General features: G+C 38.7%; 1 protein-coding gene and 1 long non-coding RNA gene across 2 annotated transcripts; one reads left to right on the top strand and one right to left on the bottom strand.

Annotated features, from left to right (window-relative positions):
• The first annotated feature begins 19,075 nt into the window (after nucleotides 1–19,075).
• LOC145992129 (ionotropic receptor 21a-like) lies at nucleotides 19,076–27,796 on the top strand. The gene is made up of 2 exons (XM_083128383.1): nucleotides 19,076–19,098; nucleotides 24,054–27,796. The coding sequence occupies exon 2, from the start codon at nucleotides 24,087–24,089 to the stop codon at nucleotides 25,965–25,967; it is 1,881 nt and encodes a 626-aa protein (XP_082984509.1). The 5' UTR covers nucleotides 19,076–19,098; nucleotides 24,054–24,086; the 3' UTR covers nucleotides 25,968–27,796.
• Nucleotides 27,544–87,488, bottom strand: LOC145992130 (uncharacterized). Its single transcript, XR_014442128.1, has 4 exons — nucleotides 87,173–87,488; nucleotides 66,868–66,957; nucleotides 34,900–34,974; nucleotides 27,544–33,283 (listed from the first exon to the last, which is right to left on the bottom strand). It is a non-coding gene; the product is annotated as an uncharacterized LOC145992130 (long non-coding RNA).
• Nucleotides 87,489–126,397: the final 38,909 nt, after the last annotated feature.

Raw genomic sequence — 126,397 nt, 5'->3', positions numbered from 1 at the left:
ATGCTCAGTTAGGATATTGCCTTTCAGTTAACATTTCTTGTGCTGCTAAAGTGTGGAAGTGGACAGGTTAATTTCGAACACAAAGAAGATATTTGTGGAGGTTCTAGGTGTCACACACTTATTGCTACAACACCATTAAGCCTTGTTTCTATGATATGAAAAACTCAATATGCTGACCAAGACAGAAAATTTATTTTATTTTAAAACATAAACTAAACGTAAAGTTTCAAACAGACGAACTTAATAATCAGTGTAAGATGCATGTCTCTATCGCTTTTTTGTACAAAATGAAAACGAACATTGATAGAAGACAACTGTGGAGTCGCTTGCAATAATTTTCTATGCTTAGTAATAGTCTGTGTGGGTATTTATCAAACTGATGAAAAAAAAATAAGGTTTTACATATTTTATGCACTGCAGACAATTTATGGAAGTGTTCTGGTGTTCTTCCCTATTGAAAAAAAACTCTGTAAAAAATACCTTCTTCCATAAGCAAGGATGAAAAAAACTGTTTATTAACAAATCCAAGTAGCCCTAAACATTTAAGGTTTTGTTGATGGAAAATTGACTAACCAATCGTGTTCCACACAGCACGCCACACCATTAACTTACCAACACTAACCATTCAGCTTTGATCTGTTGAAAATGGGTTATCAGATGACAAGGGTCACATATTCTGTTTATAAACTTCCTTATGAACATAAACATTAGCCTTGTCACTGTGAAGGATTTTTAATTCAATGGAAGCGTCACACTGTAAATTGTTCACGACAACCATTCATAATGCACAGCTCTTCATGGATGTATCCGATTAAAATAATGTGCAATGGCATGCGAACGTCTCTCCATAGACGTCACTTTGATCTCGATGCATTACCGAAGTGCTAAACAAATTTTAAGGCATTTTTCTAACACCTCGAAAAAGAGCAAATTGGTACAAGAATTAAGTCATAACTTTTTACTGGTTAAAGATATGTAGAAAAAACCTTCACTATTATATTTCTCGTGAAATTCTAGCCCATTTTGATATGTCGCACGGCCCCCTTCCTATTTAAAATTCTGAAGTTGAATTCGAGATGGCGGACATCAAGATGGCTGCCGACCGTGTGGGTGGCGTCAATATGGTTCCCCCTTGGCCTGATAACGATTGGTCATCGCACGTTGAAACGTTTCAGTAAACGTTCTTATACGTTCTTAAACGTTTCAACGTTTATATAAGAAACGATAAAACGTACTGTGATACTTATCTTCACGATTAGTCAAACGTATTATTTATTCACTCTTCATATTTTTCCATCCTTAAATTCTGATAATTATGTATTTTATCTAACAACAGATTAAATTATATACCAAACATTATCGAGAAGCAATTCTCAAAACATTATACTAAGATATTAACATTATAATAAGTGTCCTTCCATAGCCATTTCAGTCTTCAAACTGCTTCCAACGGCTTCCGTACGTTGATTCGCGATTAGTCAAACATGTCAAATGTAACTGCTATTAGTAAACGTACGAGGAAAAATAAGTTTTTTAGAAATTCTCTTCTCAATAAGAATACTATATTACTACCTTTATTATATTAAATATTAATTAATTAATTAATTCTCTAGCACTCTTGATTCTGAAAATTCGTAGTTACAGTTCAATTTGTACTTATCCTGAGCAAAATTTATATATATTCTATTCCAATCTTTACAGATTTCTTTTAGATTCATCTCCATGTTCGTTTTGGTCCTTTACCATCAGGTTTCCCAACAAGATTCCTGTAAAAATCTTCTTTATTTCTTTCTCATTCGTGCCGGTTTAAAAAAAAACATAGAGAGTTAGTTAGTTAGTTGTTTTTTACTGTACTATTTCAATTTTTGAATAATCACATGTTAGTTATGAATGCATCGTTGACATCCTGTCTGATCATATATGTGTTTGGGCTGAGGCTCCGTATCTACCTGCAACATTATTTCTTTTTTTTCCTTGTTATCTGCTTTCTATATTTAACATTAGAAACAACACATTCCCATTAACAATATTTCATGTTATGCAAAACATTTAAGTTTTATACACCATCAGAGGTGTGATTGCAACAAACGTTACCACTACGTCATCCGACAAAAAACCAGAATCGGTATTGTTATATTTTATTGTTCAGGTCATTTCATTTTTTTAATATGTATAGCTATAGTGAATATACTAACTTAAGCCCTCAGACTCGTAAACCAACAAATATACACACCTCTGTTAACTGCCTTGTATTTTGAGGAGAGGGGGACAATTGTAGCTGTTGGTGCAATACACTTTGAAGTTTTTGTTTTCTAAGTGCCACACATCAATTTCATCATAATTATCATTATTCATCCTCATCGTTGCCATTAGCCTCTTTTTTTTTTACAAATTTTTTCGTACTGATATCGCCTTAGCAGATTAACAGAAATCGTCTAAAATTTGAACTCGTGACACCTCCCAATACCATTGCAAGCTTACTTGTGATTGTCCTCCTCAATTATTCAAAATATTTTACTTTCATATTCAAATACACACAAGTAAAAAAATTCATATCACATTAGTGATTTTAAATTTTATTCTTGGGGCCACTTTCTAACATTGTTGCTTGATATTAAAATAAGCGAAAACACTCTGCTATGCTTAATAAAAAAACAACATCTATTCATTGCCAGATTGTACAACTGTATAGGTCGAGGTTCATAAGCCTCATCCATCTCATTCTAGGGACTGCATATTTTGTATACAGTTTTTGTAGTGGAATCAAAACACAGGTTGTTAAAAATATCGTCAGTAAATATGAGAATTCTTGCTGTGAAATTTCTATGCTGTTTAACCTAATAGAATTCGAATCTCTGAGAAAGCCAAGTACTAAGCTTTAGCATTCCATATTAGCAAAACCTTTATACGTACGTATTTATAACCTCAATTTACTAATCAAAAAATCCCCCTTAACCAACCAATTAGCATATTTATATGACCTTCTATAGAGGAAGAAGACATGACATTTCCGAGCCGGTATTATTAATATGACATTCTTAACAGATTAATACATCAATCTTTAAGCAAACACTTAGGAATGTTTGAAATTAATAATTAGGAAATTCTTTTTAACCAAACAATCAACACAAATCTCTCTTTTTTATAGAGAAAAAAACAACATAACATTCCTGAGACAGTAATAGTGAACACTGTCGTTTGAAATTAGAAGAAGATTGATCACGCGGAACATGGAGAAAAACCTTGGTGATTTTTTTCGAGTAAGATGTTGGCAACACTGCGAGAAAATAAGGTTTATGCCTTACAAGAGCAAACCATTAAGGCGAGCCTCACCGAGCCTCACTTTCGGTTTGTGAACTCTCCATTTGGGTCTACTGTGAATAGCCAGAAATGCTGCCCCTCTCAGTCATCCATCTCTCTTACAATAGCATGTGTATGTTGGCGACTCTCTCTAGTTGCAGGTTTTTTTAGTTAACTCGTAATCCTCGTCAAAAACTACAGTAACATTATAATGTCATATTGCACAGAAAAAAAAAACATCGCTTATTACTGTTGCCAGCCATAAATCTCTCTCTCTCTTCATCTTACAGCAAAATTGGCATCTCTATTTTTTTTTAGTTGTAAGTAAATTGCCAACACACTCTAGTTAATAATGCTGCATATTATACGCACACACGCACACACATACTATATTACCATCCACCCATCATATTTGAGCAGGTCGCTTGTCACCTAAACACTACAGTTTACAGGTTGGCAAAATCTGACATGAATGCAGATAATACGCTTATGTCTTATTTATATGTAATTTTCACGGACGTACAATATTGTCAACAGTATCATATTTGAGCAGGTCGCTTGTCACCTAAACACTACAGTTTACAGGTTGGCAAAATCTGACATGAAAGCAGATGATACGCTTAAGTCTTATTTATATATAATTTTCACGGGGCGTTCAATATTGTCAACAGTATCATATTTGAGCAGGTCGCTTGTCACCTAAACACTACAGTTTACAGGTTGGCAAAATTTCACATGAAAGCAGATAATACGCTTAAGTCTTATTTATATATAATTTTCACGGGGCGTACAATATTGTCAACAGTATCATATTTGAGCAGGTCGCTTGTCACCTAAACACTACAGCTCACAGGTTGGTAAAATCTGACATGAAAGCAGATAATACGCTTAAGTCTTATTTATATGTAATTTTCACGGCGGCGTACAATATTGTCAACAGTATCATATTTGAGCAGGTCGCTTGTCACCTAAACACAGGTCGGTAAAATCTGACATGAAAGCAGATAATACGCTTAAGTCTTATTTATATGTAATTTTCACAGCGGCGTACAATATTGTTAAAAGCGTCAGTTTCCGTAGAGCTCTTTTTTCCATCTTCCCTCTTTACAGTGAAGCTGTAGAAGACACAATTAGCTAACCTAGCATACAACATACTTTCCTAATTAATATGGATATTGTCACACATTCCTCTTATTGTAAATAGAAAAATTATGTACGGTAAATGTTTTGTACATTATAGGGAAAAAATGCAAAATATCCCCCAACTTTAATTCGATCCACCTCTGAATCGAATTTTTACATATTCTCACGCCGGCACATATGTTCTATTTTGCTTCTTTTACTTGCCCTTGCTTAATTAACTCTCGCTAATTAGCATTTTTTTGGAAGAAGTCAACTAGAACAACATATGGCGGTATGAGAAATATGCAAATCAAGAAATATTTTAGCAATATAAGGGCCCTAGCAATTAGCTTCGTCGACTAAGAGTACTCTTTTAAACATCTTCAGCTAGATCGTATTACTACGTGAGGACGTTTAAAATGTTTGGGTGTTGAAAAAGTTTGACCCTACTTTTTATTTCTATTGTTTGCTAATAGATGGCGCTAATAGTACCTCCTCTCTCTCTCTCCCCTCTTCTCCTCTCCCCCCTCTTTCCCCTCCTCCTGTGGGTAGGCAACACCAACAAGCATCAAATAATAATTTCGAGCCTCAAATAATAATTCGAGCCTCGTCAGTGTTGCCAATTCCTATTTGTAAACCTTTACTTTTTTTGGTTGGGCACCACGCACTCTTGGCGGGGTTATGGGGGCCAGGAATCCTAAAAACAAGTATTATTAATAATTTGTTTGTTTGTTTGTGTTATAATATAAGTGTGTGTGTGCGCACGCGCGCGTGCGTGTGTGCGTGGCACATCGTTTCCCCGAGAGAGGTTTACAAAAATCACGATATACCGGAGTTGGAAAATTACGATATGGCGCATTCGTTTATTACTGTTGCCGGCCATAAATCTCTCTCTCTCTCTCTTTCATCTTACACCAACGTCGACATCTCTATTTTTTTAGTTGGAAGTAAATTGCCAACACACTCTAGTTAATAATGCTACATATTATACACACACACGCACACACACGTGCGCGTGTATTGTGTTGCCATCCACCCACCCACCTATCTCTTTTACGGCAGTACCAACTCTCCTTGTTTAGTATATGTAGGTTGGCAAAAATTGCTTTATGCACTGTAAACCAACCCTCAAGCAAGTTGCCAGCTCCTTGTTTTAGGTTAGGTTAGACCAAGAAAAGCTGTAGGTAAACTATCGGTTGTTTAACTCTTCCCTCTCTTTCTCTCCTCTATCTTTTTTTTTTTTTGTAAAAAGCTATGGCAAAAGCAGTAGGTTGGCAACCTTGCTTTATACCCTGTAACACAAACCTCAAGCAAAATTTCCAGCTCCTTGCTTTAGGCTACGTTAGACCGAAAAAAAACCTTGGTGATTTTTTTCGAGTAAAATATTAGCAACACTGCAAAAATAAGGCTTATGCCTTACAAGAAAAATCTATTAAGGCGAGCCTCAAGCAAAATTGCCAGCTCCTTGCTTGAGGCTACGTTAGACCCAAAAAAAAAACCTTGGTGATTTTTTCGAGTAAGCAGCTGGCAACACTGCCAGAAAATGAGGCTCATTGCCTTACGAGACAAGTCCATTAAGGCGAGCCTCACCGAGCCTCACTTTCGGGCGTGGTACCCGTGCACTTGCACTACTCATACAGCCAGTATAATCCTTCGTAGGACTGTGTGTGTGGTGTCCTGTGTTTTGTGTGTGCTGAGTGCCTTTTTACATCCTCGGTTTTTAACCAAGGTAAGAAAATTTTAATCCTCAGAAACGTGTTTTATTTTTGTTATGATAAGGGCTGAGCCCCGTATAGTGCTACGGCTGCAAAGTAGCCTAAGTGCTGACGCACCCAAAGTTTTAAATTCAAATACAAAAATCAATTTGACATCTTAACGAGTTAGTAAAGAAATTTGTGTGCTACCATACTATATAAATGTCTGATGTACATAAAAGTAACAAATTAATTCCTTTAGGCTGTATGTATTTAACAATACTATATTTTTATTTTATTTTAGCAATTTGTTTTATGTTTAATAACATAATGTATTTATCAGATAATAATATTTGTTTATATGTATATGTATATGTATGTGTGTGTGTGTGTGTGTGTAGATTAAGTTCTTCCTCCCCCCACCATTCTTCAATGATTTCGCACCCCAAAAGATCCACGTTGATCGAAAACCTTGGAATATCCAGCAAAATCTCCTGTTTTCATTCATATTTCTCCATCCTTTTCCTTTCTGTTTCTTTCCAACTACATGTTCCTCCTATCCGCTTAAGGTCAGAAGGAACAGTTTGTGTCCGGCCAGACGCGAGGGCCCTAAACTTCTCCTCCCCCTCCGACCTTATCACGCGGCGAGCTGCGGAAAGAGAGTTCTGTCCGCTGTATGAGGAGAAAACGTAGCGTTACACTTACGGGAGTCTTATTTTACTTGTTCTCTCTGGAATATCAAACTTGCGACGGCGTAGAAAAACATATGAACGTAAATAGAGGCCAGCATAGTCTGCCTTTTACCTACCCATTGCCCGCTTGCCCGCGAGGACAGGTATACCTGCTCGCCTGCCCACGGCAACGAGTCGACTTGCGTATTTACCCGGGTTCTTGATCTTCAAGGCGCTCTGCGCTTACAAGGTAACTGGGCATTCAACAAGACCCGGGCGCCTGCAAAACCTGCTGGAAGGAAACAGCCCTCCGGCAGCGTGTCGCTCCAGGTGTTTCATCACCACGTGGATGGCTGCAGCCAGTGTTGCCTACTTACGTAGCTACTAAATCCTACGAAGTCCTAGGAGGACTTCGGCCCTGAGCGCCGAACGATCTAAGTGAGAAAAGTTTTAAAACAGAGAATGCTATGGCGGCCCGTGATATTATTTGCTATTAATGTTGGTTTGTTACGAGTTGGATGAATTGATTATGTAATACGTCGCTCCATGTGAAAAGAAAATATTGTAGATGGAAATTTTACATGCCATATGTATGTACATTCGGAATGCATTTATCATGCACTTTCTTTCTTTCAAAAATAGTTTGTGTGCTTGTTTTCCATTATTAGCTAATGTGAAATTGACGTGTTGAAAAAAAATATTTATAATCCTCTGTTTCAACACAAATGCGTGAGAACCGACTTCTACCTCTTTTTTGCTTGATTTATGAGGGTAATAGTGCCTTTCATGCTACTTTATTACTATTATTGTGATTGTTGTTGTTGTTACGTTTATCCAAGTACTTGCCCCCCCCCCCAAACGAGGGTAACGGCAATGCCCCTGGCTGGCTACGGCCCTGGTGTTCGCAGTAGAACAGTGTGTTGTTTGACTCGCGACCTCAGCGTCGAACGTGACATGTTTCAGTCCTGCCCTATATCACTATATATACATATATTGGTTGTTTACGACATATACTTATGGATCCTTTCCCACGGAAAACCTATTTCAATGTGTGTGTGTGGGGGGGGGGGGGGTAGCAACATTCGTAAATCTCATTTCATTGGTGATGTGGCTTACGTAGCTTCGAGTTCCCTTTTTTAAGTAGTGAAAATCTATTGCAGTTGGCAACACTGCAGAACGGTGTGGGCCCGGTGCAGTTTCTACTCGAAGCAACTACGTCATGCAGAGGGAGGGGTCTGCAGTTGATGGAAAGAACGAACTGAGACCTACTAGGTATCGTAAGACTGCGGGTACCCGGCGGGTCTACAATGCCTGCCAGGAATGATCTGGGCAGGTGGGCAGACAAGCTGCTCAAGCGAGGGTGTTGCGCAGGTTGCATGGCATTTTAGGAGCGATGTCTCGCGAACGGGTCTGCTCCAGGTCTTGTGCAGGCCTTTGAACGTAAAGAGAATATGCTCAAGATTTTGAGTTGGAAGTGTCGAAATGTCCATTTGATTAGACGTAATTTGAAGTTGCCTTTCCATGAGGAATATACAGGGTGTCGCAAAACTCTTTCAACAACGCTTAGGTGCTGGTAGATATAAAAACAAGTAACTTTTCCCTATAAAGTTTACCTGGAAAGCTCTTTGTTCCTGCGCTATAAGCGCTTAAAATCTATCCTGTACGTATGCAACCCAACACAGCAAACGCTTGCTTTGACATAACTACCAGGGGCGCGTGACAGGGTTGCCACTAGCATTCCTCGTTAAGAGAGATACTTGAAAACAACAACTTGGGAGTCTTGCCTGAGCAAAATCCAAAACATTAATGATACTTGCGATGTTGTAAGAAGCACTGAAAGTATTTATAAACTGACCAAGACAAATAATGGGCAGACTCAAATTCAAGATTACTCATTCTCAAATATCGATAACTATTCGATCTCGGCAGAACGGATTTCTTAATTTTTACAGAAGAAACTACTTATGGAAATGAGTTTCTGTAGCATTCTGAAAGTTAGTGGACGTAATTTCTTCCATCGTGTAATCTATTCGACCGGGAAATCATGTATTTTTGAAGAAAAATATCTCTCCGACGCACAATTGCCGTTTCTTGTATTTGCTTCCTCTAAGTGAACCGGATGTTCCCTACGTTTCATGACGTAACCCCCGGTCAGTGTTTCCAACCAAGCCGTTGTTTTGCAAGAAATGAAGGTGATGTAAGTTGATTTTTTTTAAAGGTGTGTCGCATTGTTTTACGAACAAAATTTTAACTATGCTTGCCTAACCTAACCTAACCTTGCCGGAAATGGTTTGTGGGACTATCCGTAAATGGTTTTTTGGGCTATCCGTCAATGGTTGTCGGGGCTATCCGTCAATGGTTTGTGGGGCTATTCAGGTATTTTTCGGTTACGAAGGTTGGAAACACTGCATACCCACATGATCCACCACGCTAATCAAGCTGCTCCCGCCATATTGTGTTACGCAAGCGAAAAAAGGAAGAACAATAACTACTCTTAAGGTGAAAAATTCAAATTATTTTTGTGAAAAAAGCAAAATTACACCTTAAAGAATCTTTCGCAATGCAGAATAGGTAAGTACGAATGTGAAAAATGACGAAATAAACGAGTGAGAGGTGTTCTGCCGAGATCGAATAGGTAATAAAACATCTCCATAATTGATTGATTGATTTGGTTTATTTTAATTCGCATTTCTGCCACCTTTGGCTAATCGCGAAGATGAGGATGATATAATGAAATAACAAATTACACCAATGTCTAGGTCAGGATTGAAACCCGAGACACCTGGCGCCGTAGCGAGCTGTGCTAACCACATCACCACGGAGTGTTTCGTGCATCATGCAATATCAACAATTGCAAGGGACACGTGAGATAGGCGAAATCCACGAACGAACAAATGTAAACATGATGTGTTTGCTGTCTCGTTTCGAACACGCAGACTGTAATGTTATTACAATATATTTATTAGAAAATTGTGAACTAGCGCTATTGCGAATCGAGTTCGTTATAAAAAGCAACCAATCCTCTATACTGAAAGGAAACAAAAATCTCCGGCAGATGAATATTCTTGAGCCACTTCGGTGACTGAGTACGTTTAGTGATCAACACATGATCTCTCTACCGAATGTTCCGGACACGAGTTCCGACCTGGACAAAGGTGCAACTGGATATTTCGTCCTCTTATTTACTATTTGCCTAAAAGTGCAGAAAAATGACGTACAATCAGAAGAATAGAAATTCAGAAGAGTTATGCCGGAAATTCATCTAGATGTCAAAATCTCGCTCGTTTGCTACAAAACGTTGTTTCCAGGGTGAACTAAAATTTGACATTTTGGTGCGTTCCGAAAATGTTACTCGTACATTTCAATGTTGGTATCAAGTTTCTACAATGAATGATAAATATGTACAATTTATGACGTGTACTCAGTGGTTTCCATTTGATTTTTTTTTTCACGTTCTATGATAAGAATGCGAAACAAAGAAACAAAATGAGAAACCTAATTCCCACACATGAAAAGAGTGTAAATTACTAGGATTTCTATTGATGTATGTACCAATATCAAGCGATATCGTGAAGTGCGGAACAAACTAGTACAGGCAGTGTGCACCGAACTCAATTTAATTCCTTTCAATGAAATGTTAATTTCTACCAACAACTTCTTTAATAGAGCATTCAGGATGAACCAGTTTGAGTGAAGAGAAAGGGAGAGAGAAAGTTTTTAACTCGCATATTCCTAGTATTGCAAATAATCGTTAGAATTTTCTTGAAACCCACTTTTAAAACACATAATTTTTTCTTACATGCATATCAGTTGTCGCTAAAATTCATAGGTTGCCACCGTTTTCTAAAATAAGTATTGTATGTTGGCTATTTGTGACCTTGGCCTCATAACGCTTTGCTCTGTGTTTCTTACGCGGGCGCTGTAGACACCAGCCCCGAAGGTTTCTTCGTATTGTGGATGACTTTGGATTTCCCCTATCTCACGTATCCCTTGCAATTGTTGATATGGCATGACACACGAAACACTCGTGGTGATGTGGTTAGCACAGCTCGCTACGGCGCCAGGTGTCTCGGGTTTCAATCCTGACCTAGACATTGGTGTAATTTGTTATTTCATTATATCATCCTCATCTTCGCGATTAGCCAAAGGTGGCAGAAATGCGAATTAAAATAAACCAAATCAATCAATCAATTATATAGAGAAATTTTAGAATGCGTAATCTTGAATTTCAGTCTGCCCATTATTTGTCTTGGTCAGTTTAAAAATACTGTCAATGCTTCTTACAACATCGCAAGTATCATTAATGTTTTGGATTTTGCTCAGGCAAGACTCCCAAGTTGTTGTTTTCAAGTCGTCTCTCTTAACGAGGAACGCTAGTGGCAACCCTGTCACGCGCCCCTGGTAGTTATGTCAGAGCAAGCGTTTGCTGTGTTGGGTTGCATACGTACAGGATAGATTTTAAGCGCTTATAGCGCAGAAACTAAGTGCTTTCCAGGTAAACTTTATAGGGAAAAGTTACTTGTTTTTATGATATCTACCAGCACCTAAGCGTTGTTGCAAGAGTTTTGCGACACCCTGTATGAGATCCTGTAATTACTTATTCATCGTATTTTTCACAGATCGTATCTGGCTTAATAAACCAATTGAAATACCGCTTCAAGTTCCAACACAGGGAGAAATTCATGCTCTTTTATGCCACTGTCGTTTTTTTCAGGATCAGTTAACATTTCGACGTTATTGAAATAAATGTTCACCTGGTAGCCTTAAACAATTATACTGATTATGTCAGGGTACGAAATCACTGCACATTGGTGGGGGAGGGAGGACCAGACAGACAGACACACACACACTCATTCTCCCTCACACACAAAGTAGTGTGTGTCTGTATGTATGTATATGTATGTATGTATGTGTGTGTATGTATGTGTGTGTGTGTGTGTATATGGTATATAAGTGGGCACTGGTCAACACATCAAGGACACCATCACATCACGAGTTAAGAGAACAAATGTCCTTAAAAACCTGAGTACCTGCATTTGTAACGGAGGTGCCCTGCCCACTTTGAGCAAGACGTGTAATGTTCTTTAATTGTATTGTTCATTGGTTCCATTCACATGAAGATGAATGAAGTAGTATTTCTTGTACACAAATGTGAATGTTAGCAACATTTGTACCTTGTTGGATGGCAGATGGCACAAGGAAGTAATTTAAGTAATTTGTACGCTTCGTGTCATACCATTTTTGATATTAATACGTTGCCAAGTAAACTAAGAGTGCATTTTTTTATTATCACTTGTAAGTTTAGACCCACCCGGTACTTACATGTGATTGTTATTTGGAAAAACCTTTTTTTTCAACAAACCACTTATTTGTTAGCTATCAGAAAATGCTTAAATAAGTTCCATACAATGAGCAGTTTTTTCTCAATTCATCTTTTTATGTGGAAAATTGTCATTTTTTAAATAAACGAAAGAAATTCGATTATCTCGAAAACTATTTCGGACGGGGTATCATACGGTCAAATTTATTGCAAATTGTCTCTACTTTAACCCCTTTCAGGGACTACATCTAATTACCAGTCACCCTGTATATATATATACACACACATACAATACATATATAATGTCTTTAAATATGTGTCAATTATTAAATAATCAAATTATACGTATTATAAAATATACAATATATTATATCGACTGTCCTTCATTCAAAATTCGATTGCAAATTGAAGATTTTAATATGCTATGAGCAATGATTTGCGTGACTAAGGGGGGAGGAGCAAAAATTAAGAGACATTAAATAAAATATACGTAGTTTCCTATATACAATACACATCTAAATGCTATTATGTGTTTTGTTAATATATTTATATACTTTACGCTAGCTGACGAAAGGCGATGAGAAATGGAGAAGAAATAACAAGTCGGATTAATTTCTTTGTTCTGGGGATTGCTGGGTTCTGTGCCCTTAGAGATGAGGCTCTTTGTTGTCCGTTCTTTGTGTTGTTTTCGATATTATTCCAGTAAGGTATATTCGACTCGCAAACTAAGTTAATTGTTTGTTTGTTTTCAGAACAAAAACACTTCCCCGTTAAAGTTTGGTGTGGGGGGGAATTTCAGGACAAAATCGTTGGTGGGGGAATTCCCTCTGTACCCTCCGGGATTTGGCACCCTAGTTTATGCGTTAGTAAAAAGACCCTTGCAGAGGCCACTGTAGATTGTTGCAAGCGTCTCGCGCAATAGGAAGCCGATAATTCTAATACCGGCAAAAATCGGGGCGCTGGTGGAAGAGGCCACACAGGGATAACACCACAGCGTGTAGAGGACACGAAGGCGAAAACTTTTATCAGGAACATTTTGATCGTTGAAGCCTTGCTTCTAATAGGTGAATTTCATGTGACGTCAAGATACGCACAGCCGCCATGTTTGTGGCCAATTTTATTTGTCGTTTGCAAGGAAATATCCACAACATTGCGTTCGTTACATATGCTACAACTGCACGTTTGTTTTAAATCACGAATGTGTGTGTTAGTATCTCCGCCGGCCCCTTGAATTTCGTATGCTTACAAGAACTGACCTCAAACATGGCTGCTCGAAGCCACAATGCAAAAATGTGTGATGGAATTGAAACGTACCTATAATACGAGCCCTCTAAAAACGGCTCCTTTATCCTGTATGTGTACAACCACGCTGCACAAAATGACGGTTGCAACTGGCACTTAATAATTTTATACTATATGCATTATTGGCGGATGTTGTTGAGGATGAGTATCAGCTCTTCCATTAATATAATCGATATTACACTCAATGGTGTTTTTATCGCATATCCAACCTATATAGTACTCATTTGCAAACATTATTTTGCTGATAAGGCAAATTTTAACTTTCCTCCTCAAAAAACAGAAAAAGTGATTTTTCACTTCTTTCACGGAATGGCCAAGTGAGGCAGTAATAAGTGCTGCCACAACCACAGAAATTTCAACGCCATCTACCATCTACCTATCACACACAACTGGATTTCTAGTAGGAATGCCCTAGTTAGCGCTGAACTGACTTTCTAGGTAGAAATCATGGCCGCCTGGCTGACTGCTTGACTGGTTTGGAGGATTAGGACATGTTCTAATTGCTACTAGCTTTCCTCGACTGGATGCTGTGAAACACCCAATCAGATCAAAGTTTGGCCATGTGAAGATAATCTGTGAGTTTGCAAAGGAGCGTTTTTTGTCTGCGGTTTCCGAGTGCTGGCTGTTTATGTTATAGTCTCTCTGTTTCTCTGTAAAAAAAATAAAAGTAAAGAGATGATGTGCAGTGCATTCGTGTTCAGTTCATTAATATTTAGGTATTTATGCAAAGCGATGGGATGTGTACGTGACAAATATGATTAGTTGAAAATGAAAATCCTTATTATTACAAGTGTATTAATAAATGTTCGACTTTTTTTTTAATCCTGCGAATCTCATGTATGAATAATGCAAACCCGAGTTAAAAAGCTTGTTCGTGACGCATTGATTACCTTCTTTTTCGAGCCAATCTCTAGTTCATACTTTTTCCTTTTTTAATAAAAGCACAAAGCAGTAATTCTCCTACAATATTCTCCAAATTGCCCGTCCACCTTTAAGCCGGCTTTAGACGAAAACATTTCCAACATTTTTGCTAGCATAAATGCTACGTAAATGCTTCCAAAAATCTTATAACAGATAATACTTTACAGTTTCACACCAAAGCATTTCATCGATCATTTCGGTTAGCTGTTCCAATTACAATGTATAATACATACAGCACGAAAGGCACGTCGAGTTACACCGTCTATGGTGAGTGCACGGTGTTTACAATAGAAAAAGCTAAAATATTCTTCCATACGTGTTCAGTAAACGTTGTAAAGTATGTATTTAATCAGCGCCATTCTTCTCTACCTAAAACCATTTAATACGAAGCAATATTCCTCTCGGTTGAATAGTTATCTTACTTTAAAAGTGTGAAGTGATACGTTGTTTACATCTTACGCGGCCGCCATTATGGGAACAAAAGAATATCGACAAGTACGGTGTAACAAGTACCGTGTGAGGCGAAAACTAGCAAATGGGTAGCCAGTCCAGCGTCAACTAAAGCATTCCTACTGGATGTCAGGACATGAAGCTTAAGTTAAGGGACTTATTCCCATATTGAGTGACGGGCAGAAACAGCCTATGTACTAACCGTATCTTCCCGTTTTGCCGAATCCCGTTTTGACGAATGGCCCAGATGCGCATTATATCAGATTTCCCACCTAAGTAAAATTTTCGACGAAGGGGAAATTTCCATTTCCCCGAATTCCCTTTCGCCGAATATTTTGAAGGGAGAGAATTTTCCCTCCGTTGGGAAATTTCATGTGTAAACAAACAGAAAACTTATTAAAATGTTATATCGTAAAATATACCTAGAGGAAGGACGTATTCATAGTTTTTGTGGACCTGGAGAAAATGTTAGATGGAGCGAATTGGTTGAAACTTACATGAGAAAATAGCTCGTTACGATATATTAAAAGGTTTGTTGTAGATTGAAAGGTGCGGACTCATCGATCTGTACAGAAACAATGAGTTGAACTGACAGAGGGGAGTGAAATACTGGAAGACATCAAGAAGGGGAGAATACATTGGTTGGGACACTGGCTATCTGCTAAAAGCCACACTGGAAGTAGCTCTTACTTAAGATTCACTTTCATCAGCTATTGAAAATGTAAACTAAAACTTCGTTGAAATTATTTTTCACTTAAGTTCCTGAAATTTCCCAGCGATGGAAAAATTCCCTCCTTTAAAATATTCGGCGAAAGGGGATTCGGCAAATCGGGAATTTCCTTTATACCGAATATTTTGCTTAGGTGAAATTTTTTCTTTGGAACATTTGGCGAAACGGGAGTAACTTGCTCATATTTTTAAAATCAATCAATCAATCAACAAATGCCGTTTTGTAGCGCCGAAACGAGGCCTCATCCAGCAAAACATTATCGATAAAAGTTGTTCCCTTTGATGTCCCCTGCACATTGTGAAAGTTCATGCTACACGACTACGTCCTGTGTATGCGTGTGGGTGAACACAACTTGTTTATTAGTGTCGATATTCATTAGGGTATTATGATATTTTTGTAACATTACACCAGAGGCCTTTCCTTTTACAAAAAACCGATAAACCGACATTGAAGTATGTCATTACTTTCAGAAATGCCATTGATGTTTTTGATAGATGATCTTGTCGAAGCAGGAAAATACAAAAAAGTACATAAAAATACCACCAGGGGAATAGCATTAGGTCAAGTAATGACGTCCATATCTCTCTTACTTTTAGCAATTAGTCGATGAGAAGATATGTGATGTTTATTACGTCACGAAATGGCCATCAAGTACATTGGGGAAGAGAGGTTTTTATTGAAGTTTCTATTTTAAAGGGTGGAAGGTAAGATGATAGGAACGAGAATAGCCTGAAAAGTTCTCGGCCTAATAGTGAAAGTGTGAATTTTTAATTTTTCGATGAAAAACGCTTATCGGCGAGGAGGTTTGGAAAAATATAGGAGCTGGAGGAAGCCAAATCTAGGGAATAGGGTGGATGTTCCAGCAATTCATAGTTTATATCCCTTAATTTCTCAATTGTCAAAACACTTTTGTGGTCAGGTGCATTGGTTCGATGAAAATATAAATTTTTCTTCTGCAAATCAGATCTTTTCTGGCGAATATTTTCATCAATTCTATTATTTTACCCTCTTGAAGATGATCAATAAATAAAACTTTGGTCTCAGACTACGGGACGCGGGCAGGTTCGAGTCTCCTGAGGGAACGTAACAACTTTTCCTGACCCGCGTATGGGACAGGTGTCCACCCACCATCGTGAGAAAATTGGGGAGGTACGAATGAGCGTCACCTGGCCACAGAAAACCTACAACGACTGAAGGTTCGTCGTGCTGACCACACGTCACCCCATAATTGGTTGCAGAGTGGCGTTGGCAGTCGGTAGGTAGATACTGGCTCTCACAGGCTTAGTATAAAATTTAACTTTTGGAGTTGATACCGAAACGTATGTTAGACTGAGATGATTTTCGTAAAACCCCAGATGATTGAGCCAATCTAGCTAGCGAGCATGCAAATTATCTAGAGCGTGAGCAAGAGGTTTAGCGATTGGTGCTGGGTTGAGATTACGTCAGCGGCTCGCTTTTTCATTGGTGCTTTGAAAGTTATGGCTCGCTACAAAGCTTCAAATGCATGACAGTCTGGAATGTTATTCTTACTCTACAAACCACTGAATAAAAAAGGTGACTGGGAATCCTAACTCGGCAGTATTACCACACACAGGAGAAGTCCCCTAAGTCCATTTAGTAATAATGTCGATACAGAGAACGGGAAAACATTTTAAAATATGGCAAAACATGTGTGAATTTTAAAAGGAAGAAGTGCTAATATTCATCGCATCAAAAAGTTGGCTCAATCCCATACAAAAGATTTCATAACAAATGCTGCCATGTTTCTTTTTCAACCTTTCTCTCGTGGCTAAGAACTCAAAGCGTGCCGACTAAAGGAAAAATGGTGAAAAAATGTAAACACCATAAGCCAACCACTTCCAAGTGCATGCTGTGCCGAGATAACACGCTGTTGGTTGAGATTTGAAGGAAGCTTGATAAGTTTTTATGGTTTTGGCGCTGAGATCGCGTGAGCAGATTACATGTTCGTGTGAAATGCAAGGGAGATTCAAACACGTCATAAATATCCCTAAACACTTGTAAACATTTTCTTCGCTATATTGCCGTAGAATTTTCGTTCGAAAGAACTCCAAGTGAGTGGAAGAACGCTACATATACCTTACCTGTGTCCTACAAACGAAAAGAGAAGTATGTGTGTAATATGCTAGACCTGTGGACTGTTTGAGCACTTGTATTTTAGCGATGTAGCTCGTACCTACATCTATCGACAGGTAAACAAAGCAATTCGCTTCCCTCATCGTGGTTTCTTAAGAAATAATGGATTACGAACTCTAAGTATGTTCAGCACTATTGTGGAGCAGAATTCTCGCCTGAAATACAAGGAACCTAAAGACGAACCGAAAGGTAAGGAACGGACGAATTAGAACATTATGGTTTCGTGAGATTTAACTGTCGTAACCCCCCTTCCCGCCAGAACGTCATTCTACTAGCAAGCGGAACCAATCAGATAACGCGTCAGTAACGACACTAGAGTGCGCGTCAAATCTCCTGCATATGGCAATAGCCAATAGCAGCGCACTGCAGCGGTGCCATGTCGAAATCTCACACGGAAAAGAGACAGCGTGGTTGAGCGAAACGCCTTGTCACTGAACTAGGCAACGCCGCACGTCTGTGATTCGCTGGTGCTGTTCAGCCGTTCAAGGCCACATACAGGAGATTTGACGCGCACTCTAGAGCTGATTGGCCGTATTGTTCACGTACGTTGTATGTTTTGGGGGTAAAATTTAGCTTTGGAAAGCAAAGGGCCGCGTTCCATTATAAGTACGAGTACGTACGTGCACTGGGGCGATTGATATTGTCTTATGTTCAACTATGCACTCCATCCCATAATTCAATGGAAATGACTTTTACGGAGCTACAGTTGCATCCATAAGTATGGTTCGTTATTTCCTGTTGTTTATAAAACGTAAAAAAATAGAACAAGAGATAGAAGAGAGAGGCAGCGTGATAGAGAAAAAAATAATTGAGAGAGAGTAAAGAAGCAAATGGGACAGGAACTACGAGAGAATAGGTAGTAAAAATATAGTAAACTAGAATAACAGATTCTAAGACTAATAAATGAAGGGGAAAATCTAGAAAGAAGAATAACAGGACAGGAGAAAGGGATACAGCAAAAGAAGATAGGAAGCCAGCACATTGTGGTAGAGTACATAATAGTCTGCAGTATCTTAATCAAAAGCGCCATGGTTCCACAGTTCCATGGTTGTTTGCAGCAGCTGCTTCAATAGTGAAAGAGCAACAGAAGAAAAAATACAGCAAGTTAAAAGAGTAACCATCGGGTTATGATCTCATTTTGCCTATCCCACGCTCAAATCCCTTTTTATACAATCTTAACTCAAATTTTAAGAAGTTTTTGAAATATTAAGTCCGCATTCAAACTCTGAAAACATGTTAACTTTATATTGAAATCATGAAATTGTCGAACCCATGTGTTACGTGTGTTACGTGTTACTTATTGATCGTGCTTAGATAAGACATTTATGAAAAGCAAATGTCTTAATTTTTTTTCCCTCGTAGGGCGCAGAGATGGTCAAGATTCGAAGGAACAAGTCAATGCTGTGAACGGAGCTTCGAAGGAAAAGTCACTACGTAAGTAAAGCCCGAATCACACGGAACTGGATTTCCAGTAGGTGTGCCCTAGTTGGAGCTGGACCGGCTACCAATTTGCTAGTTTTCGCCTCACACGATACTTATCAGCGTACTTGTCGATAGACTTTCGTTCCCACACGAGGGAAGTTGTAATGGCGGCCGCGTGAGATGTAAACATTAACAATGTATCACTTCACATTTTTAAAAGCCGATAACTATTCAACCGAGAGGAATAACGTTTCGTATAAAACATTATTAGGTACAAAACAACGGCTCTGCTTAAATACATACTTTACAACGTTTACTGTACACGTATGGAAGAATATTTTAGTTGTTTCAAATGTAAACACCGTGCACTCAGCATAGATGGTGAAACTCAACACGCCTTTCATGCTGTATACGTAGGGAGACAAATTTATGGTAAATAAAAACTGAGGAGAGCGGTAAATAAAATGATAGATCAGCGGTGTATACCAGCGGTGGGGAAAAAAATTGGCACACACTTTTTCATCATGAGAGGAAACATCATACAAAAGAGCTATAAATTGATAAACTACTTCTTTTGTATATACTGTACACATACACAAGTACTTAGCTGTCCAACCAAAAAGAAAACATCAACACAAAATCACTTCATTTCTAAATTGCATATCTCAACTGATTTATCATTGTATGTATTTATAGGATATCCTTGCTGTCCAACAAATAAAATAATCACTACTGCACATACACAAACACATGCTGAAAATCACATGATGACAAACAAAATTCATTCATGACTGAACACAAATGACACCATTGTTTCCCTTGATGTGCGGGAACAGACTAATCTTATCGCTGCTACAGCTAGCAAGTTCAATGAAACTGGAAGTTGAGTAGACATTCGGGGGAAGAAAGGAATGCAGCTTGACAGGGAGCGAAGTTTTTGAACTGAGATATGTGCATGGGAAATCCCAATTTGCAGCGTCTTACTGATGTGATCGAAGATAAAACGTTCTTCAGCTGCAAGTGATAGGAAACTTTAGGCAAACGTTTCGTTACAAATCGTCAGTTTGCGCGCACGACCTCGATTGCCGATTTTTGCGTGTTTTCTACTTAATTTGATGATATTTCACGGTTATTTCGCGAAAAAGCGCTCATTTCCTGGAAAAGGACACATTTCGCATTACTTCGCGAATAAAACTCATGCATATTTCATCATTGGGGGTGTAGTTACGTGCAGAATGTTCAAAATTGCATCTTTTTTCACATTTCGCGATTTCGCGCATCGCGAAAATTCAATGTCCCTATGTATACGTTATACATTGGTGGAGTTACCACAGACAAAAGCGCTCCTTTGCACACTCACAGGTTATCTTCATATGGCGAAACTTTGCTCTGATTGGCTGTTCCACAGAATCCAGTCGAGGAAAGCAAGTAGCAATTAGAACATGTCCTATTTCTCCAAACCAGTCAAGCAGTCAGCCAGGCGGCCATGATTGCTACCTAGAAAGTTAGTTCAGCGCCAACTAGGGCATTCCTACTAGAAATCCAGTTCCGTGTGATAGGGGCTTAAGCCTCAGTTATGCATTGATGAACTAACTTCGAATACATGCAGTGCTGCCATGTGTTGCACATATACCAACTCATCATGTGGCTGGGAAGCCGCAGAGAATTGTGGGGAACAGAGGCAATCACGGTACGCCCTCTGACCATCGCACCCGGCCTGCGTTACGGCACAGAAATGATTCATGTGTGCCTTAGCCATATGAACAGCATACACACTGTTCCGGGAACCTTTGGAGTAAGCGGAACGAAAACAAGTTTTCTGCGTAAGTAGCAACTCGTTAGGGCTCGACCAATGAGCACGTGTTAAGAGAAAGGGATTACATAGAGGAGAAAACGCGGCTGCAGCTACCAGTCGTTTTCAGCAGCGCTCACTGCTTTGCTCTGTTCACCCGCTCTCTCTCCCCTTCTCTACCGTTATGCGCAGTCTTACTCCACAGATCCCAGAGACAAAGTGTAGTTCCCCGCTATTATATCCACAGGAAGTACAAAGTCGATGCAAACAAGTTCACGTAACCTGGAAGATATTATATTGGTCGATTTGACGGTACCTATTCAACATGAACGGTCAGTAAATCTACGGGCGAGCAAGTCACGTGCCTTTGTTTACGCTGACTTTGTTCTTGTTCTGGACGGAGAGTAGATCTTAGAAAATTGTTCAAAACAAGGGAGAAATATCGTGGGTGTTGGGATCGTGGATAGGGGTCAGGCTGGACACCCATGGAGGGTCAGAAAAGCACAAACGCAAGTATTCAGGCAATCTTTTGCACACCCTAATCGATGTAGATTCGTTCTTATCGGGGGGTAGTTGAATCGAGGAAATCGGTGCAGTGATTTCTGTGGAAGAAATCCGAATTATTTTACGACCGCGCGTAACAAAGAAAATGCCGATGAAATATTACCACAATTTGAATAGAAGCTTGCCGATGAGCGTGTGATAAAAAATCCAGCGCTTTCAACCTTTCGGCCACATGCTCTGATTTCATTTCGTACCAGATGTTTTGGTTATTCCGTGCAGTTGCATTTCCTTGCGTGAAAGGTCATCGCTTGGCTTCTCGTTGCTCCACATTGCATGTCAGATAACCAACAGGCAGTGGTTCCTTAGAGGAAAGGCAGTTGATACCTCTCCATTGTGCTTGTGATTAAAGTTCTTAATTTGACTCCCAATCTTCTCTATATTAAAGCTTGTTTAAGTACCAGGTGGTTATAATTAAAGTGACGGTGTTCAGAGTGGTACAGCACGGGCTGTAATGAGAGTAGCAGTCTGAAACTTCGTAGATATGCTAATGAAGCAATGCGCTCGCGAATTATGCAAAAAAATATAAGTAGTTCCAATTCTCGCCACCAGGATAAAAAATGGCGCTGTAAGCAGTCAAAACTTGGTATAGTTACAGGAAAAACACTATAAATCGCAGAAAACAATACTCTTTGTAATAAAATATCGCTACAATTTCACTATTCGAATTACATGAACATTACTAAAGGAAAAAGCAACAAGAGTCACCAACAACAACCAGGGAGCTCACACAATGGTTAGGCAATGTCACCGACTTTGACGTCATAGTTACGGAAAATTCCACGTTTTGACTGCTTACAGCGCCATTTTTTACCCTGGTGGCGAGAATTGGAACTTTTTTTTTTTTTTGCATAATTCGCGAGCGCATTGCTTCATTATCATATCTAAGAAGTTTCAGACTGCTACTCTCATTGCAGCCCGTGCTGTACCACTCTGAACACAGTCACTTTCATTATAACCACCTGGTACGAGGTCAAATATACAAAAAGTTAATCGTGTGGGTCAAGAGAGATGCAAGTGCATACCGATGAATTCTGGATGCAGATATTCAGCAGCCATCTTGAACCTTGAAATGCAGTGCCTGTAACACTGAATAACAATTTCAATTCTAGTATCAATAATATTTTGCGTCACTAAATTTTTAGCTGAAAAAAAATACCAATGTATTTTACAAAGTTCTCAACCTCAAGTCACCTTCCTATCTCCTCTCTCGCTTCCAATTTCTTCACGAATTTCACGATCGCGACACCAGATCACGCAGCTCCTCAGTTCTCTCTATCCCCGTCCACAGATCAAACTTCTTCTCCAACTCTTTCTCCGTATCGGCTGTAAGACTATGGAATCAGTTGCCAGAAAGCACTAGAGCAGTAAGCTCCGTCGGTTCCTTTAGCAGACGTGTTCGCCACTCTCTTCAGAATTCTCGTTAGATCTTCCCCTGTCAAGCAGACTAAAAAGCATGTGCAAGTGAACGAATTCTTAAAATACCTTGCAGTTACTTAAACACAATTTTAAATTTTGCATTCTTTCATTCCATATTTAGTTTTTTGTGTATTATATATTTTGTATTTTGTGTGTTATATTCAGGGCTTTAAGACTTGTGTGTACGAGTACAATGTGTGTGTGTGGATCTATGTGAAATGACTTAATGTACTTTGTGTATAATATAATAATGTATAATTTTAAATGTATGGTTGAGTGGAAGAAAAGGCTTTGTACGGCCTTAACTCCGCCATTTAAAACAAGGCATTAATAAATAAATAATAAATAAATGTTTTCCTGTAATACTCATTATCATCATACTTAAAATTAAGATAAATATTCAATATCTATCTCATTAGAAAATTTAGCTTTATAATTAGTACGTAGAACAGTGACACGTTTAAAATATTGCCGACATCCGTGGCTGAGTGGTTAGCACAGCGCGCTATGACGTCAGAGTTTGCGGATTCGAATCCCGGCCTTCGAATGGGTGTTCTTTGAGAACGTTCCTTCAGCAATTTCATCATATCGTTACTCATGCAGAAAAACGAAGTAAAATAAACCAATTCTATCAATCGCCATTAAAACATATATTCAAGAGAACTGAAGTGGGCTTCAGAAGTCATGAACTCTAACTTCTCTTTGCTTGTAACATGAGAACTATCAGATACGTATACTACATCGCTTTTTCATCATGCACATGTTGCTACAAGTTTTTTTTTATGTTGTATGCACTGAAATTAAGGGTTGCGCGACTTCTGAAACACCCTAATCCATTGCAAGGGTTCATTTGTCTTTATCAACAATAGAAGAGTTTTTTCATCCCACGTTCGTATCAGATCAGTGTTACAACATGGTTCTCCAACTGACATATTCGATTATGAACAGGTTATTTCACCAACCTTCTTCAAAATAAGCAGAAAATTAGCAATTATATAGAAGTAATGTCTGTAATACGCAAATGGATTCAGAAGAATCACAGATTGTGAAGCAGCAGCCGTGCCCTCACACTGTATCTTATACCGGAATTTATGCCTGTGCAAATTTTTCTGTCACTAAATCTTTTCTAGTTTTACTCCTTTGAATGATAGCCTGTGACTGTGATATGGGCTTACTACGTTTATGTTTCTTACAGGTCCCAAGCCTGTGCCTGTTTCACTAACTTCTGATGATGGGAAAGCTGGTTGTTCTAATTCTCATAACGACCGTGGGTCAATCGAGAATACACCACGGACTTGAGATAAACAATGAAACTTTTCATGGGCAACTGTACAGGTCTATCCAGGCTATTGTGGAAAAGTACTTCCTTTATAGTCGAGTGTTGATACTTGCAGACGAAGAGAACGCTTTGCAATTGGGCCTGCTGATCAGACGGTGTTCAGATTTACCCCTGAATCTTTGGGCAGGAGCGATCAGCCACATCAGTAGAATGGGTATGAGAAGAACGGAGCACTGTGTGATTCTGGTGAACGATCTCAGACGCTTGGACAGTACGATGGAATCATTATCAAAGTTGCCCGGCTGGAACCCACGCGGAAAATTTGTCGTGGCAGTACGTAGTTGTTTCACGAATGTGACAGATGTTTTTGAAGTATCCCTGAGGAAACGTGTGATGAATATTGTTTTAGTTACCTGTTCGTCATCCACAAATTTCCTTGGTGATATTGAGGAAGTAACGTGCTCTTCCATAATGGTTTACACGTACTTTCCATATGGCGATAATGTTTGCAACGGAAGCACTAGTGTGGTAACTCTCGATGTTTGGCGGGATGACTCGTTCATACAAAACCGAGAGCTTTTCCCAAGCAAGGTTTCAAATTTATACCAGTGTCACCTCACTATATCGACTGCAGATAGACCTCCCAGCGTTTTCCTTAATGCTTCTCCGGACGGGGAATTCGAGATTGGCGGAACTGATGGAGTATTTGTTAACTACCTCTCGCAAGGCATGAACTTCAAACCCAGGATCAAGGTGATTAAAGACGAGTACCTGTGGGGATATGTCTGCGACAACGGAACCGTTACGGGTGTTCAAGGTGACGTGTTTCACGGTAGAGCGGATGTTGCCATTTTTCAGTTCGGAGTCACCATGGGTTTGTTCGCTCTGTTCGACTGGAGTAAACCTTGGACGGAGGAAATTATAGTCTGGGTGGTTCCAAAAGCTGGTCTCATTCCGCTTTGGATACAGGTCTACCTACCCTATGAGATACCGGTTTGGATATGCTTTCTCGTGTCGTTCCTTTTGAGCATGGCGTTCTTGAAGATCTTTCACAAGGTTTCCTCTACTTCCAAAACCTTCAAAAACTCTTTCTTGAGTCTGCTGTCGATTGTTCTGAACATGTCGTACTCTCACTACCCGGACTCTGTGTCGTCTAAGATATTCCTCGCATTCTGGCTCTACGGCTCCCTTGTACTGAGCACAGGCTACCAGAGTTCCCTTTTCTGTTTCCTTACTCACCCTATGTCATATCGTGAGGTAGACACAATGGACCAGCTGCTGGAATCAGACCTTCAGATAGGCGGTCTCCAGTTCTTCAGGGACGAAATATTCAGCGATAGCACTACTCCTGCATCCAGACAAATATACCAGTCATGGATTATCGAGGAAAACTACTTCTCCAGGATTGCCAAAGACATGAATTTTGCTTCAGTTGCCAGTTATTCTGACTTTGAATACTTTGAGAGTGACTTCATGGATCGCCATGGCAATCTGGTTCTCCACGCAGCCTCAGAAACTATTCTTTCTTACCCCGTGACTTATCTTCTTTCGAAAGGATCGCCGTTTCTTGAAGCAGTCAATAACGTCACAGTCAGGGTCATAGAAGCTGGCCTTAAGAGTAAAGTGGAGAGGGACATTATGGCTAATAAGACACTCCATCGCCTGAACCGAAGTGGTCGATCTCGTCAAGACGACAGAACTGTCCTATCCTTGTATCACCTCGAAGGGGCATTTATTCTGTTCTTCACTAATTTATTTATAAGCTGTTTCTTCTTCATTCTGGAGTTTCTTTCTTTTCGTTTGAGAGTTCAATGTGCTAGGAAGGAGTGAATCCTACTGCAGATCACTCGTAATTCCATTCTTGATTTGGTTGGTTGGTTGATGGAATTAAGTTATTTCACGTCGCTTTTCTGTCACTTTTGACAAATTTCGATAATAAGAATGAGTGATGAAATGGATGAATGGACATTCACAAAGAACAGCCGTGCCCAGTCCGGGATTCGAACCCAGAACCCCTGGCGTCGTAGCGGGGTGTTCCATTATTGATTTCAAAATTTCATGTTTCTCAAATGTACAACTGAAGCAGTTTCAAATATTGTCCTTACCTGATAAAATTAAAATTGCTTTGCGTTCTATCGTTACGAAATTCATCAGCTATCAGCAGCTTGTGATATAATAAACTGTCTTCGTATTATTGCTTAAAACATGTTTTCATATGTTCCACGCATATCTCAAAATAGGTATCTCTCGATACGAATCAGATATACTTGTTAAAATTTAATTATTAATCTTCTGCACTTTGCTATTCACTTACATGTTGGCTTTATTTTTATTTTTTTCGCACTATATGCTATACATGTTTTGCACTTTTTCACACTCTTTACCAAAATAAACTTGACTACGTTTTGTGTAAAAACATAGAGCACAATTAACTTGAAAACTACTTTAGAACTGATTTCTATAGTACTTAGCCCCCAATGTTGGCTGTACTTTTACTGAGAAGCATTTGCATTCATAATAAAGTTGCAGTAACACCAAGAATTGTTGTAACACTTTCTTAATTGTTCTGGAAGAAGGTGAAATCTTGGTAAAATTACAATTTAGCAATCACAACTAATACATTCGAATTTCTATGAAAATTTCAGGTTACATCATACTATTGTAATTTGCGGCGTAAATTAAATAGATTTAGAAATGTTTAATTTTGGAATGCTATTACCAAAAGCCAATGATAGGTGCAAATTCTTGTCACTTGTAACTATTAGTTAATAACACATTTCTTTGTAATATTTTAGATAACCAGTTCCTCAAACAAAGAAAACAAACACTTTCTCTCACAGAAGCTTTTATTTTTAAAAAGAGAATCATTCATAAAATTATACAAACATTAACAACAAACATCACTTTACATTTCGTTTATCTGAGTGAACACAACCTGAACATATATAAAATACAAGTTCGTTTTATCACCTTCGAGCTCAGTTTTGTAGTTGAAAATAATACAGTTTGACGTCATGCAATGAATACAATTTTGTACACTTCATGTTTGTAGGCTACACACATAACTAGGAGTTACTTTTCTCAGTGTTTAATATGGTAGCATTTATAACTTACATTATCTTTAAGCTGAAAATTACAAATTATTTGTTGAGTACTACTTTCGTACAAATGCACAATTATATGATGCAGTAGTGACAAAAATCACATTAAATGCACAATTGTTTAGCCAAATTTTAATATACTCAGAGGATTACATTTGTCAGTAGTAACAATTATTGTTGAATTCTTAAGTGTTTCTTTATTTTCGAATCACTTAATTTTTGTGTTATTCAAATATATATTTTGTGAAAAATTTAAACTTTTGTGTAGTTAGTGCGAGGACAAACTCTCACAGCCTTCTCACTAGTTGTTTTTTTACCTAAAACCGAATAAATTTAGATATAATTTGTAACAATGTCACTATTAAAAGATAGCGAATTACGATAAGAAAGTAAACAATATTGCAGAAATGAACAGAAGCTTTTCGTGGTACTTAGTGGTTTATTCCTAAGGTGTGTTTAGTTGTAATAAAACATTATAATTGAAATGTTTTTCACTGATATTTTAAGTAGTAAATAGGCTCAATTTCGGCAAATAAAATTTGTTGTTTTTCAGATAAACGATTATTAAATTTTCTGAAATCTCGTATTTGTTGTGGAAACAACCTTGCATGCAGTAACATTTTTGATACGTAATTTCTGGATTGCTTTTGTTCATAATTATTTAATGATTTTATTTATAAAATAACTGCGATTTGGTTTCAATGTCATTACAATATATATATATTTAAATCATCTAAATACAAGTACAAAAATAGGAGATAGTAATTTGTAGTCTTGAAAATATAACTTTTTCGTTTTAATAAAAATTGTTGCTAGAATATTTCCGATTTCTGAGCAATAATATTTTCATAATTTGTACATCTTCGTACTAACTCACAATAAAACTTCCAATATTTTAATATTTTTGTTTGTGAATAGCAAAGCCAAATATTGAAACACATTTGCTTCGTTATTTGAAAGACTGCAACCATTTTAAGCTTATATCAAATGTTTAAAATTTAAGTACAGTCGTGTAATGTAGATTTTTAAAGATCAGAAAATTTTAGGCCCAGTGTTTAAGGTAATAAAACTTACTTTTATTGGATTAAAACCTAAGCGAAAAACCAGCTATCTCTTAATAACAAGAAACGGGGAAATAGCTTGAGAATAGGTTTGTAGCACTTCTAATGTCTCGCAATGTAGCAGAAAGCTACTACAACTAGCTGACTTTCACCACAAAGGTTATTAAGGGAATATCTAGATGATTTTTACACCAGCAGCACTTCAGATATATAATTTATTTGTGCGATGATACTTTATGGCATTGCATGCATGAGTATTACAGCATAGCACTTTTAAATCTGTGCATTCATTAATATATAGTTTCTGCCATATCTTTTCTTTTTACGTATTTAGAAATTTTAGGCCAAATGTAATCATCGCCCATATTATTAAGGCTTAAACTGTTGCTACGTAATATATATATGTACATAACTAATATATCACATAGGCCGTGCTATTTCCCTAACTCTTTCATGATTTGTACTACATTTTAAACTTTATTTATTAAAAGATAATTACCTAGTTTTTACATCCTGATAGAAAGAAACAGAAGTAAAATCCTTTTAAAGGAGATGATATTTCATAAGTAGTTTGTAATATATTTCTTATTAGTATAAATGAGAAGAGAGGCTGTTACAGAGATACTAAGATACAGTTTTTTGCAAAGGCATGAGCTTAGCTGAAAGCTATTAGTGACAATGAGCTCACTCACCCATGCATTTAAAATTTTCTACCGAGCAATGTTTTATGCATTATTTATTTCTAAACAAAAAAACAAGGACCAATATATTAAGAATTTGGGAACCAAATTCTATTTAAAATTAGCTTATGATTAATTTTGTGCAAGAGCATGTTCTGCTTTTAACATTAGGCAAGGAGAAGACTTGAAAAAATTGAAATGTTAAGAAATAATGTAATAAATATAATCTAGTATTGAATAGATAGTGCAAGTTATTTTATAGTTTATCACAAGTAGTTAACTTCTTTTCGTGCTCCATACAAAATAGAAGTACTAATAAACCATGTGTTATAATTGATAGAACGTGCATTGTGCAGGATATAATCATCATGCAACATATTGTAAGGATATACTTGTTTTGATAGATGTATAGTATAACGAACTAACGTGATTTAACGTTTGTTTTGAAGGAACATGCTTTAGTACTAATAGGAAAAGCCGTCTCTAAAAGGGTGAGGGCGAAACCCACGCTTCAAGGGGCTCCATGCAAGGCCAGTTACAAATTAAGAGAATTAGAACAGTACAAATGAGTGCTTTGCAATGTACGTTATGTGAAAATTCACATAGACAAACTAGTATGATACGTTAAAAAATATAACATACATTGAAACCACACTCTAAGCAAAGTTCAGTATAAGTCGAACTATGTTCAATCCACTATGTGAAAATACAATTTCAATGTAAAAAAAATATAAAAGAAGCTTTTGTACGTAGACAAAGATTATGATAGGAATAGCGATGGAATATTAATTTAAAATACCACCATTATAGTATGGGTAAAATAGTAAAATTTGATATTAAGGTGATTTTGTGATTAAGACTCAATGTAAACGGAAAGAAACATTTTAAAAAAAATCGCAGCATTCACCTTTCATATTTTTTTTTTAAGGGGATTTCTGGTAAAACCAGCACTTCCTTCTGATTAGGAAATATCAGATCTATATAATTCTAAATAAATCCACTGTTTAATTAATATATAGTCATGATGTTTTTTATTAGGACTATTTAGGCACATTTTTTTTAAGATTAAGAAGAACCTCCGGTTTTTCAACCGAATTTTGCTTATATGTACTAAGCCCTGCACCCACCTAGAGACGGCTTTGCTAATAGAATAACACTATTGTTAAATAATGTTAATATATTAAGTGCAAAGTATTCTGAGTAACCTTGAGACAAGTGTTTAAGAAGCTAGAACTGGTAAAATTATTACCGCAGAGGTAAAAGTTATTCTTTAACAGTTAAAGCTATTTTTCTATTCATTTTAACATACACTGGACTGATTAACTGATGAAAAGACTTCTCTACAACGAACTGTATAACATGTAAACAAATTTACCATATAAACACTAACTATCTAGACACTTTCATTTTACAATAATATTTAATCATCATTCAATCACGGGCGTAGTTCCATCAATATAAGGCGTAAAGTTCTCACATGATTGGAAAGTTCTGTTGCAGGCTGAAATTGGTGTATCTCACACCTACACAACAAAATAACGTATAAATGTCACAGTCAATGTGTGTGAGTATATATGTATGTGGGATAATGTCCTGATATCTTGAACATTTTAAAAGATTTTCAACATATACAAACGCTAGCAAATATATACTACTGTATATACATGTTATTTTTATGAATTTTTGTTATATCTAGCTTAAGAATTAAAAATTATAGTGAAATAAATGATACATTGCACTTGAATTTTACTATTCGTAAATAATGCTGTACATTATTCCGTTCTTCGTGTCTTGACTTTTTCTTTAATGGTAATAGTCAAACTTATATTTGAGCATCAAAATTTCATTTTAATGTAGTTGACAGTTTGGAAAATCATGTTGCAGTTATCTGCCAGTTAGAAATCATCATAATGTATCGTCGGAATGTATTTCGAAGTGATGAATTCTTTCATTGGTGAATTGTATTATTCTCATTGAATTTTCTTTTGGCTCTTTTTATATGATTATAGTATTGTGTTTAGTTGCAACTGAATAATTCCTGAATGCAAATATATTAATCACTAAATGGAACAATTTTTGAATAAGGACCATGCATCAAACCGGTAGGGAAACACTTAAGAAATTAAATTTACCTTTATATGCTGTTATGTATGATGCGATTACATTCATCCTGTCACGACATGTGACCTTGTAGGTGGAAAATTTGAAAACGAAAGTGTATATAATAGGTTATTAATTGACAAAATATTGACTTCAGAACTTGAATACACGTTACATAAATTTGTTTGGTTGTAAGGAATAATGTGCAAGTTATATAGTTTTGCAATTTATGTTGTAATTACCGAAAATGTTATTATCGTTAGAGGAGTGTGTTCTGGCAAGTATTAGATGGTGCGTAGAATTTTTTATGTTTTTAAGCCAAGAAACACACATCAATTTCAATTTTTGCTATGCAAAGTTTTGAGTGAAGCTTAAATAATTACGTTTTGTAATATATCCTTTGATAATTTTGATCAGTTTTTGGTGCAAACGCCAAAATCATGCTTCACATATCTGTAAAAACTGTAGTCTATGTGCAGTTTGTTTTTATGTGTTCCAAATAATTATGAAGGAGTGAAATATAGGATAACCCTTTCCTCTTGCTGAACACAAAGTTTCTAAGGGAATCTAGCAAAAGGCCACTCATTATTTTCTATTAACGATATGAAAGGTATCCAATTTCTGTGGTAGTAATGCTGCACTTAAGAACAAGAATCGAAGGCAACACTTAAAAATATATTGAGCTGTGGTATGCCCCAACAAGGGCAAGCTTAAAGCTACCATTTACAAGGATGCCATATATACATACATCCTTGGAATAACACGATTTTGCGTTCAAAATACATTAACAAAATTATCTTATCTCTTCAATATGCGAGACACGTTGTGCGCAATGTAATTTTAAGTGGTTTTTATTATATAGTAAAGAAAAACCAGCTTCTCTTGCACTTCTATGTAAATTCAACTTAACGTAAGTATGAAACCAATCTTGAAACAAAATTCTTCACTAGGAATTGCCTTAAATTGGTGTTTGAAAGACATTAAATTTTCTGATTTCAATTCTAAGATTTAATATTGTAGTGACGCCACAATGGTTTGAAAGTTCTAATTAAAAATACACAAAATGTTTTTTCTTCAGTACAAATTTACAGTCAAGTGCACATTAAGATAATGAGCAAGATTTATAGAAAAGCACTATATTTTCCTTTCATACGTTTATATCTGATTTTTTAATATTTTTAACCCTGATCCTGAAGTATCAGGAACGAGTACTATTTTGTTAACACCATTTTAAACAAAGTCTTTAAATGCATTGTTTGACAATTTTGTGTACAAATTTAGCACCGGATCTTATTCAACGATTCTGATTTTTGTTCATTTGCTATGTTTAGGCTAAACTGAGTGGAGTAAAAGTTCATCAAAGCAGCGTGGAAAATGGTGGTATTTAAATATGATGAAACTGGATTTTTCAAAGAGGCGTGGCTGTGCATATAATACCGTTTGTAACATGTTTTACACATTATATACGGATGATTTGACTGAGCTTTTACTCCACTCTGTTTTTGTCCCATAACTCTTCCCTCGCTTTTGAGATGATCATATTTTACGATAACATGAAAAGACAGGAAGAGTATATATTCTGGGAAATATGCCTCCTTCCAACCCTAGGAGTGAACTCGTACTGTTGTTAGGAAGTGAACATAGCAATATTAAGAACTGTATGTGACCGAGAAGTTTAATATCACGGTGTAACGCTGAATTGTTTCGGTTCAGAGACCCGTGATGTTGACAGAATATTACAAGCGAACCAAGACATATGCTGTACGTATAAATATCAAAATATATATAAAGTTTGAATCTTATTATTCATTACCAAGACAGTATGAAAACCAGTTCTGAAATTTCTTAACGTAATTCAATCGAATTTATTAATATAGTGTATTTGAATATACCTTATTACAAGGATTTCTTCTTAGAACATACACTGCGTTTTGCAGAAACTTAGAACACAGCACATTTTTTAAAAGTATTAACTATTAACTGCATTAACTCAATAACCGAGAGTTTCAAGCAACATAATTTACTTTTTGATTTCGATTGTAACATCTGTCTGTATAATTGTAACTGTAATTATGTGTAGTTGTTTTGAATGCTCTTCTTGATTACTTCTTGGTGTAGTTTTTGGTGTCCCATCTTCTAGGCGAGGGTTGGAAGTGGCACTCGATGTCGTTACTTATTTTTGCTGATCACGTCACTTGGGAACTCTACAAGGAAGAAATATCTAAATTAGTTCTGACGTCACTCAGGTTCGTTATCCATGAGTTAATGATATGAAGGTATGCAATTTGTACAATATAAAAGCGTCATTCATATAATATCATTCCTTTTCTAGATTACTAACAAATAATCGCACGTGCTTCTCCGTATAGTACAAGGACTAACGGTATCACCTTACAAGTAAGGGTCCTAAATTCGATTTCATAGTGGAATTCATCCAACAGTGGTAACAGACAGTTTTTGAAACTGGTTATTTGGTTCTTAATTCATTAGGCCTCAATGGAAAAAGGAATATACTCATGTATGAAACACTTAAACATTTTCCCATTTTTTTAGATGTTAAAACTTAATCAAAATAAAATTAATAGCATTTGCAGTTTATTGTAAACCCATAGCAAGTAATAAACCGCTGCCACAAAAATCTTCTCTATTGATGTTCATAAAAATGAGCAATAAAATGCTATGTTGTTGTTAAAAATGTAGATATTTGTTAAATATAAAATATTTTAATTGATATTTAATCTATTCATTCAGTGTTTAGCAATTTTAATTTGTTGCATAAAAATAAATAGAACTTGAGTGGGAATTTATAACAGATATTACCCTTTATGGAAGTTAAGTCTTTGAGCCATTTAGCATGCAATATCATACTTTCCTACATATTTTTTTTTTATGTATTTCGAAAATTAAAGGACACAAAAGGGCCCACGTTGTGGTTATGGTTGCGGCTAAAGCAACCAATGCGTCGAGTAAGGAATCAGTTAACCGCTTTGATAACTGCTTTGTCGGTAGATCGCTGACACTATCTAGTTGCCAAGATCTGCGACTTGAAAAATTTACGTAGGCGCAAAATCAAAAATTCTAGCCGATTTTTGCGACTTGAGGCCGTTAATTTCGAACGTTGGCATTGGCTTCCACTTTACTTCTAAGGCCAGTTCCCATTGGCCTATATGAGCATAAAGTGTGCTTAAAACAAGATTTTATTTTAGAGTAAGAAGTTTGCTGTAATATTTTACATTAAAAACATACTCTTCATATCTTACATGGCATAACACAAAGGCATTAGCATTCGAATATTAATTAAATATTCTTGTAATCAAGCGGTCCCGGGTTCGATACCCGGTGGAGGTACATAGTGGTTCGGATCCCACTTTAAACTGTAGGTCCAGTCCAGATTAGCCATTGTGTGCATAAAGTAGACTTAAAACACCAACTCAATCAATCAATCAATCATAAATTAAATATTCATCTTATAAATAATAATATTTATCAAGATGATATATGAAGAATGCAAATGGGCTAATTGAAAAAAAATTTAAATTCATTGGAGTAACAATTGAATAATTGAGGTTAACTAACGTAAAGAAATATTAAATGTATGCTTATAGAGAATCGGTGAAGTTGAACGAGGAAGAGAAACAAGAAAACGGTAGTAAAAATATAAGTAAAATTACAAGAACACTAAAGTTAAGAAAAATTAATAAATTAAATGATAATAATGCTAAATTTCAGTTACATATGGTCACTTGCGTGAAAGAATAATCAAATTGATAGAAAACCTTAATGTTTGAATATGATTCATCTTGATTTTAAATATTTTTACCTGTTTTCGGTGAGTTTTTGTTCTTGGCCTTGGGCGGTTCCTTCTCCTTTTCTGGACTTTCTTTCTCCCCTTTTCCTGAAAAATAAAACGAACAGGTGTCATTCAAAAACGTAGAGGTACTCTTTTAAATAATTCTAGAAATCGTTACGTACGCACGACATTTGTATTCATACATCCAATCTATATACCGAACAATTAAACAGCCTTTGCCTTGCCAATGAAATGGGGACAAAGGCCACTTGCTTAGAATGGACTAATCCATTTATTGAAAAATATAATATAGTACATATTAAGACTTCATTAGGATCTGAATATTCTGCATAAAACATAGGCATCTTTCGCGGAAAATGTGTCTAATAAGTAGGGAGACAAATTTATGGTAAATAAAAACTGAGGAGAGCGGTAAATAAAATGATAGATCAGCGGTATATACCAGAGGTGAAAGAAAAATGAAGCACACTTTTTCATTATGAGAGGAAACAACATACAAAAGAGCTATAAATTGATAAACTAGTTCAATTTTATATACTGTACACATACACAAGTACTTAGCTGTCCAACCAAAAAGAAAACATCAATACAAAATCACTTCATTTCTAAATTGCATATCTCAAATGAGATTGTATATATTTAAAGGATATCCTTGCTGTCCAACAAATAAAATAATTACTACTGCACATACACAAACACATGCTGAAAATCACATGATGACAAACAAAATTCATTCATGACTGAACACAAATGACACCATTGTTTCCCTTGATGTGCGGGAACAGACTAATCTTATCGCTGCTACAGCTAGCAAGTTCAATGAAACTGGAAGTTGAGTAGACATTCGGGGAAAGCTTGACAGGGAACGAAGTTTTCGAACTAAGATTATGTGCATGGGAAATCCCAATTTGTAGCATCTTCCTGATGTGATCGAAGCTAAAACGTTCTTCAGCTGCAAGTGGTAGGAAACTTTAGGCAAACGTTTCGTTACAAATCGACAGTTTGCGCGCGCAACCTCGATTGTCGTTTTTTTAAAGCGTTCATTTCGTGGAAAAGCACACGTTTCGCATTACTTCGCGAATAAAACTCATGCATATTTCATCATTGGGGGTGTAGTTACGTGCAGAATGTTCAAAATTGCATCTTTTTTCACATTTCGCGATTTCGCGCATCGCGAAAATTCAATGTCCTACTAATAAGTATTATTTAATAAGGGAAAGCGTTTAAGGTATATGCATACACAGAGAGAGAGAGAGAGAGAGAGAAAGAGAGAGTAAAAAAATGAAAGAACATTGAAGCAAAACTGACTCCTTGTTGCATCATAATTTGTTTAATGTATAAATATATAATGTAATAGGAACGTAAATACAACACAAGTTTAATGATCATTGATTGGTAATTTTAAAACGTAACTCTCTCACAGACATAGAAACATACGTTGGTTGGTTGGTTGAGTTGGTGTTTTAAGTCCACTTTATGCACAGTAAGGCTAATCGGGATTGGACCTACAGTTTAAAGTGGGATCCGAACCAATATGTGCTTCCACCGGATATCGAACCCGGGATCCCTTAATTACAAGGCGTGGACGCTGCCACTGTGCCATGCCATCGGGGGGGGGGCATACAAACATACGTATGTACATGTTTGTATGTGTGTGTGTGTGTGCATGCGCGTTCGCTTGTGTACGCTGCCTGTGGCAAGGTGGTTAATGTGCTGCATAGACATGAGTTCTAGGTTAGAAGGTAAGCTATGATTGTGTCATAGTATTTGGCCCATTATCATCTCATCGTTGCCGTGATTAACCTTGATTTCTTGCAAAGCTACATAAATTTACCAAAATAGAAGCACACACGTACGTGCATATGTGTGAATCAGTGGCGCCTGCTGCTTAGGTTGCAAATTTATTTTTGGACATTGATGAGTAAATTAATTATCAAGGTTCAAGTGTATAGAATATAAGAGCATAATTTAGTTCTGAAGCAAATTATTCCCGAAAATTCGGGTGTTGTTTTCCTGCTCGAGCGAGGGAAAATCTAAAGTAACTTCAAATTTCCATTGGAGCGCTCCCTATCCATTTATACGGTTTTCTGGTTCTACAACTAGCTTTTCCCCTATCCCAGTGTATGAGCTGTGGGAGGTTGCTGGCTTCACGTCGGAGGCAGAATCCCTCGAAAAGCTGCAACGGAAGCGCTATTATCTTTGCCGAAAGGTAATGATCATCGCCTTCTTTGCATCATATAGTGCACTAAGAAAAATTGTCCCAAATTAAGTTATGATATGACGGCGAAAGGAGAAAAACAGTTGATGCTACGTATGGGCGGTTAACAAAGGGAATATGTATATCAACATCTCTCCGTCTAGGTTGGAACCAAATGTAACGAAGTTAGTAATTTTTTCAGCCGTAGATCACGTAACACGTTTATTAACATAATAAATAACATAGGGATGATGTACAACTTAAGAGAGAGAGAAATGCGATATTTAAACAGGAAACAGAACATGATATAGAGTGGGATGAGGCTAAGAAGATAGGAAGGGAGAAGAGAATACTAGTGAGAAAATGGAAGGAGGGTAAGGAAATAGAGAAGAAAGGTGAAGAAGACACAATGAACTGGAATGGGGGACTGAAGATAAAGAAAGAATGGAAGAAGGTGTTAGAAAGAGTGGAAAGGACAAGAGAGAAAGAGGAGAGAAGAAGGAAGAAGAATGAAGGAAAAAGAGCGTGAGATATAGAGTCCAACCACATTCCAATGGAAGAAAATGTTTAGCCTTTCAGGTGAAAGTACAGTTGACAAGGGAAAGCCACCTGCTAGAATGTTCCAGAACAACTTTCTAATAGTTTGGAGGGGAGTAATGTTTGTGTATATATACTGCTGGACAATGAAAACCGGACACTTTAACATTTGACATCTGAATTGCAATAACAGCTCGCAGGTATATTACAGAATGTTCGGCAGATCATGTAGTACCATATGCACCATTCATAGGCTCGGACTTTGTTTATGCATTCGTACTTAATTCAGTTTCTGCAACATTTAGTTAGCCCTTGTACCAGAGCTTTTATCGACCCATTGCGTTATCACAAAAAATGCAAGTGTCCGGTTTTTTTTGTCCAGCAGTATATATCGTCCTGTTGTGTACCTTGTTACATTTGTACTTGGTGCAGAGTCTGAAGAAGACCTTGCTAGAAGGTTGAAACGTTACGTTTAGTTTATGTTTTATAATAAAATAAATCTCTGCCTTGGTCAGCATATTGAGTTTTTCATAATAAATACATGTTATTTTTGTTGCATATAAATGTAACACGCTTATGTACGTGTATTATAATTTGAATGTTGTTATTTAGATTAACATCAATAAATCAATTTACATTTATATCGCATTACGAATATATGATTTCTCCATTTTCTGATCTTTATCAAAACATTTTTTTATCCCAATCGAGGCCCCTTTCCAGATGGAAACCCTTCTCTGCAGACCTCAAGCGTCCAGGGCCGCCTCTAAATCCGGCCCTAATTACTAGAGCCGATTTTTACGAGAGGTGGCGCTAGAGATTCCTTACATCCTGAATACAAAATGTAAAACATCCAAACAAACTCATAAAATAACACTGAAGGTTGTTTAAAATGATAATCTCCCTTCTTGTCACAACACAATTCGTCTGGGATTTGTGCAAGAAGAGGAAAGAGTCGATGGTGGCGCCTCTGTGGCGACTTGAGAAGTGACTTTGCCGCAAGGGAGAAGGAAATCAATGAAAGTTGCATCTCAGCCTCTAAGACTCGCTTGGGGAATCCACCTGACATCCAGGTTAGCCCGGAAGGGACATTTCGGCTCAGCTGATTTTTCTCAAAATTAGAACTAAACCAGCCATGCGATGATGCAGCAATTGATGGATGATGGCAAAACTAAAACTATCCTAAGGGTAGTTTTCCTCTCCCTACTGAAGGAGGCTCGATTTTCCCGTACAAAATTCTGTTTTTATCGTCTTTTACAACAAATTTCGGAGTTTAGATATCGCAAAGCATTTCTATGTTTTTTACCGATCTGGAAACGACACCACGTGCATTCATTTTTCATTTCGGCTACTCATCACATGTAGACCAGCCGATCTCCGTGATGGAGTGGTTAGCACAGCTCACTACGGCAAAGGGGGGTCCCAGGTTCAAATCCCGGTCTGGGCATGAATGTTCTTTGGGAATGGCCCATCATTCATTTCATCATATCATCACTCATTCTCATCGTCGCTATTTACAAAAAGTGCGGCAGAAAGTCTGGCTATCACTGATAAGTCTCGCTGTATACGCTTGAATATCTGAAACCTGTATTCTGAATAATGACACTACTTATAACAGTTGGTTTGATTGATTGATTTGGTGTTTTAAGTCCACTTTAAGCACAGTAAGGCTAATCGGGACTGGACCTACAGTTTGAAATGGGATCCGAACCAGTATGTGCATGACACTACCACCATGTTCACTTTGGTGTTCGGTGACTTTTGGCTATATAGTGTACGTACTCTAAAGAATCTGTTAGAATAGTTTATTTGATTGGTTACACAGGTATTGCCTGTCTTTGGAGGAGGAAAGAATGTAGGAATGCTATCGAGAGGAAGATGACAGTGTCTGAGTGTCGTGTCGAGTGGTAAATGTCTGTCTCGTTCTATGTTTGACCTCTTTGTTGTACAGGTCCCCAAGGTCAAGTCTTGGTCTTATCTCTCATTTCGAAATATATATTATAAACGACATACATTATAAACGTGCCACTATAGAAACTTTCACAGCGCACAGACCCCATCGAGGCAAAAATCCCTTATTGTAAAATTCACATTTCCAGATCATCAAGGAAGAATTTCTTCAGAACTTCTGGACTCATAAAAAAAAGTATTTCCTAAACTATCAAAGATGACTATGAAGGTATCGACATTCTTGAATAGTCTCCTTTATTCTGAAAACCCACTGTAAAAACCAACTGGTAAAAGAGGGCCTCCCCGATGGCGCAGTGGTAGCGTCGTCGCCATGTAATCAAGAGGTCCTTGGTTCGGGACAGTTTTCTCTATCAGCTCGATAATGCCCCTGCCCATAAAGATGGGTCCATTGCATCGTGGTTGGAGAACTATCAGGTGTATGTGCTTAGCTGGCCCTCTCAAAGCCCCGACTGGAACCCCAAAGATCATCTTTGGGATGAGCGTCAGTTGCGTGCCAGACCCATTCGACCGAAAACCATCTAACTATTCCAGAGGCTACAAGACTTAGTGGAAATCCTGCCCCGAAGAGTAAATGCTGTAATAATAGCGAAGGGAGGTCCGACATCTTATTGGTTACCTGGCTGGTGTCTTTGGAATGAACCGCACTATATATAGGGTGTTTCATAAAGTGCGCAGTTTTTGAAAATGCAATAACTCAGCCAAAATTGCATGAAAGTTGACATTTTGTTTTTTATTATTTTACACATTCATTACGATTTAATAATTTGAAAGTGAAAAGTGTTCGGCATATGCCCGTATGAGATTTTAAGAGTGAAAAATGATGTCTGGCATATGTCCACCTAGGTTTTGTAAGCAAGCAGTAACTCGATCTGTGAAGTTCACCATGACTCTTGTGCAGATGTTTCTGTCGATTGAACCAATTACCCGTTGGATTTCGCTCTTCAATTCGGGGATTGTTTGAGGTTTGTTCATGTACACTTGTGACTTCACATAACCCCATAAAAAGAAATCACATGCGGAGAGGTCACAAGACCTCGGAGGTCACTCCTGGTCACCACGAAGTGAGATCACACGGCCAGGAAACTTTTCTTGCAGTAAGGTTATTGTCTCGTTGGATGTGTGACAGGTAGCCCCGTCCTGCTGAAACCACATAGTCACGGTATCCAGTTCATCCAGAGCAGGCCACACAACATTTCTGATCATGTCCCGATAACGAGGACCGTTTACCGTAACTGCATTTTCGTTCCCATCTTCAAAAAAGAAGGGGCCAATCACACCTCCTGACCAAAATCTCAAACTATCCCCGAATTGAAGAGGGAAATCCAACGGGTAATTGGTTCAATCGACAGAGACGTCTGCACGAGAGTCATGGTGAACTTCACAGATCGAGTTACTGCCTGCTTACAAAACGGAGGTGGACATATGCCAGACATCATTTTCACTTTTAAATCGCATAAGAGCATATGCCGGACACTTTTAACTTTTAAATTATTAAATCGTAGTAAATGTGTAAAGAAATAAAAAAACAAAATGTCAACTTTCATGCAATTTTGGCTGAGTTATTGCATTTTCAAAAACTGCGCACTTTATGAAAAACCCTTTAGTTTATATAAAAACCTTCCAATTCGCATTGCAAGAAGCCGTTGAGACTCATAGAGGAGAGATATGGGCTCTAGATATTCACGATCTTGGGCATTCTGGAACCACGCTCCATCTTTACCCCCCATGGTTGCATCCAGGTACCCATGTTATGAGAGGTTGGGTGAACCGTAAAATACGCCTTGTGCAGCGACAGGGTCTGTAAATTCCCACATCAGATCTTCTACCCCGGGAATCGAACCAGGAGTGGTGTAAGTGCTGACCCTTCCACTTAGTACACCAAAATATCAACCTCACTTCCACGTAGTACACCAAAATATCAACCTCACTTCCACGTAGTACACCAAAATATCAACCTCACTTCCACGTAGTACACCAAAATATCAACCTCACTTCCACGTAGTACACCAAAATATCAACCTCACTTCCACGTAGTACACCAAAATATCAACCTCACTTCCACGTAGTACACCAAAATATCAACCTCACTTCCACGTAGTACACCAAAATATCAACCTCACTTCCACGTAGTACACCCTGGATTGCATTTTGCAGACTAACGAGGCTCTGGCGTCTGGACCCATGGCCTGTATAATCCTCTGTTGGACATGTGTGCCGTCAATGTGTGTGTTTGTAATTGTCCATTTACTTCATCCCATCGCCTTTCATCTCTCATCTTCACAATTAGCCAACACTGGCAGAAATACGAAGTAAAATAAATTAATTCAATCATTCGAACCCAGGTTTTCTGCGTAGTAGTTAGACGCCCTACCAACTGAACCACCGGAGCTCCTACCAAGGTATACAGCTATCTTTATTACACGACAGTAGAGAAATATACCTAGGGAAAATAGTGTGAAAGGATTTTTTGTCGTCTTGGGTTGTAAAAATACTATATAAATTTCAACAAATGAGAAGAGGAAGAATATGTAAGCAATGTTTTGTCGTGTAAAATTGTAAATATACGATATAAATATCAACAACTGAAGAGAGCAAGAATCAATGTTTTGCCATGTAAAGTTGTAAACAAAATTATATAAATTTCAACATATGAAAAAGAGGAGGAATATATGAGCAATGCTTTGTCGTGTAAGGTTGTAGACCATATATTTGAATAAATACATTGCAATAATGAATAGAGGATGGGATGAGGGTCTCCCCGATGGCGCGCGCAATGATAGCGACGTCGCCTTGTAATCAAGGAGTCCCGTGTTCGATACCCGGTGGAGGTACATGGCACGGTGGTTCGGATCCCACTTTAAACTGTAGGCCCAATCCCGATTAGCCTTACTGTGCATAAAGTGGACTTAAAACAACAAATCAAAAGAGGATGAATATGAATGAATGGCATTTGGTCTTTTTGCACCCTTCACACTATGTAGACAGTTAAACAGTGTCTCGTCGTCCAAGGTTGTAAACATACGATATAAATTTCAACGACTGAAAATAGAAACAATATGTAAGCAATGTTTTGTCGTGCACGGTTGTAAACACGGTGTAAACTTCCAAAAATCAAAAGAAGAAGAATATGTAAGCAATGTTTTGTCGTGTAAGGTTGTAATCATACGATATTAATTTCAACAAATGAAGAGAGGAAGAATATGTGAACAATGTTTTGTGGTGCAGAGTTGTAAATAAATTTCAAGTTTAACCCAAGTTCTATCATAAAATGAAAGTATGTCTATTGAGAACTTCAGCCCGCCCCTTGCTTTCAACCGATCAAAGTTTTATGCACCGAACTGGCGAAAGGAAAAAAGGCTCTTGCGATACAGGATAAAAGTACATCTTCGAGAAAAACAATCTGACGTCACGTCGTGGGCGTTGTGCCACTCTCGTTTTTTTTTCATTCACTGCGACTCAGATTCCCTCTCGCACAACAGGAACCATTCTGCATCGAGATGGGATCGATACGAAGTTCGCCAGCTCCCCGCAAGGCGGCGTTGGCGTAGAGCACGTTGCTCAGAAGCGTTTTCGGCGGGTAGTCGAACTTGCGTGGGCTGGCTGCCACGCAAATGGGGATTTCGGGTACGCGCTCCTGCGTGGGTAGATTATCTTCCGGATGACCCGCGTGTCGGATATCCCTAAGGAGATTTACGGGACCTCTGGAGCAGGTCCCATATGGGCGTCGTGGTAATTGTCCATCACCCACGGGTGTGTGGTTTTCGATCATCCATCAACTACAAATAATATAATTTTAGGAGACTCCGTCAGTATATCTGTTAGGAAGTGTCAAAAGTTGAAGTTTTTTAAAAAAAGAAACTAACAATATAGCCTGCAAAAATAATATTAAAAATGATATTTTAAAAAAGCGGACTTTACTGTAAATTCTTTATCTAATATATAAAAATGGATGTATGCGTGTGTGTGTGTATGTTTGTTCCGGTATAACTCGCGAATGCCTGGAGCGATTTCAACCAAACTTGGTACGCGTATCAGTTGCAACCTGGAAAGAAATACTGTGGGGGTAAGACACCCGTGGCACCCCTGGGGGTGGGGGTGGGGTGACATGTAAAAATAATCGAAAACGACCGATATTAGTGTGGAATCCATAGTTTTCCGGGTCGCTAAGATGAATAGTGACACTCCCAATCCCATTCAACTCCAAGTTAGTTTTACACTATAGTTAGAATTCATTATTTTCCTGTCTAATGGAAGATTGGGATAAATAAATACGCGAGCAACGCCTGCCAATTAGCTAGTTGTTATATAAATGTGAATTATATAAATTAAGGCTGATGTATCGGTTCGATTTTATTTCCCGATACCCGGCCGAAACTTTCCCGTTGTTTGGATCATTCACGGGGTCCACAAAAACGCTACACAACACTTTCGCAGTCTAATTGTCTTGGAAGTTGTGCAAAATTATTTCGAGGTTCCCGTTGATTTTGCACCAATATTATGCGACAAAAACTGTATTTTAATATTCTGAGGAAATTTTTTAATGTTTTAAAGGAAAACCCTGCTAAATTTATGTTTACAATATTAATCAATATTTTGAGCAAGTTTTAATTGTTGCTTTCTTCTAGCATCGATGTGCGTTCAAAGTGGTATTGGTTCAGCGCTAATATAAATATATGTAAAGAAAATACATTTTCTTACATAATTATTGCACCGCTGGCATAACATGTCAATCAAACGACTGGGCGACACCCGACTTCCTCGTGACCAAACAAGCGAGTTGCACCGGTTCCGGATACATGACGTCATAGCCAGTGTCCGCCTCTCTTCTAGTCAAACAGGCGTTTGCATGTGCTGTGGTAACCGTGTGTTGTCTGAAGGTACGTAGGGTGAGATTACTTTCGTAACATCTCTGGCTGTTTTGCATTGGCAGCTTTGGAGCGAGTCATAAGTCCCGGAGCAGCCAATCAACAAACGAGCCGCTGGCGTCATCTCTACCCAGCACCTATCGCTATCCCTGTTGCACGCGCTCTGGACTGTTGGTAGGCTCACTAACTGGACTAGCGCAGTCAGCTGGAGTTCTTTTGTTTGCTTGAAGTTTCTTAGTAGTAATGGAATTCATGATGAGCGAAAAAGGACATAGGCTTATGGTTTACGGTAGTCATAAATTTTACAGGCAGCATGAAACGCAAGAAGGACTTAAATGGAGATGCGTAAAAAGAAAGAACAACTAATGTTTGTGAATTGTTTCACGCGAAATTCAATTCCAATTTCAGTGCACATAATCCAAATATTTATGCTTTTATTGAAGTGATTAAGCAGACCCAGGTTGATGTATATGGTTTAAAAAATAGTGCAGATGTCACAAAGAAACATAGTAAATTTCTGAAACAGAGAATGGAAAAAATTAAGCAGAAATATACGAATAAGGGAATAACACGATTTGATTTCTTAAAGGCTATTTCCTACTACAGTTCAAAGAAGGATAAGGAGAAATAAAATTGAAACAAAGAGGTAAAATTAGACCAAAGGAAATCCATCCGCAAATTTTTAAACACGCCATGAGCGTTTAGCGATGACAGTGCTAAGCCTGTGAAAAGTGTAAAGGGAAAATTAGTGGAGAAAGGGCAAGCGGTGCAACTTACCCCTTGGTCCGAAGGGTTTAGCGGTGCAACTGATCCCTTGGTTCGAAGAGTTTAGCGGTGCATCTCGCCCATTTAGGTATTCTCGGGGTGCAACTCACCGTCACCCTATAAAATTACTTAAATACGAATATGTACAATTATAAAATTTCCCACGAGATATTTTGGCTCATTTTTGTGACCTAGACATAGGACTTAAAATATGTCATGTGACACAAATACAGGGTGTTCCAAAATGAATATCGGGGTTTCAATTAAGTGTATCTTCTATTACATATGCATTACAGAAATGAAACATACCTTAAAAGGAAAGGTAACTCAAACAGTTTTTGTCTCTACTTCGCAGGTGATGTTTCGTAACTCCGCCGCAGCACGGCGCTAGTAGTAAAGATGGAGATGACTCCTGAGCGTAAAGCCTTTGTCTTTTGTAATTCGCAAGGTGTAACTCAGCAATTGGAGCGCAAAGTACTTTTCGGCGGGAATATGGATGTGATCCCCCATCGGATAACAACATCCGAAGATGGTACAACCAATTTAAGAATACGGGATGCCTGTGCAAAGGGAAGAGCTCCGGAAGACCACGTCTACCAGATGAGCAAGTGAAACAGGTCAGAGCAAGTTTCGGTGGGAGTCCCAGGAAATCTGTAAAGCGGGCGAGTCGAGAACTGTCAATGCCGTCCACCACTGTTTGGAGGGTGTTACGAAAGAGATTGCACGTGAAGCCGTACCGTCTACATCTGTTACAGGCCCTAAAGCCTGAAGTTAATGTGAGCCGTGCCAACTTCTGCGAAAATGTACTGGACATGGAAGATGATTTTCTTGCAAGTGTGATCTTTAGTGATGAAGCCGAGTGAATACGAAAATCCACACCAAACAGTGCAGCACATGAGGGATTCGCCAAAAGTGAACGTCTGTTGTGCTCTATCCAAAGAACAAGTGTATGGACCTTTCTTCTTTGTGGAAAACACTATCACTGCTACTGCGTATTTGGACATGCTCCAGCAATGGTTCTACCCTCAACTGGATCGTTCACTTTCATCGTGAAGTACGGAATTGGTTGAATGCTGTTTTTCCCCAACGATGGATCTGTCGTCATTGTGAGGATGTCGTGGCTCTTCTGCAATGGCCCCCAAGATCTCCCGACCTCACCCCCTGCGATTTCTTTTTGAGGGGGTATGTAAAGGATAGGGTATAAGTGCCACCGCTACCTGCCGCCCTCCCTGAATTGCAACGCGGGATTGATGCAGCTGTGGAGTCTGTTACAACAGACATGCTAGCTTCAGTGTGGGAAGAAATTGCCTACAGACTAGATGTGTGCCGTGTCACAAGGGGATCCCACATTGAACACTTGTAACTTGTGACAAAAAACTGTTTGAGTTACCCTTCCTTTTAAGGTATGTTTCATTTCTGTAATGTATATGTAATAGAAGATACACTTAATTAAAACCCCGATATTCATTTTGGAACACGGTGTATGTATAACTTCTTCCAATAACGCATCACAGTGCATGAACTGCTAATGGTGCACTCTTTGCTCATCAAAATCCACAGATAAATGCATCAAGAGTACTTTTATTACCCTCTGCTTCATGTGATGCACTAAAAATGTATTAATTGCGAAGAATAAACATTATCGTTTTCAATAAACCTAAATTACACGTTTAAACTCTCAATTAATGAGTCAAAAGTGAATCAGCATTTATTCCATGCTTTAGATCTAATTTTAAGTCCACTTTACGCGCAGATAGGCTAATCGGGAGTGAACTTACAGTTTAGTGCGGGACCAGAACTACGTACCATGTGCCTCTCTGGGTATCAAACCCGAGACCCCATATTTTGGCGACGATGTTACCATTACACTATCGGGAGGAACTTGGTTTAATGCATTTTCGAATTCTGTATGTTCATTATATGATTTATTAGAAATAAATTGTGTACCATTCTTAAAATGCTGTAATAAATTCTGACCTTCAAGGTTGTAGAATTTTAAGAAAAATATCCTGTTGGAAGCGTAGGGAGATACAAAATGTGTTCTTTTACAATATAAACGAAAAAAGTTGAACTAAACACTGGGTAAATCTCATCGGGTGCTTGTTTTATAACTTCTCTCAACGGATTTATTAACGGACATGGCCTATAAAACTGTCAAAGTGTATGTCAATCTTCGGCTATGTCCGAAATTTCCAAAAAAAACAAAACAGGCTTGATGTGCGGTCTTGTCGGAAGTGACGTCACCTAGTGCAATTCGAAAGCGCCAATTAAACGATCAATCGAATCCGCAGTACGCGACATTGCACGCTCGTTTACTATTGTTTCCTTATTCACTTGTTTGATGCCGGCCCCCGTGGTGGAGTGGTTAGCACAACGCTCTAGGACGCCAGAGATCCCGGGTTCAAATTCCTGCCTGGACATCAATTTCATCATATCATCACTCATCCCCATCTTCGCAAACACGGGCGTCGCCAGAAATTTTCCTAGAGGGTTCGAATCGAAGATGTCGAAGACACCCCGTACCCTCAAAAATGTTGTGATACAGACCAGTGGCATATGCAGAAGTTTGTCAAAGAGGGGTTCATTTTTAAAATTATTGCATTATCGGTATTTTAAATCATGATATTATTATCATTACTATTACTACTACTAGTAGTAGTAGCAGTAGCAGATGAATAATATAGTACTTATTACAACCAAGATTACATGTTACTTCGAACATTAGTAGCAGAAGCAGCAGCAAACGCAGTAGTATAAGCTTCAAACCGTGTGAAAGTTACAAATTAACAGAGTTTCAGTGTTGCAATCTATGAACGTTTCGTACCAAATTCGATATCTCAAGGGGTGTAAGGGGTACCTTCCACGTAGGCGCCCAAAAGTCAACCTCACTTCCACGTAGTGCACCCTGGACTAAAGACTAACGAGGCTCTGGCGACTGGCCCCATGGCCAGTATAATTTTGTTTGTGTTTTATCCTTATTTGTGCTGAGTGTTCTTTGCAGCCTCGGCTTTTAACAACAGTCAGAACATTTTAATCTTTTATGATTTTAATTAAGCAACGTTAGAGTTGTTACGTGTAACGGTAAGGGACTGGACCCCGTATAGTGTGACGGGTGCAAAGTGGCCTTAGTGCTGACGCACCCAAAAATTTTAAAATCAAATCAAATCAAATCAAATCGATATCTCAAGACCATTTTTAAACAATGACGCAAAATGAGGTGAAATAAAATGCTTCGTTTATAAATTGCCATACATTGAAAAAAGTAGACTGAAATTTTCAGGGGGGTCGACCGACCGGATGACCCCCCTTTGCCGACGCCCATGTTCGCAAATTAACCAAAAGTGGCACATAAAGAGGAGTAAAATGAAGCAAGTCAATCAATCACTTGTTTAATGTCATGTAAGTCGAAAGTCAGCCAGGTTTTAGTTGTAGTTCTTCTGTTGTGTGAAAATTTAAGTGTAAGAACTTTTTAAAATGCTGTTTATAGGGCGACAAAACCAATGTGTTCTTAGCTTTATCTACCGATCATATTTGGCGCTGCAGTCGAAGTGCAGTTCGAAAGACTTTCACTTACAGTCCAAGATTTCAAGACCGAATGCGAGTTCACTCAAAGGATGCTCGCTTCAAGTACAGTCTTCCACCTTTCGGACACAGCCTTCGCCAAAGCAAAACAAAAGTCACAATGGCCGCCTCGTCCAATATGGCCACCACGCGAATTGGCCACTACGGGGGAGCTCACAGCCAAGAGACGAGTCAACGAGAACTATATCGGACGTGCAGGTAAGTAAAACTTCGTTTCTCACCGAGGCAACCTCTAGGCCGTTGCCTTGGCAACATGACGTCAGGAATTAGCTAGGTAAATTACTCAGGAAATTTCCATTAAAGTCGCTGGGTACAATATGCCGTGCTTGCCCATTGAAGGAATGGGAAATCATTCACAGAGAGGAATATTCTCGAAGTATCCGATGCAGCCAAATCAAATTAGGCTCCCTCCTAACGGTGATGTTAGCTCAAATAAAATTGCTGGGTGTAATTAGTTTATTATAGTGAACAACACGGCGTGCCTAGAAGGGGCTTGGGAGTGTTTCAACCCATTGCCCGAAATATCTGAAACGACAGCACTAAAAATGAAGCATGTGTGTGAACCTTCAGTAACCTACGAAAATAACATTGGCGGCTTTTTTCAGATTTTGTAAGAATTTTGATTTTGCCCTTGCATAAATTAATGGAAAGATGCAGGCTCCAAAAGTCTTCAGTCTGCAATAGTTAGTAATTTTGGTTTTACAACCATTGATGCAAGGCTACCAGAAGTACCAATTTAGTCGGGACAGTCCATTTTTTTAAATTCCTGTCCAGATTGTCTCAAACTGCGGTCGTGATGCAAAAAATGTCCCCCCTTTTTTTTGTTCATTTTACATTCAGACATGTTCATGTTAAGAATTGTTGCTATTACACAAATATATTTTTTTCTGAACAGAATTATCATGCCTGTTCGTTGGTATTGGTAAAAGAGAATTTATTGTTATATTATTTAAAAACAAATTTGAAAGTATTGTTAATACGCGGCTTACAGTACTATTCGTAGTGTGCCGGTTGTGCCTAGGCACACCCTAATGGGCTGCTTTATCAAAGAGAATGAAATACAGATATTTCAATAAGAGAGAAAATAAGCGGCAGTTTGAAAATGTCATTACTTGGTACAAACGTGTGCATTATCGCTGATGAGACGAGTGTCTATAGATTTTCGATTTTTTATGTCATTGAAGAAAGAAGATATTTACTGCATTCTACTCTGTACTACAGCGCCTTTCTTCTATACCTGTCACAAGCTGGACGTGTGAGAGAGCTTTCTCCAAGCTTACCCAAGTTAAAACTAAATTAAGAGCAACTCAGAAGCAGGATAGATTGGAAGCCCTGCTCTTGCTATTTGTTTAACAGGAAAAAGCTTCGTCTATTGATGTAAATGAAGTTATTGATGAGTTTAACAACATTGTACCTTTTGACAGACGTCTCATGTTATAGATGACGTGTATTTTGATGTATTTGTTTGTAACATTTTGTGTGTGTGTAATTTCTATGCAATTTGATTTTTTTCTACTACATATATTCAGAAATTTTCAACACTGTCATTTAGTGAATTTATATTCCTTTACAAACATCAGTGCAGTTAAAGAGTCAAGTGATTGTGTTGCAAAATATGCTATTAAAAAGGTACAAGACCTCATTTTTTTTCTTTCTGCACACCCAAATATAAAGTTCTAGCTACGCCTATGAATACTCCTGAGAATTGAATGTAAACAATAAGTACCAAGTTGCAAGCCGTGTGACAGCCATTGCCTGTAAATGACCGTGTTGCTGATTGATTGTCAGGTCATAGTTGGATTTTTTATATTACTTTGGACCATAATATTGCAATTCCATGATTGTATGTCTATCTGCAATACTACCATAGCGATGGTGGTCACATCTAATACTTCAACAGCATTTCGGATAATTTTGTTCCACATTTAAGGATCTGCCCCCATAAAGAAAAAAAGAATTAAAAGATGCTGGTTACGGGCCGGAATCGCAAAACCAACAAATGTGGCAGAATTGTTTTGTAAAGAACAAAATGCATTCTGCTGTAGTTAACATTTTTAATTTTTTTTTTTATTTTTTACTTTGGGTCCACTCAAATAATGATAATATAACTCACTTAGTATACTAGCTTTCACATCAAGCAAAGCAAGTGAAAGTTAATTCTATTTTATACTGCAAGTTATCACAGAGCCGGATAAGTATGCACTAAAACAGTAAAATATGTACGGTCACAGGCAATAAAAATTATGGTGACAAAAGTGTTACTTACCTACTCTAACACTTTTGTCACCATAATTTTCATTTTCTTTTTTTCCTGTTTCCAGTATTTCCATGTCATAGACCATCACTAAACACACCTTTTGTTGCCTTCAAACATCAACAGTGTTGCCACTGTACCTCATAATTTTTTTAAAACACCCATTTGGACCTGTACGCCTTTACGAGGTATTTCAGGATTGGCTATACGCGAAAACGATCGGTTTTCTTCTCTGAACTATAGATGGCGAAATAGTCCACCTACCCAAGGTGGAAATTGACGTCCAAATTTCCGTACGAATGTTTGACATGCAATTTTCCATGCTTTGTGGAAAAAAAATACACTTTCACTTACATTTGGCAACACTGCATGAACAACACTGCACCCCGTTTGTTGTTTCTATGTTTAAAAATATCTACTTGGACAGGGCTAACATTTGGTGTATGACTTATGTATGTACAGGTTTCGATTACAAAGTAACGCCACTCTTAATTCCCAGTTGCGCCGTTCGTGGGACACCCTGTATATGGTACTTTTTCAGAACTTGAAGCCCGACCCTGTGGCCGAGTGGTTAGCACATCGCGCTGCGACGCTAAGGGTCCCGGGTTCGAATCCCGGTCGGGCTTGGTTGTTTGTGAATGTCCATTCATCAATTTCATCATTTCATCACTCATCCCCATCTTCGCAAATTAGCCAAGAGGCACAAAACGCGAAGTAAAATAATCTAAATCAAATCAAAATCAAATCAGAACTTGAACCACAACCTACCTTTTGGTTTTGAATTACCTTGTTCATCAAATAGGTCATCAATATTTTCGGCATCTTTTACAATTGCATTAATAACTTGTGTACTCTCTTGTAAATCAGAAAAGGTATAATCGATCCTTGCCGGTCATACATTTTGGTCGTGAATATTCTATACCGGTAGCTATTTTCATGTTCACATTCTCAAAACCTCGGACATTTTGCAATCCCGGACATCATCACCCCGGACATCATCACCCCGGACAGCTCTAAAAAAAACAGGACTGTCCGGGCTAATCCCGGACGTATGGTAAGCCTAAGTATTTCAGGATATAGGTGTCTCATTTTTTTGCCGGTGACTGTACCTTTGTACAAATTTTAAAATATGTACTAAACCCATACAAGAAGTAAAAAATGTGTAACATCAAAAACGTTACCCGTCCTATTTTACTTAAACCAATTCCTGAAGTCGAACAAACCAAACAGAAATACAATATTTAGGCTAACAATAGTTTGCACGTTCGTGTTGCTTTTCCAATTCATGATCCCCGTAACACTATTCATCGAGAGCTATCCAAAGGATCACAACACTAAACTTGATCGATTAACTGTTTCAAATTCGGGTCAGAAAACAAAAAGTGCCCCGAATCCTCAATTGAAGGTTTGCATGCAACCTCATTGACGAGGTTTTAAGTTTACGTCCCGAGCGTTCCAAATGCTCGCTCTTTGGAATCTCCCGCGGAAATTCCGCTCCATTAACCAGCACGAAGGCTAGATTTCCATGCTTTCGGATGAAATAATAAAACAAATTCTACACGAAGTGGACGATGAGGATACTCCATTATTTTAATATTTTGTATTCAATATAATAGAATGTACTGATTGCTGTTATAGATAAGGTTCGGTCAGATGATTGGTTATTCAGTTCTATTTTTGTTTACATACAAGCATCCAGTTGCAGCGATTAGGTGCCAAAACGTGGGGTTGGGCAACGAAAGTTTACTTTCTCTTGGTAGGCAAAGCATTAAGAGGTCACACAGCAGGGGCAACAAGTTACAAAAGCGGGGGGCAATTGCCCCTTAATCACCGCCACTCACTGGCCTACGCAGGATTTATTTTCGTAGGGGACTGGAATTCTAATGGTGGATATTACAAACTGTGCTCTAGGAGGGGGTGGGATACACAATAAAGTATTTTGAAATTACTTTTTCTTAATAATTTCAAACGTTTTTCATGGACAAAAATGGTAATTTGGTGTAATTTTAAGGGGGTTTACATTTACCACTTTGGTTTATCCCGAGTTATTTTCTGCTTTCCCTTGAAAATTTTGATTCTCTCAAAATTTCTGGAGGGCTGTTGCTCCCCCCCCCCACCCCGCCGCCACTGCAACTCTTGTTCCTTTTCAAAGTCATATTCTTCCTAGAGAAGTATCCTTTGTAGATAGAGGCCTCCCCGATGGCGCAGTGGTAGCGTCGTCGCCTTGTAATCAAGGGGTCCTGGGTTCGATACCCAGTGGAGGCACATAGTGGTTCGGATCCCACTTTAAACTGTAGGTCCAGTCCCGATTAGCCTTGCTGTGCATAAAGTGGACTTAAAACACCAAATTAATCAATCCTTTGTAGATAGAGGACCGGGGCTGAAGCACCCTCCGCTCGTAAATCAGGTCCTAGCCAGGTGTCTTGGCTTGTCTCGTGTTGATGGGTTCCTAGAGAGAGAGCCCTGGTTGAGAGGTTCGAATAGCCAAATAATATAATTTTCATACAGGATCGACTGACTAAATCAATACGATTGAGCTTTCTATGGAGCGTCAGCATCATAATTTCAATCTTATACTATGTCCCAGGAGTCTGTGGACCAACACCCCGCTTTACGATATAAAGGGGGTAAATGGAGTGGCGGAGCAAACAGTGCGCGCTGCTGCAAACGGCTGGTAGCTGCAGTCGCGTTGCTCCTTCCCTCTTTCCCTCTCACGCGATCATTGGTCGAGCTCTCTCGAGCCATTACTTGCGCGGCGATTTGTTTTCGATCGTTCATTGCTCCAGAACAGCGGTTCTCAAACTTTTTTTCTCATTGTACCCTTTAGTTGTATGTAACTAAACGTCTAATGTACCCCCACCATTGGTTTTATTCGAATAGTGGGTTTTGGGGATGTTTTTTTGGCTGCCTGATTGGTGGGGCGTTTTTGATATGTTGGAGGCGTGAATCTGCAATAGAGCAAGGCTGTAGCTGTATGTGGAAAGATGGTAAACAAATAACATTAGAATTCTACGTTTATGATTTTATTGGGAGTACCTACGTTTACAATGTTTATGATTAATTAGTCACAAAAATAAAAATGTAAAACTCATGTATGCTAAGAAGTACAAGGCTGTCGCAGAGAAGGTGAGACTAATTCCTGTATACGAAAACAGCGACCTCCATGGCTAGCAAATGTACTAGGGTGAAAATTTGGTTCATTAGCTGCCGATTGAGACCAAAATGAGCGCAATAGGTCAAAAAGTCGTGACTACGTAGCAGTTAAAAGACAAGCATGTACATGGACCCCTCCAAGAATCATTAAAATGAAACAAAAAAATTACAAACCACAAAATTTTTATTCAGAATCAGCCATATTGAGTAGACGTACACTACCGACAAAAAGTTTAAGACCACCATGAAAAACGGCCAAAAAATCAGTATGGAGTGTTGTATGGAACCAACGGTTTCTGTCCAAGAAAGACGTGACGATGATACACATGGAAAATGCAATGTAGTCTAGTTTGAACCTCGCAAGACGCGAAACCAATTTTTTTCCGATGTGTAGCATGTGGTTGGCAAAATGGAAAGTGACAAAAACGTTGCTGAAGCTGGCAACATTGCAGCTGTGTGCGTGAAACTGGTCAGTACGGTAGCCAGACTCCTGCCGTATCCTTATCAGTGGTTCAGGGTTAGTTGCTGTTCATGCAGGCGACATTGCGAACCCATTATTGTGTGTGCAAGGTAAGTGGAGCTGTGTGAAATGGCCCGTCATCGTGGGGAACAGGCGATTTCGGTTGAAAAGCGTGCTGTGATATGTGCACTGAAAGATGAAGGTTATTCGGAACGCGAGATAGCAAGAAAACTGAATATTTCCAAGACTGTTGTTCATTGTGCATTGGACAGATATCGTAAAACCAACAGTCATGCTGACCGTGCACGTAGTGGAAGAGCTCGTGCAACGTCTGCAGCTCACGATAGATATATTACAGTAAGTAGCAAACGGAACAGGCGTCTAACAGCACCAGTCATCGCTGCTTCCCTGAATAACAGCAGAGTGACGCCTGTGTCTGTGTCAACGGTGAAGAATAGGTTGCGTGAAGAAGGGCTGCATGGCAGAGTAGCTACTAGAAAGCCATTGTTACGAGGTGTGAACAAGACGAAACGATTGGCCTGGGCTAAAAAGCACTGTGGACTGTGGATAACTGGAAACGAATACTCTGGACCGACGAATCCAAATATGAATTATTTGGCAGCAATAGGCGAACCTTTGTGCGTCGAAAGGTCGGCGAGAGAATGAAAGAAGAGTGTCTTGTTCCCACAGTGAAACATGGGGGTGGAAGTGTAATGGTGTGGGCATGTTTTGCCGGAAACCAGATGGGGGACCTTCATAACATTCAGGGAACATTGGTAAAAGAAGGGTATCATCAGATATTGGTTCACTATGCCATCCCCTCTGGTCGTCGTCTTGTTGGTAATGGGTTTATTTTTCAACAAGATAATGATCCCAAACATACATCCAAATTGTGCACGCGGTTATTTGGAACGCAAGGCAACAGCAGGGGCATTAGTTCTCATGACGTGGCCACCACGGTCTGCTGATCTTTCACCAATTGAACTGCTATGGGACCAAATCGATAGGGACATCAGGAAGATGTTACCCAGCAACACTCAACAGCTATGGGAATTCATCGACGATGCCTGGCGTAACATTCAACCATCCTATCTGGACAAACTACACTGGTCAACAGCCAAAATGCGACATGAGTGATATATACAATTTCTAGTCAATATTGGTCTCCTAAATACGAAACTGTAGTTAAAAATCGCAATTGACTAATTATAATTGAGTTACAGGGCATTAATGATTTGAAGAAGTTCCCTATATATATGGTATTCCATAGCTGTAAGAAGTAAATGTTGAGTTTTTCTTTTCTTATCTTATTTTTTTTTTAATTTGTTGTAAGGAAAGGGGGAACTGTTCAAGATCAGCCACAAAACCTCTTTATTCATTGTTTTGTGAGGTGTTAATTTGTGCAGACGTGATTGTGGCTTTATAAAACTAGGTTGAGTGTGTGCATTTATCAAAGATCGTGTTTGCGTATTACGTGGTCCGTTTCTGGTAAGGTTGACATTTAATTAAATTGCTGAGTGATGTTAAAAAATATCACGTAAATGCATTATCAATGCTAACAATGTATGTTATGTTTGTGGTCAAATTGTGTTTTCTGGACAGCGGAGAAATATTACCCCTGCTGTAAGAACAGCCTACAATCTATATTTCGGTAAATACTGCAAATTCGGAGATGAAGATAAGACTTGGACTCAACATTTCCGTTGTAAGACCTGCTACACGAATCTGCTGGACTGTATGAATCACAGAAGATCATTGGTGTCATTTGCTATTCCCATGATTCGGCTGGAGCCCACTAATCATACAGACGATTGTTTATTTTTTTGTATGGTCCCATCAATACAACGTATGTCCAATACTAAAAAGAACACAATTGTATTTCCAAATATTCGTTCTGCTTCTCGTCCTGTGGCGCATAGTAATGAACTACCTGGTCCAACATCCCCTGAATCTTATTCCGTAGACTCACAAGACGAACCATACGATCCACAACCTTCCACATCTACAGATCCGGACTTTGGAGGTGATGTTAAACTTACAGAACAGCACAAGGTTAGCCAAGGGAGAGCTATTAGCCTCCAGAGTTCAACAATGGAATTTTCTGGCTAATAATGTGAAGGTGTCATTTTATCGTGACGGTCAAAAAATGTTGGAAGAATACTTCTCTACCGAAGGAGATCTGACATACTGCAGTGATGTTAATGGTTTGTTGGGGGCTATGGGCATTAAGCACATCTGCGAATAGTGGCGGTTGTTCATAGATGCATCGGTATAAAGTCTAAAATCTGTACTGCTTCATAACAACAATCAATTGACGTCAATCCTTATTGGTTATTCTGTGTAAAAGAAAGAATCGTATGATAGCCTAAAATTCCTCCTTCAATCAATTAAATACAACAACTAGGTACATACCTATGGAAAATATGTGCAAATTTGAAAGTCGTTGCTATTTTAACTGAACTCCAACAAGGCTATACCAAATATTGCTGTTTCCTCTGCGAATGGAATAGCAGAGACATTGCTTTTCATTTTATTAAAAAGGATTGGCCATTACGTCAAAGTATGGAAACTGGAAATATGAATGTACATAATGAACCTCTCGTTGAATCTGAAAATATTATACTTCCTGCACTTGATATAAAGCTTGGACTGATCAAAAACTTTGTCAAAAAGTTGGATCAATACTCTTTGGTATTCAAATATTTACTTAACAAATTTCCAAAAATCAGTGAACAGAAGATCAAGGAAGGAATTTTTGTGGGTCCTCAAATTCGTCAACTTCACCAGGACGAGATCTTCTAACACCTGCTAAGTGATGTTGAGAAACGTACATGGAGTTCTTTCGGAGAAGTCTCCAACAATTTTTTTGGGAAACAAACGTGCTGAAGACTATGAAAAACTTGTAAATATTTTGGTTTCATCGTATCAAAAAATAGGTTGCAATATGTTCCTTAAATTGCATTTTCTACTCTCATCTCAATTTCTTCCCGAAAAGTTGTGGGGAGGTAAGTGATGAACACAGTGAGCATTTCCACCAACAAATATCTGGAATGGAGAAAAGATACCAAGGGAAATGGAGTAGAGGAATGCTTGTCGACTATTGCTGGACAGTAACCAGGGATGATCCTGAACTTCACTACAAGAGGGAAGCAAAGAGGAAGCGGATTTAATCCCACGTAAGTAGTAAAGAACACACCATACAGTAGTATAGCAGAAAATATTTATTTTGTGATTAATGTAAAAACTATGATTCATGAATTTACTTGGAAAGGCAGTTCGCATAATACAGTTCAAGCGTAATAGTCACATGCACACCAAGCATACGTCATTCCACTACGTTAGAACATTGGGAAACCCGACTTTTCGACAATACCTCGTATAATTATTAAACCGGAAGTCGAGTGGCATTTTCATTGTCAGTTTCGTGTTCAGCATCATGGATTGATAAAGAAAAGTTAATTTTCATCCATGTCGAAAAAAAAAAATTAAAATTTGTTGACCAGTGCTATTGGAGTATTTGCGCTGCTGTCATTAAGGCCCATGGCGGACATATTGATGAAAGCAAAATATGACGTGACATTAGTATGTATAGTGGATGTACCTACGGTATGTTTGTACTGTACATTGCCAAGCAGATTCTTGCATCTGTTTCTTGTACATTAATTACGAAATACATTCATTTCTACTGATTTTTGGCACTTTTTCCTGGTGGTCTTAAACTTTTTGTCGGTAGTGTACATCTTTTTCAAAATAGGCACCATTGACAGCTAAGCAAGCGTCCATACGCTCCTGCCACGAACTGAAGAAAACTTGCGCTGCGGTGACCACTTCTTTGTTCGTCATGAAATGACGACCACGTAAAGCGGCCTTTAAAAGTGGAAATAGCCAAAAGTTGCAGGATGCAAGGTCCGGGCTGTATGCTGGATGCGGGAAAATTTCTATTTTTCTCTTCGTCGCGTAATCCTGAAAAACCCGCGCGGTATGCGGTATCGTGGTGCAATATGAAGGAGTTCTTCAAATGCGGCCTCTTTTTTGCTACGTGCTGGCGCAGAGTCTCAATGACTCCTTGGTAATAATGTGGCTCTACTCAGTCTGTCTTGATCGGCATATGCCTGTTGAAACATTGCATATGTTTCCGCAGCACTTTTCCCTAAACGCCAACAAAATTTTATGGCATGTCGCTGTTCATCTTAAATACTCATCGCGAAAAGCAATGTTATACACAAAAACCTGGAGAGGTAAACGAAACACGTTCCACGTACATCAACACAGCTGCTCACTAACGTGGTTTCGCAACATGTGACAACTTGCTACGGAAACAGAATGAGTCATCCTACACGACGCGACTAGTGCCGAAACCATAGGCAGGGTTGCCAAGCCAGGAAAAAATCTGTCTCACCTTCTCTGCGACAGCCTTTGTACAATAAAAAACTTTAATTTTCACATATTTTTCCAGAGTTACAGAAAAAAGTAAAGTACAAAATTAAGTTTGTAAACAAACTGTCAAGCACAACTTTGAAGTTTTTATTGTAAATTCTCAGAGTTTCTAGTGAGAAGGATATGCCTGCATAGACTGACACAGTTTGTTCATGTCTGGTTGTGCACTTGAAACTTTCAAGCTGAGATTCGGCTCCAATTTAGTCTATTATAGATTTCGAACGAGTATTTTATTTCAAAACATATTAAGCAAAGATAAGAGTGTCTGTGACAAAAACAGACTTATTTTCCTGTTGAGTTATATAGCTATGACGTCTGAAACAATGAAGTCTGCTCTACACACCTGCAGCAAAAATATTGTGGTGTGTGTATTATAGATATTTCTCTTCCGTGCTGATCGCGTACCCCCTTCGAATAGTTCGTGTACTCAAGGGGGGTACACATACCACAGTTTGACAACCACTGCTCTAGAGATTATACCGCGACAGAGTGTAGAAAAACGTGCATTATTAGATAGTTGAAGCGAATTTTATCGGTGCTAGACTCAATACCCAACTGCCAATTATTATTGATTCTCTTTGCGCTCTTGTCAATATCTTTCATTACATAGCATTTCCTCAGAGGGCTTCACTCGTTTGCTCCCAATTATCTCCCTGTAGTATCTGTTACGTTTCCACACATTGAAGTATTGCATTCATTAAAACAAGTAACCTGTCCCAGAAACTGGGAAAAGAGAACCGTATGAACGAAATAATTCCAGTATTAAATCTGGCTATTGCCATCTCACGGACTAACAAAAACTGATTGGTTATGTTCCGTACTTCATATCTAACCTTTGGTATAGTTATAGTTAAAAGCTTAGTATAATACAAGGTGGAGGAGGAAATCCAATCCTATATCAACATTTATTTTTATTCTTTGGACACTCAGAAGTTAATATTCTAATCTTGTCAGACACTGACTCAGGATTTTTCTTTCGGGAGAGGCTGGAATTCTATAGGTGGATGCTTTCAGTGGTGCCAACTTATAGAGGCCCGTGTCGTGTTATTATTATTATTATATTTGTTATTATTATGTATTTGCGTATTAAAATCAGTAAATGACAGATTTAAAATAGCGAGTATGGTGCATTTATATCATGATACATCGAGGAGAATTTGAGATATTTTAAACTTTTTTTTAAAAGAATATCTCAGAACATTTCTTAAACATTAAGAACCCAATGTTTTTCGAAAGTTGGCTCCCCTGGCTGCTTTCTAGTGGGCGGCATACACAATAAGATATCTCGTATATTTAGAACATGCCAATCTCAAGAATGGCAACTGGGGGTCATTCTATGGGGCATTTACCACTGTTTTTTCCCGAGTTTTTAGTGTTTTTATTTGAAAATATTGATTTTTAAAAATTTCGTAGGGTGCTGTAGCGCCTTCAGTCCTCCTCTGCGTACGTCACCGTTCCCAGGGTTTGGTATAATGTAAGTAAAAAAGAACGAAACAACTTTGAATGTTTAATATAAAGTAACTATTTATGACAGAATCTAACTGAGAGGTAAAACCTTACGATTCACAAGGTATAACAGACATTGATAAATATAGATTTGGTATGTGTCACCCAGCACATATCCAGATGATAATTGAGTTGTTGTTATCACTGGCGCCATACAACTAAACAAATTGTATTTTTTTTATATAACTTTATTTTAAAGCAGGTTTTTGCTATATGCGTTTATAACGTTAGCGTATGATTATTGTCTTTGATTCTTTGGTTGGTTTCGCCTGCCTCTTACGCTGTTCCATTCTAATCAGTCTTTTGTTTGAGCCACCTCACTGAAAGTACGTATCTATTAGACGAATAGACGATTTAGTGAATGAAATCTTACCAATGTTTGTAATATACTACTGCATTTCTCTCTATCAGTTTGAAATAAAACATATTGACTGAGCGCAATTGCGAGGACAAGATGAAACTTTACCCTCCCCTCGCTTGAGGTACTTTGGGACAAAAAAGTTCCTATTATATTTTCAAATTTATTGACTAGTTGTGTTGATTTTGCCCTTCACAAAAATTTCTGTGTAAACTATTCAATCTCGTCAGAAATTCGCAAGGGGGTGAGGTATTGCTGTATTTAAACGGAGGGTTTAAGGGGGGTACAAATGGTTTAGTAAACATTTTGCATTAATTTCATAACAAATAATGTAGCACACGGAAACTGGACAGACGCTGTAACGTTCAACTATGTAACTATGAAAATGTTATGTTTTAGTAGATGTACGCGGCGGATATAATTTCTTAGAGACAGATCTTGAAATGCATCGAGTCAAGGTTGATGCACTTTTCGTTAATGGGAAATAATATTGCCGAGATTGCAACCTAACCTAACCTAACCTAACCTAATCTAATCTAATCTAATCTACATGTATATATAGACATTATTTGCCTTGCTTGGAAGAACTTTTCGTTGACCTGATTTTTATAAAAAAAGTGGCCACGCTACCACACCAACACTACGAACCCATCGCCCTCATTAGAACGTTAGTGGTACCTGTTTTCAGTTAAACCCTCCTAAGAGTGCACAAAATGCACTCGCGACATTGAACATCCCTTATGCAATTTTTATGCACTCTCTCCCCACCGCGTAGGAAGCAGTTTGGAGGACATATATTTTGGCAACATTTCGAACTTCCCGAGACATACTTCCGGTTGAAACATATCGATGTCACCGACAGACGAAAAATCCGGCAGAGGTCCTTTTGTACGTGGTCGCCCGCCGCATCGTTATCGACCCGGAGCCCAGTCCTAGCTGAACATCGTCATAGATCGACCTCTACTCGACCTAGCTGTTCGGGAGACACGGGGCACGCCTCCTTGTTATAGAATGAAAGGGGCCCCCTTTCGCTGCACGCATCTTCGTGACTATAGACGGTCTATTTTTAGGGGAAGCGCGCCTCTCTAAATAGCACTCTGATTAAAGGATGCTTGTTTTTGGTAAATAATTAACCGTTTCTGTTTCCAGTTGCGTGGTTGGAAATTTAACTCGGATCAGACCTAGAATAACGCACAACCCTTTTTCTATTAGTCCAGACTTTCTTCTGTGGCGTTGCCAGCATAGGGATGAAAGTGGCCTGTGGCCGTCCATTAAAGTTTGAGTGCACCCTGCTCCCAGCCAAATAGACTTGAGGATATTGAAAAAAATTCCAATAAGTACACAACAAAACGATTATACATTTACAATATAGCTAGAAGTCCAGAGAGGCTCCTAGTTCAAATTTCACCCCCTCCTCCTAATATAGTCATTAATTTGATGTAGGGTCCACCTGAGAATACAATCAACTTTTTGCTCACCTGAAAACATTTATTCTATCTTTGTATCCACCAAAATATGTTTTCTTCACACTTGTGCCCACTCGAAAATATTTAGTTAATTTTTGTACCCACCAGAATATGTTTCCTTCACCCTTTCGCCAACATGAAAATATTTTGTTGATCTTTGTACCCCCAGAATATGTTTCCTTCACCTTGTGCCCACTCGAAAATATTGCGTCCATCTTTGTACCCACCAGAATATATTTTCTTCACCCTTGTGCCCACTCGAAAATATTTCGTCCATTTTTGTATCCACCAGAATATGTTTTCTTCACCCTTATGCCCACTCGAAAATATTTCGTTCATTTTTGTACCCACCAGAATATGTTTTCTTCACACTTTCGCCCACATGAAAATATTTTGTTGATCTTTGTACCCCCAGAATATGTTTCCTTCACCTTGTGCCCACTCGAAAATATTGCGTCCATCTTTGTACCCACCAGAATATATTTTCTTCACCCTTGTGCCCACTCGAAAATATTTCGTCCATTTTTGTATCCACCAGAATATGTTTTCTTCACCCTTATGCCCACTCGAAAATATTTCGTTCATTTTTGTACCCACCAGAATATGTTTTCTTCACACTTTCGCCCACATGAAAATATTTTGTTGATCTTTGTACCCCCAGAATATGTTTCCTTCACCTTGAGCCGACTCGAAAATATTGCGTCCATCTTTGTACCCACCAGAATATATTTTCTTCACCCTTGTGCCCACTCGAAAATATTTCGTCCATTTTTGTATCCACCAGAATATGTTTCCTTCGCCTTGTGCCCATTCGAAAATATTTCGTCCATCTTTGTATCCACCAGAATATGTTTCCTTCACCCTTGTGCCCACTCGAAAATATTTCGTCCATCTTTGTACACACCAGAATATGTTTCCTTCACCCTTGCGCCAGCCTGAAAATATTTCGTCCATTTTTGTGCCTACCTGAAAATATTGTGTCAACTTTTGAGCAACAGAGTTTTCTGACAGTGCCACTGTGTCTAGATCGTTTCTCGTGCATCTCGTGTCTTATTTATTACTATGACCCATTCTCATCATCGATTTTGTAAACTCGTCTCAAGTGTGCTCTAAAATTCGTTTGGAAAACAGACATTTTATGAATTTTAAATGATCTGTTCCGAATATATATTGAAAAATTGTTATTTAGCGTCGCCTCTCTGTCGCTTTTGGCTAATCGGGGCGAAAGTGCACTACAGACCTTTAAAGAGGTAAGCCAAGTGGCGTATTTAATGGAGGTAATCGGGTTTGAGCCGTGTAAACTGTCCCTGAACAAGAACATATTGTTTATCGTAACTTGATTAGTTTAGTTAAACCAGTGCTCGTAGTGATGGGGGTGCAGGGGATACGTACCCCAGCTAGGAAAAAATGCATAAAGTACCCCTTCAGCTGTCTCATCGTCCCTATGTTAAAACATAGGAGTCCCCCAAGGCTCAAACATCTACCAACCCACATAATAATTTCCACTTTGAACACTGCTTGAAACTATATAGTGGCGATCCTGTTCAACTGCAAAACATTGTGATTCCAGCCAAAATTAAATACTGAATAGGTCACTGACTTATCATTACTAAGATGAAAAATAAATATTTTGAAAAGGGTAACAAGTTCCAGATACTTACGTGGAAGTGTAATTCAGATATACAGGTGTCATTTTAATGGCGCCCACAGACCACGGAAACGTATAGAGGACATCAAAACAAACAACATTTCTCAGTAACATTTTTCTCGTTGGTGCGTCATTTCGACGCTACAGTCGTTCAAAAAAGCTCGTTTTGCCGCCTGAATGCTGGCAACCACACACAACATTTGATTGCATTTGTGACCTCATATCCTGTCGTGAAGCGATGCGTTCCAGGGTTGCCAGGAACACACATATTCTGTGAAGAATGACATAGCTACAATCAGCCACATTATGTACCGTAACACGTTCTGTAACCTAACAGGAAGTAAACAAACGATACGAAAAATGGTAAAATAGAATTCAAGTGGAAGTGATCATATCAAATTTTGTCTCAGCTTGCATGTCAAATATTTGCAAATCTAGTTACTAAGTTGGCATCTACAATTTAGTCTATCCAATTCGTCCTTCTGATACTAGTTGTCTGTGACGCACTGAACAGAAGAAAATAGAAATGAAAGAACTCAAAATTCCAAAGGTAAGCAACACATAATATAATGTATATTCAGGGCATTATGAGGCAAGTTGGAAAAATGGTTGAAAATACAGGGATATAAGTAGTAGTAATACAAGCTCTCCGACGACTGTGTTTATCTATGCACTGGATACACATGTAATAGTTTGCAACTGTGAACAGGGCAGTATATTCGCTACTGATTCATCATTACATTGTTCCTGTCGTTGTACGTGTTTTAGCCGTAATGTAACAACGTGAACCAGATACTTCCGTTATCACCACAAAAGTACCACAAGGCATTTGGACACAAACCTGTAGATATCAACCTTGCAACAAGATTTGCAAATATTTGACATGTAGCTGGCCGTAAACAGCCACATGTAAGCTGTAAGTCCAATAAAATTTATTGTTTTTGATATTTGACATGTAGGCTGAGACAAAATCCAATATTGACACTTCATTTTGAATACGTTTTTTACCATTTCTCATATCGTTTGTTCACTTCCCCCTTCCCCTGAGATGACTGCTGATCTTCTGGCTGGTAGGCTATGATGTTTGGTCTACTGGACGCGTTTCTCGCTTCGTTTTACAGCTAATAATGTGGTTGGTAGTTTGTCATTTTTCACAAAATTTGTGTGTTCCTTGCAACCCTGTCATGCGCCGTTTTGCGGCAGGAAATAACGTCACAGATACGATCAAATGTTGTGTTGGGTTACCAGCATCCAGACGGCAAAACGGTCTTTTTTGAACAGCTGTAGCGTTGAATCGACGCACCAACGAGGAAAATTTTACTGAGAAAAGTTGTTTGTTTTTATGTGCTCTATACGAATCTGTGGTCCGTGGGCACCATTAAAATGACACCCTGTATAATTAATCCTGACACAAGTACTAATATAGTTACTTAATCGTAACTTATTTACAATAACTTTAAAAAATGACATCATTCCAGTAACAGCTCGGATTTAATTACCTGCGGTTATAAACAAACAAAATACATAGAATCAAACTAATGGGCATGTAATACTTCTCAGGATATTAGTAACAATGTTTTTTTTATTAGCATATAATGTTAATTGGACATTCTCTAGTGCTTATGCCTATTCTAGCAATACGTTTCGAGAGAAAAGCTCTTCTCTCATCTGCAGGTGAAACTTTTGTCTGTCGTAGGTTTATTTATGTATTTATTTATTTATTTTGCATGGTTTTTCATGGCGAAGTTATTATTATTATTATTTTATTTTTGACCTAATAGCTTTTTATCCGTTTTTTGTCCATTATAATATGCATATAAAACATACATAATTGCTTTACATTACAAATATCAGTCTTTCTCCCTATTTCACAGACATTAGATTCAAAAATAAAATCATTTCCCTGTACAATTGTATGTTACACTTTCTTAAAAATGTTAACAGACTCTAACCCATCCGGTCATCCGGATTGACAACAAAACTTGTCAAACTTATTGGAAGCTGACTTTTAAATTATATGTTTTGTATAATGTATTTCTTTCCCTATTATATTTTGTACATTCCAGTATTATATGTTGCGCATCTGCACTTTCCCAACCACATTCACATCTGTTTTTGTTCGTTACTCCAATTCTAAATGAATGTTGCCTAGTATATAAATGGCCCGATCTTAGTTAATTAATACAATTTAAGGCTGTGGAGGCCTTCTCTACCACTTAACCAAGGTTACATCTATATTTTTATTGTTGATATAGTATATATACATATACACATACATACATGCATGCATACATATATCGGCTCTATCCCAGCCACCGGAGAAATAATAATGTCCGCCTGAAAACGCAGTTTTATAATAGGTAGACCTAGAAGAGGCACTGGGCAATGTTCAATTAACATTGCATTGCTAGTATGCATTTTCTTATTTCCTTTCAATGACTTTAACCTCATTCTTATCACAGTCGTTTCTAATATTGTGGTTGTCCACATCTCTTTGATATTATATTATTTATTTGTTTCTCCAGGCTGTTGTCATGCAAACTTAAGTCCCCATTGAAAATCAAGCTGGAAGAAAGAATCGCAAATGTAGTTTCAAAAGAGCATGCAACCCACCTTTCTACTCACTTTCGTTTGCTGTACAGAACAAGAATCATGCAATAAAAACAACCACCTTTCGTTTCGAGAGGGAATGGACTACTCTCATCAAACTAGGTGCTTCTATAGACAAACCAAGTGTTAATTATTAATAATTAGAGCATGCATTAAGTTAAAACGCACCTTTTTCGTGATGGTGGGTTTTCTTTCCTTGTTCACTCGCCGTCGACCGAACCAGCTCGTGATCATGAAGGTTCATCGTTGGGAATACAGCTGGAATAGGGACAAAATTGTATTAGGCCTTTAGGCCCAGTGGTCTTCTGTTAACTGTGTGTTAGAGACTGCATTAATGTCTGAATGGGACCGTTGAAATTAACACATTGTTGACGGTTGACATAATTGGCGTGTGATTTCCCGTCATTCAGAAATGACGTCCGACGTAAATTACCCAGAATGAATTTAGTGATGTTATTTCCGAAGCATTGTACAATGTTTATTATTCAGACTTTTCTGTTCAGAACTTGTTGATGTGAGTGCATTAATTTCTTGGATTTTAACATTATTTCTATTGTCTCGATTATGCTACCATCTATTGAGCATTTTTATAAAAATCAATTTAAGGTATGGAAACAACGTAAGAAAAGTGATATTTTTCGTGCTGGATGAGATTAGTGTGGTGTGTTTGTCTTGTTAGGTCTGAAGTATTAAACAGTGTTTATTATTCAAAATTTTTTATTGCACATTTACTATGTAAATGAAAGAACTCAATAAATTTGTACATGATTTATTTTGTCCTCAACGTGCTTCCATCTATTGAGCATTTTTTTAAAAAAGTTTGTTTTTCTATATAAGTAGGTCAAAAACATAAGGAAAGTTATATTTTTCGTATTGGATGGGAATAGTGTAGCACGCATGTGTCTTGGTACACCCATATTCCACACATCAGAAAAACATGACGCCAAGGGCACATACGTACTTAATAAACATTATTACGACCGGAAGTTATTGAAATTGTAATAATTGTAAATATGAGTAAGTTAGATGGTTCAGGTTTGTCATTTTTAGAACTTTTTTGTTGTCACGTGATAAAAGAAGGTGTGGTGGAATAATGGTGTACAAGAATGACAGCTGACCATGTGTATATCAAGACTTGAATCACTGGGACATTAATGATTTGCCTGAAATATAATAGTAGCAATATATCTTAGGAAATTGGCCGAGTTTGTCGGGTTAGTTATTTGTCACAACGATGTCATCAGTTTATGATATTTTACTGTGTATTGACTCAAAATTTGCATATATTACTAGCGATTAATTGCCAATTATGGGCATAGAAACATCAAAGTTGACCAGTCAACAGGCTATAAGGGTAATGAACAATCACAACTCGTCAACAACGTGTTAAAGGCTCAAAATTCACTCTTATTAGCAAAATCTCGCTCTGTAGTAAATAATAAAAGAAAGACTTCTATACACTTGCATTAACTCTCTAGTGGGGCACAACTTAATTCCAACAAATTCCTTTCCTAGAGGTAGTTTGTTTGACTCGAGAAAAGTTCCTACCCTCTATTGCTAACAGCAATATATCGCTGTTAGAGTAATCTCGAGTGTGTGTGTGTATATAAACATGCACATATATGTTGAGGAATGCTCAAGGAAAATAACACATTTTAATGGTAAATTCGACATATCAAGACGATCAAAGATTTTTCTCGATTCATAGGCTTTAAATTTATAGAGAAAATGCTACAGCTAGTGTTGATTTCTGGGTAACACTTTACTATACCAGAGACGGATTTCTTCAAATTTACAGGAGAAAGTACTTACGCAAATCATTTTCTGCAGCGTTGTTGATGTTTGGGAATGTAGTTTTGATCCATTTTAATCCGAATGCATGTGGTTTTCTACGAAAATCTATTTCCGACGCGCTATTGCTGCTGCCGCCATTTGCTTTCTGCACGAGAGCACAATACGCTCTCGTATTGTCCGTATATGCTAAATTGAACGAAAGGAGTGCTAATGGAACCTAACCTAACAGGCCTAACCTAACCTAGTAGGCATACCTCGTCCCCGTGATGGTTCGTGGGGCTATCGTGAATTTTTGGGATAACGTCAATGGTTTTTGGGGCTACCCGTGGATGGTTTGTGGGAAATAAGGAACAACAGTAAGTACTCGTTAATGTAAGAAATAGACATTATTTTCGTTAGAAATTCATTATTTCACCTAAAGAAATGTTCCGCAATGCAGAATAGTACGTTAGCAATGTAAAAAATTGCAAAATAAATCATTGATAGATGTCTCCGGTATAGTAAAGTAGTACCGATTTCTGAAATCAAGGATGACATCGTTCATTTGTTGTTTCTTTTTTTTTTTTGTCTGTTCGACAATAAGAATATAAAATGTAAATCTCTCAGTGAGGAACAGGCGCTTGAAACAATTGTCTACACACGCACACATATGATAAAGTGTGTGGGGGGGGGGGAAGATTCCACTTAATTGTTGTTCACAGAAACAAGCCGTAGTTCATGACAGTTTTATGTTCAGTACACTTCGTATGTTCACTAACTGCAGAATGTCCTTGTCAACAGTGGCAGTAACATTTTCTATTTTGGTCTTTAGATCATTGACATCAGTGACTTGTAGTTGGTTTGACGAAACCTAAAAAAAATGGTTCAGGGGTGTAACGTCAGGAGACGTATAAATGAAGGCCTCGGGTCTAAAACATGGTATGTCACATTTTGGTCATTTTTAAATTTATTTATTTACTCAGAGTTTCAGATACAGTCTTATTTGGTCATTTTACACTGAAACAACATAAAAGTAGAAACAAAGAATAAAAAAAGATAAAAACAATAACAAGATGGGATAAATTTACATGTTTTTGGTCAGTAATATACAAAAATTACGTTCTGGAAGGAAAATATCTACATTCAGGGCAAGTTTGTTGTAGATTTCTGGGAGCCTGTAAAACAAGGAGTGTTGTAGAAGGGATAGCCTAGTGGTTGGGTTGTGGAAGGTTTGCAGGTTGCGCGTTTGGTTTTGGGGTACCCTAAGTGTGAATTCCCTGATTAGGAGATCTGTTCTGATTTTACCATTTATTATATTGTATAAAAATTTCATGTCAGCTAGATCACGACGAAAGGATGGAGTGTGAATATTCAGAGCAGCCATGGTGTCTGATTTGGATACATGTCGATAGAAGGTATTCTATGGCAAACATTCGCAAAGAAACTGAGAACAGAATCTATTCTGGTGAGATTGGTTTTTGAGGCCATTGCCCAAATTGGGGAACAGTATTCAAGGATGGGCGAGATGAAAGATTTAAAGAATAAAGCAAGAGATGATGGGTTTTGAATTTCGCTAAATCTGTATAGAAGACCGAGAAGGCGCATGGCTTTTTTAGTGGTAGCTATAATATGATTATTAAAAGTGAGTTTTTCATCCATGATAATACCTAGGTCCTTTTGGGTGGAAACGTTTTGAATTGGATTGTTTTCAATAGAATAAGTAGACAGCACTTTGTTTGTTCTTTTTTAGGGAATAAGTAAGGAAAGAGCATTTCTCAGGGTTTAGTTCTAAATTCCACTGACGACTCCACTTAAGTTCTGTGAGAGCATTTTGAAGAATCATCATGTCAAGATGCGGTGAGATCTCCTTAAAGAGTTTACAGTCATCTGCAAACAAAAGTATATTGATAGGGAGGGAGGACAGTTTTTCAGGGAGGTCATCCATGTACAGAATTAATAGGAGCGGCCCTAAGACACTCCCCTGGGGAACTCCAGACAAAACGGGAAGAAAGTTAGAAGATGTACCTGAAAGAACAACACGTTGTTCACGCTCATGGAGGTAGTCCTGGAGTAGAGAGAGAAATTTGCCATGGATGTTAAATCTGGATGATAATTTATGAAGAAGAAATTTATGATTAATTTTGTCAAAGGCTTTCGAAATGTCCAAATATATAGTGTCAAGTTAGGAGTTATTATCAATAGCTCTGGCAGCATTCGAAAGTTCATTAAGAAAATAGGTAATTAGAAGCTATACTGCAGATACATTTTTTCTGTGTTGTGTTTACCGATTTCAGAAGGCTTCACTGAGTCCAATGCAAATTGTATGACATGGCAATTTTACTTGAAAGTCGAAGGATGGAACATTTTACTTTGTAACTCAAAAACGACCAAAATGTCACTTACCATGTTTTACACCTGAGCCCTTCAATTTGAATTATTTACTCGTTTCTCTTTCAGCCGAATTCTTATCACTCTCACTTTTGTGCGAGTGGTACAGCCATGGACACTTCTGGGTTGTAATAACCCTATTGAAAGAGCATTGATGTAAGCTCTCGATGCCAGACCACCAAGCGCCATGCGTATAGACAACCCAACCAACATTGCAGCAATGTTGCAGCAATGCTGCTGCTTGTATACCAATCACGGGTATACATCTCAGTAAATTGAACAGTGATGCCAAAGAGAAATACGAGATTAAAGTTGTCGGACGTAATGTTTCGTGTTCTCGACATGGAATAATACTCGGTCCACGTTATGTTCCTTTATTTAATACTGTTTGGAAACGAATCTGACGGAACTTGATTTACATTTTAGCTTCTTGCATGACTTCAAAATCTATATTTTGCAATTACATTAATGAATTGGACGAAAATAATACCTAGAACAACATCCAACATACTTGTGGGTGAATTAGAAGTTGTCATTTTGAACCTCAGCGACTCCTCACTGGGTGGAAGCTACGCAACCGTACATCGAAAATGGGGGAGTAGAGTTTAGAAAGAAATGGAATGTTCTTCGAAAACTGATTAATTTCTTATAACCAGCAGGGCGTTCGTAGTGGAGTAGTTTGCATAACAGGCTACGACGTCAGAGGTCCCACGTTTGAGCCTTGGACATATTATTGTGCATACCCCAAACGCCTATATATTTTGTAGCAAAGTTCCACTGACATCGTCGGGGGACACTTTGTCAGTGATATATTTTCATTCGTTATGTAACCTGTTATTATTTTATAATAATATATTTTCGGAAGTTTTAATCGCAATATTTTACGCACATTTATGTACTCAATAATTATGGTTACAATATATTTTCTTCCTTTCAGAAAAGTGTTCCTAAAATTTTCTACTAAACAATAGTTTACTGAAAATACTAATGGCAATGTTCTTTAGAGCTCGGTTATGAATTTCTGGCCGGTAGTTATTACATACCAAATATTCTACTGAACTTAAAAAATATAGTGGAATATGTTCAGTTTGAATAGTATCAAGTTTAGAGGAGAGCAAAAAATATTAGACTCGTCGACATGGGTTTGGTTGTCTCGCAATTGACTATTGTCACTGAATAATTTCGGCATGCTGGTTTCAAAAATGAAATCAATTTTTACCCATCATGTACAGATTTTTTCAGAAAACAGCAATACAGGGTGTCCATAAATTATCTTTACAACTTTAGACGTGAATAACTTGAAAACTATACTAGATAATGACAAACTGTTTTCAACATGTGACAAGAAAACTCATAAAGTTTATCTTATTTTGCAGGTGACGCAGATTTGAGAGAAATGTGGACGCCACAGGAAAAAGCTCAGTGTGTACCCTGGTTTATAGAGATTTGTCCGTAGGCTTTAGTGCCTGAAGCTGCTGCACCTTGGAGGCATACAGACGTAACCTCTTGTGCAAAACTTTGTGCACTGTTGCTCGTCGCATTGCCAACTCTCTGGCCGTCGTACGCTCTGATTTTGTCGGACTCATTTGCAAATGCCTGCCGCACCCTGTCCACGTTGGCGTCTGACACAGATGGCCGACCGCCCCCTGTTTATGGAGAACACTACCCGTTTCCATGAATGACGTATGCCAAGCCCGAATGGTGGGTCGCGACGGTGGTTCTCTTCTATACTGTGTCCGAAAGTTTCGTTGCACTTGGGTATCGGACTTCGTCTCTATAAACCAGGCTACACACTGAAATTTTTTTCCTGTGGCGTCCACATTTTTCGTCAAATCTGCTTCACCTGGAAATTAAAAAAAACTTTATGAGTTTTCTTGTCACATGTTGAAAACAGTTTGTCATTATCTAGTATAGTTTTCAAGTTATTCAAGTCTAAAGTTGTAAAGATAATTAATGTAAACCCTGTATATTCATTTGCTTGATTTTACAATAAAATATGTAGTTCCATTATTTACCAATCGATGGCTCTGTTTGATTTTCTACATTACAAATTTTGTACCATAAATGAATAAAGAACTGTATAAACATTTAATCCCTCTTCCACGTGACACATTGCATAAGTGTTTGAACGAGCATGATATTTTCTGTTATGCCTGCGGGCAGGCACGTATCCAGGAATTCCTTTCGGGGGGGGGCTCAACACCATTTTTTTAAGGGGTATAGTAAGAACCTCACAAATGTTCAAGACCAGTGGTGGCAATTGGGTTCCAAAATTGGGTGGGGGGATGCGGAAGGTGTTGCAAGGAAAGTTTACTTTCTCTTGGTAGACAAGGCTTAACATTAAGAGGCCATAATGTTGAGGCAAGAAAATGAAAAATGTGGAGCAACTATCCCTTAAATCGTCGCCACTGTAAGGCTGTCATTTTAATCAGAACGTGAAATCGGAACATTTTTTACCACTCGACTCCTCTGTTTCCATGCATTAACATTGTGTGCCGGAACCATCTCAGTATGTGTGTTTGTCAATTTCTTCTCATCAGGCATAAAGACATCTATGGTGTCTGAGTGTTTTTACGAAGCTGTTACACATGCACGGGATGGACAATCCACTCGACAACGCGAGATTCAAATTGCGGGCTGCGAACTGGACGCAGCCTGAACATGACTAACGTGTCTTGTCCTCCCATGTTTGCAGCTCTTATAAAAGCCGAAACCCACCAAATTGTTCAGATTCAGGCCTTAGCACTCACAAGCACGAAATAAAGGAAGTCTTCTCGAATACAGGTGGATCACGAAACAACCCTTCCGTTCCCATCACATCTAATGTTTCGTCTCCCAGTATGATCAAATGCTCACTCATTTACCTCCAGTGACGTGCCCAAGGGAGGGTTGGTGAGGTAGTAACCCCATTTGACCCAGTATTCTTTTTTTTTTTTAAAAAAAAAAAAAAGAGGAACGTCAAAGACAGGAAAAAAAGTGGCAAAATCCGAACTGACCACCAAAAATAGTATGCGTAACCCGTCTCCCTTCCGAAAATCCTGGGCACACCTCTCTATCTCGGACACATTTTTTTAAAATCAACTCACCAGAAGTTTTTATCATTCCGTATTGGAGATTGAAGTAAGATGCGTTCTTCCTGCAGGTTTGTATATGATCCTTTAGGGTGCTGTCGTCTGCCTGCCTTCACACCTAACCTTAACAAGGCCCTAATTTTCCATCCTTGTGACTTGGATTTTCAAGACTTAGGAAGGTTTCAGACCGGACGGACACGCGATACATGTCGATTGGAATGGGCCAATCAACAGCAACGTTTCACACCGTAGCGACACAAAAGGCCGCACAAACCTAATCTTCAGGCAACACGGTGTGAAATCTCGCTTATTAGGCCACTGTCATTGTCACCTCGAAGTAGTAGCTCTTGTTGACCACAGAAAAAAATTCTTCTCAATCGGTGGGAATGCTCCTCAGTTTTCTTCTCTCTCCTATATTTTCTGTGCTTGTTCACTATACAGGCGACACCTTACGATTTCATATACACAGGACATGTACTATGTAGACATTTTAACGAAAAATCAGTTGAAGTCAAGGATGGCTAGGTGGCTCAGTTGGTAGAGCCCTGATTTGGGTTCTGGTAGAGCCTGCAATTTCCACCTAAAATGTCTACATATCGAACATCTTCTTGCTTTCTCTTCTCGACATTCATAACATTTTCGGCTGTCTCTTTATGGTAGTTAAGTGTTTGAATGTGTTTCGAACCCAGTAGGCTTAAACAAAAGTATTTTTTATACCATGAAATTCTCGGACTGCATATACGAAATTTAGTTCTGGCAAAACTAAATCATCACTCAAAAATTAGATTTTCAGTTGATCCATGGAGAGAGAGAGCGAGAGCGAGAGAGAGAGAGAGGGTGGGGGAGCTTGATTTCTTCGGCCCTCGAACCGAACTAGCACTACGCTGAGGCCCCGGAAGTTCTGCTGTCGTCAATGTCTTCATTTTCGAATCACTATATCTTATAAAGCAACCAGAGGACGTTGACTGATCTGATCACCAATTGACTGTATGAATTGTCACACTTACCTCTGAAATCTCATTAACCGATTCTTTGTACAGATCAACAGAAAAATTGAATCCGTGTATTTATATCCTCATTATATTCTAGAACATTCCGCAGATAAAATGATTCGTTAATATTGCCAGTAGTTGACTCTCATTCAAGAACGTACCCTCTCCCGCCTTCCAGAGATTAGCTACCTTTGTTGTGCAGCTTCCAAATGCTGACCAAATGCTGACAAGTCTCTACATAGTGCTCAAGTGCGCTGCGACAACACCGAAAGCGCAAGAAAAGTTTACGTGCAATATTATCAACAACAGGGTTATAAAACATTCTCCGTCTTGCCTCGATAATTGTCTATCTCCTTAAATCACGTCACATTATTAAAAAAAGCCAAAAACCTAATTTTATCTAGTGTAAAATAAAAAAATTTCTGGGGGGGAGGGGCTCGAGCCACCTCAACACCACCTTGGATACGTGCTATTAACAATAACAGGGTTATAGAACACACTCCGTTTTGTTTCGATAATTATTTCTCTCAGATTTATAAATTTATTATCTTCACATTATTCAAGATGCCAAAAATCTAATTTTACCAAGTGTAAATTGAAAAATTTCCAAAAGGGGGGGGGGGCTTGAGCCACCTCATCCCCACCTTGGATACGTGCTATTAACAATAACAGGGGTATAAAACATGTTTCATCTTGCCTCGATAATTATTTATCTTCTTACATTATTCACATTATTCAAGAAGCCAAAAACCTAATTTTATCTAACGTAAACTGAAAAATTTCCTGGGGAGAGGGTCGAGCCCCCTGTGCCCCATCTTGGATACGTGCTATTATCAATAACAGGGTAACGGAACATTCTCCGTCTTGCCTCGATAATTATTTCTGTCCTAAAATTATTGTCACATTATTTTATTTCACACCACAAGAAACCAAAAACCTCATTTTATCCAGTGTAAACCTAAAACTTTCGGGGGGGCTTGAGCCCCCTAAGCCCCCCCTCTGGATACGTGCCTGCGTGCGGGAGTCACACTGTTCTCAAACAGAGATTGCTTATTATAGGTTTCGTGAATAAAGCGTACTTGGTGTATTTTGGCGTGAAATTACTGTAGATGACCAAGATGGTCGTGGGTGCCTCACAGTGAGTACAAGGTGTGTGTTGAGACACTGAGGTCTTGGGCAACCGGGAAGCGTATTTACAAACCCTATAGTACTGCAGAACCTCCAGCGACATTTGGCTACTGATTGCCATTCCGGAAGTTGATGCAGCGTTCCTTCAAGTTAACGCTAGATGGCAGGGTTCAAATTAACAGTAGATTTCAGATATCCATCCCAACAAGATAAGAAACCCATTTACAATAAGGTTCATTTTTTAGCAAAATTATTTAAATTAATGTTTTAGAAGACAGAAATCAGAACTCTTCTTGAAGTTAATGACTTTTGTATTTAAAGTCACATCAGTGCAAACATTGTAACTACCAATGACTATTGAGAAAATTATGTATATCCAACGTATAGCATTTTAAACATTATATGTTGTTATATAAACGTATATTTCTTAACATAATTTCGACAATCTGTTTACAAACTTTATTGCTATATAATCACAAGTCTAATTTTTCCATACTTTCGCTGTAAATGAAGAAACATGGAACAATGGACACGGAACATAAACACTTCCGGTTCACACAGCCAATAAGAAAGTGTCATATACCTCTGGTTCTGCAGCACTATAGGGTTTGAAAATACGCAACCAGGAATAATAAAAATATGGGAAAATCTATGTTATGGAGGTAGCCCGGAGACCACCTTAATGACATTTGTATGCAACAAATGTTGAAACACACAACGCAAAGAACAAGAAATGGATAGTGTATCAGCAATTCGATCCATTTCCTACCAACACCCAATTCCCCGGCCTCTTCGAATGTTTGTATCTTCACTTAGTAGTTGTGAAGCAGAAGTTACATGCGAAGATCCACATTCCACTCTCATCTTGATTTTTTCCCCACCAACATTGGTGACGAGAAAGAAAATCCTGACATGATGGGGAAAATGGATGTCATTTCCATGATCATCATTCATAATACTTCCGTTCCAGAATCATCTGTTGGTTTGGAAAAAAGCGTAAAATCAATTGTATAAATTTATTTTGTTGTGGTTGAATTGTTGTTTTAAGTCCACTTTATGCACAATAAGGCTAATCGGGACTGGACCTACAGTTTAAAGTGGGATCCGAACCACTATGTGTCTCCACCGGGGATCGAACCCGGAATCCCTTGATTACAAGGCAACGACGCAACCACTGCGCCATCGGGGAGGCACTGTAACAAATGTAATGTAATGGCGAATATGAGAAATTTCATTCTGAAATTGTGAAAAAATTCTGTAAAATAGATGTCATATTCGTAATCAGCATTCAAAATACTTCCAGAATCACGTACTGGTTTGAAAATAACCGATTTGTTTTGTTTTTTCAAAATGTCGACCAGTGTTATCCAGCGTTGGGCCCAGGAGCCAATTCGCCCCTGTCTTGGGTTGATGGGATTTCTTGCAGAGCATGTTGTTCTTTTGCATGAGTACGCCAAAATTAATTTGTTTTTATCGGTTTTGCTCTACCCTAGAATTAAAAATAATAAGTCGATAGTTTCTTCGGCGTGGAGAACTCATAGAAAATGTACCGAGTGGAGAGAGATTCCTGACTATAATTGTATAACGTTGAATGGTTAATAGAATTCCTGCCACGTACATTTGTTAGATGTAGGTCTTTATGCACATAGGAAAGTGTTATACATCATACAATGTAGCCTCAGTTACGAGTAGTTAAAGCCTTACTGGATCTATGGCTGGGGTAGGAAAGTTGTTTGCAAACCCTTCATCTTTTAAATTCCGCTATGATATTCCATTTGGTGAAAGATTACATCTGTATACAGGGTGTTTCCGTGACTTTGATTCAAACTGATAGGGTAGATAAGAGTCTGACCCAAGTACTAATGTGAGATAAGGAACCCCTGTCCTGAAACGCGTCAATAAAGAGTTGTAAGCCAAAACTAGTTGGGACTGCCTATGCGTAGTGGTAACGTCGTCTCCTTGTAATAAAGGGGTCCCTGTTCTATTCCCGGTGGATGCACATTGCACAGTGGTTCGGATTACATTTAAACTGTACGCCTAGTCCAGATTAGCCTTACTGTGCATAAAGTGACAGTGGCATAAGTAAACTGAAAGATGCTACTTGAAGATTTGATATGGATATTACTACAGTGTATCGTAGCATTCTACGACGAAAACATTATAGTAGTTGTTCAAAATGGCGGCTCCCAGCGTCGATGCAAGCATGACAGCGTCGCGATATGGTTTCGCGTCCGCTTGTACATCCATGGAGTTGTTTGCCTGATCTAACCCCATTCAATTTTTTCTTGTGGGTCATGTCAAAAGTGTTGTCGACCAGACGCAGGTAAAGAGTGAGGAGGGCCTGCTGAAAAGATCCTTACTGTTTCTGACATCGTTAGAATGACTCCAGAGATGTTCGACGCTGTCGTGCGTGCATCGACGCTGGGGGCCGCCATTTTGAACAACTACTATAATGTTTTCGTCGTAGAATGCTACGATACGCTGTAGTAAAGTCCATATGAAGTCTACATCGCGCTACGACATCAGGGCTCCCGGGTTCGAATCCCGGCCTGGACATGGATGTTTGTGAGTGTCCAATTTCATCACATCACATCATCACTCATCCCCATCATCTTTCAGTTGCTTTTTTCACTGTCATAGGTAGCTCCAATTGTTTTGGTTTGTAACTCTTTAATGAGGCGTTTCCTTATCTCATACTGGTGCTTCGGTCAGTCTCCATCTACCCTGCAAATTTGATTCAAGGTCACGGAAACACCTTGTAGAATCCCTTCTAGATTTACGAGTTCTTTGCCTTCGCTGCTGTTGTCCAGATATGTGTGACAAAAAGCAGACATATTCCGCCAGAGAACTATATTGAATACCTAGCAAACCACACGAAGATTTAATGGAATGCTCTAGGAGTAATTTTAAATAGATTTATCTCTTCAGAATTTAGAATATTTTGGAAGGTTAAAAAAGACAGGAGAGCAATTCTCGAAAACTGCTTTGCACCCGTAGGCCAGAAGTGATCCAAAGCGGCGAAGAGCCCCTTCAATGCTAGCAACCTGTCCACGTCAGTGTAAATATGGTTGTATAAGTTCAAGGCGTTCTCTCTGCTAAAGGTTGAAATTGGTGACGAGAAAGCGACCGTGCTTTGATAAAATTGCCACTTTTTTTGGTCGCCATATTGTTTGGTTAACTTTGGCATTCCTGTAATACTGTGCACTGGTGTGACAGACTTATAATTATCATTATATATATAGGAAATACATACACACACGTAATTTTATTATTTTAGCAGTACACATAGAAACCACGAATTCTATAACGTTTCTCTCTTAAATTGGTTTTGGCATTTCTGGAATAAGAAAGATCGACATTTCTAAGCAATTTTCGAGACGACCACATTTAATACAGAACAATTCGAGACTTTTCTAAATCTGAATCGTGGCGGGAAAACTTTCTTCCTAAACCCAGTATCAAGTTACTGCTTACTGCGCGTGATTTGCAAAACCTTGAAATTTGTGGTGATATTTTCCCAGTCACTTAACTAACTAACTAACTCTATAGCGGTCTTAAACACGAAGGTTTAAGCAACACAAACCTTCCATCTGTCCCTATCCTGGGCAAGTTCAATCCAATCTTTTCAATCCTTATCGATTTCCTTTAGGTCCATCTCAACGTCATCCATTCATCTTCGTCTTGGCTTTCCTACAGATCTCTTACTTTCAGGTTTCCTGGAAACTCTTCATTCGTGTCACATGGCCTGCCAGCCTCCTAAGTCTTCTTGATTTAATTATTCTAATAATATCTGCATATGAACACAAATTAAGCAGTATTAATTTATATAACCTTCTCCACTCACCTGTCTCCTCATCCCTTTTAGGTCCAAATATTTTTCTAAGAATTTTATTTTGAAATGATCTTAATTTATGTTCCTCTTTTAATGTAATGAATCAAGTTTCGCATCCATATAATATGTACGTACTACAGGCAAAATTACTGTTTTGTATATTTTAACTTTTAGTTTCTTAGATATTATACGCGAAGATGAAAGTTTATGTAGAGAAAAGTAACTTGCAGTACAAAATCGAATCAGCTTTCAATTGTTTTGAATAAATGCTAGTGAACTTTCCGAGCTTTGAGTGGACTTACAAAATTGATTACAAGTCATCAGCGTTTCTATTAGCCATCAGAGGGGCTCAATTTAAAGTTTAATAAGTTGCAATATAACATACATATTTACTACAGACAGTTCTTCAAATACCAATTCTACCTCAACTGTGGTTAATAAAAATCATAGTTTTGCGATTTAAATATTGCGAATATTGCAAAAAGAAGTAGAAAAATGAAACTAATTTGTTGTACTTTATTTTTTGTATTTCTATTTCAGAGAAAGAACCGCGGTGGTCTAGTCAGTAAGGCGTCTGACTTCCACGCGGGAGGCCCGGGTTCGATTACCAGGGGAGGTGATGTAAGGTCGGAATTTATCCAGCATTATCCCCGTATAAAGCGGGTCTGGGGCTCACCCAGCCTCAATTAAAAGGGTACCTAGGTGTAAAGGCGACCGGAGCGAGATGCTGATCACATCACTTCCAAAATGGCCGTGATAGATAGAATATGTGGGGCCCTACCCCCATAGCTCCCTATATATGTCTCATGGCATGGTGCAAAGTGCACAGGGAACATTACCTTTACTTTTATTTTAGAGATATATGGGGGGTTGTACCTCCAGAACCACCCCCTCTCGGCATGCCCTTGTTGATTTTTTCTTTTGATTTGGTGTTTTAAGTCCACTTTATGCACAGTAAGGCTAATCGGGACGACCTACAGTTTAAAGTGGGATCCGAACCACTTGTGCCTCCACCGGGTATCGAACCCGGGATCCCTTGTTTACAAGGTGACGACGCTACCACTGTGTCATCAGGGAGGCCCAGGCACGCGCTTGTATGTTACGCTGTTAAACTTAGAAAATGAAGACTGCAAGTAAAGTTATCCGTAAAGATAAGCATTTCAACTTTCAATGAAAAAGTATTGAGTTACTATTCTCAGAACTTGCGTACGGTGAAGAGACAATGACTATCAGCATATTCGTATTAGCATAATTATCCTTTGCAATGAGCACACCGAAATTGCAATTGGAAATTTTGCAACGATTGATGAAGCAGGTTTGTCGATTTGGTTATTTTACGTCACTTTTCCGCCACTTTTGGTTAATTGCGACGTGAAAATGAATGGCCATTAGATGAAACAGGTCGGGATTCGAACCCGGGATCTTCGGTGGCAAGATCGGCCACTTAACGCGCTCGGCCATGTTGCAGGTTGCGAAAAACAATATTCTACTTGTTTGAACTTCAACTTGTGAGGTTTAATGTTGTATCGAATGCTAGATGGCGGGCCTATCTCTGTATCAACTTTTTCAAAAATCTATATTTTGAGCACCATTTTCTCTTCAGGAATCTTTTCCAAATATTATTAAGAATCTTCGTTTCCATTACAAGTAATATTATCAAAATATTTTAATGACTTGACACCACAATTCAAGTTATTGTACTAAATACTCTAGTCAAACTTAGTCAATATGTGTTTGTATTAATATTGGATATTATATTCATATATTAAATGAATATTGGATCTGATAATGAGCTTTTTAATGAAATTTACAACTCCGCAGCAAAACATTAACGAATTCTTTCAAAAATATTGACGCTTGAACAACTTTCAGATCGAAGCGATAAGTGTCGTTTGTCGCTGGCATGTGCACGATTTGTAGCTTGTAGCTTCTCACTTCGGTCTATAAGATACCTTCAAGGAGGAAACTTTGTCATACTTAAATTCTTGTCTCATGACAGTCGGTGAAACCTCACTATATTTTTTACAATGCATTTTATCATAAGTAATTTTCACGTGCATTTATAATAAATATTTTCGAAATGTGGACCAGTTCATGAAGCAAAAATCGTTTCATACAATGTCTAACAATGGATCTGAATATAACGAAATCAAGCTCAACAAATTTATTTTTGTTAAATGTAATGAAAGTTTTACAAGACGGGCAAATCTTCACATTAAATCTAGTTAATGAACTCTTCTAGGTAATTCATAAATAAAAGCATGTCTTAAAATATTAATTCAATTTGAATTTTGGCATGACATTAACAATTAGGGAAAAAAATATGGCCTCTCCGATGACGTAGTTGTAACGTGGTCGACTTGTAATGAAGAGGGTTCGATACCCGGTGGAGGTACATAGTGGTTCGGATCCCACTTTAAACTATAGGTCTAGTCCCGATGAGCCTATATGTGCATAAAACGAACTTAAAATCAATTAGTGAAAATCGGGAGAAAATTCAGTAGAACAGGGAACGTTGTGGAAAGATATTTGTGTAACGTTTCGATGTTTTAATGTTTTGCTGTAGTTAATCTTAATAATAAAAAATGGTGTATATATACTTTGTAAAAGTAGGATTTATTTTCTTGTAAATATTTACACTTATTAGTTACGTCTAAAGTAAGTTTTGTTTTCTGTGTGCTGTTAACACCTCTGTCCGTCACAATATTTGAAGTTCTGGCCTAGAAGTAGTTCCGCTAGTGTCGAATGTACGTATAAGGCCCGCTTCAGACGGAAGCATTTCCTAGCATAAATGCTATGTGAATGCTTCAAAAATTTTGAAGCAGACGGTATTTTACACGGAAGTATTTCATGTAACATTCCGATTGGCTTTTACGATTGTGATGCATAATGTATATACAGCACGAAAGGCATACCGAGTTACGCCATCTATGATTAGTGCACAGCGTTTACAATTTAAATAACTAAAATATTATTCTATACGTGTACTGTGTACGTTATGAAGTATGTGCTTTAGCAGTGCCATTGGTTTTGTACCTAACATCTTTTTATAGGAAACGTTATTCCTCTCGGTTGAATAGTTATCGGCTTTTAAAAATGTGAAGTGATACATTGTTTACATCTCACTCGCCCGCCATTACATGTTAACTCGTGACCTAGAGCTTGCTTCTGATAGGTTATTCAACGGAAATATTACCGATTCTATCCCTGAGAAACGGCATAGCATGTGAAATGCCAAACGATTTTTCACTTTACACGGTATTATTTTGGTCATGGCATAAACGTTAAGGAAAATGCTTTTTTCTAAGGCGGGCCTTAGCCATGGGTGGAAAGCATGTATAGGGTGTTCCGTATAGGAAGCCGATTTAGAAAATTAAATAAAAATAGGGAAAATATCATGAAAATAGTTATATTTTGCATATATGTGAGCAGTAACATCTTCCATTTACGTATGAAAGACAATGTCAGGCATATGTCCACCCCTACTGAGTCTACATGCATTTATACGCTCCCCAAAATTATTGATAACCCTCTCGCAGATGTCTGTCCTGATGCATCCAATCACCCGTATGATTTCCGCCTTCAGTTCCAAAAGGGTTCGTTGTTTGTCGGCGTACACCTGTGATTTCACAAACCCCCATAAGAAGAAATCACAGGGTGTAAGATCACACTCCACCTGCCAAAACCAACACCACACAGTCGTTCTCAGCGGATGGATGGATTTCACGCTCCTGGATTATTCGAGGATTTTCGGAAGGAAACCACAACAAGTGAGACAAAACAATTGAGGCTACATTAATCTGCATAACAACAGATACCAACATTGGTAAGAATAGGTCTGCCAACCTCGAAACAAAACAATAGCATTCGATTCAAATTCGGCGTCCTATACGAAACACCCTTTAGTTTGCAATTTTTCCGAAGGCACAGATAGATTCGCGTTTTAATATCAGCTCTACTACGGTATTCGAGAATATATAAGCCTTCAACCTTCTATATGCCGTAATGGTGTAATAACGTTAAAGTACGGTTTTAAGGCTCGGAGGGACCTTGACATGCGAATGGGCGATTTTTTCCAAATTTTCCTCTCCATTCGAAAAAACTCTTGGATATTTCAAAATATGAAAAAATTACATACCAGGAGCGTATATTTTAGGCTAGCTAATCTATCTGCGAAGCCTGAAGTCTAGAGAATAAAATACAGGAGAAAAATCGATCAGAAATTGTAAATAAAAATATCTATATCAGTGAGGTGATCATGGTGATTCTGAAGTTGGTTACCTAATTTCTTATGAGTTGGCAACCTGATTTCCTATGAATTGGCAACCTGATTTCTTATGAGTTGGCAACCTGATTTCCTATGAGTTGGCAACCTGATTTCCTATGAGTTGGCAACCTGATTTCCTATGAGTTGGTAACCTGATTTCTTAGGAGTTAGCAACCTGATTTCTTAGGAGTTGGTAACCTGATTTCTATTCATAGCCTAGGATCACGTGACATAGTGACATAGCCCAGATCTTGGGCTCAATATACGCCACTGTTACATACGCTTAGAATTGCTTCTAGAGCATTGACGTGAATTTTCGTGTACTTTTATTTCACTGTTGTATAGATATTATAGTTTCGTGATTACGTAAGTCTATTAAACAATTGATAATATCTAGACAACAGTGAAAGAAAACGACATGAAAATTCATGTCAATGCTCTAGAAGCAATTCTAAGCGTACGTAATTTTTCATATTTTGAAATATCCAAGAAGTTTTTCGAATGAAGAGGAAAATTTGAAACAATTCGCTCATTCGCATGTCAAAGGCCCCAGCAGAGCCTTAAGTCCGCTACGCTACAACTTATGAATCGATGTTTCTCAAATAAAAATCTGGATCAGCGCTTCAACTCTCATAAATATTTCCGCTCAGTATTTGGAACGCGCGTGACAAAGGAAAATATTTTTTTCATCATGTGATTTTTTTTACACATTTTGTAAACAAGGCCAATCCTCCTGAGTGTCTAACTGATTGGAAATTTCTAATAAAAAAATTTAATTTCCGGCAGTTATGGTGGTAACACAATTGGTGCCTCCAAAGTACCAGAATCTGTAATTTTTCCTTCAAAATGTGGGGTGTGCAAACATTTGAAAGCACCAGCAAAATTATCTCTCTTCGAATGTATCTACAGGGTAGAAGGTTTATTATGGTACAGTTCTCGCCACGGAGTGGTCTGTTGTCTGAGGGCAACTGTTGCCAAACGTATGTTTCGTGAAGTAATTGTACTGTTGGACGAATCCTTCGAAAGTGCAAGTAAATAAAATCAATGAGGCACTCACTCTTAGAGAGCAAATTCCTTTTCTCGCTGTCTGAAATACTTCAGCCCTACGTGTCTGTGCTTTCCCCTCCCCTCTGTTGTGAACTTGGCAACTAAGCGCTGGAATTCCTCTCACAAAGAAAAAAGCAGGCTCTGATTGGCAGAGAACAGTGTTCCTACCAGTGGACGGAAGCGCCCACGTCGTCAGAGTCTTTCAACTGACAGTGGCGGTAACTGCACCGAGTTAAATCTTCTCAAGTATAGGGGATACAAAAAAAAAGAAGCCAAAGGTCTCTAAATTTGCGACATTTGTCTTGCCCCCGAAATTAGTGATTTGTTCTTGTTCCTTGATCATCCTTTGTTACGCCTGTAGCTTGTAGAATTCTACGAGTTGTGTCAATCCTATAAAAACAAGCTTCAGTGCGCACACACACACTGTGGTTTTCATTGACACACACCCACACAGTGACACGTACCTCAAGTCATCGCGACTTTTTAAACGCACCTTTTGGTTATTCCAACGACGATATACTTCCCTCGGCCATAAACCGGAATGTCGTTAAGCTAAATGCAACAATAACAGCTATTTATAGTTATGGACTCGACAGAAGAACACAAAAAAAGGCCAATTCCGGGATTCGAATCTAAGACCCTTAAGTGCCACGTATGTTAATGCCACAATGAATGTGACCCCGGTTGTTGCTAAATGTTATGGGCGTGTCGAGTTAATTGTTTGTTTGGGTAGTAAATTCATCGCTTAACAATTTAAACAATCAATAACGGCAGAAGGGTGGGGGTGAGTAGGAATATGAATGGGATATTTCACAGGATAGGGAGCTGTGACGTCACGATCTGATCGCTTAGTTGCCGGGGTTTCCACATGAAATTCCAGGATTTCGGGCTGCGTCGACAAGATGGGCGGGGTTATTTGCCGATGGCCTCGAATGACTCGATAACGAGAGGTAAAAGAACAAAGAGACCCGAAACACCGAAATATATAATAAAACAAAAAGGAAATAAATAACGAAAAAAATAAAGAAAATATCAAAGAATGGAAATAGGAAAATGAACAAAACATGATTGAAGCAGTAAGTAAATAAAAGTCAATATTTAAAAATACGATAAAATACGAAAGAAACATGGAAAACGAGCGAAAATTAAAATCAGGATAAAATAAGAATCAATATAAATAAAACAGAAAATATTTACGGAATAAGAATAAGAGAATTGAAAAGAAATAAACGAATAAATTATGAAAATAGAAGCAGGCTGTATCATTAGCGTACGCAGGATTATTTTTCGGAGAAATCTGGAATTGTAAAGTTATTGCATAGATGCGTTCTAGTGGAGGCTGCACACACTGTGAAATATTTCGTAATGACCATATTTTAAACTTGCTTTAAAAGTTGTTCGAAGACAAAAATGTTAATTGGGGGTTATTTTAAGGGAGTTTGCATTTACCAATTTAATTTTTCCCCGAGTTCTTTGTTGCTTTCATTTGAAAATTTTGATTTTCTCAAAATTTCAGGAAGGGCTGTAGCACGATCATTCCCCCTACTGTAATCAAAATATTTTGTTCAGAGTATTCTCAAATTGCAATAATAATAATAATGTTTAATTCTTCTTGTTAGAGCCACACGCTTGTAGACTGGTAGCCCTCGTGAAACTAAAAATGGTGGGGATAACACTCTTCATTATTATTATTATTATTATTATATGGTTATTCTTATTGCTATTGTTATTATTGCTACTGTTATTGTTATTTTCAATCTAATTGATATTTTTAAAAATATTTGGCCGAAAAATCACTACATAGAGAACCTTATGGAGTGCAAAACTCCATGACCTCCTGGTTCGCTTGATGATGCAATCAACACCACTCTCCAACCTCACTTAGGAGCCAAAAAAGAGCTCTGGCCTAACGAACGCAAGATCTTGTGGGGACTCGAACCCCGGAACATGCAAAAAAAAAAGGATGCACATTTACCTTTCTTTCCTCCTCCAGGCATGACATAAGATGGACGCGCCGTGGGGGCGGAAGTACTCAGCCAGCAGTAAATTTTGATGCAGTTCTGTTGTCACCTCGCGTCGAGACGGTCGCCGACCGTCCTTGTCCAATCTCCTCCTCTTCTCCTCGTAAAAGGCCTCTCGGGGGCTCTCGGCAGAGCGGCTACGGCCCTGGGAACGTCCAAGCAACGTCGTCCGTTTTCGTCACTCGACCACCGATCCCGGTTGAGACTGGAAACGGCTGGGGGGGTGTACTTTTGGGGAGACCTGCGCGCACCTCTTTACCGGATGGAACTCTAGCTTCGACTGGGAGAACCTTCCTGGATCCGGGATGCTGCACGGAGCCTGCGCAGGAAGGTTTCCGGGACGCTGGATGGATCAGGCGTGCGTTTCGAAACATCCAGGATGCGGTGGTGGGTAGGGAAATATCCCACGCCAGAAGGAAATTTTTCAAGTGTTTGACAACACAACAACAAGTACATAAAAGCCATGGTTTTAGTCCTTGAGTCCGTTACGCACGAGATTAAACTCAAAAGGTATGAGTGCATCCCCTACTGTAACGCAGGCTCAATTCCCGGAATACTCAAGCTCGAATTTCCCTCTTTAATCCGTTCTGTGGCTCACTCAGCCTCTAACCAACGAGTACCTGGAGTGTAAAATCATGTTTTGCATTAAGGGCAGGAGGAACAGTTTGTGTCCAGCCAGACGCGAGGACTCTAAACTGCTCATCCTCCACCGACCTTCCTCGCGGTCAGAGGTCTATGCGCTGGATGGTCGTAGGAGAGGAAGAAAACGTAGCATTACGCTTATGGAAGTATTATTTCACGTGTTCTCTTGAAAATACCAAACATCCGATGGCGTAGAAAAACACATTAACGGATAAAGGACACGTTGAAGATTTGATTTGTCGTAGGAATAAATTCTTATTTATCATATTTTTCAAACATCGTGCCCAGCTTAATAATCAACTTGACAAATCGCTTCCACTTGCAACATGGGTAGAAATCCATACTAGTTGTGTTAATATATTGATATAAATTCTCACCTGGTGCGAAACTGACACTCTCCGCCTTAAGGAAGAGCAACAGCCTTTCTTGATTACTCCCATTGTTCTTGATTATAACTTTTCTGTTTTCTGCCCTGTTTTCTGTCTTGTTTTCTCCTTTGTTTCTCGGTCATTTATTTATCTTTCTGTTTCTCTTAGTCCTTTGTTTCTCTCTCTTTCTCTGCCTGTCTCTTCTTTGCTTCTTTTCTCACTCAATCTCTTATATTTTCTCTTATATTTTCCCGTTTATTCTCTCTCTATCGGTTCAGCGTTTATTTCTATTCTTTTTTAATTCATCTTACTCTCCATGGCTTCTTTATCACTTCATTTCTCCCTCCCAATTAAGAAGAAGACTGTACAGGGTGTCTACCAGTCTGAAAAACCTGGAAAAGTCATGGAAATATCAGGGAAATTTACTGGAAAAATCAACATTTTTGTAGTACAACTAAAAATAGGTGTTTGAACAAATTAAAGAAGACAAGCAAGAAATTTTAAATTTGTTATGGGCAAACTATACTTCAGTTTGATGTACTGAGTATTACCAGTAGTTCGAGTAGAAATTGCATAGTAAATACCCTAAAAAGAGAGGTCATGTTTTGACTTTTGTATTACAGGGTGATTCTTGGCCTCCCAGATGGTACAGTGGTTGCGTCGTAGCCTTGTAATCAAGGGGTGCCGAGTTCGATTCCCGGTGGAGGCACATAGAGGTTCGATCCCACTTTGAACTGCAGGTAACAGGGTGAATCTTATAGAACCGGCCCGACAAAATGAGCTGTATGTGAAATGTACCATACAGATATTAACGTAATTTATACATGACGTACACTGGATAATGTGCCGTTGATTGTGATCAGAGCATGTGTTGAAAGTGTCCGCGGCTTTCAAGAAACCACGCCTCCACCCGCGTTTGCATATTCGCCGTTACTCGCCGCAGTGTTTCCTGATTTCAGACGAAATGTTGTACTTTAAAACTTGTAACGTACGCGGTTTGTTTGCTTACACCCTGTATTTCAGTAAACACCACAAGAAAAAGTCCCGGCTAGTAAGTCTGGAGATCTCGGAGGCCTGACATCTGGGCACTGAAAACATGTTCGTACGTGCACCACTATGTGTCCTTTAAACTTGCAGCATAAGTGCTATCACCTGTCAGATCATCTGCACACCATTCGACTCAGCACAGCCCACGGATCTATGCAGGGGAGCTATGCATCCCCTGCAGCATTATTAGCAAATTCATCAGGCCGGTACTATGAGAATCACCCTGTACTTCCATGTAGAAATCTAGTACAGTAGCATCCCAGATGGCGCAGTGGTAGCGTTGTTGCCTTGTACTCAAGGGGTCCTGGGTTTGATACTCGGTGGAGGCACATACTGGTTCGGATCCCACTTTAAACTGTAGGTCCAGTCCCGATTAGCCTTACTGTGCATAAAGTGAACTTAAAACACCAATTCATTCATTCATTCATTCTAGTACAGTACGTGGCTATTACCACTTTCTTGTTGTGTTTGGTTGATACATATACTTTTACTAAATACTATATTACTGTAATTATGTATTCTTTAGGCTAATTATTCTGATTTTTTACATAAATAATTCTTTGTTAACCATTAGTCAATGCTTGGCAAGTATTACATAAAAGATCTCCCCTATTTCCCCTACCAAACAGTTAATTTCTATACAGCTTCTCTTCTCGTTATTAATTTTAACTTTGTTAAGTATGGTATTTAGGTAAACTCTAGTGACGTTCTTACACACATGTGTAAATACATGAATTGCCGTAAAAACTTGGTATGGGAAATTTTGGGACTGGGTCGGAAAACATGGAAAAGTCGGGGAATTTTGTTTTTATGAAATTGTAGACACCCTGTTTATTATCTTGACCAACCTTTAAAAAGTATATTTTTTCATCATGCGAATAATCACGTTTCATCATCCTGTTGAGTGGAACGATGTCTTAAAACGAGAAGAATTAGCACGTTGGCAACTATGTTCAGTTGTGACATTGCTCATCCCTATATGTAAGACTTTTGGCAAACGGTAATGCTCGTTCTGCAATGGTTTTACACCTCACCCCTCCATATCCACGAACTAAATTGCGAAGTACTTATTACTAAAGTGTAGTTCAAATAACGACTCAATAGAAAAAGATAGATTTTGCTCGTTATGCTCTTTAAATGTAGTTCAGTAAGGGATTTGAAAATATGAGGAAAGTTTGTAGCGCTTGTATTACAGGGAAATTCGGTGTTTCGTCCGCCATGAGACGCATTGGACACCCTAACGGAGCAATCTTCCAATGTATCTGGAAGTGACATCTCAAAACTCCCGATATAAGTTTGCGACTTGAGCTTCCTACCTAACCCCTCAACTTAGAAACTTCATAACAAAATTGAAAACCAAGTAAGATATGCCATAAAATTTACGGATATCCGTTTTTACTTTTGCGTTTCCAAACGAGTTGTCAAGGGCATCTAGGTACTTTTACGTTTTTGGTTTAACGTATGTACATGTGCTGCAAGTATAAGTGTCAGAAAATGAGTTAACAAGAGATTATTCTTAGCAATCCATGAACAGGGCCGTCGCCAAACCGAAAACTGACAAGCCTTAGCACACCCAAAGAGCAAGATACACCCACTCATAGAGGATAAAGAAAAAAAGAAGGTACAAATTCTGTGACCGAAATAAATAGAGAAAAAGGAATAGAGAGAGAGAGAGAAAGTGGAGATGAAAGAAAGTGAAACAGAAGGGAGATAGAGAGAAAGTGGAGATGATAGATAGTGAAACGAGAGAGAGAGAGAAAGTGAAGATGAAAGAAAATGAAACAGGAGAGAGAGAGAGAGACAAAGTTGAGATGAAAGAAAGTGAAAAAGAAGAGAGAGAGAGAGAGAGAACGTTGAGATGAAAGAAAGTGAAACAGAAAAGAGAGAGAGAGAGAGAGAAAGTGGATATGAGAGAAAGTAAAACAGGACAGAGATATGAGAGGAATTAATTGAACTAATCGAATTGTTGCTTTGAAGTCAAATTAATGTACAGGTAGGCTAATCGGAACTGGACATACAGTTTAAAGTGGGATTCGAACTACTGTGCAATGTGCCTCCACCGAGTATCGACCCCGTAACCCCTTCATTACAAGGCGACGTACGCGACGAATGAGTTAGGTCAGAGTTTAATTACAGACCCTCCAACAACCCCAAAACAGTTCTCAACAACCCCTCTAAAATTTCACGTAAAGGACCAATACATGAAGATTTTTGCTCTAAACTCAACCTTACATCTCCTAATTACGAACATACTCGCCACTCCCAAATGGAAAATTATACTTAAAAAACCTGATGATAGCGATACCCGATGTGTTTCCGACCCCATTTTAAACTGTAGGTCCAATCTCGATTACCCTATTTTTGCAAAAAGTGGACTTGTAGCAATAACTCAAACCCAGATGATAGGGAAACAAAGTTAGGTAGGTAGAGAAACAGAGGGGGAAAGAAAGAAACAGAAGATGAAATAGAGAAATAGCGAAGGATAGAAACAAAGAGATCGAGAGAATGTGAACTGCTAAAATAAACAGAGGAACGAAAGATAAATAGGAAGAATAGAGATAGAATCTTAGCAGTAGAAAGAGAGAAACAGGGAAATTGAGAAACAGAGAGAAATAGGGAAAGAGGAGTAGAAAAGAAGAGAGCGAGAAAAGAGAGAATCTGAGCAGCTGAAAGAAAGAAACAGAGAAAGAAAATAGAAATAGAAGGATAGAGAAAGAAAGATAGGATCTGAGCAGCTGAAAGATAGAAACAGAAGAGAAGGAGGAAGAAACAGAGCGAGGAAAAAGAGAATCAAGTAGCCAAGACCACCAAAACAGACAGACCTCATCTGAAAATATTCTGTTCCGCCATGAAGCCCTGACCCAAAATAAATCTCTTGCGACGCCACTATCCTTGAAGGAAATATGTACCTCTCTGGTAAGAGTTCAGGTTCATTAATGAACTAATCGCGCAATTTAGAACAAGTTTATACATCCTATACGGAGAAATAAATATGGAAATTATTTTCAGTACATTAAGAAAGACTAAAATGTATTGTGGGCAGAGGCGAAGCGTCCGGTCATCGGGAGATGCGGGGATGACAAAGCAAAATAATAAAAAAATTACTTTTTAAATATTTTAGAGAAGAAGTAAAAAATAAGTCAGAATACTCGCATATTTGAGCGAAATTAGTCACTCGACGCTATGAAACAGCTAGAAATACGCAAGAGATTCGCTACGTTTAGCGAATCGAGAGTAGAACCCAGTTCCAACCCCCGTGCCCAGCCGTCCCGCTACGTTTCCTGTTGAGTGCAATGGTGTCAGGCGGGCCAGGTCATCGCAGCAGGTCGGCGAATCCATGGTCCTGCGACCGCTTTTCCCCCGCTCTTGAAGGTCTGGTCATAAGAGGCCTTTTTTCAGCCCACTTGTTTACAAACACGGCAGGCTTTCAGTGACGTTAAGTAAGCAAAAAGCATAAAGAGCTGGGGGGGGGGGGCAGTTCTGGATCCATTGTGTTTCCCTCACAGTATTTCTCATTTTAATTTTTTTCTTTCTTTTGATCCTGCGGTTCAAATATCGTTTTCTGAAAATAATGTTCTTACTTTACAAAACACGAAGTACTTCAATGTTGTTTTGTGTTTGCTATGCTTACGAATGGCATAACTGATCAAGATTTTTGTTCTCGAGATGGCAGACATATTTGCTTAGACAGAACCTTTTCCCTAACATATCCTACTTTCACACTAGGCTCGATTCGGAAATTTTACTACCCGGATTTGGAAGAGACGTTTAACAATTTTTCCATTTTTCGGGTAGAATTTAAGAAAGTTTAGTCTTCCTTATTTTACGATCATATACAACGTAGAAGAAAATTAATTTGGCCATCTCTACTTCACACGTCTGTACGAACACTGTTATCATCATTATCAATGTAGAAATCCCCCCCCCCCTTTCCACGGTTGAAATATTGACCCTGGCGTTTGGCAAGTCTTGCAATGACTACGTAAAAATGTCACGCTTCGCCACTGATTGTGGGGCGTTCGCTTCCTTCCTCCTTTACTTTGTGCCTAATTTTGACGGGGAAGTCCATAATAACAAGCCTAATTCTATTAAAAGTTGCTCATAGGCATCTATTCAAACGACTCGCTAGTTGTAGGATTTCGTTGTTTGTCTGAAACTTCTCGAAGTCGCGGTCCCAAGACGTCATCAAAATGGCGGAACGGCCAAGTGCGCCATCTAGGAAGGTCGTTGGCATCGATGAACAGCAGCCACCCACAGAACACTCTAGGGTTTTCGCCATCTCCGTGATGCAAGAACGATTTGATAATGAGGTTAGGGAAAGATGAAAGCCGTAGATAAGCAACTTGTGCTTGCGAAAGGGGTTGTTGGTCATGGAGGCAACACACGCGAGTTGATTGAACGAGCCTTTTTGTACTTGATATCTCGAGACAGTGTACTTCCTCTGAGCCTATTTTTGGGGTTCTGATAAGAAAGAAGAAACCAGTCAGCCACCCTGAAATTTGAGTGTTAGCCTGAATCACACGAGGCTACATTTCATGCTGTCTTTTCTAGGGCTGAACCCATACCATCCGATACCAAAGATTTCGAGTGGCTAGAAGAGCGGGCAAAGGCAACAGCTCGTCTCAGCATCTGTCCTTTTTAAGAGTTCGTTTACCCTTCCTTGTGACAGATTGGGAGACCAGCACAGGAAGTTCCATAGATTTTCCTAGAAACATTGGATACAACTCCACCTCTCCTGAGAAGCAAATGACAAGATCAAAGACATGGGTAAGGGAAAGCTGAACCCAAACGTGACCATGAAGGCATGTAACTGCTTAGTTAACGCTGTTGGAAATAAACCATCCATTGCAAATTTCTTGCTTGAAGATCGTGGTCATAAGATAGGTGGATGTTTCTAACCCCCCGCCGCACTAAAGCCGGGATGAAGGTTTCTGTGAAATTAGCTTTGTCTTTTCTACGTTCAAGCGCGAAGAGGAATCACAGCAATTTATACTTATCCTCTTCACTCCTGTCTTTCGCGTGACTGCCGGTATCGGCCAATGATGGCTATTTATTTCCGCCGAAAGCTGGCCCCCGTGGCGGAGTGGTTAGCACATCGCTCGACGACACTAGGGTTCGAATCCCGGCCTGGCCATGTATGTGTGGGAGCATAGGTGCCGACTCCATGGGGCTTGGGGGGGCTCGGGCCCCCCCAATGTTAACGATGTGGGGACAGAACCCCCCAAATAATTTTGCTTAAGAGGATCTCATATATTATTCTGCTTCCCTTGTAAAGTTTACTCTGAATTGTGCTACACGAACTTAACTTTAAATACACATTTGAAATGTTCTAGCTAGACCATCAACTTTGGGGGGCTGAGACCGCTAAACCATCAACTTTTGGGGGCTATGACCAGAGACAGCAAAACACATGACTTATTACTATATACTAAGTATATAATTATGAATATTGTTAACATTTTTGCTAAAAAGAGTTTCAAAAGACGATGTGCATGAACTAGGAGAGTGGATGGAACGTTCGGGCTACAAATGGCTCTCACATGACATTCAGAACGAGATCACTGATATATTAGGGAGATCTGTTTGGCGCTCCGTGGTAGCAGATATTAAAGTCGGGAATATTTTGCTATTATGGTTGACGAAACTTGTGACATATCCTTTCGTGAACAATTGACATTTTGCATTCGAACTGTAAATGATAATTTTAATATTTTTAAGGAATTCATGAGCTTTTACGAGATTCCGAACATTGAGACCAAAACTTAACAAAGGGAGGGAGTGAGTCATTCATTCATTTGTTTCCGTGATCAGAGGCCCCCCCCCCAATAATTTTGACAAGTCGGAGTGTTCATTCATCAATTTCATCACATCATCACTCATCCCCATCTTTGCAAATTCCGCCGAGATTAGATTGGGAACATACGGCTTTGAATGACAGTACTATGAAAGATAAGCTAATCGGGACTGGACCTACATTTTAAAGTGGGACCGGAACCACTATGTGCCTCCACTGAGTATCGAACCCGCGATCTATTGATTACAAAACGACGGCGACACCATCGGAGAGGTCCCTCTAAAGATGTATGTACAGACTACTTACAATAATGTACATAATATATTTATCATGAACTTTACTTTTCATCAAATGGACGTACCATCATTCTTTTTGTTATTCAATAAATATTCAATTTCTTACTTGTTTGACATAAATTTCCTTGCCATGACTGTTGTTTTTACACACATTTTAGCGGTCTTAACTACACGTAAGCTAGATGATGAATATTTATTGTTTTATCTCTGATTTATAGCGTCTTTTTACTATTTATGTAATAACACTATTTTTTAGTCAAGATAGAAAGAACAAAATACAGTATTAACGTTGTCTTTAGTCTGTGGTTACATACAACAATACTCCATACGCATCAGAGAAATTAAGTATTAATTAATTAATTTTCATATTATTACAAATAATTATATTAACGTATTAAATAGAATCAATTTTATTATTATATTTCTGAGACACTTGGCTCGGACTGGCTCCCCAAATTATATATTTCTAAATACGTGCCTAGTGCGATGTGACGAGTTAGTATGACTCGGTAACTAGCCTTTGTTTTTTTTTTGTACTGGAATTATACAAGTATCGGTATCGGTGGGTATCGGTATCGGTGGGTATCGGTATCGGTGCGTATCGGCATCGGTATCGGCAAATGGTGGTATCGGCTCAGCTCTAGTCTTTTTTCCAGTTGGGCTTGGACACCCCCTACTAGTTATCGCCTCACGCGTTACCGTACTTGTTAGTAGACTATTTTTCCCACAAGGGAACTGTGCAGCAGTGGCGTAGCAGGGGCATTTCGGGTGGGAACGCCAAGTCCGAAGGAAGGGTCGGCCCTTTCTTGCTTAATAATTTACTTATGGAATTAGTCGCCACAGGTATTGCTTACATGCCTGAAGTCAGCTGGGTCTTCAATAAAACATCAGTTTTAGACAGAAAATTAGATGCCTCACTATGCAACAAATGTTCTGAACTCTGGTGTTTTATACTTTTCGGTATGCCGCAAGTCATTAGAAAACCTACCTGAATCACAAGCGCCTCTGCACAACAGTAGACGTCATTGTTGTGGGCGATCCAACTACTGATTGATTTGGTTCAATTTATTTCGTATTTCTACCACTTTTGGTAATCGCGAATAAGAATATGAGTGATGATATTGATGAAGAGACACTGACAAGGAACACCCGTGCTCACGCCGGGATTCGAACCAGCGCCATCTCTCGTCTTGGCGCGCTGTGGAAAACACTCTGACACGAAGGTGGGTGGATGATCCAACTATCGTACACTCTAATGACGTAACAGTGCCGATTAGTAAACCACACCCCTGTTTATTGCACCTTGAGAATGCTGATAAACATTTTAAAATAATTTTGTCCAGAGACCATTCGATGTTAAGAGTTTTCAAATGAATGGTAAACATTTCCATTGACACAATATTGAGCAGTTAGATACTAACGAATAAATAATAAAAATATAATAGTTTTGCTGGTTAAGTGGTAGAGCAGCCACAGGCTGAACTTATACCACAAAGACTTCACCAACTTATTTGACAAAAACTGTGTTGATCTTTTAGTTTTTAATACACATCGCTGTTCGTGTGATAAATTATACAATGCGGTGGCCATTAAGAAGTGGTATATTTGAGTTTGGTAAAGTTACGTCAGTCCATACTGAGTATTGGGGTGTAAGGGGTGCTCCTTCCACGTAGTGCACCCAATAGTCAACCTCACTTCCACCTAGTACACACTGGACTGCAGACTAACGAGGCTCTGGCGACTGGCCCGATGGCCAGTATAATTTTGTTTGTGTTGTCCTGTGTCTTGTCCTTATTTGTGCTGAGTGCTCCTTTACAGCCTCAGCTTTTAACGAAAGTCAGAAGATTTTAATATTTTATGATTTTAGTTCTGCAACGTTCGAGTTGTTATGTGTAACGATAAGGGGCTGGACTCCGTATAATATGACGGGTGCAAAATAGCCTTAGTGCTGACGCACCCAAAGTTTTCAATTCAAATTCAAATATTGCGTATTGTAGTATCACACAGCACGAGCGCGAAGAAACGAGTAGGAATTCTGCTTCTGTCATCTGCGTCGGAAGGCTGGAAGGTCACATGAACCATAGAACCAATCACGTGGCTCTCTGCTCCGTACGCAGGCGTTCAAGAGAACATTGCGCGCGTGCTGTAGAGATCCAAGCTTTCCCTCCAGATAGACAGCAAGGTACATATATAGAGTCCTTTACGCCGAACCTGCCCGGCGTCCGGCCAGGAAAGGTATTGAAAAAAAATGCTAGAACGAGTGTTGATAGTAGAGCGTTGCAAGCGGATCGCGAAAAATAGCTATTATAATGCCATGAAGGTCAAACATACATGAAATTAGTCAAGTTTGACTTTATATTTACAGCATTTACTGTACGTATTTTTGAAATTTTAAATCAGGGAACGCCGGACGTATGGGCATACTATAACGCTACGACACTGGTGCAGAGGAGAAAAGCTAAAAAGATGGACGAGCGACTTGGTTGTTTCATTACTACTTCGCTTTTCCGCCACTTTTGGCTCATTGCAAAGATAAGGATGAATGATGATATGATGACATTGATGAAGAGACACACAAATATCACCAGACCGGGATTCGAACCCGAGACCTCTGGGGCGGTGTGCTAACGACTCCGCCACGGATGCCGAGTCTAGCGACTTAAGGAAGAACGTCGTAGGAGAATAGTTAGTGCTGCTATTTTCCTTATAATTAAAAGAAGAACTTATTGAGATAAATAATAGACGTAAGGTTAATTATTATTCCAGCAGAATAACCAAAGAATATAAAGTGCTAACTCGAAATTTTAATGTGAAATGCAGAAAAAAAATCAGAATTTCATGTTTTAATATTCTACAACCTAATTCAAAGAATAAATCGTTTCATGAGCTTGTTTTTAAATTCCAAAAATGATTTTATTTTCATTTCAAGCTATACGACCAAAGTTTTCCCCTCTAACTAAGAAATGTTTTAAGGCGTCTAAAAGTTAGGAACAAATGAGTTTGATTTTTGTTATTTGCGTCACTTTTCTGGCACGTTTGCCAAATGAGTGATAATGTGATGCAATTGATAAACGGACGCTCACAAGAAATACCCATGCTCAGGCCAGAATTCGGGAACCAGGGCCCCTGGCGTGATAGCGCGCCGTGTTAACCACTTTTCCGCGGACATCAACAGAAACAAAATAGAATAATTAAATATTTCAGTATTCAGAATAAAGCATAATCTCTTCTCTATATATATAAAAACGGATGTATGTGTGTATATAGTATATGTGTTTGTTCCGGCATAACTCTCGAACGCCTGGAGCGATTTCAACCAAACTTGGTACACATATCACTTGCAATCTGGAATGAAATACTGTGGAGGTAAGACACTCCTGGCACCCCTAGTGGTGGGAAGGAGACAAAATAGCATTCTGTTGCGCGGCATTTTCGTGTCATATCCTGCAAGTTATACTTCTCCCTACACAACACGGCGAAGTTGGTTGCCTACACAGAAGGTGCGATATTGCTATCCTGGAGCGATTTCAACCAAACTTGGTACACGTATCACTTACAATCTGGAAAGAAATACTCTGGGGATAAGACACCCCTGGAACCCATAGGAGTGGAGTGAGAAAGGGGGTGACATATAAAAATAATCGAAAACGACCGATCTTAGTGTGGAATCCATAGTTCTCTGGGTCGCTAAAATGAATATTGACGCTCCCAATGTCGTTCAACTCCAAGTTTATGGGGGCAGGGGGTGAAAAATAGAATGTCAAAATTAGTTCAAACAGAATATTCATTCATCTGGTGTATCAAATAAGGCTCTTCCCAATGATATAACATTAACAATAACTATATTGAAAATAAAACAACAGCTTATAATCAAGGGCGCCCGCAGAGGGTGGCCAGGGGGCACTCCCCTCCCCCTGAGATATCTGGAAAAACTTCATATGATTCAAATTGTAGCTTGAAAAGAAGTGCCTATGTAAATTATCCTAGCGCTGAGATGCTTTATCTGGGGGAAAGCATCACCACACATTTCCCCCACTTTAAGCACTGCTGCCCCCCTGAGAAAAACTTCTGCAGGCGGTCTTCCTTATAATAATTGTTACTTGATCATTAGTATGTTTTCTATATTTAATTGCAATTTAACAACTTGGGTCATTAAGAAGAATTTCTGGTAACACGCATGTGCATGACATTTTATAAACGTTGCAAAAATATGAAAAATATTAAACATCTGATATAATTTGACCTAAACGCTTTAAATGAAATTGTATATAAGGCGGCCGCATGGCGTTAATAACGCCGGCCTTCAACATGTATACATTCGTGCCTACAAACCGGTATGTACACACGGGATCGGATTTCAATATTTATATAACAACGATCGCATTGAAATACTACCAGAAATAGAATTGAGATGGAATGTACGCAGTGAGAAATGTCACGTGCAGGTATTCGATGTGCGTAATTGAAAATAACATTCAGTATTGGTGTGACAATTTCCCTTCACTCTTTTTTTTTGATTCTTTCTTTCTCTCATTTTAATTTTTCTGTCCATCTATTCTCTGTACTTCCGCTTTCTCCTTCTAACCTCTATTTACTAGGGATGGCCAAATCCGGATATCGGATATTCTGACATGCGAATTATCCGATATCCGGATTATCCTAAATGTCCGGATATCCTAATAGTTAGAGGCATGCAAATTTCGTTTTTGACGAAAACACGAAATGTGAAATAACATGCTGTAATGTTCATTTGTCATGTTTCTGAAAGGTGAGAGGTGCATTTTTCTACCCTGTGTTGTCACAAAATAATGCGAAATGAACTGCAAAATGCGAAATAGACTCTTACACACGAAATTTACCATTTATACACCGACACGACACTTTCTGAAGTCTGAAGTATCCTGAGAGTTATGCAATTCACGGAAAATTGATTAATTCTGCTGTAAATATTTGAGAAGGAAAAATGGACCACTTTACCCAGGAATAAACTTAATACTCTGGTCACTACATAAATGTGCTATTAGAAGGGATAAGTTTATTTTGTGTAATAAGTTTCAGTTTTAAATCAAATTTTGGATTATATTCACAATTTTAAAACCAAAATGTCATTTTTTAAAGCACTTTTGATGTGATTATTCATCGCTATAACACCGAAATGTTATTTTATTTACCGCTTTTGAACCCGAAATCAACTCTGTTTTTGTACAAATTTTGCTTTTTTATTTGCCAAAAATATGTGCCTCTACTAATAGTGCATTATCCGGACAGATTTATCGTTTAGTCGTTTTACGGGCTATCCACATAGACTTTTATTCGTGATGTTCATATTTTACTATACGGATTTTCTACAAATCCTTAATCAAATCTGTACTATCCGGATATTCGTTATTCAGATTTTGGACCCATTCCTACTCTGTACATCATTATCTCTCTTATCATTCCTCTCCTTATCTCCCTCTCACTCTTCTGTAATTCCCTCCCTATTTTTTCATTCAGTTAGTCAATCCTAATAGTAATATTTTCTCTGTGGATTAGTTAATAATATAATGCTTGATGTTTTATGATCACTAGTGCTCAGAAGTGTCCTCCTCCGTAGTCGAGCGGGTTAAGGCGTTCACTCGTCTTGAGATCGTTCGCTGCGGGACGGCGTAGGTTCGAATCCGGCTCTGGTCGGAATTTATTCGGCCTACGTATAGGGCCGGTGGCAACCCACCATCGTGAGGAAATTGGGAAGCTCCGAGTGAGTGAGCTGCAACGGCTGGGGGCTCGTCGGGCTGATCCCCCGACACTCCAATACTGGTCTAAGATCTCCAAGCTATAACAGGTGACGGAGGAACAGTGTGGGAGGGAGACCAGCAGTCGGTAGGTAAGCCAAGGCCCTCATCGGGCTGTAGAGCTATGGGTTATTATTATTATTATTATATAGTGCTCGGAAGTTGACGAAAAATCCTTTTTTTCCCCCTAGTGTCCGAAGACGAGGCCCAACATAATATATATCCATTTTGGGTCATTGTAGGCAGAAAAAACTGGGTTTTATTTGTCATTTTTTGCCTTTTTCGATGTTTTTTGACTTATTGGTCCTTTTTTAGCCTTTTTTAGGTCTTAACGGCTTTCTTTTTTTTTGCAACTTCACCTTCTTTCGACTACGTTTTTACTGCCCATTCTCAATTCGAATCATCACCAGTTCATCACCTCTTAAACATCCTTTCTGTAGTAAAGAAAGAAAAAAAGAAATATATTTGAATTATCCCTGAAACGAGAGAAAAACATTTTTGGACTGAAAGAAGATGCATTTCATTCATATAGTTTTTTTCGCACTGTGTGTTCCATACCACCAGAATTTTTTATTTTTTTATTCATTAAATATGTAATTAAAACTGAAGTTATTAATTAATTTGGATCACATTTATAAATTCTTTTTTCGTTTTTAGGACCTTTTTTTGATATTTTTAGGTCTTTTTATAGGTTTTTATTGGCAATGTATAGATCTTCAACTTCCAAGCCCTAGTGATCACCAATTTTTTCTAAGATGAAAGAGAAATTAGACAAAAGGAGTAGCTTTTGAACCTTCAGAAGTGAAGTTGTACTCTCAGGGTTTGGCAACACTGCTGAAATCTCGATTATTGTGGCTTCCCTCTCACACTCATTGTTATCTTTCTATTTTTCACTTATTATTTTTCACTCTTGTTCTTTTAGTCACTCCAAGCAAAGACCAAGATGTAATGGAATCTTAAACGATCTTACTCCATCTTATTGTCCTTGCACTGTCCTTTTCGTCCCTTGTACCCAAAGCTGTAGTCCAATAATGTTGAGAGGGTATACGCTCTGTTTCGTGAAAGAGACCATGTTTTCATTAACTTTGTAACGACCGCCATGGCATTTATCTTATTCGTATACTTTCAAGTTAAGAACTTGGATTAAATTATTTATACTTAATTGTTCGCATAATTCATGTATATATTTACGTTTTATCTTATGTTATAATATTATTCACGTATTTTTGCAACATTTATTCAGAATATATAGGCTAATAATTATCCCAAATACTATATGCAACGTTTTCATTGCTTTTCAAATCCAAAATGGCTAGGATTGTTACTGTCTTTCACGCAAATTTTGTTGTTTAAGCACAAGTTAAATACATTTCTTCTTAATATCGATTTTTGTTCAACAATGTACAAGATTGAAGTAATTTGTGTTCGTTATAAACTAAATCTTTATTTAATCATTTTTTTATGTGCAAGGGCAAATATGAATTATTTGATAAAATCAGTTTAGTTATTTCTATATAGTTTAATATTGTAATATTATAGCAAAGTATTTCTCCCTCGTTTTCAATAAAATATCGTTTTCCTATTGCCTGTTTATGTTAGGAGTGGGGGAACCACGCTACGTGTTTTTGGCGATGTAAAAACTTCCACGTTAGAAGTTTTAATTGTTGCCAACCTGAACTTTAGCTTACTATCGCTAATTAACATTGATGTGTTATATAAATTATCAGTTTTTCTTGTGTTATTTTATGTTATGAGTAAGATAGAACAATCTGTTATGGTGCGCCTCGCGCTTGAGTTAGGAGTTGAGGTCTTGCTATTAACTGTGAAGGCGGTGCGCGGACTCTCGTGTTAAATAAGTTGCTCATTACTGCCTACGAGCGTGCATGATCCAACAAAATATAATTTTAACTTGTGCGAATCAGTATGTACGCGCGCGATTCGTGATTAAAGATTTTGGACATTTTAATTATAGAGTATTTGAATTTCATTTACTGTCACGTGTCGCAATTCGGTGGTTTCCTTCCTGGAGGAAGGGTGGATCGTCTTAATCCCGATCCCTGGGTGAGAACTGGTGCTCCCAACTGACCAGCCGGAGCAAGGAGCGGTGTGTTGCCAATTCGGATCTCCATACCCTGGAGTTACGAGTGGTGGCACGTTGCAACTTCGGGTTGAGTTTCCTTTAAAGATATGGATAAGTCAATTAACGTCTACAAAAAATGTTATTCATGGTGGAATACTGATAAAGATGGTATACCGATAATTGACATTATAGAGGCACGCACTATAGAAAGTATTTTAAAAATAAATAAAAATATGGGGAGTATTGGTGCGCGCTCTCTCTCTCTCTCTCTCTTTATCTTGTTCTTACAATTTCCCTTCACTCTCTTTTTTGATTCTTTCTTTCTTTCATTTGAATTTTTCTGTCCATCTATTCTCTGTACTTCCCTGTTTTACATGTGCTTTCTCCTTCTAACGTCCATGTACTAGGGATGGTCGAATACGGATATCGGATATTCTGATATATTTTTAACGATTACATTTAAAATTAAAGGGCTACATTACTATTTTATACGCTACAGTAGATCATGTTATTGTATTTTATTTTATTGTTGATATTGTTGTTGTGTATTATCAGTTTGTATACTGTTTAGTAATACTGCTAATTACACTAAAAGTGAAAATCGTGGTAAAATAATTATGTAAAAGAACAAAAAAATAACAGGAAAGCAACAATTATCTTTTCTATCGTTCTCTCAGTGTTTAAATAAAACAGACCTCAATGCCTTATACACAGCCCTGCTTGTACCTGTTAACACTGATCTACAAAAAAATCTTTTTTCTGGAGGAAAAAGTTCTGATTCCTATTGCAAATTTTGCGCTGATTTCAAATCTGTGTTTAGATTTTCTCTGTCAGGAATAGTTTACGAGTAATCGTGATTTTTTTTTCTTTCTAAAATTCCAGCAATTTTAAGGTGAATACTGAGTGAACTCATGGAATAATTTAATCATCCTTTCTCGAAATCTAGTATGTTATGTTTAATCAGTCAGTTTCAAAATTGGCACATTTGCCTAAATTTAGTAAGGTTTGTGCTGGGGTGGAGATTATATTGGTCGATTCCAATGTTTGTAGTATACTTCTTCATGATAGATCAGATCCTCTTCTTCTGCCTTGCAAAGGCCAACTCACCACAGATGTAGCAGAAGCTGCCTGGTTGATTTCGACAATAAAAGCTGCAAACACAATGTTTAGTATTTTGACAATAACTTGCAGGTACATCATGTAGCTTAGTAACAGAACTGCCAACATCTGAAATAGGAGCTCAGAAGCAGATGTTGCCAACTGCTCATCTGACAATTCCCTGCATTGATCACGAACTGTGAATCTGAGTAAAATGAGACTCTTAATTCCTTATAACTGAAAAACTGTGCCTGATAGCGAAATTCTAATTACGGATTTGAATTTCCCTTACCAAATTCCTTCATAAAAACTTATTTTCACATAAGAAATAAAACGTTTGTAGAACAGCGTAACCTAAGAGCACAATACATGCTCCTTTAGGCAATTTAATAACAACGAAGGAGGCACCTAATATCGAACGAAATAGTTTCAATGCCAGGATGAACATCTCCGTGAGGCCCTTTGTCATGCATATCCAACAGCGATATGTACTTATCAGAAACAAGGCGTGGTTGGTATTAGCCTGTCAAAAATTCGCACGTTATGGGAGGGCTCTGTGGCCTTGAAGGGCGTTCCTTATGTCCTTGCCTATGTGATGCACATATATTCGCAGAATCATACGTTAACACGGCAGTCCAAGGTCTTTCGTGTGAACTTGGTTAAATTACTACTACTAATTAATCTTTTACGCCCGCCTTGGTTGAGTCACGTGTGGAGCCCGGAAGTTTTATAAAATGCCTTCTCTTCCTGGTACATTTATTGATAAAAGTTTCCTTGAAATATGTAAAGTGAACTAAAGATGGCCATAGTTAAGTTTCTAGGGCAGTTTAGAAATCTCTAATGAGAGAAAAATTTCTAAAATTAAAAGAAATAACTCCTATAACTAATGAACAACGTGTACCAAATGTTTATTTTATAACATTGCTTGTAACTTTCTTTAAAATATAAAAAAATTACAAAACTGTTGCATCTGTTCCCAAGATAGCCCTTGGGTCCCAAAGGTGGCCCACGGTTTGAGGTTGGCTTAGAAAATTATGCTGGTGCTCAAGAAAACATTTATTCATGTTTAATCAAGTTTCTACATCTTATTGGAGAAAATTGTTGGTGTCAAACTTTTTATTGTTATATATAATAACGACGAATAGCTGACCTCCGTGGAGGATTGGTCTGCACAGTCCCTACGACGCCAGGGGTTCCGAAATAACTGAAATAAAATGGCTGCTGGTAGCCCGAGACGGTTCGTTTTCTGCACGGTTCACCTAAGGGGGGACTGGGTATGTTAATGTAGTGCCATTTGTTAGCTGTAACGTGGCCCACTTTTGGCTCACCTGCCTTACATTTTCTTTTATGTTATTGCTAATGCTTTAGAAGCTGCTCGAATCCCGGCTTGTGCATGGTTGTCCTTTGTGAGTGTCCCTTCGTCAATTTCATCATATCTTCTCATCTTCGCGATTAGCCAAAAGTGGTAGAAAAGCGAAATAAAGTAAACCAAATCAATTCCTCAAGAGAAGTTACTGGAATCCCCCCTCCCCCCTCGTTACTGGATTTTTTTTTTCAATACCATTCTCGACAAGTGGAAACGAGAGAAGGCTACCATTATTACTGTACCATTCCTTTCGGAGAATGAAATATGGATCCACTTGAGTCAAACCGGGAACTCTTTTTATTACAAGGCTATACTATTTCCTATTAATCTACCTTGAAAGCTCCTATACATGAAAGGATGAATACGTCAATGCCATTCCTGGAATTTGAGCATGAAACTTCGTTATGCATCCACTCCAGAACTCTAAGCGAGAAACAATTTCCTTCAGTTGCAGCGTCCCTCTCTAATGCATGCAAAGATATTTTCATTACGCTCTATTAAATCGGCAACGTTTGCTTATTTGTGCGTGACGTAACGCGGTGAAAATCAATACGTTGTCACGTGGGAGGAGGTAATTTGGCAAGTTCATCTAGTAATTAGATAGAGCATTGCACGTCAACGTGATCTGGTTGTTAACAGATTTCACTGTAGTAAACTGAGTTTGTTTGTTTTTTTGTTTTCTTTTTATATCACGCTTCGAAAAATCTTCTCTTGTTTTTGAACCAGTGGTTTGGGTGTCCTTAAAAAAATCTCACCTTGCATGCACACTTTGTCTGTTAATTGATTGATTGATTTAGTGTTTTAAGTCCACTTCTGCACAGTAAGGCTACAGTTAAAGTGGGGTCCGAACCACCGGGATTCGAACCTCGAACCCCTTGATTTCCAAGGCTACGACGCTACCACTGCGCCAGAAGGGAGGCCTTACTTTGTTAAAGTCGGGGGGTTAAAGGCATGGAGCATGGTGCTGATCACCTCACCTCTACAAATAGCCGAGATTGAAATGAATGTTTGAATTGTCTTTTTAAGTTCACTTTATGCACAGATAGATTAATCGGAACTGGACCTACAGTGAACCACTGTGTAATGTGTCTCCACCGGGAATCGAACCTAGGACCCTTTACTCACAAGGCGACGAATTAAACACTACGCCATCGGGAAGGCCCAAATAGCCGAGATGGTGAATGTGTGGGGCCTTACCTCTGCATACCTCTGTATGCGTTCATGTCATCTAGCCGCCTTCCGTGTCGAAGTGGTTAGCACATCGCGGTACGACGCCATGGGTACCAGGTTCGAATCCTGGCCTGGGCATGGATGTTTGTGAGTGTCCATTCATCATATCATCACTCATCCCCATCTTCGCAAGTTAGCCAAAAGTGGCACAAAAAGGGAAATGAAATAAACCAACTCAATCAATCAATTCATGGTATCCACAATCAACACTAGCAACTTTAGCTCTTAATAATTAATTTGTATTAAAATAATGTTATTATCTTTGGTCTTGATTTTTTAAAAAATATTGCATGAAAACCTAGAATTATATCGAATTTAATCTGGGTCTTACAGTAAACATCATTGTTATATGGAATACTTCCCCACGGAACTTGAAACGTCATAAGGGAAATATGGATACATCCCCTCTCACACGTTGATTGATCGTGTTCTCTCGAGGTACTACTTCCACAGAGGACTTGCTTGGTTTCGTTCGCTTGGGCGGGCCTCCGTGGCAGAGTGGTTAGCACATCGCGCTACGACGCCAGAGGTCACGAGTTCGAATCCCGGCCCGGGTATGAGTGTTCTTTGTATGTCCATTCATCAATTTTATCTCGTCCTCATCTTCGTGATTAGCCAAAAGGTGCAGAAATGCGAAGTAAAATAAACGAAATCAATCAATCAATCGTTCCCTTGCTCCATAGTTTCCTGGGACAGAGCGTAGATACAAGGTAACCGAGAAATCACTCACGATTTATCAAAATGACGTCATCCAGCATGATTCACAAGAGTCAATCACCTTCGAGGGAGACTATTCGTGAGTAGAATCTCGAAAGAGTTCCGGGAAAGCAAGTTAAGCTTCAAGTCACGCGGAAGAGATCAAAGTAAGAAATATTACCGCTCCTTTATTGGAAGAGCCACTCCATCGCTCCGAATCGAAGGCGCAATGAACCCTGGGAGATTTCAGAATGTATCGGAGCGTCAGATATCACAGAGAACCGGGAAAAAAGGGGGACAGTCGATATCTCGTTTCCGACCAAAAAATTGTAAAATATTTCCCCGTGTTAGAAAGAAATTCAATTTCCACATGATGCGAATCTGAAATAAAAGAAACTCGGATGAAGAGAAGGCAAAAAGGTACTGACAAAGGTGGCGGATTAAGGGTGGGGTTGGAGGAGGGGCGTTCCCTCCATCTATCCAGAAAGGGACATCGACCTGCGGTACTACTTCCGTATAGTGGAAACACCTAGAAATCATTTCTTTCACACTCTTTTACATTGCTAACGTACAATTCTACATTGTGGAACATTTCTTTAGGTGTAATAATGAATTTCTAACGAAAATAATGTCTATTTTTTAAATTTACGAGTACTCACTGTTTTTCCGGTTCTGTAACACACAATGTGGCGGTAGCGTACTGGTTCATCGCGCGTTGTGGCAGTGTTTTGTCGGTTTGGAATGTGTATGCAGTGTTTCCAACCTTCTTCACCGAAAAATACCTAATGTCGTGGCCGGATTTGAAATTATGCTAATACCTCGTTAGCCTCACAAACCATTGGCGTTAGCCCCACAAACCATCGACGTTACCTCCACGAACCATTGACGTTAGCCCCACAAACCATCGACGTTAGCCCCACAAACCATTTCCGGTAAGGTTAGGTTAGGTTCGGTTAGGTTAGGCAAGCGTAGTTTGAATTTTCGAAAAATAAAAAATCTTGCAACAAAAAGGCGTGTTTGGAAACATTGACAGGGGGGTTACGTCATGAAACGCACGGACCATCGTTGACGTATAGAAGCAAGTGGAAGCAACAGGAATTGCTTGTCGGAGAGATATTTTTATAGAAAGGGAAAAAAAGAGATTTCACGCTGAAAAATATTACACGGCGAAAGAAAACACATTGAGGAACTTCAACGATGATGCAGAAAGTGATTTCCGTAAATAGTGTCTTCTGTACAAATGAAGAAATCCGTTTCCACTATACGGAAGTCTTACCCGATCTGCAAATGTACATGTCCGAATTTCAACTCACCTTACCTCCTACGCGTCTGTTCCAATTCATCTGTTAATTGTTATGGTTAAACATTTTTCCACATTTTCGGTGAATTATCAATTGACCTTCAAACAAATTTCAGACAAAGCTTTTTCGCCGTTTTCAATCACAACTAAGGACCCAGGCCTATCTACCGATGACGTAGTAGTGACGTCGTCGCCCTGGGTTCGATCCCTGGTGGAGGAGCATTGCATAATGCTTGGTATCCCACTTCAAACTGTAAGCGCAGTCCCAATCACTGAGTAAAAAGTGAATTTAGAACAAAAAGTCACACAAATTAGGTGTCCTGTCACCGCCCTTCTCCCCCCTTTCTCTTAGCAGGACTAGTCTGTACAGTCACCAGCAATAATAATGGGCCACCGATATCCTGAAATTCTCTCTTCAGTGTTATGTGTGTCGCCTTGTGTCGCCCCTGTCACCACATGATTTTTCAAGCAAACAACTATTCAATCTGTATTATATTAATCTATGTTGGAATCTTTTCTTTAAAAATGTGTTATTGTTAATGTTACAATGGGTAATGAATTGTTTAACTTAAATGTTGAAACTATAGAAATATTAAACAACTATGTAATAACCATGGTAAATTGTAAACAACAATATGATATAAAAGAGCTAGACTTTTGTGAGTCTGCGGGACATTCTCCTGGTTGCCGAAAGGTTGATGGTTCAGGGGACGTTGGGGAATATCTTGCTTCAATCTTCGGATTGGCTGGAGTACTTGTACTCCATTTTGGCGGATATTCTACAAACCCAACTCTGAATAAGGTGTTCTCCTGCATCATCAAAAGACCAGGGTTATAAACTTCGGTATAACTAATAGGTTTAGGCCTACAAGTTATACCGGGTGAATTGTCTGTTTGGAAAAGTATTTGTATAACATCGAAAGTTCAAATAAATCTTCGAGTAAAAGATCTTAAGGATTTTTCATTTCAACCTACATAGGTGATAATTAAAAATAAATCCTACACCACAGACCTCGCAAGGGCTTGGTCCTACTAACCCTTAGAAGCCCCTGAGAAGTCCGATAAAAGGGTTGTAACCAGACTAAACTAAAAGCCCTAAAGGCAAAAGGTGCATGTCAGTGATTTTTGGCGACCGTGACAGGACCATCGAAGCAACCACCTGTGGATCTTCGTGGCCCAGCAGAAGAAGAAGAAGCCTGTTCCAGAAACAGATGAAGAAGCCTGTTCCAGAAACTGAAGCAGAAGCCTGTTCCAGAAACTAAAGAAGAAACCTATTCCAGAAACAGAAGAAGCAAAGATGATAGGTTCCCAGAGACCTTTGACCAGGCAGCAAAAGGAGAGGCTCGTTTGCTGTACGAATGAAGAAAAGAAGGAGGAAACCTTATTACCATGCTCCGGCTGCAACAGATACGTTCATGAAAGTTGCGCACATAAAACCCCAGGATCTGACGTAGCAGCGGAGGTAGACGTTAAGTGTAGACAGTGCGTGGAAAAACAAGTTACGCCAACCCCAACAGGTGATAGTTGGAGGGAAATGATGATCTCCTTTATGACTGATTTTAAGAAAGAAAAAGAAGCAGAAAAAGAGCAGAGATTAAAGGACAAGGAAGAAAATGACCAAAAGTTCGCACGTTTGGTAGAAACCTTGGGTGAAAGAGATGCTGAACAGAAAGCAGAAAGAGAAAGAGAACGAGAAATGAGTGACCAAAAGTTCGCACGTTTGGTAGAAACCTTGGGTGAAAGAGATGCTGAACAGAAAGCAGAAAGAGAAAGAGAACGAGAAATGAGTGACCAAAAGTTCGCACGTTTGATTGAAACCTTGGGTGAAAGAGATGCTGAACAGAAAGCAGAAAGAGAAAGAGAACGAGAAATGAGTAAGAAAATGTTTAAAGATTTTAAAATAAATTTAGGAAAAGAAATATCCGAAGCGATAGCTGAAATCAGAAAAGAGAGAGACGAAAAATATGAAGAACTAGTGGAAAGAAGGAGAGAAGATCGACAGATAGATGATGACCGTTTTAAACAGCTACAAGAAAGTCTGAACCAAGAAATAAAGAATCGAGAGGACAAGGATAATGAAAACTGCGGCTTACTAACCGAGCTGAAGGAAAGTCAGAGGGAAATATCCGTAAATTTGGAAAGTGAAATAAGAAAAACGAATGAGGTCCAAACACAACAAGTGGAAATTATAAAAACGTTAACCTCAAAGTTGCAGACCTTACAGCTAGGCAAGGAGAATAGGAATGAAGAGATGGAAACTCTGCCAAAGAGGATATGTGTAAGAACCTCTTGCTCCTCACATTCTTCCAGTTCCGAATCTCCCGAACATTCTGAACCATGCCAAAGAAAGAAACGAGAAAGGAGTGGCGGAATGAGACGAACTAGAGACTACGCTACGGAAAAAATGGTAGAAGATAATTCCTACTTAAACCATTCATCCAATCGGATTCTCCGAATGTCTGACGTCAATTCCCTCACCAAGTTTAATGGAGAAATCAATTCAGTATCCGCTGAAAGGTACCTGGAGGAGATAAATACTTATATGGATTTAATGAAAATGCCCATGATGTATCGACTAAAGGTCCTTCCTTCAATGGTGGGTAAAGCCAAGGCTTGGTTTATGGCAAACGAAAAAAGATGGAAAACTTTTGAACATTTCCGCTCTGCATTTAGGAAGCAATACGCATCACCTGAAGCAAAACAGAGGGAAATGAATACCCTGAGGAATAAACATTATAGCAAAGGTGCAGGGTTATCATTGGAAGAATATTGCTGGGAGGTATATGCAGCATACTGCAATCTGACGGAAACCATCAACCAATCAGAAGTGCTGAACTTAATCATTGGCCAATTACCTTCACGAGTGCGACAACTGGTACTAACTCGAGATCCCGCCAACATAGACCAACTCACGAATTTCCTGGGAAAGTTCGAAGCGTCTGAACAAATGGAAGGATGGAAAGCCGATCACCAACGAACTGATGAACTGAGAAATCCTCAACCTCGAGTCAGGAATCTAGAGCTATCCCGGAGGAATAGAGGAGAAGAAGATAAGAGGCCCACACCGATCAACCAAAGGTTGAATGGAAATCTAAGGTTCCAAAGGAAGGATGCCGATAGAAGGACGTTCTGCAATAAGAATCAGAATCAAAGAAACTGGAACCAGTCTCGTAAGAAAGAATGTGGAACACAGACTGACGAAAGTCCAGAAGACTGTGCTTTGAACCCTAGAGCATCTGTATGGAAAATTCCTTCCGCTATTAAAGCTCCTTCTTGGGATATTCCCTCTACCAGTCGAGCAAATTTAAACCAGAGGTCGTTGTAGATGAAGCTCTCCCTTCTACAACGCGACACAATCTTGGTGTTTGCGACAGCGAAGAAGACAAACTAATTACTAATGAAAAATTAGATGTTTTGTATCTGGATCTAAATTCTTGTCCAAATTCTAAAGAAGAGAAATTGTTTAATGTTTTCGAAGTAACTGGAAATTGCAGCAAGAAGCCAGAAGCTTCTAATAGAAGTTTTAGGATTAGAAATAAGATGTACCTTGGATACAGGAAGTGAATGTACCGTCATGAATTATAATGTTTGGGTAAAGCTCCGAGAGAGATTACCAGGCTTGAAATTGCAAAGATGTCCAGGAATAAGGTTAAAAGATTTTGTTGGACATGAGAGGTCCCATATTGTAGGATGCCGAACCATTCTTTTTGAAATTGCAGGACACACTTTTGAAGATCAAGTCTATGTAGTGAAGAATTTAGAGGCAGATTTGTTATTTGGATATCCCTTCTTCAAGAGATATAGAGTCAATTTGGATGCTGGTGCCAATAAATTATATTTAACGGTGAAGGGACAAGTCGTTGAAGAAAGTTTGATTCCAGAAGAAGATAGTTTTGAAGCAATTAATGGTAAGACTTCGTGTGTTGAACTATCGATGGCTGAAAGGGAATCGCATTCAGACAATAGGTCCGCCGCCGAGGAAGATATAAGAAAGAAGGCTTTCGCTCCAGGGTTGCTGAATCAAGAAGATGAGGAGAAACTAAACTGCCCATTATTTTCTGACAAACAGGGACTTGTAAATAATTCAATCTGCGAGATAAGTGCAAAACAACCTGTATTTCATTTACAAAATCCATCTCCCATTCCAAAAGAGGAGAATCTAGAAGAAGACCTAAATGGATGGAAGACCTGGCTAATGAACGTCAAGAAGTTTTACGAAGTAGTATGTTGAACAAGATGTAAAACCATTTCCTGTTTTCTCCAGAAGCTACGTGCAGATGAAGAATGAAGTCCAAGAAAACAATCCCAAATGAAACATCGCCTCACATCATGAAGATGAAGAAGAGAAAGAAAAATGAAAATATACAAAAAGGGAGAAAAGTTATAAAACAAAATTAAATGACGTTAACTTACATTTAATTTTATTTTCTTCTGGGGGAACGCTATGTGTCGCCCCTGTCACCACATGATTTTTCAAGCAAACAACTATTCAATCTGTATTATATTAATCTATGTTGGAATCTTTTCTTTAAAAATGTGTTATTGTTAATGTTACAATGGGTAATGAATTGTTTAACTTAAATGTTGAAACTATAGAAATATTAAACAACTATGTAATAACCATGGTAAATTGTAAACAACAATATGATATAAAAGAGCTAGACTTTTGTGAGTCTGCGGGACATTCTCCTGGTTGCCGAAAGGTTGATGGTTCAGGGGACGTTGGGGAATATCTTGCTTCAATCTTCGGATTGGCTGGAGTACTTGTACACCATTTTGGCGGATATTCTACAAACCCAACTCTGAATAAGGTGTTCTCCTGCATCATCAAAAGACCAGGGTTATAAACTTCGGTATAACTAATAGGTTTAGGCCTACAAGTTATACCGGGTGAATTGTCTGTTTGGAAAAGTGTTTGTATAACATCGAAAGTTCAAATAAATCTTCGAGTAAAAGATCTTAAGGATCTTTCATTTCAACCTACATAGGTGATAATTAAAAATAAATCCTACACCACAGACCTCGCAAGGGCTTGGTCCTACTAACCCTTAGAAGCCCCTGAGAAGTCCGATAAAAGGGTTGTAACCAGACTAAACTAAAAGCCCTAAAGGCAAAAGGTGCGTGTCAGCCTAACTCCAAGGCGATAAGCGAACTTCAATAAGAAGTATTTTATAGTCTTCGGTCATTGTCGTTAGGCATCTCACATAAAGCCACGCAGGAAAGCTAATATTTCAGGATCAGTTTTCAAAGTGGGTGGAAGAGATGATTTTTTCGTCCTTATTTTAGTACTTAGTGCTATATTTGACCATATTTTCATAATTTTTTTTGTGCGAAAGTTGGTTCAAAGCGGGGATTGTTATATACTTCATCCCTCCTTAGCTAAGCCACTAGGGACGACGTTCATATCCACATGCAAGTTACAGTAGACGTATTTCTACAGAAATATTCCCCCACATATTGCGTCTCTTCCATCCAGCTATCCGTCGCCTTGGTAACAAGAAGGAAAAGGTTAATGTCCTGAGGGAATGCGTGGAATGAACTGAGCAGTTTCTAATGAAATCGCTCTTATGAGTCAGGGCACGTATTGCATGGGTAATAGGTAGCAACAGTCAGACAAAGTAAGGAATATGTTTATATATACAGAGTGTCCTTAAAAAGCAACACATGCATACATACAGAAAACGCGCATGGACATTGATTTTTTGCACATAATTAGCATGTTCCTTATAAATCAGAACAAAAGCAGCACCACTTCTACCCACAGGACTTGGAAGGTGATGGGGGGGGGGGAGAATTCAGTTAATGGTACAAACAAAAAAACAAAACCCCGTTACGTCCGTTCAGTATGGTGTGTGACCACCTCAGCCTTCGTATGCTGCGAATCAGTACACCAATGTCATATTGTGGCAATAGCGCCCATTCCTCTGGTGGAATGGCTGGATAGTGATTGGTGGTTGCTGGCATGATGCAATGCGTTGTCCTAGAGAGACCAAAGCATGTTCTATTGGATTTAAGTCGGGTGAGCGAGTAGGCCACTACGTGCACACAATATCTTCACTTTCCAGGAAGTCATCCACCAGCCTTGCTCTGCGAGGACGAGCATTTTCACCCATGAAGAGAAACTCTTGACCAACAGCACCTCGAAACAGCCAAACATACGATGCCAAGATCTCATCTCGGAACCTGACAGCAGTTAAACTTTGCCGGTTTTGCCGTACCACTTCCTACAGAGCTGCTTTTCCGGTTGCCATGATACCTGCCCACAGCGTGAATCAGAGTGGAGACCGAATCTTGACTCATCACTGAAGAGAACGTTGGCCCACTGTTCATCCGTCCAGTTGGCATGCTGATGGCACCACTTCGGACATCTTTTCTGGAGTCATGTCAAAGGAACACTGGTCGCCTGGAACACAGTCGAAATCTGTACACAGTGAATCTGGATACAACAGATGCAGTGGATGCTGCAAGGTCAGATACACTCGCTGTGCAGTACTACGGGGGAATCATCTTGCTCTGAGGACCATGTAACGCTCTTCTCTCACTGTTGTCGCTTGTAGTCATCCTTGTCCAGGTCGTAGGGATACATTTTTAGTCTCGACAAATTGCTCCCACATTCGAGATGCAACAGACTGATGCCCATGGAGCCATCTGGTCACATCACCTTGCAACTACCCTACCTCCATTCGACCTTGTTCTCTGCACTGTAACGGTAGTGCAGGAGGCCTTAGAAAGAGCGTTTCGCGGGCTAACAGCAGACGTCGCTCGCACACTATTGCCGATACTCTCGTGTCGTCTGCTCCTCAGCCGAACAAACAGGCCGAGGTAGCAAGAGGCAGAGGTCACTCACCCTTCCAGAAGGGTGCATCGAGCTAGCTGTGGCAACCGGGCTCGCTCATTCGCGGACCTGATTGGTTCTCGCAGACACACCCGCATATTGTCATCTGCTGTAAGCCCGCGAAGCGATCTTTCTAAGGCCTCCTGCACTTTACAGGACATGACTGCCATCTTCCGTTTAAAATACACGACAATCTTACTCTGCACACATTTAACAGCAATCTTGGACCATTGGATGGGGCGTTTCTACCTGCAGGCGAGGTTAATGTTTGTTGCTTTAATTTTGCACACTAGTGTACGTATATGTGAGTACATATCATACACAAGGAAAGCCATGATGGGGCTTTGAACATCGAAAGAAAACTCAAAAAAGCAATACGTAATTTGAAGAATTCACACTGTTATTATTTAGTGGTGTAGGAAGGCTATCGGTTAGAACAGTGGTTCCCAAAGTGTGCGCCGCGAAATGTTCTGAAATGACACTTGTTAGTCTACACATGGTTTTAGTACTGTTTGCACATAAAATATTTCTGAATTTGAAATATGTGTTTATTTTCTAACTTAAGGCAAGCAACCTAACCACACTAACTGAGTGTTGGAAGTGTTAGATAGGGCCTACATTCTGACTGGGGCGCCGCGGAAGAATCTTGAAACACTAAGGGCGCCGTTTGGGACCCACTGGGTTCGGGTTAAAACATTGTATCACTGTAGCTATCACATCGAGCACACTTGTGTTCTTGGCAGTGGCAAGAAACACAGCACAGCCTATATTATGTCTGGGCAACTCGTCTCTCTTGTGAAGGAGCGCTCTTTTTTGCACACGTGTAACTCAGAGCGAGCATGATTAGTTTAGCATTGTAAGAGGGGCCAAAAGAAAGAATAGAGGATGATGTAGGCTGGCATGCATAGAATCCATAGAGGGCGCGCGAGGGTACACAAGTGGGACCGAGTTGCCAATGCCTGGCTTAGCTGTCCAAAGAACAAAGAGAACCTATAGAATCAACACGGACATGCCAACAAAATCTCAGTTAGTATCTCTTTTATTTAGTGTATGGTTGAGATGTGCGTGCATATTTATATTTTTTTCTAAAAATACATGACTTTACGAACACCCTATATATTGAAATTATTGTTGAAGGGTGGATCGAAAAACTGCGGCTTATGGCTATAATCCGAATTGGTAAGTTGTTTTGGTAACATAATTGTGTGATTGTCACAATCATCTTTATTTTGCTATCATTGGCTTGACCATTTGTTTGCAGGGTGTTGTTTGTCTTCATTCGAAATCACTGGATCAGGGAATGTCAGTAGTTTTTTTCTTGCCACGTAATATTTTCTTACTATTCAATATTTATGAAATTGAGTGAAGGCCTCAGTAATAATCACAGCGCGCTACGACGCCAGAATTCCCGGGTTCGAATCCCGGCCTGGGTGTTCTACGTGAGTGTCCCTTCATCAATTTCATCATTCATTCTCACCTTTGCACTTGGTCAAAAGTGGCAGAAAAGTGAAGTAAAATAAACCAAATCAAACAATCAAGTATGAATTGATTTTACAGTTTTAAAGTGGGATCCGAACCACTGTGCCATGTGCCTCCACCGGGTATCGAACCCGGAACTCCTTGATTACAAGACGACGTCGTTACCACTACGCCATCGGAGAGGCCGAAATCAATCAAGCATGAAATTGCGTATATTTGGCTAATGAGCGGCTAGGGACAGCATTAGCACCTTGGGAAATACATGCTAACAGCACCAAACCTAACCTATCCACGTATGCATATAATAGCTTAAATAAACAAAATATAACTTGCCAAACTTATTTACATGCTTATTTATGCTATTATATGCCCACGTGGATAGGTTAGGTTTGGTGCTGTTAGCATGTATTTCCCAAGTTGCTAATGTCAGAGATATTGTGCTAATGCTGTTCCTAGCCGCTCGTATTTGGCTATGCATAGGTTCAGTCATCGGTCAATAGATGCCTCTACGTGTCAAGCACATATTAACATCATCTTTGAACATAGATAAAGTAACGTCGCGCCCATGAATCTGCTGCAAGATTGATTTTCAAACATTTGCTAAAAGCATCTACTCCATCTGTCCCATAATTATAGTCCGGTATGCCAAAATGGTGACTTTTTATTTATGTTCTTTTGGATACTTGATCGGCCAATTTGAACTTATCCTTGAGTAAAAAAGTTGTATTCTTCTTCTGTATACATCAATGTCACAATTTGCCTATCGGACAATTATTATGGGACAACAAACAAAGGTGTACCGGACAATAATTATGGGACAGAGGGAGTAATAATTAACTTTCAAATGTCCTTGATATGAAAGAGTAAGTGTCACAAAAATCTCAGGACAAAAAATAATAAGAAGAAGTAAATTGAATGTAGAGAAACTGCAATCGGTCCTATTTTTCGGCCTCACTTTAATCTTTCCCCGATAAAATCAACCATAATTGAAGTATTGTAAGTATTTAAATTTATCAATTTTAATTTTCGATACACCGTGGCACAGTTTTTGGTGCTATCCATTATTCGGAGACGTACTGTATGGCGTATAACTTTGATTAAAATACATTTAAACATATTATTTTAAAGCTTATAAATCAGGTTTGATTGATTGCGTTGGTGCTGTAAGTCCGATTTATGCACGTTATGGCTAATCGGGACTGATCGTACAGTTTAAAGTGGTTTCCGAACAACTTTGTGCCTCTTCCGGGTATTGAACCCGGGACCCCTTGATTACAAGGCGACGACGCTACCACTGCGCCATCGGGGAGGTCAACTTATAAATTAGATTACAAGTTTTATTCCAAACAATTTCCTGTCGCTTAATTTATTCAAAAAGTTACAAGGTGAAAACTTCAAAAATACTAAAAAAAATCATTTTCTTGAAATATAATTGTTTTATCATTTGGAAAGGAAAACTGACGTTAGCGAAAAATGAAACATAGCTTCTTTTAATCCACGTGATGAGAATGAAGACTAAAAATAGGCTATAATGTTTACGACAATTAGTTGCAGAGATATAGGTTAGAAATTATAGAGTCTGCGAATGGAAGGGGGGTGGAGATTTTGGGAATTTTCACTACTAGTGGTGATCTATCAACTGACCACAATTCAGCTTTTAAGGAATTATTACCTACATGAAGCCTTGTTTGACGAACTGCATCACAAAAGTGATTACAAAACGGCATTACAAAACCCACAATTACCTTGAAAGTTTCAATCATTAGCAGAAGCATTTAGTTAGGTTTGATGTTATTTCAGCTGACTCACCCTTAAAAATGCTATTCACGTTTAAAGAAGAACTGAACATAAATTTGTATACCTTTCTGATCCTCGTGTTCTAAAAATCAGCATGTGTCTACACCTAGCGGACAAATCTCGAACTTCTTGGACGAGAAGCATTCGATCCTTTCTCTTCTGCAAATCGTTGTTTTCTAGCGCCTTGTTGTAGTGTGTCAGTCCAGTCAGTGTGATCGTTGCGTCAGTTGTCTCTTTTTAAATATAATAGAGGCTGTAAACTTATTAAATATAATAGAGGCTGTAAATAAAACATCAATGTTAAAATCGCGTGGGCAAATTCAGTGATGAATGAAGGTGTACCTGAAAATAAGACAATGTTACGCTCATCTCTTGATGGAGGCATAAGCGTAACTTGGCGGAGGCAAGGGGGGCACTTGCCCCCACTCCAAATTTCCAGGTATATGAAAATTTACAAGTTAATGGTACTTTTGTTAACAGCCTGGATCCTGAGGAGCAAAGTAACAAGTATTTTTATGGATTTGCAAATATAACAGTTATCAAAATTATCCTTGATGATATTGTAATGGGCTTGATAGCTTTTTGTTTCTGCCTCCCCCTCAAAGTTAAGCTCCAAGTTCGATTCTGCCCCCACCCCCACCCCTCCCCCATGTCAGGTCCCAAGTAATGCCTACGGAAGAGGCGTCGTTGACACAGAGTGAGAATTAAGGGGGAGGTGACAGGGATCCCCCCCATAGATGAGATGACGAAGCCATGCGCCCAGCCACCTTATTGCTAGAAACAATATTTCCAAAATTCTCTTTACAGCTTTTAATACACTATAACCTTTTTAAAAGATAGAGTCCGTTCTATGTCTATATGGCATAATGGTTAACATAGCCTGTTGAGGCAAAGGTCCCAGTTTCGATTCCCAGGTATAGTATGGACAGGAGTTTTCCAGGACATTCCATCTGAATTGGGGGGTGTAAGGTTGTTTCTATGGGATTTGAAAGTGCATTTAGCATGAAATGCACATAAATTTGACTGATGAAAAAGATTAGGTTCGTGTTGGGGTATGTGGATAAATCACTTGGTATGGCTGTGTGAGCTTGTTCGTGTCAATTTATTCACTTCATCATTCATCATCCTTGTTTGTAACTTGTCAGAGCTTGTTTAGTGTCTACTTTATGTTCAGATAAACTAATCGGGACTGAATATACAGTTTAAAGTGGAATCAGAACCACTTTGTGCCTCCACCGGGTATCGAACCCGGGGCCTCTTGTATAATACCAGACATACGTATATATTTTGGCCTACGTCGCGTAGGAGTCCCAGGTTCGAATCCCGGCTTGGGCACGGGTGTGCTTTGTGAGTGCCCCTTCATCAATTTCATCACTCATCCTCATCTTTGCGATTAGCCAAAAGTGTTAGAAAAGCGAAGTAAAATAAACAAAATCAATTAATCAGTATACTTATATATGCACACACACACACACACATAGTGGATTATTTTTAATTCGAACCCCAAGCGGACGCGAAGAAAATTCGAATTAACGAAAACATATATTGTTAAAGATGATTTCAAAGGAAATAAATTTCTCTTCGAATTACCGAGTAATTCGAATTAACGAGAGTCCACTGTGTATGTGTGCTTGTATTTAATTGTGTGACTTCTTGTTTGTGTGTTAACATTAATGTTTTCAAAGAAGCGCAGAGGAGAGAGACAGTGAGAGAGCAGGATAGTAATAAGAGAATGAAGCATAGAAAGAGCGAGAGAGTTAGAGAGATAGGAACACAAGAAGTGAATGTTACAGGAAAAAGAAACCGAAGAAATAAGAGGGAAATAGAAGATGATCATGACAGAGTAAAGGAGATAACGGAATAGACACAACCGAAGAGAGATGGCAGTAAAAATAAATAATCAACAAAAGAAGGGGGAAGCAAGCGAGGAAGAAAAAGGATGCTGTAGCACAGGAACGTGGAGAAAGACAAAAGAGAGAGATAAGCAATACAAATATAAGGAAATAATATCTAAGAGATTTTCCCATATTCCATCACATCAAGACTCCCTTGATCTATTGGGCGTCCATGAACTTACGGATAAATATCTAAATAACTAACTCCCTAGCGTTCTTAAACCCGAAAGTTTATGGCTGCAGCACCGCAAGCCTTCCATCTGTCCCTATCCTGGGAAAAATCAATCCAACATTTTCCATCCATACAGATTTTCTTTAGGTCCATCTCAACGTTATCCCTCCATCGTCGTCTTGGCCTTCCTACAGGTCTCTTACCATCAGGTTTCCCAACAAGAATCTTCTAAACTCTTCTTTCCTCTCCCATTCGTGTCACATGGCTTGCACACCTAGTCTTCTTGATTTAATTATTCTAATAATATCTGGACATGAATACAAATTGTGCAGTTCCAAATTTTGTAACCTTCTCTACTCACCTCTCTTCTGATCCCTATTATGTCCATTTTGCTAAGGATTTTATTTTCAAATATTCTTAATTTTTGCTCCTCTTTTAATGATAAACTGGCTATAAAAATTAAGAAGATAATGATTACACTAGGGAACAACCATTTGGTATCGTGTTCTTAACTAATTTCGGCATGCTGATTTCGGATTTGCCACTCATTTTTCTCCATCACGTACCATTTTCGAGATACACTTGACGTCATCGTATAATATGGGTAATGTGTGCACCACTGAATTCCGCTTTTCTTGTAATCTGGCAATACTGCAAATTGTTTGCGTGCCAACTCATCATGTACACCTTCAGTCTTGTCTTATGTGTTGGTATGTGAGGTTTATTGTAACCCTGTTTGCTACAATAAAATATATTATTATATATTGTTTACAGCGTTTGATTTGTGCAGTGGCACAGTGGACTGTGCTGTGATAAACTGTGTCACCTGAAAGAACCCCTTAACTGTGCATATCAACCTAACACATTTCTGACCAATGCACTCCAAAATTGCAATGTAAAAACATCACAGATTGTGTAAAGATAGTGTACCGACTCTACTTCGGTTGTTGCTGGGAGATCAGGACCGTCCATGGGCCTCACATGGTATACATGTCATAGTTGCGCTGTAACACTAAGAGAATGGTTGAATGGTATTCATTCAATGCCTTTTGATGTATGGCCTGAACCAAGGGACCACGTGACAGATTGTTCTTTTTGTCGCACTATAATGCGTGGCTATTGCTCGAACAATAAAATCATGTGTGTATGCCGATGTTCTCTTCGCATTGAAGTCGGTACCACATAGTGAGAGATTTCCAATTCCTAAATCACTATCTACCACAGTGGAATTGAACATTTCTCGTGACCAGGAAGGTTCTTTCAAATATAAAGGATAGTGTTAAATGGAAAAAGATAGGTAGGTTCACGATAAATTTCAAATCTTTTATTTCATCTGGAAATTAATTTAATAACATCGCCAAATGTCAGCGCACCTGTTACTGCTCTCTGACACGACCAATGTTGCCAGTACACTTCGTAATTTCAAAGAAAACAACATTTTTTTTTATGAATATAGCATAAACCGTCTGTAATGCACAGAGTTACTCCCATATCCCCTAATGTGCCTTCATCGCATTGTGTTGCATGTAAGAGGAACTTTACCTTTTTTTTTTTCTTTTTATGCATAAAATGCATAAAAATGTATCGTTCTTTTTTTCAATTCGATAAATACCCATTGAGACCATCGACACACATTGAAAATTATTGACAGCGAGTTCATATGTGTCTTTATCCATGTTTTTATTTCCTTCGTACAGCATATTTTTTACACCTTACAAGCTTTTATTCCATACTGAACGTACATGCAGACAATTATTTTCATGTTTAATGTTTATAGAATATCCATATAAATAAAGTTAATAACTAGTGCTCGGAAGTTGAGGAAAAACCCTTTTTTTCCTAGTGTCCGAAGTCGAGGCCCAACATAATACATGTTCATTTTGGGTCATTGTAGGCCAGAAAAAGGTGGGTTTTATTTGTCCTTTTTTGGCTTATTGGTCCTTTTTTAGCCTTTTTTTTAGGTCTTAACGGCTTCTTTTTGTAACTTCACCTTCTTTCGACTAAGTTTTTACTACCCATTCTTAATTCGAATCATCATCAGTTCATCATCTCTTAAACATCCTTTCTGTAGTAAAAAAAATAAAAAATATATATATATTTGAACCATACCTGAAACAAGAGAAAAACATTTTTGGACTGAAAGAAGATGCATTTCATTCATATAGTTTTCTCGCACTGTGTTCCATACCACCAGAATTTTGTATTTTTTTATTCATTAAATATGTAATTAAAACTGAAGTTATTAATTAATTTGGATCACATTTATACGTACTTTTTTCGTTTTTACGTCCTTTTTTTGATATTTTTAGGTCTTTTTATAGGTCTTTTTTTTGGCAATTTATAGGTCTTCAACTTCCGACTCCTATTAATAACTAATGCAAGGTTCATGTCTCTATCGTTTTTTGTTCAAGAGTTAAAAACATTCAAAGTCTCTGTTCCGTGACTTTTGGGACACCCTGTATATCTCGGAAATGTGACGTGATACATAAATTTTGAGACTTTCTCTGAATTCCCCGCACCGGAATTAGTAAAGAACACGCTATTTCATCCAGGATACAGAAAAAAAAGTTGAAATTTGTTCCCTAGTGTTATAGATGAACAGATTCTCGGCAAGGGAAATAAATTCACATGGAGCAAATCCCCTACCCTCTTGAATTAGAACACTCGTGATCAGCCTCCGAATATTTGAGGTTCGAAACCAGCCGTGGCATTCGCTGCTCCCGCACAATGCACGCGAACCGCCCATGAAAGCCTCTCAGGCCTGCATGATGCAAGCAGCGTTGCATGGGAACGGAGGTATCGCCAACAACACGGTCTGGAGAATCGATTCTTCTCCAGCGGATGTCCTGGGCGTTGGCCCTTGCTCCAGTTTCATCTGTTGCCAAGACTTTTTACGTGTTACCACAGTGGATCAAAGCTTGATTTGATTCAATAATTTGCTGTAGTGTAGGCAGTAAACAAACACCAAAAAAATGTTGTTGTTTTTTTGTTTTTTACTTCAGTGATGCATGACAATGAGACGCATTGTTGGATTGAGAAGGATGGTGGAGACCCCCCCCCTTTCCCCACAAGACGTCTAAACTACCCGATGGCGCAGTGGTAGCGTCGTCGCCTTGTAATCAAGGGGTCCCGGGTTCGATACCTGGTGGAGGCACATAGTGGTTCGGATTCCACTTTAAGCTGTAGGTCCAGTCCCGTTTAGCCTTTCTGTGCATAAAGTGGATTTAAAACTTCAATTCAATTCTAAAACTATCTAAATCTTTAATTAAAATACCATCCCTATTCAGTGCAATGGCAATCATTTTCGCCAAGTCTAAAGAAACGAATCCTTTTTAAACAAACCTAATGGAACTTTCAGACCGAAGCGATAGGCGACCTGCAACCTGTTGAACCTAAGGAATGTTTGAAACCGAAGCAACGCATGTCGCTTGGGAACGAGCCAATCAACAGCAACGTTTTCACACCGTAGAGGCATGACAGTCTCAGTTCGATACACGTGTCGCTTCGGTGTGAAATAACCAAAGAAGACGCAACAGCTCTCGAATCGCTTATCGCTCGGACTGGACCGTTTTATCAATGGTACGTATTGTACAGCCTCCGTTTGTTGTTGTTTCGCACATGCGCAATGAATGCTTACTTATATCACAGATAAGGATATATACCCTTATCTGTGCTTATATATAGTGAAGGAGTACGCGTCGCTTGTCGCTTTCGATCTGAAATCTTCCTGAGAACAAATCGTCAATGAATGTAATCCCTCCTGTTTGACGGCTTACAAAAGAAAATACTTTCACCTCCCTCCTGACATCTATAAATTAAGCAATAAACGGCTCACTCACTCGTCCAGAATTAACTACAATAATGTCAATTTGCTTAACAAAACACTCAATATAAAACTTCTCGTCACTCATACCCACAGCTGGAACCAAAAAGAGAAGAATCCCTGTTGTCAAATTTTCAAATCTCAGCGAGCGAAAAGAGCGTGGGTGATGCAGTCAGCTGCTTGCTAGGTAATCCTGCCCCTGTGTTGCCAAAATGCGAGACGTTCTTCATCACATCGTCGTCACCTTTATTGAGTGCCAGGTGTTTGTATTAGAATACTGCATTGGACCACTTTCGATAGACTATCGTCATCAAAGGGGAAACATGTAGAAAAGCGGAGACGAAATATTTTAACGTTGAATTTATTTTTTTTTTTTTATGACAAGGAAGCAAGAGAAAAAAGTTATGAATGGGGCACTCGAGCACAAATTCTCGTCTGGAGTAACTGCAAGAGGAGTAAACAATTATATCCAGTTTAGTGCGCGGGTAGACCATTGTTTTTCTCCACTTGGTATACACGAAATATTCTCTCTTCGAAGAGAAAATATAAGTGTAGATTATTATTGTTATTAGCAATAATTATAGCAAACCATTAAAATTATAAACACTACACAATGAATTATTTTTCCTTCATCAAAAATATCATTCTCATGGTTCACTTCTCCATGCTCGGTCTATACTGTTTTTGTTAATGATTTTTAGGGATTGTTATTGCAATTTGCAACAATTAGTCATTTTCTCGTTCTACAACAAAAATTTGACTAAACAATTAGTCATTTTCTTCAATACAAATTTAATAAACAATTAGTCATTTCCTTTTTGTTCAACACAGATTTTACGAAACAATTAGTCATTTCTTGCAATCCAAATTTGATAAACAATTAGTCACTTTCTTGTTCTACAACACAATCGATTAAAGTAACGTTTTTTGGAGGACTTGAGAACAAGCGATCATTATCCATGTTATTTTTATCTGACTTATTGCCATGCAGCAAACGATAGAATATTAATATTAACTATTCGTAAATGGAAAGTATTCAAAGCTAATTGGTCTAATTATACTAAACTTTTAAATATTTATTTCTCAGAGGATGATGGATTAAAACCTGATAATATTACATATGAGGAGTGTGTAAAAATCATTTCGGCTGCGATGGACTTGAGTTGTTCCAGGGTGATGAAAAGTAGTCAGCAACACTTTCCAAAGATAGGATTGGTGGACAGAAAAGTGTGCTGAACCAAACTACATAGAGTCGAATTAGCAAGAATATACTCACGTGAACAAAATCCGGAGAACTGGATAACATTCAGACGTTCTATGGTCAAATCAAAAAGATTATGCATAAAAGCAAAAGGAAAATCAGTCGTTATGAACAGCACTCCAAACGTAGTAGTATACATGGAAGCGGGTGAATGTTCCATTTCGTGTAGACAGAAGATGTTAGCAGCAAATATGCTATTCAAAGTGAAATCATATTGTGAGCATCC

Source organism: Lepisma saccharinum, chromosome 9 (genome assembly GCF_977018435.1).
Source record: "Lepisma saccharinum chromosome 9, izLepSacc3.1, whole genome shotgun sequence".
Taxonomy (NCBI): Eukaryota; Metazoa; Arthropoda; class Insecta; order Zygentoma; family Lepismatidae; genus Lepisma; species Lepisma saccharinum.
This window is presented reverse-complemented; position numbering and strand designations above follow the sequence as displayed.

Excerpts from the sequence above, each read along its gene's own strand:
- LOC145992129 (XM_083128383.1), top strand. The coding sequence starts at position 24,087 with ATGATGGGAAAGCTGGTTGTTCTAATTCTCATAACGACCGTGGGTCAA.